The following is a 144,179-nucleotide window of genomic DNA, read 5'->3' on the forward strand; positions in this document are numbered from 1 at the left end:
CATTTCTTTACATATTTAACTATAAGTGTAGGGTGTAATATACATTCAAAGACGATGGCTGCATTGCCAATATGCTTAGATGGAGAGGAAGACAATCTGTTTTGTGTGTAGAATAGGCCTACCAACGAAGAATTAAACTGTTTTTTTGGATGATTTATTACCTCAACAATTAGATTACTTGTCTCTAAAACAGTTGGAGCACTAAATTGGGTTAATTTAGGCCCAAAAACATGGATTTTCCCAAAAAATAGCAAAACAAAACCAAACAAAACCAAAACCAAAACACGCAATGGCGGTTTTGCAAAACCAAAACCAAAACACGACGGTAATCCAGATTCAAAACCGAATCCAAAACCAAAACACGGGGGTCAGTGACCATCTCTAGTTATTACAAGCCACACTACTATACAAAACTTTCTCTTCTTCACACAGATATTACTACTGGGGCCAGATCAAACTATAATCATATGTATTTATTTCTAATTTGGAGCTTACACCTTGCAATCTCCCTCCTTAGGTCCTCATGGAGCTGCGGTTGCCGCCTTCTTAGGTCGTTCCAGCAGCCCTGTAGGCTACGCGACAGTTATCTCTTTGCAGACCTGTAGGCGGCTGTATTTTCTTCAGCGTTGCTGACAAATTGGGCTGCTGGAACCAAGTAATAGTCCATGACCCTAGTGAGGGCCCCGAACTCCATTCTGGAGAAACTAGCAAACTGCATGTTTGCAAGTGAATGAGACTTCTCAACATTCCCGTGTCTGATTGGCTCTCAGGCTATCTGCCACGTAAGTCACGGATCCCTTCTATACCATATCTAAAATGGTAGATTTCCATTCACATGTCCCTAATGTCATATTCCCTTCAATCACAATAGAGGGCAGTGTCAAGGCAATTAGGGGCTTTCCAACACCTGGGCGTTCACAGACCCCAAATGGCGGGAGAATACGTCTCCGCAGACACTATATAAAGCTGGAGAGGCAATCATTGTGCCTTGTCATTTTGTGATTGAGCCTCCATATTGATATTCAATAGGGAGTTTGGTTCTACATTGAGCATATTGTAAAATGTCCCGTTCGGAGGAAGAGATGGCTAGGCAAAGCAAATCCCACACCAAACATAGGCAGCCTAATTCAGAGCTGTCTTTCCCATTGGGCATGGTGGGCAACTGCCTTTGGGCCCCGCGCATATAGGGTCCCCATAGCCAGGGCTCTAAAGTAATTACGAAAAAAAAACCACTTACCTTTTTGCGATCCCACGTGGCGGCAATACGGCTCCCTCCCTTTTCCCCTGCTCCTTGCTGCGCTCGCACTGAATGTTGGGCGTGACGTCATCACGCTCGACATTTTCAGTGAGGAGGGCACCGAGAGGAGCCACACTGCGACGGACAAGCAAGTGAGGAAGAAAGAAAACAGAAAAGAAAAAAAAGTAAAGAAGAAGGCGATAGAAAGGTAAGTGAAGGGGGCCAAATAGGAGAATAATGGGGGGCACAGTATCTGATACAGGGTCAGGGGGAGACAAGAAGAATGATGAAGGGGTAAATAGGAGAATAATGGAGGGCACAGTATCTGATACAGGGGGGATACCAGAACCAGGATGACGAAGGACAAACAGAAAAAAAATGTTTATGTGGATTCATCTCAGCATGTTTTTTTTAATGTTTAAACATTAACTTTTTAAACTGGTAACAATAAATATAAACTTAATTTTATCAATAATTTACATATTTATTCCTGTGAGTGGTTGTGTTGGTAGGGGCCCCAGTGCACTGCTTTGCCCGGGGGCCCATAATGTTGTTCAGATGGCCCTGGCCTAATTGTGACTACAGAAGGGTGGTGCTTGCGGCAGAGAGGCTGCCCCATGCAAGCCACCAGCTAAGCACCGCATTTGGGAGGACATTGCAGAACAGGTCAATGCTGTGGCTCCTATTCTGAGGTCAAGAAATGATAAGTGGGCACAAATGTTTTTCAATTATATTGTGCTCAGAAGAATACATTACCAAAATTTCCACCTGCATTCAATATTGTCAAACACACAATTGTTGTGCAAGGCAAGGGAATAACAAACCCAAAACCTTTTCAAGATATAACAATCTAAATTTTGCAATATTACATTGCGTCTTCTTTTATGTTTAAGAAATAGTTTACAAGTGTGCATAAGTCTAAATATTGTGTGAACTTTAGGCCTCTTAACATTTACATTTCTATCTAGATTTATGGCTGCACCATTATTTTGAACTTGTTTTTGCCAGTTTCCATAGCAACATTCTTCACTTTGCACATGTCACACAGGTGGCAGGACAGTAAGGCGCAGGCTTAAAGACAAACCGAGAGACCACTGCAGACATGCCCACGGGACAGGTGGCGGTCCCGTGTAGTCATTAGACCGCAGTCCCCTGGAGCGTATAGCATTGGTCTGCATTGACCACTGGTGCATGGTGTATCGATACTGGCAAGAGACCTCCCCTTACCACACAACAATCCCCTCCAGGCAAATTTCATATCAGAATACATGAATTAACTATTCAAATGATTGTACTGTTGTGACTAAATAAATCTACTCCGCCTAACGTCATAGATTGCAACCTATTTAGCTTATTGGATAATTTGGCCATGTCAACATTACTACGTATTATCTGTGATGATGCCTTGGAGAATAACTAAGTTATAAATAAGTGCATAGGTAAAATTTCAATCAAGCCAAATATATGACGTTTGCACTGTATGTGTCACAATTATATCCAGGAAAGTAGAAGCACAGGATGCTGGATACCAGGATTAGCCGCGAAGCACAGGACACTGGATACCAGGATTAGCTGAGAAGCACAGAAGGCTGGATACCAGAATTAGCTGCAAAGCACAGAAGGCTGGATACCAGGATTAGTTGCGAAGCACAGGAGGCTGGATACCAGGATTAGTTGCGAAGCACAGGAGGCTGGATACCAGGATTAGCTGCGAAGCACAGGAGGCTGGATAGCAGGATTAGCTGCGAAGCACAGGAGTCTGGATAGCAGGATTAGCTGAGAAGCTCAGGAAACAGTAGCCAAACGATTGAACAGTAGCAGGCTATATGGACATGAAGATCTGCCACCATCTTGCCAGAACAGTGGGTTTGTATAGGTTGGGAGAGAGAGAAAGGGCGGGAAACAAACAGCCTATGCTGTACAAGAGGGAGAGCCCGACGGAGGAGACAGAGGGACAGCCGGACGGAAGAGACCGAGGGAGAGCCCGACGGAGACCAGGCTTGCGCACTGGACCCTGGTAAGATAAGTGTAGGGTCCAGCACATGACAGTATGCATATAGTCAAATGATTTGTTGTAATTTTTCCTCTATATGACCCCACATATAAACACATGATCCAAAACATTTACATTTATGATATGAAATTACTAATGTGTGAAAAGAAATTCTATGATGCTAAAAGTAGGATGTTATGCATAAAAACACACCTGATTTTAATGTGGAACAACAGCCACATGAAGAAACATCAGTGGAAAATGGCGACCTGTCAATCTCTCTCCAATTGTTTCAGAAACTGTATGAAACCAATGCAGAATGAAGCCACAAAATGGATCATATAGAAAACACATAGAAAACACACTTACAATGATCCAGAGAGATTGACTGATATGATTGTTAATTATATTGGGAATCCACCTGTCGCCCCTCCTGCCCGTCGCCCCTCCTGCCCTTGTGCTGCTACTCGGGTGATCCGGAGCCTGCTCCGAACAAGCAACGCAGGAATATTTGGCTAGTGGGCAAGTGAGTGTGCAAATCAAAATGTGTGCTTTACTTGTGTTTGTCACTATTTTGCCTCTTTGTCCCACGTCATGCACTGTTAAACATATAACTGCATTGTTAATGTATGCAACTATGTCTAAACATTTGAAAAAATATACTGGAACGCAAACTGTCAGTTCTTATTTTTTTTTTTTCACAATGAACGAAATTTTTAAAACGGGCCAGTAAGACAATTTAATACGTCCTCACATGCTAATAAAATACTTTTCTTGCTACTGAGACGCATATGTTCCAGTTTCACCTACCTCTTAAGCAGTCAGCAGTGTTTAGTGTTTCCTTGTTTTTTTTTGGAGATGAATGGATACAATGGGGTCCACCTGCAATGATCTTCTATAACGTTATTTGCTGAGATGAGTGGTGTCAGATGTGCAGGTGAATGGTCAATCATCCCATTAGATTGTGAGAGTGAATGCTGTGTTTGGTCATCATTACAGCCCTGGAGCAGGTGCAAGGTTTACGACTGAAAACAAGCGTACTTCTGTGTCGAATTGTCCTCATCTCCTTGGGAACGCCTGCACTGTACATTGCCTACGTTCATCCGCACCTTCAAATCGTAATAAGTGTTATTTGTGTTTACAGATGGATTGCATGTTATGATGTTTTTGGCGTAAGGTCTGTCTCTGAACTGGGATTCCCATCTGAGCAAGTTCAGCATTGTTGCAGGATTTATTTGTTTGCAAAGAATCAGATGGTCAAAAGAAGATTCCAGCAGTGCCATCCGTGATGCCAGTACTTAGGTGAGGAACTAAATGAATTAATGCGGGGTGTTGGGGGGGGGGGGAGCATTTATTTAGAATAAAGTTGTTTAATGTATGGTGTATTTGTTTTTTTTATTTCAAGGTGCATCAAAGGTGCCAGGGGGCCCTGGATGCCAGGGCATGCTGGCACTTGTGGTTCCTGATATAATTAGCCTACATCCACTGCCTAGGGGTGTAGGAATAGCCCTAGTGCACATTTTTTTCCTGGCCTATCCCTCTTATGCTGACCGGCCTAGGGCTTGTATGTACTAGGACAGGGGGGCCCCACTCTGCGGGTTTCCCTGCTATAGTGCCACCAGCCCTGGTTGGCATAGTCTAGTGCCATTATCGGTATCATCAGGGGTTCCTCAAGCTTTTTGTCCCCCGATTTTGCCGATACCATCCTAGGCTGGCAGCAGCAGAGCTGGTTTTACTTTAGGGGCTTGAGGGGAGCTCTTTTTAAAAATGTATTTATATATTATATATCTATTTTTACGGACCATACAGCTTAAATTGTATCATATGCTTTTAAGCAGACTCTGTATACTACGTAAATTGCATAATAAAAACAAGACTTCTCCCGTGCGGGACTGGAACGACCTCCATCGTTCCATCCGTCTCTCTCCTAATCTGTGCTCCTTCAAACTAGTACTAAAAACTCACCTGTTCCTCAAAGCCTACCATTCTTCCACCTAACCCCCTCATCTCCTCCGCTCATTCTCCCCTCTCTCCTCCCGGCCTGTTCTCTCCCCACAAACTTTAACTGCCTCCCCTTGTGCCTGTTTTGTTTACCCTCCCTTAGAATGTAAGCTCATATGAGCAGGGCCCACTTCCCTCTTGTCTACACACCTGTTCTTCTGCTTCGCCTCTACTGCATTAGCCTGCCTGGAGTTTCTGAGGTATTGGTATTTTTTGTTTATTGTTCTGTACTGTCTCTCCCTGTATAGTCTACTGTTTGTTCTGTGTATGGCGCTGCAGAAATCTTGTTGCGCCTAACAAATAAACGTTAATAATAATAATAATTTGAATGGACAAACCTACACTTTTGGCATAAATTACGTCTGGCTCTACATGATCCACTAATTGACTACACTCATAGTCAGTTAGGGGCTAATTAGACTAGTCGCACAACTAAAGATGAGCTATATGTAGTTTTCTCCGAGGAGTGACGTTCCACTGATACAGTTTTGGAGCTCCACATTTCTGCACTGTATTTGTAAATTAGAGCGGAATTATAGTCTATGAAAAGACAGTCTATTCATTCTTCTATCGTTTTAAAATAAGCATTGCCCAATCAATTGTATGTGTGTCCAAAGCACATGGTGGTTTATTTTAGCAGATGTAAATAGTCAACAATTCAATACATTATTATATCATGATAAAGTACAGTACAGCACAGCCAATACCAAAAGATAAGTACATACCAAATGCAATCGCTTGCGCACGCTGCGCACCCACCGGACCCGATGGACAATATTCTGTATAGAATATTGTGTCAGAGTTGACTGAGGCCCCAGTGAGATGCAACTAATATATATACAGTCAGTGTTTCATTGTGAACAATAGAGATGACGTAGATTGTTTCTATAGGTCCAGACGTTGGGTGGGTCCAGGCCAGACAGGTAATAGGTTGATTCAATCTAAGGAATCCAAAGGTGGGGGTCTTCTCTCCAGGGGGTCTGCTCCTTTTCATAGCCAGTATCATACAAAGGTTTTACTCTCTAATATCAATAACTAAAGTATGCAATGTGCGATCTCTTCGCCGACTGCACCGGACAACTGCTGATGATTAGGGCTTCAATATGATATCAGGCATGACACCTTTCCTATTACCTAAACCTTTAATAACACTACAATGTACATATAATCACTATATATATATATATATATATATATATATATATATATATAGACTAATAATAAACCGAATACTATCTGCTCCTGAATTACAGTGTCACAGAACCAATATGAAATGATATAAATAACTAACTGTTGTAATGCGAGTGTGTGCGTGCGTATTTTACCGTGCGAACGCACCACGTCACGTAACACGTGGCGTACGCTTCGCAATACGCACGGCAAACCAATATTAAACCAATATACTTTCGTTCATCCAATTATACGACTTCAACAGTGGTTTGATTGGGGTCAGAACTGGGATTATCGTAGAAGGTGAGAAGATGTTGCTTTTTGTGTATGTTTGTCTAATATAGGAGCTTGGATTTGGAAGCAGACAGAACGAATGTTGCATATAATACAGCAGTCATATCGCAGATAAACCACACAGTTGCATCACAGACTTGTATTTCATGTTCATTAACCATTAACTTAAGAAGAAGAGAACATTTTCTAGGTAAACATTTGCAATGTGTGTCACAGAAAAAAGTCATGAAAGGAAACATTTAGTGTTTGCGTGGCTGCCTATAAATAGCTAAACATGGTAAAAAGCTGCGAGGAAATCAGCCGAACAATAGAAACTGATCTGATTTCTACACGACACAAACCAAACAAAATGTGCAGTAGGGAAATTCCTGAGCGAGCACGAGGACAGGGCTCCTCACTCTCCAAGTGCCAGGACCTGATCTGTGGATAGACATAGGGTGCAGGATTTCAGGAGCTCTGATCTCTGTGGATAGACATAGGGTGCAGGATTTCAGGAGCTCTGGTCTGTGGATAGACATAGGGTGCAGGATTTTAGGAGCTCTGATCTGTGGATAAGCAGAGGGTGCAGGATTTCAGGAGCTCTGGTCTGTGGATAGGCAGAGGGCGCAGGATTTCAGGAGCTCTGATCTCTTTGGATAGACAGAGGGCGCAGGATTTCAGGAGCTCTGATCTCTGTGGATAGACATAGGGTGCAGGATTTCAAGAGCTCTGGTCTGTGGATAGACAGAGGGTGAAGGATTTCAGGAGCTCTGGTCTGTGGATAGACAGAGGGTGAAGGATTTCAGGAGCTCTGGTCTGTGGATAGACAGAGGGTGAAGGATTTCAGGAGCTCTGGTCTGTGGATAAGCAGAGGGTGCAGGATTTCAGGAGCTCTGGTCTGTGGATAGGCAGAGGGCGCAGGATTTCAGGAGCTCTGATCTCTTTGGATAGACAGAGGGCGCAGGATTTCAGGAGCTCTGATCTCTGTGGATAGACATAGGGTGCAGGATTTTAGGAGCTCTGATCTGTGGATAGACATAGGGTGCAGGATTTCAGGAGCTCTGGTCTGTGGATAGACAGAGGGTGAAGGATTTCAGGAGCTCTGGTCTGTGGATAGACAGAGGGTGAAGGATTTCAGGAGCTCTGGTCTGTGGATAGACAGAGGGTGCAGGATTTCAGGAGCTCTGGTCTGTGGATAGGCAGAGGGCGCAGGATTTCAGGAGCTCTGATCTCTGTGGATAGACAGAGGGTGCAGGATTTCAGGAGCTCTGATCTGTGGATAGACATAGGGTGCAGGATTTCAGGGGCTCTGATTTGTGGATAGGCAGAGGGTGCAGGATTTCAGGAGCTCTGATCTCTGGGGATAGACATAGGGTGCAGGATTTCAGGGGTTCTGGTCTGTGGATAGACATAGGGTGCAGGACTTCAAGCACAATATTTTACATTTACCTTCCCACTGCCAGATTATATTTGAATATCTTGCTTTATATGAATCTGTACTTCTGTTGGTGTTGTTAGAGCTGGGAAAGCCTGTGTGTTGGTATATGTTAGAAATCAGCAAATATTCTAAACTGTTCCATGGAAAATTCATTTCATTCCACATTTGGCCGTAAAATTTCACTCTCATCTGCTGGTGGAATATGGCCTTAAGTGTTCCTAGTCTTACTCTAACTACACCGCATAGCAGAATGAATAGACCATTGATGTCCCAGCTATCTTCATAGACTAGAAATGCAGGGAAATGTGAATTTACAAACTCAGCGCGAATGCTGAAGCTAAAGCGAAACTTTAAGATTGTATCACTGGGCGGAACGCGAAGGTTGTATCACTGGGCGGAACGCGAAGGTTGTATCACTGGGCGGAACGCGAAGGTTGTATCACTGGACAAAACGCGAAGATTGTGTCACTGGGCAAAACGCGAAGGTTGTGTCACTGGGCGGAACGCAAAGGTTGTGTCACTGGGCGGAACGCGAAGGTTGTGTCACCTGGGCGGAACGCGAAGGTTGTGTCACCTGGGCGGAACGCGAAGGTTGTGTCACCTGGGCGGAACGCGAAGGTTGTGTCACCTGGGCGGAACGCGAAGGTTGTGTCACCTGGGCGGAACGCGAAGGTTGTGTCACCTGGACGGAACGCGAAGGTTGTGTCACTGGGCGGAACGCGAAGGTTGTGTCACTAGGCGGAACGCGAAGGCTGTATCACTGAAACTTCCACCTCTGTTGTACTGCAAAACTCTACTAGCGTGAAATCCCTCACAACTCTGCTCATCTCTAACACATATATGCCTGCAAGCTTTAATAAATATTTTGACCTGCGACCCCTAAGTGAATGCAATGACCAGATCATTATCCGGCATGTCCATAGAAGTGGTTGGAAGTTGCCCACACACAGTGTCTGATAGTTTTCTGCTTTACTAACAAGCCCCCATGTGGTGTGGAAGTGTTCCAGCTGCTTGATCCTACCACTAAACGACCAGATCTTGTCTTCCTGGCCATCACCTACGTGTGGACCATATTACATTGTGAATGTTATCAGTAGGGATGTGCACCGGCGACTTTTGAGGTCTCGTGTTTTGTGTTTTGGATCCGGATTTTCTCGATGTTTTGGGTTCGGATTTGTTTTGCAAAACACCTGCCGAAACTTTTTGGTTCGGATTTAAGGTTTTGGATTCGGATTTTTTTTGAAAATAAACTAAAAAGTGTAAAAATCAAGTTTTTGGGCTTATTTTCACTCCTACGCTATTATTAACCTCAATAACATTCAATAACAATAATTTCCACTAATTTAAAGGCTATTCTGAACACCTAACACCTCACAATAATTTATTTTTTTAGTACAAAACGTTGCAACGAGGTATCTTTCTGGACTGCATAGAGGAGTGTTCCCCACAATACAATTAAAAACCCATCAACTGGTCTGAATTACACCCAAAAATAGTATCTGGACTGCGTAGAGGACTGGCCACTGGCCACCACAATATAATATATAGAAAACCTTCAACAGGTCTGAATTACACCCAAAAATAGTATCTGGACTGCGTAGAGGACTGGCCACTGGCCACCACAATATAATATATAGAAAACCTTCAACAGGTCTGAATTACACCCAAAAGTAGTATCTGGACTGCGTAGAGTAGTGGGCACTGGGCACTGGGCACCACAATAAAATATATAAAAAACCTTCAACAGGTCTGCATTACACTGCACATACGGCTGCTCCTCCATCCTCTCCATCATATACATGTTGGAGTTTCAGCGTGTGAAAACCTCGTTTTTGATAATGTTAGTGCATTTTGAATATTTTTCAATTTGCCCCACAACACTGAATGTACTTTATCTATGATACGCATCTATCTATCTTGACTGCGTAGTGTGGTGGCCCCGGTACACAATTTGGTACTGAGGCCACAATATAATTAAAAAACCCTCCACGGGTCAGAATTCCACCAAAAAAGGGTATGGACTGCGTAGTGTGGTGTGCCCGGAACACAATTTTTTACAGCGCCAACAATATAATTAAAAAAATTGGGCATCAACTGTCACCGTTGTTTAATATCTGATACACCTAAATATGGACTGCACAGTGGAGTGGCCCCGGTAGTAAATTTGGTGCCGGGGCCACAATACCTCCTCCAACTTCCAAGTGTAGTGTTTATAAAGACAAACAGCGTCGAAGTGTTATTAGTTGACTTTCTTAACCCTAAAATTGTCCCTGTTGCAAATATTCGTGCAATGGACAGTTACTTTTTCATTGAAAGACTCAAGCTTTCAAGTGTAGTTTTTATAAAATATAAACAACAATACAGTAGTTTTAGAGCACGTCAATACCTCTTGTTTTAAATTATGACAGGGCATTTTACTTTTGGTTTAATTTCTTGAATTTGTTTAAATTTGGTTTTACTTTTTGAACACGGCAAACGACTGTTGATTGGTCATATAATGCAAAAAAAAAAGTTCCAAGATGGAATTGTCCTTGGGCCCTCACACCCACCCTTATGTTGTTGAAATAGGACATGCACACTTTAACAAACCAATCATTTCAGCGACAGGGCCTACCAAACAACTTTGGCTGAAATGATTGGTTTGTTTGGGCCTCCACACCAAAAAAGCTATTCATCTCTCCCTGTACAGACTAAACAGGCTCTACTGATGCAAGATGTCGTCCTCATCCTCAACCTCTGATTCCTCTCCCCCTACAGTGTGTACTTCCTCCTCATCACACATTATCAATTCGTCCCCGCTGGACTCCACAACCACAGGTCCCTCTGTAGTATCTGGAGGGCAGTGCTGTACTTCATTGAGGAATTGATTATTCATTTTTATAAACATCATTTTTTCAACGTTATGAGGAAGCAACCTCCTTCGCCGCTCACTGACCAGGTTCCCCGCTGCACTAAAAACTCTTTCCGAGTACACACTGGAGGGGGGACAACTCAGGTAAAATAGAGCTAGTTTGTACAGGGGCTTCCAAACTGCCTTTTTTTCCTGCCAGTAACAATATGGACTGTCTGACATTTATTTGGATGGTGTCAGCAAAATAATCCTCCACCATTTTTTCTGAATCAGTGAACTTTGTAATAGCAGTACCACTGGACTTTTACTGCTGAATGTGTGAACTTGGTAATATTGCAGTACCAATGGGCTTATACTGCTGGATTGGTTTTGCAAATTTGGATATAATTATTTTTTTTTTAAAAATTTTATTTTTATTTTTTAAAAACTTGGGAATAATGGGGAAATAACTATGCCCTTAGAAGCACAGAGCACAGAACAAAGCACCACTGGACTGAACAGGACACAGCACAGGACCCAGCAGCACTACGGAACTCAGCAGGACAGAGCACAGGACACAGCACAGCACTGAACTGAACAGCACGAGATATAGCAGGACAGAGGACCACCTAACACACCCTCCCTCTACCCTGATCAATGCCCGAGTGAAGATGGCGGCGACTAGCGGGGAATTTATAGGATCCGAGTATCGCGAGATCCGACAACGGGATTATGAGTCAGAGCCTCAGTTTCAGATTTGAATTTGGCGCCAATACCCGGATCTGTCTCGGATCCGACTCGGATCGGCAACGTTCGGGTGGGCTCGGATTTCATAAATCCGAGTGCGCTCATCTCTAGTTATCAGATGCTCTATTATATAAGCCAACTCATATTTTAGCTTTAGTGGTCCTAAATTCAGTGGCAGAATTATAAAGGTGCAGGGGGTGAAACCACTACAGGGGCCCCAAGGTGAGCGGGGCATGGCAAAGCTGGGTCCTGCCTCCAAAGCACCAGAACCCCCGAGGTAAAGACCTCTTCTGAGCTACGGAGGTGCCGGACCATGAATGCTCAGAGAAAGACCCTTTAATGCTCTTTTCAGAATGGGGAAATGGGGGGGGGGGGGGGGCTACAGTGACATTGCCGGACCTCTACACAAATTTTGCTATGGGGCCCACTGTTCCGCCCCTGACTAAAGTGGTCTCCTGTAGTCACAAATACACTGCTGTTTACTGAGTGTGCAACATGCATACATACAGATAATACCACATTTCTATGCCATTCATCTTACACAGATGCACTTTATCCTGTCGGGAGTATTGCAAAACAGCATCACCATACAAAGAGTAAATTATATTGATGTAACTTAATCATGTGATTATATTCTTTTACAACAGCATTAAGGCCAGTTACAATGCAGACTATAGCTGGTACTTTGATGTTTGCTCATGACATGTCTGGTATGACGTGAATACACACCCACTTATACACACACTCATTTTATTACCGATATCCTGCCCTATACAACTGCCATTCCATTGCTGGTTTTATTCGGTGGTGTTTCTGCATTGTTCTAAGGCTAGGTATTCACATGCCATTTAAGACCCATCGTGCACGGGCAGCTGGGACTTGTAGTCCCACAATAACTGGAAAGCCACAGGTTCCCTATTTCTACATTAATGTATCTCTGTAGCACACAGGCATCCTCAGTGCATTACATTCTCATGCATAGTGGTCTATTATGGGTACACCTTAAAGAATGACAAACACTGCTCCACCAAACCCAAACCTAAGTTAGCATAGTGTTACTGTGTACGACCGCAAGAATTTTTTAAAATGTATTTATAGAACAGGAAACAGCTAAAACGGAGTTAGAGTGGGTGTTGAGGAGGTAAATGCCAACAGCAATGTATTTGAACTCATTTCCTGTGCAAAAGTGATCTAGGTCTAGAATGAGTGTGTTGTGAATAGAGCTAGGCTGCAATTCAGTGATTCCGTTTATTTTTTTGGCAAACAGTTAGTGATGGCTGCAGTTTATATCAGCTCTGTGTCTTACCTCTTCACATAACCATCTTCATCAAAAATATAAACTAATTCAAATATTTGTGAAATTACATGGTGGTTAGAAGATCATGAATATCATCTCAGGCCCATATCCAGCCCACATCAATGCGAAGTGGAGAGATATGGGAGAATTGCCTGTTCTCCTGAGAGTCCGGGAGACCTACCCAGAATCCTGGAGTCTCCTGGACACGGGAGACCGGGGAGGTGCATGCATGCCCACATCGGCAATTTAGGCAGGTATGCATTTTGTATTTTTTTTTTAATGTTAATATGATAGAAATAATCCACACACACAAAGTTGGAAACACTTGGCATAAATATCAACACTTGACTATGCCCCAACATCACCCTGACCACGCCTCATTTATAGTAGAGTATGCCACTTTTAACTTCCAAAAACAGGACTGCTGTGGGTATGGTTTTGAAGTGTGACCAGTGAAACAATCTGTGGGCTAGAAGCATTATTTAGGACATAACTGGGCAGCACGGTGGCTCAGTGGTTAGCACTTCTGCCTCACAGCACTGGGGTCATAAGTTCGATTCCTGACCATAGCCTTATCTGTGTGGAGTTTGTATACTCTCCCCATTTTTGGGTGGGTTTCCTCCGGGTGCTCCGGTTTCCTCCCACACTCCAAAAACATACTAGTAGGTTAATTGGCTGCTATCAAATTGACCCTAGTCTCTCTGTGTGTGTATGTGTGTTAGGGAACTTAGACTGTAAGCTCCAATGGGACAGGGACTGATGTGAGTTCTCTGTACAGCACTGCGGAATTAGTGGCGCTATATAGATGATGATGATAACTCGCATCCCAATACCGGGTCTTTGTTTATATCCTTCTGCATTTAATGATTTTTTCCCAGTGAGTAACATGTGGAATTGTAGAAACACAAACACACACATTTGTGTAATCAACTTTGAAGTAGCTGGCGCTAGCACAACCTGTAGTCAACACAACCATTAGGTTTAATGGATTTAAGGAACATGCAGCCAATGCAAGCATTAGAACACTCACAAGCCAAGACATAGCTGCTAACTGTAACTGAACCATCAGCAGAATATGTCTGTATAACTCACCTTTAAGTGTTATACATATAGCTTCTTTTTTTTTTTTTTAGTTCCTCATGTTTTGGTAACCTGTTTTGATTTCTAGTCTATAAATTCATCAATGTTAAAACAGAAAGATACTGAAACTAATGGTAAGAGAAGAAAAACCAGTTTCCTTCTGACGTGACCACAGAAATCATTTTCTGCACAGTGAGGTTAAATAGAAATCACTGCAACTGTTGTAAGGAGACTTTATACTAAGTAAATATGGAAAATACTAAGGTCTGTTTAGGAGTTGCGCGAAAGTGCATTTGTGCGATGTAAATATACATCTTGGTGCAAAATTGTAACACTGCACATAACGCCTGGATTTAGACTTGCACATAACTTGCAGTTGTAGCCCTTGTACTTAGAGAGGCGGATGAAGGGTGTTAACGAACAGCACAGTAAGAGTGGCAGGTGCAAGTTAAGCATGCATCTAGACAAACATCCCAACATTCCACTACCCGGCGTCGGACAGAGGGCGTGGTCACTTCACGATGGCGGTGTGGCCACTCCCCCAGTGGGCTGCCTAGCGCTGTAGTGAAATAGCAGGAATATGAGACTGCTGGAGCATACACATTTTTTACTAGGTTCCAAACCTCTAATGAGTTTTTAATTAAATAAAACAAAGATTGTTATTTTATTTGTCCTCCTTCTTGTACGTTTGTGAGGTCACATGGGATTACACAGACTAGTTTGAATTAAAAAAAAGTGCGCTGAAGGATATAAGAGCGCAGACCTCGCTGGATGGACCACAGCATCTAATCTGACCGCTGTGACTTGAGGCAAAGGGAATAGAGGCGCTGGGTAGAAGGGGAGGGGTGCAATATTATAGACCACTTAAAATATAATTAAACATTTAGTGTAACTGGCCTATGTTACATTTAGGGGTAGATTTAACAAACCTTCTAAAAGTGGAGGTGTTGCCCATAGCAACCAATCAGAGTCTAGCTAGCATTGTGTACTGGATAAATGATAGTTAGAATTGGTTGCTAGGGAGAATTGGTTGTTAGGGGCAACACCTTCACTTCTCCTTTTTAGAAGGTGTGATGCAATTACCCCTTTATTTGGTCTCAATTAGTAACATTTGAAATTTCAGACCTACATGACGTGTAGGTCAACAATTTCTACACGCTGAACAACAATTTCTTATTTTCTGTAATACACCCACTCAATATTTTTTTTTTTATCTTGTTTGTGCAGTCACACAATGGTGAGCCCAAAGTGCTCAGACTGTTATCCCATAATCAGAGATTCCCTCCAATGTCTTTATTAGGACTTTATATGACAGGAAACTATAAATGTTCCAAGAACATGGTGCACAGTATCTGCCCCACGGCATGCTGGGAAAGCTGGTTTGCAGAAAAATGGGCAAACATTAGGCAGATGTCACGTGTGTTTCATGTATGTTTTACATGTGTAGTGTTATTAGGAGTGGAGGTTGCATGTTCGGAGGCATAACCAAAAATAGTACTCATGCACACTCACATTACCAATTAATAGTGGGGTGTACTGAAGTTACGTATGCACAATGTTTCAAAGCTGTCAATACGTTCTCTCTCTTCCACTCCAACAGAGCTCATGTTACAGTCGTGTTATGATAGAGAGGGGAGGATCCATGTCATGGGCAGTGACGTGTCCTTGTTGGTAACCAAACATGGTGTAAAAGTCTGAGGTCACAGGAACAAGGTTTCCAGGAGTCGAGCAGGCAACAGTCACACAGAAACCAGCTAAGCAGATGCTGAACAACTGACCACAGTCAGTTTCATTCATAGATTGCAGTTTTATACAGTAAACAAAACATGAGCCAGTGTCTGGCTGTGAATAAATATTACTGGAGTACTTGTGTAGATAGGTGAGGTCCTAACACCAAGCACTTAACACTGCAACCTCTGCTCACATGCAGAGATCCACTGGCTCCCGATGACCAGCATTAGCGAATGAGCAACACATTTCTGGAGTTGTTGCCCATAGCAAGGGCACACAGAGAATTTTTAAGGGAGGGTTTCCCCTCCAACCCAAAAAAAAACCAACAAAAAACCGAGAGAGCTGCCGAGCATGTGCCCGCGCATGCGCAGCAGCTCTGTTTCGGCAGCACTGTACTATACAGCAGCCGCGGTGCTGTCAAAGAAGCGTCTGCAGCGGTGCTGTATACAATAAAGCACCGCCGCGCACGCTTCTTTAACACCGCCACGGCTGCTGTATAGTACAGTGCCGCTATGTAGGGCACTTTTATAGGGGAGGGGAGGGGTTTCTGGAGACCCAGAAACCCCCCCTACGTGCGCCCCTGCATAGCAAACAATCAGATTCTAGCTGATCTTATATATTCTAGAACCTGATAGCTTGGATCTAAATAGTTGTTATGGGCAACACCTCCACTTTTGCTTTTTAGGTTTGATAAATCTACCCCTTGACAGTAACACAGTGGAGACAATGCAGTCTTTCAGCTAGTAACCTGTGCAGGTACAAATACTGGCTGTTAGGCTCTCTAGCCATGTCACAACTTCCTTCATGCTGAACCAATATGTTTGCGAATGAAGCATTTTAGTTCTCTAGAAACAAATTATATTACCAGGGCACATCATAGCCAATAATCACGAGGTGCAGGCGCAAACGCAGCATCTATAGAGGGGGATTTCCACATCACGCCACCAGTGGGTGTGATCAGCATGCATGGGGGGCGTGGCTATAATATTAGACAGTGCTTGGCTGCTCTCCAACTCTTCCTATCCCTATAAGATACATGAGCAATGCTGCATACACTACTGTTAGGTGCACACAGCTCTTCCTTTTCAAGCAGAGCCGTATGAAGCGGGGACAGGGTCCAGCCACCTCAATTATACAGTGCCCCAGGCTTGGAGGGGGGTTTTCCGGGCACTAAGAAGTCCCCCCCCTCCTCGGTTTACCCATGAGGTACTACTTCCTAATAAATTGACAGGTTGCATACTCACAATTAGTCCACAAAACTCTCCACTGTATGAAAGTGTCAGGAGACTTCACACAAGGAGCTAGAGGGGGATCTATGTATGCTTGCATGGGGAAGCCTACGTAACAAGTACTTCAGTGGTACTTGTACTGTTGCAAAACCTGTTTTGTTATCGACCTTTCAGGATGGGGTAAAATATTAATATCTTTAAACACTGCTGCCCCTGGACATTTCAGTTCCTTCACCTAAAATCTGACGCCTTTATTCAAAATCTAAGGTTATGCCAAGATTTAATCCTATCTCAGGACCAAGCAGCCCAATCTCTGGTCTAAACCCAATTTATAACCACAAGCTTAATCCAAGTTCTAACCCTACTCTTAAGATGACCACTCATATTTATGTGCTGGTATTCAGCAACCAGGGTCTACAGCTTATGCAGACAGGACACACAAATGAGTTGCCAAATTTTCCATCAGATGAAAGAATGACTGGATCACATGGTCTTGGTCAACTGGTTTTTCAATCACGAATTTAAGTTAAAGCAGATATTTAGTAAACTCTGTGAACTATAGCAATCAATGGAAGTTCCCAGTCTCACTGGTGCTTTTGGGCCAGTTTAAATCTGCCAAACTGTATTACTCAATCGCTAAGTAAAGTTTAGCCCTTGACCTGAAATTCTAAAAACGCAAGAAACACTTTCTAGGAACATGTGGCTTAGTGTTTTTGGTGCTTCAGTGGTACATATAGGGTTAATAAAACCCTTTGAATGTCCCGAAAGTACAACGATTGGACACTATTTATAAATAAAGACTCCGTAGATTCCGCCACAGATTCCGAAGGGCCGAGCAATTGTACAAATACCGATAAGACATAACTAATACAGTAAGCAAATCACAAATACATGAAACAGTTATACATAAGTAACACCGATGAGTGCGAGTAAAAAACTGTGGGTACTCACACAGCATGTAGCAAAAGACATGACAAGGACATATTATTATTATTTTTTTTTTATGTATACGGTGCCACAGATTCCGTAGTACTGGATACATACAGTAAGTCACAAATAGATGAGGTAATACACATTAGTAGCACAGATGAGTGTGAGTAATGCTATGGGGACTCACACAGAGTGCAGCAAAAAACATGACAGGATGTACGAGGGAGTCAGACAGTAGACAGACATGGGACAATAGATAAGGAGGATCCTGCCTGTGAGAGCTTACATTCTAGAGGGAGGGGTGGTGAGAGACAGTAGGACCAACTGGGATAATGGAGATCGCAAGCGAAGGAAGAGGAGGTGATGGATAAGCTGGTCAGGAGGTGGTAGGAACGGTGAGCATGAAAAGATGAGTTTTGAGTGAGCGTTTGAAGGACTGAAGGTTGGGGGAGAGTCGAGTAAGACGGGGTAGGGAGGTCCAAAGATTTGGGGCAGCACGGCAGAAGTCTTGGAGACGAGCATGGGAGGGGGTAATGAGAGGTGAATTGAGGTGGAGGTCAGAGGCAGAGCAGAGTGACCGGGTGGGTATGTACCACGAGACAAGGTCAGAGATGTATGAGGGAGAAATGTTGGTAAGGGCATTGTAGGTGAGGGCAAGGAGCATGAACTGAATTCTGGAACTAACAGGGAACCAATGAAGGGCTTTACACAGAGGAGAAGCGGAGGAGTGACGGGAGAGGAAGATGATCCTAGCTGCAGCATTCTGGATAGATTGCTGCATATCAGAAAGACGGACAGTGGACAAGAGACATGAGGTCGATAGGACCCTGCCCATGAGAGCTTAAATTCTAGAGGGTAAAATACCCATGTTCTATCAAACGTACGCTTTTCGCGCTCGTGTATTTTCTGTGCTTTCTTCAATGGGTATAACTATTATCATCACCATTTATTTATATAGTGCCACTAATTCCCCAGCGCTGTACAAATAACTCCCTCACATCAGTCCCTGCTCATTGGAGATTACAGTCTAAATTCCCTAACACACACACACAGACACGGGTCAGTGTGTGTGTATGTTTTTTGGAGTGTGGGAGGAAACCCACGCAAACACGGGGAGAACATACAAACTCCACACAGATAAGGCAATGATTGGGAATCGAACTCATGACCCCAGTGCTGTGAGGCAGAAGTATTACTACTACTATTAGCCTCGTTACCCACTGATGTTAAAAATCATATTTTTACTAATGTCGGTGGTATTGTGGTACCATGGGTCATTTATTTATGTTTACCCCCCCACAACAAAAGATGCCATCCAGTTCAATACATGTAATTATTCATAGCTGTTGTGAAAGACACCATCACCATTAATCACGCTAAGGGGCACATTTATCAATCTTTTCATAAAGTGAAAAATAGTTTTCAATCCTTATCGCATTGATAAGGATTGAACTATTTCTCAAATTTATGAAAATCGTATCACAGAAACAGCAGTTCCGATAAACTGCTGTTTCTGTGATAAAAAAAAATCATACTTACCCCCCTCTTCGGAATGCGCTGTCTCTGGATCTCCTCCAGGTCTTCTACGCTCCTTTTCATACATTAATTGCGCACAAAGATCTCCGCTCTATCTCTGCAATGAGAGAGTGGTGAGTGACAGGGAGGGATCATGTGATCCCTCCACACATGCGCTGTCCAGCTCTTCTCTTCGGAGTCGAGCTGACAGCACTGAAATTTTTCATTTATGTTAATGTACGCCAGCTTCAGCTGTTTTTTCGAACTTGTTAGATTGCGGTAGGGAGCAGTCACCATACTGTAGAATGGTGACTGCTCCCAAAAACGAAAAGGAATGCAAAGCAGCAGATATCCACGATATCTGCTGCGATGCACCCTTCTTAAATATGCGGGACACACTCAGGGACCTGTATTTCACGGTAAGTGCACGATAGTGCACTATCACTATTTCTTAAATATGGGTCCTTTCTGTGTAATCCAGGCTACCGCCCGGCAGGTTAGTGAAGCTTGAAGCGATATACACTTGCACAAATACTAATAACAATAATAACAGATCAAATAATAACAATTCAAATAATAGATTTCAATGGCAAAAGAGTTGTTAGAATTTTGGGACACCTAGGAGCCCAGATCATAATCCTAGTTTTACTCATGTCAACGTACTGTAGGGTAGAATGTTAAACGTTTCCCTAGTCCTTTGACTCAGAAAATACATCTAGCCCTTAGCTATGCGCTGATGTGCTATAAACCACTATTATATCATTCTACAACACAAACTTTGCATTTTTAAATCTATTCCCTCATTTTTCCCCATCCCAAGAACCTGTTGCATCAGTCTGAATCATTGTATGAACATTACTATCCTACATAAGAGCAGAAAGTGCTTCCAAGTAGGAAATGTACGCAGGTCTTGCAGGCCCCTGGTATTGCATGCTCCACTTGCCAGCTGTAAACACTGGCACACCCAACCCACTACCTGAGCTGGTTGACAGAGACAAGTCATGTGAAAGGTTCATGTCTCGAGACTTGTCCCTGCCAGGTCAGCAGCGGGGAAGGTATCTGGTCTTGTTTTTTTGTTTTTGTTTTTTAAAATGATTTCTTCTTGTAAATTATATAATCAAAAACCGACAATAAAAAAAAGAAACTTCCCGGGAGCTGACAGACACCACAGGCCGGGCGGTGACGTCACCACACCTGGTAACAGCGGCCACAGGCAGGACGGGCGGTGACGTCACCACACCTGGTAACAGCGGCAGGACAGAGTCTCCCTCTCTGGGAAGCAGGGATAGAGCCGGGAGAGGGAGACGGCGCTGTCATTGGCTGGCCTGCCCCCACGTGACGTGGCTGGGCTCCGAGCTGGCGTTCTAGACTTCGTGGAGGCTGCTCGGTGGCGGCGGCCGGGACGGAGGGAGACGGGACCCAGCCAGGGGAGGGGCCGGACACAGGACAGCGGGGAGCGGATTGGATGGGCTGACACCGTCGTTTTGGAATTGACGTGAGGGCGAGAGAGAGAGCGAGACAGAGAGAGGCCGGAGAGTGTCTCCCCGCACCCGGGCAGCATGGGTGAGTGTCCGGGACACATCCCGCTCCGGCAGGGCCTGAGGGGGGATCTCTGCTCTCTTGGAACGGGGGAGGGGGGTTGATCTTTGCTCACCTAGGGGGGGGGGATCTCTTCTCACCTGGGGGGGATCTCTGCTCACCTGGGGGGGATCTCTGCTCACCTGGGGGGGATCTCTGCTCACCTCGGGGGATCTCTGCTCACCTGGGAGCTGGGGGGGATCTCTGCACACCTGGGACCTGGGAGCTGGGGGGGGGGGGCGGATCTCTGCTCACCTGGGGGGATCTCTGCCCACCTGGGGGGATCTCTGCTCACCTGGGGGGGATCTCTGCTCACCTGGGAGCTGGGGGGGGGGGGGGGATCTCTGCTCACCTGGGGGTGGGAGAAGGGGAGAGGGTCTGTGCTCTGATCTGACAGATCTGTATCTCCTAGTGATGGGAACTTAAATCTGATATACAGAGACCCCCCTCCAACCGGGGATAAGTAACAGGGGAGCTTATGTTTGTTAGGTATGCAGAGGGGAGAGGGGAGACCCCCCCCCTTAACTTCCTCTATACCATAATAGCTAAATGCTGTAAGCAGTGTGCGCCCTCTTATCCCATACTTTATGCTTTCAGTAAGATGTGGGACAATATGAAACTGTAGGCAAGTTAATTATTTACATCACTTTATCTTATGTATCATTTAAAATTATACATCAGTTTGTGCATGTGTGTGTATATGTATTTGTGTGTGTGTATAAATTAATTAATATATATATATATATATATATAATATATATTACGTAATGTATTTATGTTGCTAACACCTAGTACATTGATGGGCAATGTTGGTTCAGCCCAGGAAGTGTCTGCCTCTTCTGTGTGAAGCAGAAATCTATTTTGTATTACAGGGAGAACTGTAATGTTATTAATAACCTCTGTTGTTAGTTCAGTGCTCTATACACAAGAAATCATTGAATGTTATGTGTTTTTTAGAGTCTGCCCCGTGTCTTCAGTCTGTGCCTTGCTGACTTCAGTGAATACTTCCTTTTAGAACTTGTCTAAATGTTAAATGCATTGACGAATTTATTTAAAAACTTTTCTATGAGAGTGTGTCACTCACTGACTGCTAATAGTTTCTGCGTAAAGCCATTTAAGCAGCGGGGGACGGGTGTATTTAACCTGCTGCCAGTGGTGTCATTTTCCTGGTTTCACAGTAGTTATTTAATCAGTAGTTTATTTAATCACCCAGTTCCAATTGTGCTATGTGCCTGAGACCGCGGTGTGTTAAGTGAATGACGCAGCGGGATGAGTTCCATGTACTTGCACCTATGCGGTTCATATAGGTCGCCTTGTATATCGAAAAGGAAGTTGCGTTTTCTGGAACTGGTGTTACACTTGTGTTTTGAACGCTACTTTACCAGCTAAAAAGGTGTCAGTGTTAATGTTTTTGCAAGGTGACAGGTTGAAGTAAGAAGAGACCAAGGGGTATATTTACTAAACTGCGGGTTTGAAAAAACGGGGATGTTGCCTATAGCAACCAATCAGATTCCAGCTGTCATTTATTTAGTACATTCTACAAAATGACAGCTAGAATCTGATTGGTTGCTATAGGCAACATGTCCACTTTCTCAAACCTGCAGTTTAGTAAATCTAGCCCCATATCTTCCCCTGTCATACTAAGTCATCAGGGCTTAATCTCTTCCATGTGACAGGGAAAGATAGCTCCCCCTTCACTTCAATCTGGCACTAAATGCTAACACCAATCTAGCAATGGAAAAGTGCCAGTGTGATACCACCCTAAATTTGCCCATAGGTGGGCAGATCAGACTGCTCGATCACAGTGGCAAGATCAGTGTCCAGATTTAGGTGGAGCACGGTTAATGGGGTCGGATAGAGACCCTACACATGATCAGAATGGTCCTAATGAGATGTTGGGTAACCATTTTGGATCCAGACATGCTGTAAATTACAGCCAATTCGGTTTAATATGCCCTAAATGGGCAGCAGAATGACCGCATGTATGGACACCTTAATGACTAGTGTATTCAGCCAATGATGACTTCAGTGGATGAGCCATTAAGTCATATAATTCCTTGGATCCTAAGAGTTATGTATACATTTTTGTCGGAGTTTAATCTCGCATAGTTGCAAAGTGAAACACTTCCATTCCAGTAGAATTTGTCAGTGAGAACTACCACCCAGTATAAAGCGTGTAATTTGTCTGGGCGACCTCAGCATAGCTCACCCGTTTTGTCCAGTTGTATTACATTTTTTTTTTCTTTGTTACATTTTGCGCAATCCTATTTACACAATATAACAGGAACCGGTTGCACGCTTTGTATAGGTTTCCTTTCTAAGGTTGACGCTTTTCCAACCTGCGTCTTGAAGGAAAATCTGAGCTTCAGTGAAAGTGCTAGAACGAAGCTTTCTGACACGTTAATGAAGTATAATAAATCTTAGTTGTGAAATATGGCTGGAGCACCTTGTGAGTGTTACAGGGAATGTTGGCAGGATGGAATGAGAGATAAGGACAAGCCTGTACAGTGAAATGGAGATGGGAATTATTTTATGCAATGGTTATCAGGAAATGGTGGAGGAATGTCTGGTTCCTGAGATTTCTGCTTGTAGATTGATTTAGAAGTATTGTCTTTGGGTTCTGCCTTTGTGTGTTTACAAAACACTGCTGTCATTACACTGCTGCTTGTGTGTGTGTGTTTCCTCAGTAGACAGCTGCCTTTGGAGTCGCTGCTGAAAAGGGATTATGTTTACCAGTGAAACATTGGATTATGATGCACGGCCTTGCTTTTAGATCAGTGGATATTAGGACTTTGCCTTTCAGAGCGCCTGCAATTCAGCAGTTGCCTTTTTATTAAGTTTTTACTTTGTCCCTGATTTAAAGGCTTACTCCTCTTTAGTTACATTCACAGTTTATGACTGTCAGCGATTCACATTAATACATATATCAAGTAGCTATTGGATATATGATCTGCAGTTCCTGATTGGTATGTGAGACCAAACCTGTTTAAGCTGCTAGAGTTGCATAATGTCCTTGTGTGTTCACTAAGTCACATACGTTAAGGAAATGCTCTATTCATACCTAGGGTGACACTTTCCAGCTCAACAATAATTTAGGATCTCATTTTCATAATGAGTTACTGCATACTTGTCTACTTTCGGCAAATGTAGTCCGGGAGAGGGGCACGGCGAAACGCCTCATTTTGGCCCCGCTTCCCGCTACGGAAATGTTTTGTCGCAGGGGCGGGGCCAAAATGACGCGATTCACCGTGAATCCTGTCATTTAGGCTAGGCAGTTGCGGAATGCGGGAGACTTGCCTGCTCTCCCGGGAGTCCGTGAGACCGACCTGAATTTCGGGAGTCTCCTGGACATTCCGGGAGAGTTGGCAAGTATGAGTTACTGTCGTCTCCATTTCTAACACGGTATAAGTTATACGTATATTCAGAGAATACAGTATAGTAAGCACCGCTCACACATGAGACTAATGTATTTATCAAGATGAAAAAGTAATGCATATATTTTAGTAAATAAACATTGTCTAGCCCAGACTTTCCAAGCTTCAGCTTAGTTATTTCTTAATTCCATCAAATAATATCTGTGATCCGTCTAATATTAGACTAAAACATTTGTTTTAGTATTGTGACCCCAGAAATATCTTTTTGAACTGCTCAGTGAATCCTATTAATAGGTTTCAGACAAGGTATCTTTATTTAAAATGCAATCCTAGTGAGGGCAGGGCTGGTGGCTGTGACATCACAGCTGTTTGTACAGTTATTGTGGCAATAAACTATACCAGCTATCAGCCCTTACATCAATACAATGGCAGCAATATTCACTGCAATCTGCCTGTTTCCTGGTTACTTGCACTAGTATTTGAAGCCTTCACAGAGTTAACTGCATTAGAGAAAGTAATACAAAATAAAGTTGGAGGGGGGGGGGCGCCAGCCAGTCCCAAATCTGCCTGTTAGTCATAATCAGAATTTATTTATATAGTGCCAGTAGATTCCGTAGCGTGGAACCAAGCTATACATTATTCTATATTGCTGCGTCTTCTAGACTATAGCACACGGGCCATGTTGTATTGGTAAATATGTATGTTTGTCCCAAAAGGGTTTATAGGCTTGAAAGTGAACATATCCTTATAAAAAAAATAAAGTGTAATCTTTCTCTTTCCCCTTTCCATGACTAATGGATATAGCTCTGCAGCTTCATATAATGGTGCAGACATTGGGCAAAAGCCACAGTACATTGACCCATATTTTGCTTTTTTCACCCTGACCTTTGCCCGCAAGCTGCCCACCTCTTACACAATGTCTTTGAGCAGTCGGCGAGCAGCAGAGTGGTGGCTGTCTTGCGGTAGTGGAGTCGGCTTGGGCGGTAGTGCCAGCTATTGGTTGGGCATGCAACTTCCTTGCTCGCTGAGGAGTTGGATTCTTGCAATGTAATGGGCATTGTCCCTGGGGATCTGGGCAGTACGGTGGCTCAGTGGTTAGCGCTTCTGCCTTACAGCACTGGGGTCATGAGTTAAATTCCCGACCATGGCCTTATCTGTGAGGAGTTTGTATGTTCTCCCCGTGTTTGCGTGGGTTTCCTCCCACACTCCAAAAACATACTGGTAGGTTAATTGGCTGTGTGTGTATGTTAGGGAATTTAGACTGTAAGCTCCAATGGGGCAGGGACTGATGTGAATGAGTTCTCTGTACAGCGCTGCGGAATTAGTGGCGCTATATAAATAAACGGTGATGATGATGATGATCTATAGTCACATAAGCTCTTTCTTTTCAACTTCCCAGAATATTGTGTGTATCTTTGAGTGAGGAGAATTGGATTAAAAATCACTTGGTTTTATTATTAAGGGTGGAAATGTGTGATGATATAACACTGGCACTGCTGGAGTAATTGGTGTTCATGCCCCCAGCATTCTAATACGGCACTACACTCCTTGGATAATGTGATGCACATTGTATTTAAAGTAGACTAGGTTTATTTATTTAGAATTCTGTTGTATATGAGCAGGCATTTTCCACACTTATCATGAAAGGAAATGCATTGTTTAATATTATTAGCTGTACATATTGAGATACATATTTTTCCATTTAATCAAAGTGAAGTTATTTTATATTTTATTAGAACTTTTTTTTAAAAAAAAAATAATAATTATACGGCGTTACTTATGTTCCAAACTTACAAGTGTTTTTGTTTATAAACAAGTCTTTCTACTTTGCTCTTGCTAAAAATACTTGTTGTGATCCATTACCTCCTGACCTGGTGCAATACTCTCAGGGATGTGCTATCTGGCTTCATTACATTTCCTAACTTGCTAAATCCTTAAGAAAGGCTTCTGGTGGCTGAATGCAGCCAGGTGGAGTGTCTCCAGTGTTTGGGTCCTTGTCCAGCACAGGTATGTGTCATGTGACTCTAGGAATGCCGGGTATTTGTCCCAACTTATTGTTGTAGTTTCCCAGCCGCAGAGAGAAACAATTCCAGGATTTTACACCCGGGATAGCTTACACGCCTGGCTTGCTGCTGTTTAGGCTGGATGTCTGCATTTGTGTTTCTACTTTGGGAAACGAACCATCTATTTGCCTGACTCAAGCTTCAGTCATATTTCCTGTTAAGAACATTTCAGATATTTTATGATTTTTCCTTTTTTTTTTAATACCTGTACATTACAATTAACTGAAAGGGGATATGTGGCCAAACTCCATGTTTGGGATTGTTGAAGATGTATGTGTCACTAGAGGCACAATCAATTGTATGTTTAGGTCCCACATGTTTTACTATTGCGTACATAAATACAATTCTTCCTCATACTGTTGTTTTGTTAATACAAACTAAACATTGTAGACAAATGTGGTCATTACTGATAATTTGTGCTCCTTCCCCAATGCATTGTGTTGTCACTGGGGCTTCTGGCTATGGGAGGGTTTCACTTGTAAACTTACTCACTTGTAAACTTACTTGGGCGCGTACTTATCTCTCTTTAGATCTGACAGAGCAGAATGACATTTGTCACTGCATGTACAATATAACATTGTTAGCTGATAATTGCATGGTTTCAGAACACACTTTTAATCTGATTACTTTTTGATTATAATTTTGCACCGAATGCAAAATTGAATTGGCCGACTGTATGTGATACTTCTGAGTAAATTGTCACCCTCATGTATTTATTTTCCTTTAACCATTTGATACATCCTATCTTTTACCTTGATGGCTTTTAAACATTTGTGGACGGTTTACATCTGCTCCAAACCACCCATAGGTGCCCCCCCTCCAAATAGCTTGTGCAATCTATACAAATGTGTAAATTACAGCTTCCCCCTGTGTGCTTCTGCCAGACATAGAAAGCCCTCATTTAGAACCCTGCATTTAAGTAACTAGTTAAAGTACATGTCAGGATTGCACACATTGGCAGATATGTTAAGTATAATTACAGGTGAGGAATCTGCTGACTGTCTAGGAAGGAGTAATATTCTGCCCCCACTGACCCTTCGTCTGCTGACGACGGTGTCCTTGATATCCCCAGAAAAATACTTTTCCTCTCAGGGGCTTTTAAACCTGCTGCTATTGATCAGGTTAAGCGTCAGTACGTATGCAGAGAACTGCATGCAATCCCTCACTGTGAAAATATTTGTCCTGCAGGTACAGTTGGATACAGGTTGTTTGAGAGAATCTAACCAAGCAAAGGAGTTTGGCAGGGTTTCTGTTTGCAAAATTGACCCTTTGGCCCCGTTTGGTATAATTTTAGAGGTAAAAAGTCCCCAAAAAAAAAAGTAGGATGTTTCCTTTAACAATAAATATTCAATCATATTTGAGAACGGATAATTTGGTTGTCCTGTGATCTATAGTGACATCTGTGCGGAAGTATCTGCTGAGCATAACACACGAGGTGAGCACAGTTATTTAATAATTGTTTTGGCCAGCATCATCATTGGGACAAGTTATGGCATGTGGATAACTATATAGTGTTCTCCCCAGCACCCATCATCATCATCATTTATTTATATAGCGCCACTGATTCCGCAGCGCTGTACAGAGAACTCATTCACATCAGTCCCTGCCCCATTGGAGCTTACAGTCTAAATTCCCTAACATACACAGAGAGAGAGAGAGAGACTGACTAGGGTCAATTTTGTTAGCAGCCAATTAACCTACCAGTATGTTTTTGGAGTGTGGGAGGAAACCAGAGCACCCGGAGGAAACCCACGCAAACACAGGGAGAGTATACAAACTTCACACAGATAAGGCTATCGTCGGGAATTGAACCCATAACCCCAGTGCTGTGAGGCAGAAGTGCTAACCACTTCGCCACCGTGCACACCTATTTCCCGGGTGCTCCACCCGGCTGTTTTTACTTGCCACCCGGCTCTTGGAGTTCTATTATAATAGAATAAACCATTGTTTCTCCTATTAGAACAGGCACAATGTGAGCACTACAGCCAGCAGTGTGTGTGACCACTGACCACCAGTCTGACCAGTCCTGGCAGGTGTGGGAGATGACCTCCAACATCTGCCCCCAACCGGCTACTTCTTAATGCCACCTGGCTGGCAAAATGTTCTGGGGAGAACTCTGCTATATCACAGTAAAGGCTTCTAATCAGGAAAATGGACATCTCTTTTAAGGTGTTACTATGGGTGGCTGGCAGGAAATCTGCAAAGCAATATGTACATAAAATCACTAGATAAAACACATTGAAGGTTTTAATGGCTGATGACGGGTCCCCTTATTGCTCTGTGTGACGTCGATCATGCAGATTCAGATGTAAGATCAGCATGTCTAACTCTAAATGCCTTTCTTGTTCTTCCTCATACTTCTGCCCTCTGATCTGCTAGTAGAAATATCTTAAAATGTTATTTTCTAGTGCTTCCTTGTTTACAAAACTTTTTTTTTTTCATTTGTTTTGGAAAGTTTAGTCGCCGTGCAGGGCTTCAATAAGGAATTTGGCAAACATTACCCTGTCAATTCTGTGTCCTTCTCCGGCATGTTGATTATTTTTGGGACACACCTCGCTTTAAGATCAGTTTGACAAAGCCTCCATGCATAGTCAGATCTGGTGGTTTGGGTCGTACAGCCAGGTATCTGCCAATTATCTAGTTGTTGGGTAAGCGGTCTGTACAATGACCACGTGGAAGTCCCTGGTTCTGATAGCTGCTACATACAGTATGTGCTGATGCATGACATTGATTGGTGGATTATGAATGGACATGGTTTTCCTATTGGTCCAACATCGTGGTGTTTATAGACCATCATCATCTGCTCATGTACAGACTTGCATTTTTTTCAGTCCAGAAATGGAAACTGTGAGTGAGGTGCAGGTGTAGTGTTTTAATGATTGCCGAGAGAGATTAGTAAGACTGATAATGCAATAAATAAAATCTGTACAGTTAAACCTCTGGAGGATTCTATCACTTCCTCCACACGACAGCCGGGAAGAAACTGTGTAGTCTGCATTCACTGATGTCATCCGCAGGTGCTCTCTAGTCGCTGGACCAACAACTGTGTGTTGTTTCTTCTTTACCCACAAACACCTGTAACAAACAGTCACAGACAGCGTTATTCGCTCCACTAAATAAATACAGCAGAACAAGCTAAATTCTCCTTTTTTTTTTATAAAACTTTTTATTTATAACAGCAGATGAGTATAAAGTACAACAGTGCGTGACAAACATATTATCCAAGTACCAGGATTACAAAATGTAAAGGCTCAAATAAGGAAAATAAAAAATATATAAAAACATCAAAAAATATATAGATATATTTTTCACATCCCAGTACATTCCACCTGGGAGTAAAGAACTACAAAATGAATATTGAGGTAGAAAGTCTTCCCAAATCCAAAGGTGCATCCTGCACTGTTGTACGTATTTAGCGTATATAACAATCTGCCAGAATTTTTTATTTTTTTGGGGGGAAGAAGGGGAAGGAGGGAAGGGAAAGGGACAGACCAGGTTGGGTGCATAGCCTCGTCTGAAAACTCACCACAAGTGTGATAATAAAAGGAGGGGGAAAGGTGAACATTCTCCTTTTTTTAACGAAGCAGAGTTTGTTGTACACAGCATATTAATAAATGGGGAATTAATTGCTTAAAGGCACTCTAACCTCAATTTCTTCTATTGTATAGTGCACTCGCCCATAGATATGATGTTGTTTGTTCTTTGTGTAATCGGCAAGCATAGTGTTGTGAGGCACGCTTTATATTCTCCAGGGCTCTTTAGCCGTCTTGGGGTCTCTTGACCCTTAAGCTGGATACACATATATGCAATTATCATGCAGATCACACCATTCACAACCTCCCATGAGCATGTTTTATCCTACCAGACAACATCGCATCTGTTGATTTGGTTTCCTAAAAATCATAATCCGCGATGAAGCAATGTCTGGTAAATGTGGCAGTGTGTACGCACTCACAACCAGCAGCGTATGCAGATATCTGTAGAGTGTACAGAGTCACTATCTTTTCAGCAGATGGTTGTGAGGGATGAAGATCACAGATCTATAGGTAAGTCATGTAGGTATGTACACATGAATCTGCATGGTCATCAGGACTTTCAGTCCTTGGTAAAACTGTTACAGAAATCACATCTGAAGTAAGATTGCGTAGGTGTGTACCCAGCTCTATACTTGCCTGATGCCCTGTGGTTCTTCCACTCTGCAGAACTATCTGCTATAAGTTGTGAATACAAAAGTAATTGATGGAGGGAAGACCTTGACACGGATTTAAAAAATCTTGGCATATCTGGATACAAACTACCCAAAGGTTTTTGAGACTGTAGTAGGAATATTATACAGCCGTGATGGGTAACCTGATACAATGCAGGGGCTTCATGGGTGGCCCTCTATCCTACAATGCCTCTGTAATAAAATAAAATAATAAAAGAAAGGGACACCTGCTTTAACAAGCAATGTGACAAAGAAGCAGGAAAGAGCTCAGGGTCGCAGGTGAAGGTGGAGGACCGCCTGCTGTCCATCAATATTATTCACTGTGGGCCTGATCTTGAATTAGAAGCAAAGAAAAGGTTTAACTTTGCACCTTGGCAAAACCATGTTGCATTGGAGGGGGAGGTAAATTTAAACTGTGGGGACAGTATTATAGTTGGGGTAGGACATGTCATAGATCACATTTAATTGCAATGTAAAAATAAAGCTATCAAGTATTTGTGTGTGACATGAAAAAACAGCCAGTGTTTATCTTATGTGCAAAATAAGAAGTCAATTTGTACCCCTTGTATTGTAACATGGTTAGTCCAGGTGTATATTTGCTTTTTTTTTTCCTTTGCTTTGCTCCTACTCAAAATCAGGCTCTGTGTGTTTATTTTAAACCGAACCATATGAATAGTTCTGTAACACACAGAATGACTGCCCTTTAAGTCACTTGTTGGTGAAGTCGTGAATCTCATGTTTTGTGCTTTTTATTGTGATGTTTACTTTATTACCAGATTAAGGTGTAAGGTGTGTTTAGCACAAGTAGAATCGTATAGCTGACATTTTCTACAATGTGCCTATGGAGGGTGGCCAATAGTTTGTTAAACCAATGTGTTTGTACCTCCTTGTGTACGCACGCTGTGTGGGTCATAATCTCATCAACTGCGCTGTTTAAGAAAGCAGTTTATAAAAGTTAGACCCACTATTGGGAATTATCATGTGTCAGATCCCTGTGTATTACATGGCAAAAAGGACAATCTGTTCAATGTGTGGAGTAGTGTAACCTCCCTAGTTTGTATCACTCTGAGAAGGTAGAGATGGAAGGTGCGGGGCACAGAAGCCTAAACCCTCATAGAGCTGAATGGTTGGCCTGAGGTTTCTTAGATTGCTGGATATAGACACATAAGGTACGGTCAGTTAGGTCTGAGAATAGCAAAACATGTCCTTGTTTGTACTGTAATTTAACCCACCTCGGGAGCCAGACTACATGCTGAAGGATGGACTTTATTGAAAGTTTTCTTTTTGTGATAGAACAATATAGTTATTACAGTCCAGTATTTTATGCAGCACTAAGACATTCGTATAAGACAAATGTTTTGTGGATAGACTTTATGTACAAGCACTGTCTGAATAAAGAGGTAAGGAGGGCGCTGTGTGTGTCTTGTTCACACCAGATGACGGATCTGCGAGGGAATGACAGGGAAATATTAAACTTTGTGTTTTATATTGTCTCCGTTTATGGGTGTTATCGTATTCACAAGACCTACAAGCCATTTGTATTGTCATAATTTGCAATCTATGGTTGTTTTTACCATTATATTATGTTATTATACAGTAACTTCACTGTCCAGCTGTCTCACAAACCCCCAACATCCCTGTTAAGTCTTAAACAGCTTGTTTTATGAATTTCATGTCTGATTTCATTGATTTTTAAATAGACATTAGTGGAGTCTGTTAAAGGACCGATACACATACACACGTTTTTTCTGTTAAAGATGAGATGTATTCGCTTTATGTATAAATGTCTGCTCACTTGTAATATTTGCTGCTGCTGCACATCTTGTTTGTAAACTAGCAGACGTGAACCGGTTGTTCCCTGTGGCGTCAGCGTTTGGTGGCTGTTGGTGCATTTAGATGTTCACATTAGGGGGGCGGTACACGCTCCCAGCTTCCGTGACTTTGGGTGTTTGCTGTATGAGGTTACACACGATTCCAGCCCGCAGTCTCTTTCTACCTATCACACAGGTTATAGACCTGCTGAGTGGCCCCCACACACTTCAGTTTTGCCACCACCTATTGATACGGGTAATAGGACCCCAATATACTGTCCCACACTTGCACACAAGACTTCTTGCTACCCACAGGTTAGCAAGGCCTGCCCCAGCAATCAAAGGGTTAACTCTTCACACCTTCAGACTGTTGCAGAAATATAAATGCGAGTATACACTAGGCTTGTTAGTCAAATGTAACAAATCACACACCGGCATTCAAAGGGTTAACTTGGTTGAGCTATATTCTTCTTAACAGGCTAATGAATTAGAGCGGCGGTTCCCAAAGTGTGCGCCGCGGCGCTGTCACTGGGGTGCCGCGGTGCTGTCACTGGGGTGCCGCGGCCCAGCCAAAAAAAAGGAAAGAAAACAGAAACTTACCAATCCGCACGGCACCGGGACCCAGCAGCCTCCTCTCTCCCGCTGCTGTCACTGAATATCGAATATTTTTTTTGGGCTGGCACGTGGCAGAGGAGGGGGACAGGGGGCAGAGGAGGGGGACAGCGTGAGAGTGGGCAGTGTGCCTGGATGCAGAGGGGGCAGTGTGCCTGGTTGCAAAAGGGCATTTTTGCATACAACTAAATAAGTATTTCTGTCGTGACCTAAATACTTATTACAACTTTTTGACCCAACTACCTCCAAAACAGGACTGCTCAGTAATTATTTTGGAGGGGTGCCTTGAAAAAATTTGGAGACTCTAAGGGTGCCGCGAACTGCAAAAGTTTGGGAACCACTGGATTAGAGTATCAAGGACGCCACCTACTAAATTTATATATAAAACAGAAAGGGCGCAATGAACATGAAAAAAATGTATAGACAACAAAATGTAAAGACAACAGAAATGTTTATAGCTCCTTTGAACATGTAAGTGGAAGTACCGCGGGATAGTATACCAGAAGGCGTGAGGAGGGGAGAGCAAGTTAAACTAATTCTTACCCTAGAATTCCCTATGTATGCTGGCAGTCCTCGGCAAGCTGTCCAGATAAAACGATGAGTCTCCTATGAATAGAGGCTCCGGAGTGTCCGGGTATCTCGTGTAGCCGCGTCTTGGAACGCGGAAGTGATAGGTTGACCCGCACAAGTACGGTGGTTGATTTGGTACAAAAATGTGGTCCAACGCGTTTCATCCAGATAGGACTTTCTCAAGGATATTTTTAGAAAGGAATTGGAGGGTTCTTATGGGTCCTGCCTCTTCCTGATTGGGTAAATACTTTAATAGTAAGAAATGCATGTAAATGTGGTACATAGATAAAAGAAATGAATAAAAATGGATAAAATGGATAAAAACAGGCAGTTAAAAATGCCAATAAACAAAGAAAAAGTAAAAGTAGAAGTAGAAATAAAATAAAATAAAAATAAAAATAAAAATAAAAATAAATGAATGAAAATTTACAAATTTAAAAATGAACCTAAATCAAAATCACTGTTAAGACCAAATGGCATAAGGGTTCTCATCATATAAATCCATTTGGATTCCAACCGTGATATATTTTCCAGATAGTTTCCACCTCTCCAAAATCTGTTAACATGTTGTATTCCCAAAAATTTTAGTTGTTTTGGGTTGCATTTCGGATTGTTAATAAAATGATTGGAAACACTATGAGTTTTGAGTTCTTTTTTGATGTTATAGAAATGTTCGGCCACTCTTGTTTTAAGGGTACGTTTTGTTCTACCAATATATTGGAGGCCACAAGTGCACTCCAACATGTAAATGACTCCTTCTGTATGACAACTGATAGCTTGTTTAATGTAAAATGTTTTACCATTAGATGTAGATTTGAATTGAGTGATAGCTTGAGTCTGAGTTATATTGCAATCCTTGCATGTTTTGCAATTTAAGCAATAATAAAAACCTTTTTTCTCTGTTTTGTTTGATTCTGTTGGAGAGAAAGGAATAAAACTCTTGGTTAATATTTGTCGTAGATTTTTTGCCTTTTTGTATATAAATCTTGGATTTACAGGTAGAAAGCTAATAGTTTCCTGATCCAGTTTTAAAATATGCCAGTGTTTACGAATGATGTCTTCTATTTCTTTAGAGTTGCTATTAAATTGGGTTATGAAAGAAATCTCTGGAGCAATAGTTTTTTCTTTTTTCTTTTTGTATTCAAGCATAGTAGACCTTTCTGAATCTCTTACTTTATTCAGAGCTGAGTCTACCAGATTTTCATCATATTTCCTTTCTACGAACTTTAATCGTAAAGTATCACTTTGTGTTTCGAAGGTATCTTGGTTGGTACAATTTCTTTTCAGTCTCCTGAATTGGCCTGATGGTATGTTACGTATCCAGCCTCTATGATGATTACTTGAGGCTAGGAGATAATTGTTAGTGTCAACTTCTTTAGATGAAACGCGTTGGACCACATTTTTGTACCAAATCAACCACCGTACTTGTGCGGGTCAACCTATCACTTCCGCGTTCCAAGACGCGGCTACACGAGATACCCGGACACTCCGGAGCCTCTATTCATAGGAGACTCATCGTTTTATCTGGACAGCTTGCCGAGGACTGCCAGCATACATAGGGAATTCTAGGGTAAGAATTAGTTTAACTTGCTCTCCCCTCCTCACGCCTTCTGGTATACTATCCCGCGGTACTTCCACTTACATGTTCAAAGGAGCTATAAACATTTCTGTTGTCTTTACATTTTGTTGTCTATACATTTTTTTCATGTTCATTGCGCCCTTTCTGTTTTATATATTGCCGTTTGTACTATAGGGGCTGCATATTAGATGAGCGCTTACCTCTTTTTTATTGATACTAAATTTATAGATTTAATGTACAAAGGTACATAAAAAATAATTAATAAACTAATGACATAACATACACATGCAAAACAGTTTAAAATAAAAAGGGTTACATTCAGAGTATAACTTACATGAGTTGTATAATCTGTGCCATGAGAAATTGGCCAGGAAGATGGACAGTTTATCAATGTGGATTGATTTTCCCAAAAGACTGACAATTTGTCCCTTCACAATACAGGTTTTTACGCAAAATGACATGGGACGGCATTCACAGGGCAGAGTGGATACTAATGTGGGGCGCGGAAATGCCCCCTGGGTGTCACCTAGGGTTTGTTCAAAACGTTTCCTAAAGATTTTACCTTTGGTAACTTTTCTCAGATATATCTCAGAGACATAACTTCCCCTTCAATAAACTGGTCATAACTTCCCGCACATTTAAAGACCAAATATGATGGGATTAAAACAATATCAGATCTAAATCCGAAATACATGTGACTACGGCTGTTCCCTGTATAGCTGGTATCTATGTTTTAAAACCCTTGTGTGGATTTTGCCCTCAGTACGGAGTGACATATGGATTTCCCAAAATATGAAATATGAAGGCATTTCTTTGAAGCTACTATTTCTAAATACCTGCCTAGAGAACCTTCAGGTTTTGTCTTCTGTCTCCAAGATTCTCACCTAGGCATATGGCTCTCCCCGACTCACACCTAGGGGTATATGTATCAAGCTGAGAGTTTTCCAGTGGGTTTGAAAAACCAATCAGATACTAGCTGTCAAATATTTAGTACATTCTACAAAATGACAGCTAGAATCTTATTGGTTGGTATAGACAACATCTCCACTTTTCAAACCCACCGGAAAACTCTCAGTTTGATACATTTACCCCCTAGTGGTTATTTTGTGCTTACAATACCTATTGAAAGGAAGTCGGTTAGGAAGTGGAATACAGGATCAAAACAATGGATATCTAGGATCTGCATATCTTAAGTTTCCTCACAAAGGGTCTGCTCAACCTAATTACCTCCCACTGGCCTAATTGACCAAATGTTTTAAAAAGGAAACGCATTATTATCTGAGGGGAAAATCATGTTCACTTCTATGTAACGATGTAATATTTTATTTGGGCCCTGACATCTAATATTCTATTTCATCCTATCAGATTTAGGCCCTCAACTTGACAGGCGGTATAACTGAAGTACTGTGAATATGACAGTGCCGCCTTTGAGAAAGAGCCTTAGTCACAGGCCAAGCATTGGGGAGCTACACGCTCTCCTAACAGGTTGCTTGCTGTAATAAAAGGCTATTTACGTTGGACCAGGCTTCATTGCAGCCCAGCAGAACATATACATATACCAGAAGGTTGCAGTCTGTTTAAGCCAATCTGTATTCTTCAGTGTTAAAATAAAATGACCAGGGGAAAACCAGGGCTCACTTATTAAGATTGCATGTATTTTTATTATTATTACCCCCTAAATACGTTTTGTAGATGCTTCTGTGAACCCCAATGTTCTGAATTTGTGTTTTTCACAATGCTGGTTGCTATGGTGCAATTTCCCAGCAGTATTTGTCCCTCCCCTGTTTCCCAGTCACTGAACTGCCCCCATAGCCTGATTGGAGCCGCAGATGTTGGAATCCGGCCCACACAGCTGCAGAGAAGGCAACACGTAATAACGTTTAAAGAGAACCTCTCGCCTCAGTAATGGTTTCTTTTCCCCCAGACAGTAAAGTTTATGGAGCTTTGCTTACTTTAAAAAAGACTAAAATACAAACAAAATAAACCATTCCCCCTCTGCATCTCCTCTGAGGAGATCCACCTGGGCACAACCAATGGGCCAGTACGAGCAGCCAACTTCATACCTTTGGGGCTCCCTCCACTCCTTTCAGTCACAGCTTCTGGCCTCCTACACCGCCAAACTGAACCAAGAGCGGCCGTGGGCAGTCACCTCTGCACGTACTAATGTCAGTGCTGGCCTCAGCTGACCAGCGTGTCCCAGTGCTGCTTATTGGTGCGAGACTGTGGGTTATGTGACTCTCGGCAGTGGGGAGAGTGCTGGACAAGTATAGAGCGACCCCCTTTACATATTGAATATCATGCACACTAATGTTACGGGAATCTTCTGGGGATCAGAGGAAAGGAGGTTATGAAAATATAAAGTAATCAAGCACTGGATCCATTAATGTAATGTTTCACTAAGGTGGCCGAATGGGCAATCCTACGGTCACGGATGGACCATCTTGAAATGTTTTTTACAGTGAAAATGTGCACAACTTACTGTAACGCTGGGTTATAACACATAGGGGGGTATTCAATTGATGGCGGGATCGCCGAAAACCCCGCACTTTAAAAATATTACTGTTAATACGGTAATCCTGCGCGTAAATAGCATTAATACGGTAATTTACTCGCTGGATTTCAGCTCGCAGCTCAGGGAGCTGCGATCTGAAATCCAGCAAGTAATTACCGTATTAACGGTAATATTTTTCGAGCACTGGGTTTTCGGCGATCCCGCCGTCAATTGAATATGCCCCATAGCGTTAGAGCCAGAATGATCTATGTGACACAGACCTTATTGTAACGCTGGGATATAACACACAGCGTTAGAACCAGAATGATCTATGTGACACAGACCTTACTGTAACGCTGGGATATAACACATAGCGCTAGAGCCAGAATGATCTATGTGACACAGACCTTACTGTAACGCTGGGATATAACACATAGCGCTAGAGCCAGAATGATCTATGTGACACAGACCTTACTGTAACGCTGGGATATAACACATAGCGCTAGAGCCAGAATGATCTATGTGACACAGACCTTACTGTAACGCTAGGATATAACACGCTGCGTTAGAGCCAGAATGATATAAGTGACAAATGGCACAGCACAAGTTAAACTGTATATTTATCAACAAAAGAGAACGTCGACAGTAAATTGTTCATTAGTGGAAAGTGCTGTTTTTGGAACAGAATGCAAAGCTTTTGTGACTTTACTTTGGAATTAAATTGATTTAGTTCCTCATTTGTAATGGTATTGCTGCTTTATGTGAGGGGATTAGTCAGGTTATCTGTGAAATCCATCTTTGGTCTAGTGGAGAGAAATTGTAGTTTAGGAACCTGTTAATTCCTATGGGATAGTTATCCTTAGATTATCGAGCTGGTTTCCATTTCCTGTATTACACGTTTCATTTTACCTATAAATCTTAGACTTTGGAAAGGGGTGAGGTAGATGTTAATTATATTTACCCAGATCATGTGATAACGCTATTCATAGTGACCACACACCTATTTGGAAAGGACAAAGGCTGAGGGAGATAAGGGCACTGCCTTGCTGGTGCAGAACATCGGTGTTTACGGAGCTGGAACAGAGCATTGAATGAGGTTATTACTATTTTATTATTAATTTTTGGAAGTGTTCCTTAATTCTAGCTGGGTAAATCACTAGTTTCCCAGCTTTATTCTCAGCGCCATTGTTTTTATACTTGTCCGTTCACAGAAATCATGTAATCCCTTTCTAACTTGTTGATTTTTATTTTTATCTATTTGGTTAAATTCAGCATATGGTATTTTTGCGTTAAAATGTCCAGGAAATATGTCAGGGTGTGTGAACTTCTCTTTACTTAAGCATGTCATGTCAAAAGGGTGCCGAGACTTTAGCATACACCTGTATATAAGTATGTGTGTATATGTTAACATATAAGTACATGTGGCCTGTACCAATAGTCACCAGAATGTGCCATGTTCAGGATCTAATTACGTCACTTCTGCAGCTGCGGAGATGTCGCTAGCACCTAGTGGATTTATAGGGGGAATTCAGTTACGTTACTGTAAAAAGTAACGCGGCCTGTGCACTATTACATACATTACGGTAATAGTGCACATAATTACCGTTAATATGGTAATTTCAACGCCGGCTTTTTGCTCACGGCTTCCTGAGCTGTGAGCAGAAAGCCGGGTTAATGTGACTGTATTAACGGTAATAAGGTTTACCGTGTTGGTATTCTGGGAGGAATTGAATGCCACCCTATATAGACTGATTATTGTTAGACCATAAAATGACTGTGTGTAGGTGAGAGGACCACATAAAATTGCAGTTTATGGATTTTCTTCTAGCATTTGTCTTCTGTAAATATTATTGGAAAACTGTAAAATGTGTTATAGGATTTTAGATAGTTTGTAGAGTTTCCGTTGCCTGCCTTCTCTTCCCTACAATCCTTTCATCTCTTCTCATAGTCCCCTGTCGGTCCTGTTCAAGTGTCTGTGAGGTATTGCATTGCTAAAACGTGCGTGTGACATCATTTGGAGGGCATATGACATCACTGGGAACATTAACAGGTCTGTAAAGTACCTAAAGATGGGACATAGTGGGCAAACCTAATCCTAATGTGTTCATAGCTTGCAGAGAGGTGCTGGCTTCTGTTTGGTTTTGGGTTTTTTTCTGGGGAGGGGGAGGGGAAGGGGGTTACTCCATTTCAGATACTACTTTTGTGAAGGCACAAATCTTGTTACACACATCAGTCTTCCTGTCCATAATTCCACTGCACACTGCAGTCGGCCTGTTCTTAGCCTGATAACAGAGGACAATAGTGTGCACTAGGCTGCACGGCACATGTAAATACAAATTTTAACTTCGTGTTCTGTCAAAGTATGGGAATTTAGACCGTTATATCTGTGTGTGTTAGTGGTCCTGTTAGCCAAAATAGTTCTTCACTCTCTAGCAATCTGGAAGAGTTATCACTGAATGAGCACAAAGTATTGGATTATAGGAGATTAGTAGCCAAAAGCTCCATATTTTAAAATACTTTCCAAATCTAGTTTCCTTAAATGTTCATAAATGACAGCTGTATGTGCTCTCTCCCCCTGTGCTTGAGACTTCAGCTCTGATACAAACATCTTAAATTATCAGAGCGTTAAAGCAGAAACTAACCAATGTCAGAGCTTTCATCTGCTTCCTGGCCTGTAGCTGCTGGCTTCTGCTCGGATACATGTGGTGTTGTATCCAACTTAAAGTGTGCATTGTTCTGTCTAACATCTAAAACGATTTAACTGGTGTAAATATGAATAGCTGTTCTAAATAGCCTTGTTTTGTTTACTGGTCGGCGGTCTGCAGGTGGAGTTGAACATAACTGTGGTTATTAGGTGTGGTGAAGGTGAGAGACTGAAGATGTGTTTTATAGTTGCTCTGTGTTCCGAATAAAGGGAGCGTCTGTAGAATGTAAGTCGCAAGGTAAATGTGAACAATACAAGACCAGCACACGTCGCCGTTTAGCATTAAATGGTGAGCCCTAGGTAGGTATGCTTTCTGTACACACCTGCCGCTCTAGGTATGATCCTCTGTTTCATGGATAATGACTTTGTTGCAGGAAAGTTGTACAGTTAGTAACTGAATTTCCACTAGATATTTACAGTCATTAAAGTGCTGCATGTACTCCGCGTTGCATACTTTTCTGGGGATTTACCTATTTTAAGTTTTAGTCATAAGATTCGGATTGTTCTGCCATCCTTAGTGATTTCTACACATCTCGGAGGGTGCAGGCCTTGCCAGGCTTCTTAAAAGTACATTGTGGCTTCCAAATGCATCTGACAGTCTCCTGCCTTTTAACATAGATTTGTCCACCATTGTCTGATTCAGGTCTTAAACACGTTTACAGCATATTGCCCAGATAATATAATATGCTATGGCCACCAATTCAACACACACTTTTTCGGCACGTAGTGTGAGCACAGTGAATGCTATCACTATATGTAAAATATCACTTAATTGTCTTGTGTCTGTAATAGTCGTTCCACCAGGTGTCCCCTTAAGCTGGGTACACACTACACAGTTTTCATCCAATAATTGGCTAAATCAGCCGACCTACGATCTCTCGTTCAAAAGTCGGGTCAGTGTGTGCAGTGACACGATGGTCGAAAGTCTGCCCAAATGGACGATTGTCGCCTCATTTGGTTGGTCGTACCGTTTAATATTTTCGTTCCAATCTCGTTTCCGCTGTGTAGTGTGTATAAACTTCCGACCGATCCACAACAGTGAGTATGAAATCACAGTCATTGCTCACGATAACATGGCTGTAAAAAGTCGCTAAAGGGACGTCTGCTCTTCCCTTTATCGTCCTAAACAAGGCTAGTGTGTATGCAGTCCATGGACCGAGCGATCGGACCATCGATCGCATGTAAAATCGCTCGGCATAAAAAGTTGGTCGAAATTTCTGTAGTGTGTACCCAGCTTTACTCCACAAACCCTGCCCTTATCTGTTGTCCATGATCTGTCTCCAGTTTATCACTGTTTCCTTAAAGCTCCATTACCATCTAAAGTGGAGAATGATTTAGTGGGAGAGCCAATGAAAAGCTGCGATCGAAAAGCTGCGATGTGCGTGATCTCATCTTTTGATTGGTTCTCCAGCTCACCCCCTTCTCCCCATCCAGAGTATCACACAGACCTGGTTTTTAGCTGGGACACGAAACCCAGAAAACCGGTGCATGGGGACAAGGAGGTAATTAGCTGCAGGTGGTAGTCCCGCTTTAAAGAGGCGAGTAATCCCTTGTTTGACATTGACCTATATCAGAGGTTGTGTACTACTGAGCTGCAGTGGTTGAAATGCTGCAGATGGCTGTAGTGATGCCCTGTTCTGGGCTCTTCATTGGGACCAAAAGTTGGCACATATTTCAATTCAATGTTATTGTAATCATTATTTAATGGCAGTTAATTAATGGTAATGATTGCAGTTTGTTAATGGGTATATCCTTTACAATGCTAATAAGATTCCACGCCCAGAAACTGGCTGTGCGCTTGTTGCAGAGTTCTGTAGCATCCCGGAGAACCAGTTCAAGTGCTCGTCTGCAGTCTCCTCTCTGTCATAATAAGGATGGATGAGTCATTGGGCAATATTCTTTTTCTTACTTAAATTTAAGCATCATTATTTGTTTTATACTTTTAATATAGGTGTTCTTAAAGGGGTTTATTGGTACTCTTACTATTACTCTTTGTTGGTTTGTGTATATGTAATACATGTCGATATATAACCTGTCCAGCAGGAGGATATCTGGGGACATGATGTGGAAGGTTTAGATGCGTAGAGATACATTGACAGAACACTGGTGAAGTACTGATTTAGGGTTAGGTGTCAGGCACCAAAAATAAACAATTGCAGTGAAATTCAATCCTTACAAATTAAAAGGCAAACAAAGTAAATATAGTCCCCCTTATAGGTGATTGATAAACTGCAGATTTGAAGCTGAAATCCCACATACATATACAGCGCCTGTAAAAAATCCTCATACAGTGTCGAAATCATTACCTACCTTATTCCATTACACAATTGAAATAAATTAATACAACCGTATGAACTGTATCCAGCTTTACTTATACTTATACTTTTCGCCTTACAACATTCAACTGAAGAAAAAAAAAAGGCAACATTTCTGAAAAATTAATAAGAAATGCAAAACTAAATGACAGGTTTGAAAAAGTGATCAATCCCCAGATTTAATACTTTGTAGAGCCACCTATTGCTGTAATTACAGCCACCCGTCTGTGCGGATGTATCTCTACCGGCTTTGTGCACCTAGATTGCGGAATATTTGCCCTTCTTCCTTGCAGAATTGTTCCAAGTTCAGTCATATTTCGTGATGAGCGACGATGGACTGCTCTCTCCAAATCCATCCACAAATTTTCTATCTGATTTAGGTCAAGGCTCTGACTTGGCTGGTCAAGAACTTTCACCTTTCTATCCTTAAGCCATCCTTAAATTTATCTTTTCTTCAAAAGCTGGTTGGCAAACAAAAATGGCTGAAGAACCTATTGGTCCTGCCAAAGAGTCTTATTCTAAGACTTATTTTTCACAAGAGGTAAAATAAGCAACTAGCCGGGGTTTTGCTGGACCTGGTATAAAATTTACCTGGGAAAAATTATATATGTGTGTGTGGAAAAAACTATTTTCTCAGAAAGGGCTCATCCAATTGACCTGAAATTTGGTATACTGACATTATTTGACAAAAAAATTAGAATAGTCAAGTCAGTTAACTTCCATCATCCTCCCTTCCCCCCGTGGGAGGGGTAGTAAAGGCTAAATTTACGAGTTGAGGGGTCAAACTCATTTTCATGAGGTCATTTTACCTCATGAACACACATTAAAAAGGCCGCTTGCGTCGGGAACGAACGCTCTTCCCCTGAGGAGGCCTGGGCTAGGTCCAAATACATGACAAGAACCTTGTTAAGACCTTAAGTAGCTTGATTTGACTAGAATGCATGAGTATCATGCACGGGTTAACGTGTGTGTGTGTGTGTGTGTGTATAATAAATATATATATGCTGCAATTAGTATGAATCTTAGAATGGCACTTTGATAAGCTCAGACACATTGAAGCTTGTAGGCGAGGAAAGTATAATGTTAAATAACAGCATCGGGACCGAATTCGATATTTTGCTAAATATTTAAAATCTTGCTGCAAGTACATAATGATATTAGAATATGGCAACGTGTACTGGAAATAATACTATGGCAAAAGAGAGCATTTAAATTGTTAAAGCTACAGAGGACTGGAAATTCATTAGAACTCATTCATCTGTATGGAAATACAGGGAATGTAGTAAAATATACAAAAAAGATAGTGGAAACTGCAGACAGTGAGACAGGAAGTAATGCTATAGATAGTAACAGCAACTTTAACACAGGCTAATTTCCTGCTGTAGAATTTTCTATATTTGCAAAATATGGAAACTCTATACCCACCCCTCTACCTTTATGTATAACATTTATTTATGTTGTTTGTGATAATGTAAGTTTACTAATATTTGAACGTTCTGATGTATTTGGTTCAGGGGGATGGAAGCATTATTTAGCTTGGTATTGTCCCTTCTGTTTATCATGTTCTGGTCACAGGCTGAACCTCTTCTTGTGAAATCAGAAATCATTACAAACAGCAAAACTTTCTTTCTTTGAAATGTACTAAGCAACATTTTGAAATCTCGGGGTAAATGTATTATGGTCCGGTTTTGTCAACTCGCGGGAGTTCGGCGAGTTGACAGCTTAAATTTAAAGCGGTGCTGCCTTGTAAAGGGAAGTTTCCCATTACAAGGCACTGCCGCTTTAAATTTAAGCTGTCAACTCGCCGAACTCCCGCGAGTTGACAAAACCGGACCATAATACATTTACCCCATGGAGCTTAATTTAAAGGAGAAATCAACCCAACGACCCCGTTCCACCATGCCCCCATACCGACGGGATCATTAATGAGGGTCACTCTCTCTGGCCTACCCCTGAGTGGCTGTATTTCACGTGCAGTATTACTGTGTCTGTGGCTAACACTTTTTGCACAGTTTCTGTGTATTTTGTTTAGCTGTTATCCTTGGAGACTATACAAATATAAATAGAATGGGTTTATATCAAAATGTGCTTCTGTCCCTATGTAGACCCTGCAGTGCCTGAAAGCCATATGTCCTTTCTTTGGCCAATATGGTCTTTGTCTAGACTGATAACTAGGGCATTCCAGGATAACCTACATTTAGGTTTGGTGTTCATTTAAATGACTTCTTTTAAAATTGCAGTTTTATTTAATGTAGGATACAAGTTATATGGGGCAGTGCTCTCCCCAGCACCTATTTCCCGGGTGCTCCACCCGGCTGTTTTATGTATCACACTTGGCTCTTGGAGCCCAACAGAATCCTGTTATAATATAATACATCATTGTTTCTCCTATTAGAACAGGCACTATGTGAGCACTACAGCCAGCAGTGTGTAATTAGACCACTGACCACCGGTCTGACCAGTCCTGGCAGGTGTTGGTAATAACCTCCAACACTTTTCAATACTATTGCAAAGTATTACACTGCCCCCACCCGGTTGCTTCTTAATGCCAAGATGCTGGCAACATTTTCTGGGGAGAACACTGCAGGGATTTACAGTACTATGAACAGCCCCAGCATTGGGTTATAGTGCTGAGTGTCAATCAAATGATGTGGAGTTGAATAGGGGACAGGGGCACTCAGTAGCAACCTAGCCTTGGATAGGCACTTTCCTATGGCAGATAAAGCTATTAAACGTTGGAAGCGACTTCTTTATATGTAGAAAATATAAACGTATACAGTAATGTGACCTAATCGTGGTATACGGTCTGCTCCTGTACAGTATCTCTGACCTATTCAGCTAGGAGCATGGGTTGATATGACAGTGATGTTTCAGTGTGGCGCCCATTTAAAAGATCTGCTTTTGTGTTCTCCCTTCAGGTTTGTAAACACTTAAACCAGAACCGTGCTTGTATTTTAAGACTCGTTCCCACCTGTCCGCTGATGGACGCCTGAAAAGCAGATTCCAGATTGGATGATTGCTTTCTCATGGACTGGTTCCCACCATTGCGTTGTATCATGTTAATGCTTTGTTTAAAATGTTACCATCCAAGTGTTTTTTTCTTGCTAAATGAAACCATTTTGTTGCAATAACCCATTGGCTACGGGTCTATAAAATTAAATCCTGGAACTGAAACTCGCTGAGCTACTTTCATACACAAATGTTTGATAAAGGGAATTCACCTCTTCCCCTAAATAGAGATTTTATTACTTCTGTTTCTTTTTAGCAGCATAAGTAGATGGTTTTATGCCCGAGTGATTGGCATGAGTGTCTACATGTCCTACAGCAGTGAGATCGGGCAAGAGTCTTCTCGGACACGTCTCACGTACCGTCCTCTTGGGTCTAACACGCTGAAGAGAGATGTTATTGGGACAAAACTAATCTGTGTCTATTGGCACTATACACACAAACTCCTTTCTCTTACATTGATTTGCGCTTTTTTGAATTAAGAACCCCCCAAAAGACTAAAATAAGCAAAAAAAACAATGTTCCAACCACACACTATAGCCTGTGGTGAACTACACCCTTTAGTATTTCTTTCCCCCCAGAGGCCGGTCCTGTTCCTTTGTTCCTAATAAAAGAGGGCAAAGCAGAAACATAACGAGAAAAAAAAGCAGAAACAGCTACTGAAAAAATGCAAGAAAGTCAGAATAAAAAGACAGAGACAAAATGCTTGTGTCATGGACTTTAATACTTTTGTTTTGGGCACATGATGAGTGTAAGTTTCGTTTTTCTTATATAGAGAAGATCCCCTTTGTGTGTGATCTCAGTAATCACTTGCAGTAGGCTGTCTGGCTCTCCTCTCCGTCAGTGCCCTGACCCTGCACCTTCCCTCCGATCTCCCGTTGTGATCGGAGACACTGTCCTAGGCGGCTTACCTAGTGCCAGCACTGTGCCACGGTATGTAGCCATACATTGTCCCGCAGCTTCACAACTGGCATGACCTCTAATTATGTGTCACTTGTGTTGGGGGAGAGGTAATAGGTTGTAAAATCAATGATTTGTGCCTGGTAAGCTTTTTGTTTCCTGGGATGTATTTAGAACTATGTTGTATATATTTTTTTTTTTTTCTTTTGGTTATAATTTATCCTATTCGTGTTCATTATTCTGTCAGTATTTAACCTATCCGGTTTGGTTGTGTTTTTTTTTTTTTTTTTTACTATCTATAGTTCCCTATTATGCCTCGCAGCAAGTGTGTACTATATTTCACAAATATGATTTTTTTTTTTTACCTTGTTGTAGATAATTATTTGAGAACACATTCACTCTGCACTTTGGTTACACAGTGGTTCATATTGTTGTGTTTTTATTGTTTTTTTCTTTTTGACTCAGCTCTGCCTCCTATTGGTCAGGGAATGAATTCTGTCGTGCATCAGGCATGTATTCACATTATACTTAATTCTGCAGCATGGCTACCGTGCTATGGCCACACAATAAAAATGTAAGGCATTTACAAGTGTAATGAAAGTGAAGGAAACACTGAAAAATATTTCATGGCAAATGACGGGGAGAAACGGAGTGGGGACGTACACATCAGTGTTTAAACAGAGAGCTCCTATCTGAGCTGCTTTATTTCCCAAGGTGTGTGATGTTTCAGGGACAACACTGCCCCCTATCGGTCACTTAGTATATGGTCACTGAAACATCCTGTGTAGCTCATACAGGTGTGATGTGCACCCTCTGTATTATACTCCTGTGGTGGTGACCTCAGGGAGGAAGGCCTGGTATTTGCCAATAGTGTGTTGGAGGTTTTATGAACTTTGCTATAAATGTCTACGATGTACACTTTTCAATGGAGCGTTTTATGTAGATGTGTATCTCTATCTCTCGATCAATATTCTCTATAGGGGGAATTCAACCCCCCCCCCCCCAGAGTATCGCCCCGCTAAACCGATTACCGTTATTACAGTAAATTTAACCCAGCGTTGTGCTGCTGAAAAAAATCTATAGTGAAATATTATTTTTTTTTTAAAAAGAAGAGGGGAAAATAATATAATGAAATATGGAGTAAATGTTAAAGTGACTTCAGGATATCTGATAAATTGATCCCCTTGTATTTCGGTCTCTTCCAGTTGAATACATTGTGGAATACGACTACGCAGCGGTACACGAAGATGAGTTGACGATACGGGTGGGGGACATCATCAAGAATGTGAAGAAGCTGGATGAGGAGGGGTGGCTGGAGGGAGAGATCCACGGCAAACGGGGGGCCTTCCCCGATAACTTTGTTAAGGTAAGCTGAACCTCATCTCGCGTCTCATTGGGTGATGTGGGTCATGTGTTTGTAATGTGTGTTGGAGCAAGGCAGAAGTGTAACAAGCAGTGTCGTAATGCATATACTTGGGGTGGTTATGTGTGCTTATAATGTGGCCATAGGACTAGTATAATGTATGTGGCACTGGGGCGTGGCACGGGGTGGCCTTATTACCCGGGCGGGGCACAAGGCTGGTCATTTTGTCTGTGTAATATAATTGCACAAAATTACATGTTGGCCAAATACGGTCTGCCATGTGCTGTGTGTAATGGGTATATTCTCCATAGCCACTCCTATTAGTGTGTGTATGTGTCGACCCCTGGTTGTTATTTGTTGACATGACCGGCACTTTACAGAATTCCCAGCATCTAACAGTTGGCCCTGGCTTTATGTACTTTGCCGAGTTCTTGGTGAGAAATGCTCTGAGCTTAGGCCTCCATCCGTTCCCCTGTCGTCCGAGTGCCAGAGGACCTTGTCACGTCCAGAATTAATAAGCTGGGATATTGGCTGCGTAGCTCAATGTGTAATCCAGATCTCCAGAAATCTATTGTCACACACACCCTGAATGTTTTTACGGATCTCTCTTTTCATTACTAATTCAGCTGTGTAGCGATCCTTCAGTGATATTTATTGCAGGGCGGTGTAATTATGTATTATTAAACGGTAGTATCTGTCCAGCATTGATGCGGATACTCGGACTGACACTTTGTGGTCACTCTGGTGACAAATAATATTAGATATTTGACCGCTAAATGTAGAATTGACACCCAAGTTGGTTGTAAGTTGGAAATGGTATCTGCACTAGAGTGCAGGGGTCACAGTGTACCAGGGTCTTGGTTTGGGTATATTTTCCCACTTGAAGTTTTCGTCATCCGTCTCTTAGCAATTGGTTCGTATATTTAGCATTTTACACTGTAGTGTTTTATGGCCAAATAGGTTATTGATAAATGTATGAATTTTACTAAAGTGTGTGTATTTATCCCACAGACATTGGTTATATTACCATTTTTTATTGTTGATTTGTAGCGCTGTCTATTATTGACAGCTGCTTTTTTTTTTTTTTTTCAATTATAAGTTGTCTATTGCGGTTGTTCCTCAGCTGAGCGGCTGTAGGGATTAGAGATTCTTCTGGGTCAGAGGTGGCAGCGATGGAAGGTCTCATCACTTGGTGCTGGAGAGAGTATCACACTGTTAAATCACAGAAATGTCTTTTAATATTAAGATGAGGCAGTTTTGTAAGGGAAAATTTGGAAGAGGCATCAGTTTTAGAGTAGGGCTGATGCACGTTCCTGTAGTTGTTGGTGTTACATGTACATGACAATTACTCATGTATTACTAGTATAATAACATCATGCCTAACAATAAGCCCCATATAGTTACCCCGCGTTATTTTATTGATCTTTAAATGACAGAGCCCATGTGCTGCTATATTCGGCTTTATTCAAGCCTGTGCCCAGCACGATACGCGAGCCTTTGCCCATCCCTTTTTATCTTGCCCAAATTGACGCACCTGTGGAAGGGCAAATCTAACTTCCACCTCATAGAGGAACATTTTATTTAAAAAAAACAACAAAACCCCATAGCAGCCGGAGATATCTAAATGTCCCCAACTAACACCCTGCGCTAGCTTTATTAATATTGCCCGCGTTACCTGTTGGGAAGACATTCCTGGCTATTATCTCATTCTACGTTTTGCTTGGAGGTGCGGGAGATCACCGACACCATTTATTTATATAGCGCCACTAATTCCACAGCGCTGTACAGAGAACTCGCTCACATCAGTCCCTGCCCCAGTCTAAATTCCCTAACAGACAGACAGACAGAGAAAGATTAAGGACAATTTAATAGGAGCCAATTAACTTAATAATATGTGGTTGTTTTGTTGTTTTTTTTTGTGCGGGAGGAAACTGGAGCACCTGGAGGAAACCCACGCAAATACAAGTAGAGAGTACAAACGTCACACAGCCTGTTTGAGAATCCAACCTACCCTCCGCTTTGTAGCTATGGCATTTTGCTTTTCCTGTGTGTAGTAGTGTTCTGATAGTAAATCGCACAGTGTGAATCCTTTCTCTGTAATCTGAGCCGTGTGTGCAGGATGGAGGCTGAGTCTTGGCTTCCAGGAAGAGTTCTGCATTGCTGAAATAGTTCATCAGATAAGAAATCTATTCCCTGCATGGGAGGCTGTCTGCTCCATGTACTCTTGTTTTATATCACAGCTGTGTTACCTGCCCCTAGTACCCCCGCAGACCACACAGTAGCAGTCGGAGGAGGGTGAGCGGGCTCGCCCTGTCTGTAACTACTACTGGGTAATCTATATATACAGGTGTTATAGGTGTGGTCACATGTGGCAGCTGTGCAGTATATTATATTACTAGATCATTGGTGTATAAAGGTAGTTGTCTAATGGGTTAACAAAACTAGACAACAATTATCAAAGGAACAATATGCAGAGAATTACTTTTCTTAACTGGTCTGTCGTAAGACATTACATAGCCTTGTACTGCTCTCCTAATAAGAAACCTACATTACAGTATTAGACTTTATTGAAGTCTGTATTATATGTGCCTTGTGGCTTTTTAGCTATAGGATAATGTCAGTGTGTTTGTAATTGTGCTCATAATGTATTTTTGCAGCCATGACACATAAATTCCAGACGTGTGTGGTAGGGGGGTAATGTGCTAAGTGATATAGTTGTAGTATTTGTCCAATGACTTTTCGATATGTGGGACGGGGGTGTAGAGAAGCAAGTTGGTGATTGGCAGTCTAAGGGTGAGCCCGGTAACATTCTTCATAGCGGTTTTCCCAATTTAATTTGTTATATTAACTCATTATACTGTCCTTTTTACATGTTAAATCTCTACAAGTGGAGTACAGTTTATTTCCGTCAACAATCATGGCTGTGAATATTTTTTGCAATTAACTGTAATATCCCAAGTTGTTCACCATTAACAAAATCGGATGTCTTCCACCACCTAGCACAGATTTTATTATCTATGTCTGCGTGCTAGATGAAGTATTGGCATTATAGATAGGAAGTGAGTGTAAATGAGGACACCAAGCATATTGGAGACAAGGGCTTCCCCATAGGTATGCATTTAGAAATGAATCTTGTGATGGTGATATGGTCAGATGAAGATTCATCCTTCACCATGTTTCTGACTAACGAACGGCTGCATGTTTGGTGCCAGCCTAAAGATCTCTACAGCCCTGAGTGTTTCCAACAATCGGTGGAATCTATTGGTCGTGTAATGGTTTTAGGGCATCCATTCCCTTTGAAGGCAAGGTCAATGCTAAAAGCTATGCTAAATGCTATTTATTGGTACTGTGTGATCATCTTCACCCCATACTGTCATCTATTTGGTGACAGTAGAGGTGTCTGCCAGGACACCAATAACTCCGTACACAGAGCGCGTGCTCTCACCCAATGGTTTATCCATGTGGCTGGAACACAAATAAAATAACTTATTGTATAAATTTATTTCAATTAGTGGCGCAATGGGCCAATGTGTATCATTGCACATGTACTGATTTTTTAATTAGAAATGTATTGATTGCTGATGCATATGTTACAGGAAATGTTTGTAAGAAAGAAAATCCCATGCGAATTACGCCTTTTCATTTGTGAGTGCCCAAGACCTCTTTTAGCCTGAATGCACAGGAGGGGGTTGTTAGACTTTCATCCTGTGTCTTGGAGACATAGGAAACCTAACAGCAAGTAATTTAGGAAATCACATTATTGATGTAAATTCTGTTAAGTTTAAATTGCATTTAAATCCAAGTTTAGAGAACATATTACATTCTGATGCTAATCATTGCATGTAATATCTCAGACTTTGTGGTGCCAGGTAGGAAAGGCGGCTGTTTTACCTCCTGCCAACATGTGTCAGTATATAAAGAGCTCTGTTTGACCATGTACTGTATTGTACCATCTGTACTTCTGGATGATCATCAGTACCTCCAGCTAGTGTGTAATCGTCCTTGTAAGGACCCCTTGAGCAAATACACATCACTGCTTACAGATTCTTCCTGCTACTACTACCTGCTGTATCCTGAGACCAACAGATAAGAGCTTACACTCTAATCCGTTCTCCGGCTGTCCTGTGTTGAACCTTGCGCCCGTGCCAATGCTCTGCCTGGTACCCAGCAGCCTGATCCATAGTAAGCGGTCAGGAGGTACCAGCCAACCCACAGCAAAGAGGTGCTGCTGCAGCTATACCACCTACCCAGAAGTAAGCGGCTCTGGGTGCCGCAAAGAAGCCCAGTGGCGGCAGCAGAATTCTCCTACAACTATTGCGCAGTTGGCATTCCCAGTTGGCGAGTGTCTGGTGACAAGGTGACACCAGTAGGAGCGGGCGGTAACAGTTGGTTACTGACGGTTAGAGAGAAACCGAGATAAACTGTGCAGGAAGCAGCTTCCTCCATACTTCTCCTAACAGACCGGGTGAAAGTAAGCCCATCTGGTCACAGACATGTAATAAAATAAACACAATTCATGCAAAATAAGTAACGGGCACTGTCTGCTGAAATCTCCATCAAGATAGGCCGTACTTTGGGGGCAGCAAGGAAAGGCCACTATACCTAAAGCTTAATATGAATATTTACTCATTACGTTAACGCGTTGCGATCGCCATGTATGTAATGAGGCATTGTGGACCCTTTCCCCCTCGTACACCATATTCTCTGTGTATAAACTTTAAGCAAGAACAGCATGAGATTGGGGAACTTTTCTTGCCCATCGATTCTTCAGGCACTTGTTGTTTTACTGTTTGCACGTTATTGTAATGTTTATTATATTCTTTACTTAACTGTCTTACAAATCTGATTCTATAGGAAAGGACTTTCATCTGAGCATAGATGATTGTAACCAAGTAGAGCGTATAATATATGGGGCAATGTACGTCCTGCTATAAGGATATTAGAAATGTTTAGTGACGCTGCTTCTGGCTTTTAAATAGGTCGCTGAGATCCGCGGTGACTTATTATATCTTTAATAACTTACAGCAGAATTTTATTCCTTTTATGGAAGTTATTCTTAACAAACACTGATGTGATGACATCCGAACGCGCCATTTAATCAGATATTACGTACTGCAAAGTATGCAAACATCGGCACACTTGTGTATTGTATTTTTATTATTCTGCAACAATGCACTTTGCCTACTGCAGGGGAGCAGCTGCCCTAGAAGGTTACTGCAGGCAGCCGGCTAGTCATGTTTATACAGGAATGTCCACTTCCACCGGCTGCCATCATACCTGGGTGTGTACAGACACCCGGGGAGTGTGCTTCTATCTCGCTCTCTGAGATGGCTAAACACAAGTGATATAAGACAATGGTTCTACAAGTGCATTGTGGGATTATCGGGCTGACAATGATTGACGCCTTCCCCCAATGTTGCTTAGCTTAATGGTAAGCACAGGATACCCAGGTAAAGCTAGAAAATCTGTTGCTTTTTTGGGGGGATTTTTTTTTTTTTTAAACAAGTTTTGTTTGTTATTGAGGGTAAGATCAGGTACATGGGATGACAGTGAAATATATAACTGAAAATATAAAATCGATGTCTAATTATGCAGATTGGTAATACACATGTTAGAGTGAGTTAGTGCAGGGTGTACAGTCACTGTGTGCTGCTGCATAAGGCTGAGGCTTGATGAGCTCTGTGAGGATAGCCCCAGTTTTGCTCCACTTGTGCTACTGTCGTGACCATTGCTGTTTTAGTATTGTGGCGGGAGACCGAGGTGGTGGTTCCTGGACGATGGTCACTTGTAGGGGCAGCGGGTCTGCAATATCTGTGTGACGGGGAATGTCGCATTTGGTGGAGATTCCTTGTGTAGGATATGTGCTCACAGGATGGTTTTATCTGCTCATGTTCCAGTCTGGCTTCTGCATTTGGATGCCAGATGTATAGAGACGATCACGTGCATCTGCATGCACAAATGATAACAACACGGATTGGGCAAGATCACGAAAGTTTACAGAAAAAGTGTGTGCAAGCAAAGGAAAGATGCGGATCACAGAACTCGTAACTAAAAAAAACAATAACCATAAAATTGCAACAAGGAGGAATCTTTTGTCTATACTGACCAGTCTCTGGTTAAACACTAATTGGAGCTTGATTTATTTTTGGGCTGACCAGCAAGTATTACCCATACTGATTAATAGGTCATTTATCTGAGCACATAAGCACTGGTGAGTACACACCTTAGCATTAAGCTTGTACAAGTCATTCCATTGAGCATGGACCCCGCTTGAGCTCACTTTGAGGTGCACTAACTTCTCACAGGTCAATAAAGGCGATCCCTATGCTGTCTGCATGCACAGCGGTGATCTACCTGGCCTGAAGGAGACTCTGGGAAATTGCCGCATATTACATGTGCATAGCATAGGCGGTATATGCAATGAGCATTAGGTCCACAAATTTCAAAACAAGGAAACCAAATACAGCCAAGAAATGTTCTTGCGATCAGCCAGCAGCTAGGATTACAGGACACCAGGTAAGGCAGAGGTCTGCTGCTGAAACCGCGAAGAGTTAAATCCGTAGCAACTCACAGAAGCCATTGAACCGGTTTGCAAGACGGAATTCATGCAAAGGAAGAAGAGTAAGAGAATTCTTCCCCAGGCAAATGTCAATCCACAAAGTTTATGGTCTTTGTCATCAACTGAGAGCAGGTAGCGTGTTTATGGCTCCAGTTAAACGTAACCATATTTAGTACTGAGACGGCAGGCCATGGTATCAGGTTATACTAGTAGTATAGCATCCAGTGACGTGTACAGTCTATAAAACTATGAGACTAAACCAGGCTATTACTGCATGAATGTAAACAGAGATCAGGTAAGTGCAGCACTGAGATAATGATCTATAAACCTCGCTCACTTAAGATCGGTACAGTGGGTGTGTTGGGCAAAAAATTAAATTTTCAACTGTTCCCTGTTAATTATCCAATGAAAGACACTACACAAAGTGAAATGGTTGTTTTCATATCATTAACTTTATTGGCCGTCTCCCCTCCCCCGAATTTGTACTAAATACAGTTGTATCTTTCTGCACCACCAGCAGTCCCTCTCAGCCAAGTACTTATATCATCAGACTTTGTTATTTCTATTTTTCCTTATATACAACACAGCTCTGCTGTGTTCTGTGTAGGATAGAAGTATATCCAGAGTATTGTTTCCAAGGGCGACAGAAGCAGCGCTGCCTGATGATATAAAACACATAGCTGAAAAGCACAGAGTGAGGCCAGGACGTGTACAAATCAATACCTTAATGTGAGCAATTGCTATTTAAATAAAGGAAACCACAGAAATGCTCTCCAAAATACGTGTTACACATTGCAATTATGTTTATGGGAATGTTCGGTTTGTCGGTAGATACAACTGTCAAACAACCGAAAGGACCAGATATCCAGAAGATGAAATGTCCAGCAAGAGTGTATAGTAGCAGAGCAGAATAGCGGCGGTAAATCCCATTGTCTAGGACCGCCGATCATTTATGAACCTCGTGCCTCTCAGTGCCTAAGTAACAACACATATCTGTGCAGCAGACACCAAGGAGGTTATTGTAGAAAAATGTTTCTAAACATTTTCTAACCCGATAAGTTAAACCATATTCATCCAAATGAATTGGCCGCACGCTGGTCGGTCCTTTCACTCAGCGCAAGCACCAAGTATTGGTGTCAGAGTGCAACTTAGTCACAAACGTGAGAGGCCAAGTTGTGGATCAAGCCTGTCAATCAGACACCCAGGGTGGTACAGACAGATTATCGCACACACGTTCAGCACATTTACAACCTGATCGTAGGTTAGATGTTAAAGCTGCAATACCAGTGAATATCCAAGTACCACAGCTTCTGGCCAGCTTACCGTGGGTCACTTCTCAACAATTCAAACTGTTTGGGAATACCTTGCGTCATGAGCGAAACACAGAAGAATAAAGAATTTACTTCTTGATGATAAAACTTTTATGTGATCATCTGACTATTGTTGGACTGCTCTAGTGAACAACAAAACAAGCAAAATACTTTTAAAAAAGTCTAAAGGTTTGTATAATAAGAAATATAGGACAGTATTATCGTGGCATCTTTGGTTTGCTTACCGATGGTAAAACGGAAAGTCAACCACTACACCATCATTTTCACACCTAGCGGACTATCGTCATCAACAAGGCAGACTGGGTTTACCTTGCTGGTTAGCATAACATTGGTTTACGTGGCAAGGAATATTTATAGTGTACTCTGCACTAACAGCTGCAGAGCGTGTTCTTTTATTTATCCAAATGTATATTTTAAGATATGGCTGTATAGTAATATTCCTGTTGCAGTGTTTTAGCTAATTTCTGTGATTTTAGTACAGTTCCATTGTTTGTGTTCTCCACCAGAATAACGATCTCCTCCTAGAGCTCCCGACGGTATCTTATTGGGTTGAAAACCCCTCTCAATACAAAAGTTTGGGAGCGTGGCCTAATGTCGGGGATGTGTGTAATAGGGTTGTTTATGATTGTGTTGGGGTCTTCATCCTCATCATCATCATCATCACCATTTATTTATATAGCGCCACTGATTCCGTAGCGCTGTACAGAGAACGCATTCACATCAGTCCCTGCCCCATTGGAGCTTACAGTCTAAATTCCCTAACACACACACACACACACACACACAGAGAGAGAGAGACACTAGGGTTAATTTTTGATAGCAGCCAATTAACCTACTGGTCTGTTTTTGGAGTGTGGGAGGAAACCGGAGCACCCGGAGGAAACCCACGCAAACACAGGGAGAACATACAAACTCCACACAGATAAGGCCATGGTCAGAAATTGAACTCATGACCCCAGTGCTGTGAGGCAGAAGTGCTAAGCACTGAGCCACCGTGCTGCCCTTTATAAGGTCTGAATAGATGACTGAGAAGAAGAGACGGCTCATAACTAAGAACTGCGACTAATATATAATACACACACACACACACACACACACACACACACACACTTCCCGGTGCTAGGCACGATTAAGCACATAACAATTGGAAGGTTAATATCCTTTTTAAAACCTGGTGACTAATTGCACCTAGAGGTGTACAATAGGGGTGCATACACATAACCCTTCTTGCCCCACGTTCTGTGTCTTCATGGGCTTATCAGCTTGGTTAAAGGTAGCGGGAGTGCCTACTGTGATTATACAAATCTAGATGGTGTTCTTATAATTTTACATAGGGAACATACTGCGCAGAAACTGTATTTGTTTAGGTAAAACAAAGTATCGGCTTTCAGAGCAGTCAGACTTTTGAGCACACTGTGTCTTGTATAGTTGGACTAAACACTGCGTAATACTATCAGATACCTGCAGTGTAAGGGAGAGACAGTGAATTCATGTCAAACCCTTAAACTCCAAATACCGTCCTCATTGTGTGCATGCATTAATTCAGCAGATGTGTTGGGACGTGTGCTCACCTGCCGTGCACATTATTCACATTCCATTGTTAAACACTGTACTGGGAACATGGGGACGATCAGCCGGCAGTATCTGACAGCCAGAAATACAACACTGGTCTGTAAGCTTTTCATGCAGCGTTTTCTAAGCTATCGGCTGTAACTGCGAGTTGTGGAACGTGTTCATTATTAATATATAAACAAAACTCCCTGACCCCCTTAGAGGACACGGGTGTAACGAGATGAAATGGTTGTATTAATGTGCATTATTTATTACCATTTGCATTGTTTTTGCTGATTCAGCCAATTGATGCATTATCCATTGAATATTCTTCATGGATTAAATTGTTGCTGCCTTTTCCTATAGGAAATACCGAAGGAAACGGAACCAAAGGAAGAGAATTTGTCTAGAAGGGATAAAGCTGGAACGGTGGCCAGTTTAGTGCAGAGGATGAGCGTCTATGGGATGCCTGGACTAGGACCACCGCCTCAAAACAGGTCCTTCAAGAAAAGTATGTTCCTGGTATTATACGTTCAAGTTGCCATCTGCTGTGATATATGCATTGATGTGACGTTTCATGTGGGGGTTGTACTGTGTCCCTATAGAAACATAACCTAGAGGTAGGTTGGTTTGTTGCTTTCAGATTGAACTACGTGGATTCCAGGGTTGGGAACATGAAATGCACATTGGGAGTATCTGTTTGGATACAGGTTCCTCTATTGTTTACCCATAGCAGAAGCACCTTAATTTCTACAACAGTAACTCAAGCAATAATCCTCCAGTATTCTACAGACCTACGTTAACAAGCTTTGGTCTGTTGCACATATTTACTACAAAACACATTTACACAGAAATCTATACAGGGCAGGGCCGGGTGTAGTGTTGTGAGTGACCTCCGGCGTGGACCTTGACCTAAAGCAGTGTTGGCTAACCTGCGACACTCCAGGTGTTGTGAAACTACAAGTCCCAGCATACCCTTCCAGCAATAAGCTGCTATATATTGGCAAAGCATGCTGGGACTTGTAGTTTCACAACACCTGGTGTGTCACAGGTTAGCCAACACTGACCTAAAGGATAGTCACAAGCAGGTCATGACCTCTTCCACAGAGACCAAGAGTAATCCAGGAGCCGGTGTCACTTTAACGACAAGCTTTAATAATTAGATAAAACCTAGATGCTTCTAAGAAGCATTTGGTGACCCCTACAGAGAGTGGTTGCTATCCCAGATGTAATTACTGATAAGAAGTATAGATTAATATTAAGTGCTGGATGCAAACGTGGATGCAAGAGCCGGGCCTGTGCATTTATATATACAATGGTGTTAGTATTTGTCCAGCCACAGAGTCTAATTTCCTGTCCCTTGTCCCTCCCTGTGACACCTACAGATAAATACAGACCGCATTCACAGCTTTCTGTCCGGTAACCTACATATCAATCTTCTGTACAACCTTACACTGCTCATCAACACGTCCTCAATCAGGCAAAATGTGTTATGTCGCTGCCCCAGTCACACAACTAACGTTCACACCCCACCCCTAGCTTCTGCGCTCACTTGTACTAGTTAATTCTAAGTATAAAAGGAATAATAGTCTGTAAACTGAAGGCTAGTACAGCGCGCTGAGTAGATAAGAAAGTTGAGCATAAATATTCACTGTAAAATTTAGCAGTACTGGTGACGTGCCCTGAACATGGTAAATATAGAAGTGACTCAGTCCTAGTAGCAGATGAGATGCAAAGTGCAATACTTTGGGAAAACAACACATTTGCCATTTGTAGATCTAACTTATTTTATGCTTCCGTGATTGTAACATTCTGTGCCGCAGCCAATCAGATTGACTTTCATTAGTTTCTTGCCCTGGACCAGGCCTGGCCAACCTGCGGCTCTCCAGATGCTGTGATACTACTATTTCCTAGAGCGCCACAATTCAAATTATGATGTTAGGTATTTTTCTAATGGTATAATCACTCTTAACAGCCCAAATCTTCAGTATTGAGGATGCAGTACTCTTAGTAGATCTTAACAGTCCCTCACAGTATGTAGTCAGATCCATAGGTCCGATTATAGCCCACGACTAAGTCTGCTCTGTCACTAAATACACTGCACTTTGGGTCCAGTCTCTCTGTGTTGCAGTTTTTTCTCATATGGGTTATCTCTCCTTGGTGTGTATAATGGAAAATTCCTTGGGGGGAGATTAAATTCGGCGCAATGTGTTTCCAGAACACCCACAGAGGCACCGATGTTCTGGGTGCAATCTGCCGCGCCGCAATGTGCGCAGCCAGACATCGCGGTTTCCGTTGCATAACTCTGTAGATGTCCTCTTAACATCTCTCCTGTCAGCTCTCTTTGCTTCTCTATTGTCAGCTCTCTTTCCATCTTCAGCTCACTCTCTGCACTACTGCATATGTTACAACGGCAACTCACACAGCTTTGTTTCAAACTATATAACTTTATTGCAAACCGTTTTTTAAATTGTCCAGCTAAGGTTTAGAATACAAATAAATCCATGATGAGTTTTGGCCGTGCTGCTTAGTGTTTTATCTTTATTTCAGAATCCAAAAAGAGACAATGTAAAGCCGTCTTCGACTACATTCCACAGAATGAAGATGAGTTGGAGCTTAAAATTGGAGATATACTGGAAATCACGGAGGAGGTAGGTTGTGCGTTGGGGTTATTTAGTGGGACACTACAGTATCGTATTGAAAAAAATCGGCTTCATGTGTGTTCGGCCTTACTATGGGGTAACTGTGGATTTAGGGACAGGGCAGGTTGTAAATAGGATTCCTAAGGGGATGGTTAGTCTAGGTGATTCATGGACTGCCAAGTACAAGTGAGTGGTCCATGTCCATTCGAGAGGAGAGGGTAATGTTGCATGTCGGAGGAATTTGGAGGGCCTGAGGTTTATGTAGTGTGAGCAGGGTCTATCTGAAAACAGAATATAGAGCAGATCGGAGGTTGTCTGTTGGAGGGGAGTTTGGAGTAATGTGATTGGTCTATCACAGCGGCAGTAGTCAGTTTCCGGATGACTACAATAACGACAAGAAAGACAGCGACACAAAAATCACGATGAGCATCAATGTGACAGTGAAAAAATGTCTATATACCATTATTTAGATGAACGGTCTCTCCAGCACCCGTTATAACCGCCGGCTGTAAATTGCGAATAGAGAAAATCCGTCCACCGCTAACCTGGTCATTTACAGTGGTCACAGTGCAAATGGTGCTTTTAAGGCGGCAATGGGTGGACCCCACGTCTCTATAATGTATTCTAACTTCGGGTCCACCCATTACTGCCTTAAAAGCACCATTCGCACTGTGACCACTGTAAATGACCAGGTTAGCGGTGGACGGATTTTCTCTATTCGCAATTTACAGCTGACGGTTATAACGGGTGCTGGAGAGACCGTTCATCTAAATAATGGTATATAGACATTTATTCACTGTCACATTGATGCTCATCGTGATTTTTGTGTCGTTGTCCTTCTTGTCGTTATTGTAGTTATCGCCAATACGTACCTATCACAGAGTGGTAAGAAGTGAACTGCAGGTGGCGACTAGGACATGTGGAGCTGTGCTTGGGTAACATAGAAATATGGAGTGAGCTGATGTTGGTCAATTAGCTGACAACTAGGAAAATAGACAGAATATTAATGTGGTCAGCATTGCTGCCTCACAGCACTGGGGTCGTGGGTTCGATTCCAGCCTGTTCCCTATCTGTGTAGAGTTTTTCCCGGGTTTCCTCCGGGTGCTCAGGTTTCCTCCCACACTACAAAGACAATACTGATGGGTTTATTGATTTCTGACAAAACTATCCCTAGTGTGTCTGTTTGCGTGGTAAGAAATATAGATTTTAAGCTCCAGTGCCGCAGGGACTGATGTGAATAATTAAATATCCTCTGTACAGGGCTGCGTAATATGTAGGCGCTATATAAATAACTGGTAGTAAATTTTGTTACTATTTCTGCTGTAATTAAGACAGATGGATTGTGTGCAGACATAAAACTGCACCAATGAATTAATGATCTGTCTATCATTTTCTATGTATACAGTAAGATCAGAGCAATAAGGTTACCTGTTTGTTCCGTCATGTTGTCACCTTAATGCTGCCATCTGCATGTGACCTTACTGAGAGCCCAACAAATATTTATAAAGCTGCATAGACAGTGTACTTCCTGCCTGTCAGGGGTTTGGCGACCAGTCACGTTCTAGGTGTAAGGATTAGTACATGTATAATATGAAAATATGTCTCTAGACATATATATTAAGCCGTTCACTGTACACCAGGCATGATCTTGTAATTTCTGTATGTAGTTTGCTTATAGGATATAATAATCAAAAGAACAGATTGAGCAGTTCCCCATAAGCACATGCCAGTTTCTGGTTTATCCTTCCCACTTGGTGATAGCAGTGGTAATACAGAGATATTACACTGCTTCCGATAAAGCCATGCCTTTTTGGTTTTAGCCACTGAATTTGTAGCAAATAATGTTTTGCAGGGGAGCGCTGCTCTGTATGAGGGGGGCGCACACTGCTCGGTGTTCTGTGGGGGGGGGGGAGCATGCTGCTCTGTGTTCTGCGGGGGGGGGGGGGGGGGAGCGCGCTGCTCTGTGTTCTGCGGGGGAGGGGGGGGAGCGCGCTGCTCTGTGTTCTGCGGGGGAAGGGGGAGCGCGCTGCTCTGTGTTCTGCGGGGGAGGGGGGAGCGCTGCTCTGTGTGAGGGCGGCGCACACTGCTCGGTGTTCTGCGGGGGGGGGGGGGGGGGAAGCGCGCTGCTCGGTGTTCTGCGCGGGGGGGGGAAGCACGCTGCTCGGTGTTCTGCGGGGGGGGGCGCTGCTCGGTGTTCTGTGTGGGGGGGATGGGCGTGCGCTGCTCGCTGTTCTGCGGGGGGGGGGGGGGGGGTGCGGGAAGGGGGCACTTCAGGGGAATCTAAAAGATCGCCCTCACAACTATCCCAATCTCTACTCTGAGCCACACTCGCTCCTCTTGTTTCAGCTGTGCCCTCTTAGACTTGGAATATAAGCTCTCTAATGAGCAGGGTCCTACATACTCTTTGTTTCCATGTCTGCGTTTATTTTGTCTGCCTTGTATGTTGTTGTTTTATGTATGTCCTGTTTTCCCTACTATACGGTGCTGCAGAGCTCTGTGGCGCCTTACAAATCTATGATAATAATAATAAAGACCCAGTTCTATTCCATGCGAGTGGTCTTTCTGCTCTACGTGCATAAAAGTTACCGGTGTCTGATATTCTGAGATCAAATGTCGGTCGGTGTGAGGCTGGTAGTAGTTACCAGCACGGATAGTACAAGAGAGGCTGTCTTATGGGTATTTTATCCGGTGGTGAGAGCTCCGCTTGACTACAATAGTGAGATGTCTCGTACGATATGAGGAACGTGGTTTGGGAATTTCTACACACCTTGTAGCAGCACATCTGTGTCATACGACACCATGTTCACACCCACATATTAAATCTAGCGGAAGCGACGTTCTTTTCTATATTTAGATTTTAACTTTTGTCTGACTTTTTTCTTAGTCTGTTGTCACAAAGATTTCTATATTGTCGATTTTTAAGACTATTACCAAAACTTGTGCACATCAGAATGCTTGGTGTACAACTAGATGTCCTTTTATGAAAGCAGAATACTGGTTTCCACGGACAACACCATCTTTTTTTTCCCCTTTAGACCAGATTGCGTAACTGTCTCCCAAGAGAACCTGTTTTGCAGGCTGTAGAATGAATGTTACACAAAAATGTGTGTATTAATAGCGCAGTTTCTTGTTGGTGTATTAATAGCGCAGGTTTTCTGTTGTAAATAATTGTGCCCCGTCTCCGTTTTGCCACGATATAGACATGCTCTGTCCATGCCACCACATTGAGTGTTACTAGCCAGGTTATTGCAGATGTTCTTATTTTTAGAAGCGCCATCTTTTGATATCTGCCTATCTGATATTTCCCTAATTTTGAGCAGATGGCTCAATATGAACTCATACTTGGCACTTGTGTGTGCACCTCTTACTCAATATTCCATATGTTCTTCAGTTGTTCCAAAGGCTTTCTCAATTGTTATTTTACTAGCATAAAAAAAACATACCCATTCGTAGGACAAATGTTAAAAAATAGGGACTGTGCGGTTTAGTTATAACTTATAGCAAGTAAGCGTTAGCCTGTTAACTTGTCAAGGTGCCCTGCTCTATGTTTACTGACCTGGAGCTGACTCTGCATAGCAGCCTACGGGTTCAGACCTAGTACTGTCAGCAGCTGGCAGGCTGCGGAGATGGCAGTATCTGTGCACAGCCGTATCTGGCTCCCATATTATATTTAGTTTTTTAGAATCTCCACTCTTTAATTTTTCTTTTTAAATGTTCGCTTAAACTTGCCTCTATCGCATACTGCTATAGTCATCAGTCTGTACTGTACATGACTGCCCAAGCCACAGCATCCATGGTCCAGCCGTGTCTGTGGAGTTCTCTGGGCTTGTCGCTGGCTCCACCTTTCTCCCTGTTCAAGAGATGATTCCATCCGGCACCCAAACTCGGCAGCTGCTGGCTTTAGCTGAAAACTCTGTTCCTGCACAGACAAGTAATCAGCGTTTCGAGTAGGACAAGAGTGCGAAGAGTTATCCGTCCACACTGATAGATGTTCGGGCTGACAGAGATGAGCAGGGTGTGGGAAGATTGAACAATCGTCACTCTCGCCTGCTGGGGGCGTATGTGTGGTGGGAGGTAAAACCCATCTGGGTATGGTTAAGTACATACCTGCTCCAGTTATGCTTAAAATCCGTTTTCACTTTTTTACTATTGGAGCTAATTTGGGTCCTCATAGAGATACTGGGTATATCTCCTGGAGGAGCCTGCGCTGGCGATCCTGGCCCTCTCCTGGAGGAGCCTGCGCTGGCGATCCTGGCCCTCTCCTGGAGGAGCCTGCGCTGGCGATCCTGGCCCTCTCCTGGAGGAGCCTGCGCTGGCGATCCTGGCCCTCTCCTGGAGGAGCCTGCGCTGGCGATCCTGGCCCTCTCCTGGAGGAGCCTGCGCTGGCGATCCTGGCCCTCTCCTGGAGGAGCCTGCGCTGGCGATCCTGGCCCTCTCCTGGAGGAGCCTGCGCTGGCGATCCTGGCCCTCTCCTGGAGGAGCCTGCGCTGGCGATCCTGGCCCTCTCCTGGAGGAGCCTGCGCTGGCGATCCTGGCCCTCTCCTGGAGGAGCCTGCGCTGGCGATCCTGGCCCTCTCCTGGAGGAGCCTGCGCTGGCGATCCTGGCCCTCTCCTGGAGGAGCCTGCGCTGGCGATCCTGGCCCTCTCCTGGAGGAGCCTGCGCTGGCGATCCTGGCCCTCTCCTGGAGGAGCCTGCGCTGGCGATCCTGGCCCTCTCCTGGAGGAGCCTGCGCTGGCGATCCTGGCCCTCTCCTGGAGGAGCCTGCGCTGGCGATCCTGGCCCTCTCCTGGAGGAGCCTGCGCTGGCGATCCTGGCCCTCTCCTGGAGGAGCCTGCGCTGGCGATCCTGGCCCTCTCCTGGAGGAGCCTGCGCTGGCGATCCTGGCCCTCTCCTGGAGGAGCCTGCGCTGGCGATCCTGGCCCTCTCCTGGAGGAGCCTGCGCTGGCGATCCTGGCCCTCTCCTGGAGGAGCCTGCGCTGGCGATCCTGGCCCTCTGCTGGAGGAGCCTGCGCTGGCGATCCTGGCCCTCTGCTGGAGGAGCCTGCCCTGGCGATCCTGGCCCTCTGCTGGAGGAGCCTGCCCTGGCGATCCTGGCCCTCTGCTGGAGGAGCCTGCCCTGGCGATCCTGGCCCTCTCCTGGAGGAGCCTGCCCTGGCGATCCTGGCCCTCTCCTGGAGGAGCCTGCCCTGGCGATCCTGGCCCTCTCCTGGAGGAGCCTGCCCTGGCGATCCTGGCCCTCTCCTGGAGGAGCCTGCCCTGGCGATCCTGGCCCTCTCCTGGAGGAGCCTGCCCTGGCGATCCTGGCCCTCTCCTGGAGGAGCCTGCCCTGGCGATCCTGGCCCTCTCCTGGAGGAGCCTGCCCTGGCGATCCTGGCCCTCTCCTGGAGGAGCCTGCCCTGGCGATCCTGGCCCTCTCCTGGAGGAGCCTGCCCTGGCGATCCTGGCCCTCTCCTGGAGGAGCCTGCCCTGGCGATCCTGGCCCTCTCCTGGAGGAGCCTGCGCTGGCGATCCTGGCCCTCTCCTGGAGGAGCCTGCGCTGGCGATCCTGGCCCTCTCCTGGAGGAGCCTGCGCTGGCGATCCTGGCCCTCTCCTGGAGGAGCCTGCGCTGGCGATCCTGGCCCTCTCCTGGAGGAGCCTGCGCTGGCGATCCTGGCCATCTCTGTGGAGTCACTGCTGCAATTGGTTTAAGGCCTGTCATATAAAAGCAGTGGCAGTTAGTTAGTATGTTTTTATTTGTTTTTACGACACCGTGTGAGCATCCAATAAGTTCTGTTTTTTGTCCTGCACAGGCAAATCTAAGTGTGGCAGCTCTGCCACTGATCCAATCCGAAACAATGGGATTTGGATAATAGTAACTGGAAAGCAAATGTGCTCCATTCTCCCAGAGGAACATATACATATCAAGCTCTATATGTAGGCAAATATTGTATAAGAAAGGTAAATACATCCCCGTCGCTCTGACTCATTTTCACTGTCCGGATTCTTTTTTTTATTTTTTAGCTGCAGTAACATTGGCTGAATTAATTAATAATGTCTCTTTTTTTCGGGCTACAGTTGTTTTAGTTAAATTAGTTAAAGCTCAGCTTTGATGCGTGTGTGGGGGTCACCAGAGGGGTGGAGCTTCCACCTCTCCTTTAGACAAACCATTGAGTTTAGTTAGGGTTGGTGCTTGTTTGTGGGTGGGGCTAACAGTTTAACACTTGGGTTACCAATGAATGTTGCACTGTAGGGTGTGGTCATGTAGAAACGCGTATGGAAAATGTGTAGATTGTCAGTACTTACATTTCAAAATGGTTTAAGACAAAATGATCAACAGCTTGGTTATAATACATTACAGGTATGACCTATATTTTTACTGGCGTTCAGACCCAGCTATACTGTGTGTGTATGATTTATAGGGTTATTCCTTGTACAGAGCCCCTAGGGAGAGAGTGAGACTTGATAGGTTCTGATTTTGGTGAACAAAGGGTATTTTGCTGCTACCATGGTGATTTGGGGGCTTGAAGCCACCTCCACAATGCGTGACCTAAATATGTCCCCACCCCCAGCAAGAAAATCTTCATATACCAGAAAGTATATCTACGCGTTTTGCAGCCGTCGTGCGTTTTCGCTCCTCGGGAAACTGGCTTTCAATGTATAATGGATGGGGATCCTTTTGGGAAATGTGTGAGAATGTAAGAGATGAAAAGCACACTCCTTTTATCTGTACAAGTAGAGGGAGCCTCTTATAAAGGACACACGTGTTATACAAATAAGAGACATGTCTGTACATGCTACAAGTATGCAGAACACATATCAGGGTGTATGCTCGGAGCACAGCTATGACAAAAACTGCATTCAAGGTTAAGTTCAGTATGTTGTTCTTATATGACCTAAATAAAATAAATGGGTCTGTATCGTTATGTTGTGCTACACGAATGGGAGAGTGACCTGGATACGTCAGAGGAGATTAATGGGTTACTACAGCTCTACTAGATCCCTGCGAGGATCTAGCACAGCTGGAGTGATCATATTCCTTTTTTCCTTTTCAATCAGAAATGTCCTTCGATTTCCGCTACTCTTTAAACCCGTTCAGCATACTGGATTTAGTGGTGGTTGATCTTGTGTCCTATTTAAATGGACATTTATACCAGTGTGTCTTGTAAAAGGGATTACTCTCCATTTGGATAGATGTTGTCTCTTCAGAAATAAATGTATAACCTGCTGATAGTACAAACATGTGGAGGCCCCTTGGTGAGAGGAGATTATCTCATCCACCTGCTGACTGATCTCCTCTTCTTATTGGTTTAAGGTAGAAGAGGGCTGGTGGAACGGGACTTGCAGCGGGCGTTCTGGGCTGTTTCCCTCAAACTTTGTGAAAGAGGTGGATCTGTCCGACGATGGAGAGAGTCAGGAGAGTTCTGAAGATCCAGGTAATCTTTTCTCTTCGACTTCGGTTGCTGGGGCTCATTGTTGTGTTCTGTACACCCAAAACTAGACTGAGAGTTCTAAATGTCACCTACACCTGAATAGCTGGGCAGCACAGTGGCCTAGTGGTTAGCACTTCTGCCTCACAGCACTGGGGTCATGAGTTCAATTCCCGACCATGGCCTTATCTGTGTGGAGTTTGTATGTTCTCCCTGTGTTTGCGTGGGTTTCCTCCGGTTTCCCCCCACACTCCAAAAACATACTAGTAGGTTAATTGGCTGCTATCAAAATTGACCCTAGTCTCTCCCTCTCTGTCTGTCTGTCTGTGTGTGTCTATATTAGGGAATTTATACTGTAAGCTCCAATGGGGTAGGGACTGATGTGAGCGCTGCGGAAATAGTGGCGCTATATAAATAAATGATGATGATGATGAACTAGCGAAGGCCTCCGCGATGTCATTGGTTCCTAGTAATCTCATTTAATTGCCTTATTGATATAATTTGTGCCTTGTGAATTAGGTGTCGTGGACATTTCTAAAGGAATCATTATACGAATAATGGAACAAAAAGAATTGAAGCACTCGAAAGATTGTCATTTTTGTAGCCTACATTCCCACACTTTTTGTTTTTTATCATCGACACATTTCCATTGTTTCTCCTTTACCTATGGATCCGGTCACCCAGACATAATACTTTGTAGTGTGTATACTGTGGCTGTGATAGGAGTGCAGAGGGGAACAGCTGCTGATACTGAGAGGAGATGCTCGGCAGACACAGCTCGCCCCGTAGACGTGGCCGGAAAGACGATGTGGTCATTGCACATGTTTTAAATCAAGCTTGGAAGTGTATAGTGTGATGCTGGGGACAATTACAGTGTGTGCCCCGTTACAGCAGCGTAGAGCAGCGGGCACAGCAGTCCAGCTGATGATGAATTGTTATATCTCCCGTTAACATTCCATCGTTCTCTGTGAACTATACAATGTAAAACAAATCTGTATTATTGGCATGAAAATGTGATTTCCTGTGCTCAGCTCCTGTGCCTGGGGGTATGTACACAGAGGAAATTTTAAGTTTTTACTCCAAAAAAAAAAGCTAAACCAAGAGGCAGTTAAATAAGTAAAAGCAATTAGCATGCAGAAACAGGTGTTGTAGAGATCGCTGATCGTATGAGCTTACATGCTAAAAGGAAGCGATGATGGAAGCTGTAGTCGTATGTAGGTGTAGAATATCCCATGGACAAGCAGACAGGTGAGGTTAGGAGCTGGGAACGCCCCTCCAGTCATGTGACCGTATGCAGTCCAGATGTAGCCAAAATACAACAGCCGTGATCCCTACTGATGTTCAGAATAGATCTTCCCCCACCTATAATCTAAATCAGTGTTGGCTAACCTGTGACACTCCAGGTGTTGCGAAACTACAAGTCCCAGCATGCTCTGCCAGCTGTCAGACAGTTATCTACTGGCAAAGCATGCTGGGGCTTGTAGTTTCACAAACACCTGGAGTGTCACAGGTTAGCCATCACCGATCTAAATGGAGCAATGAGACATCTGACACTCGCCTGTGTGCCACGGCCCTTAGAGATGGTCAGCTGTACTGTACCATGGTTATTATGTACGTTACTGTGCTGGCTCACATGACAAAGGGCAATTAAGCAAAGCAGATGTCTGAGAGGAAAATGAAGCCATTTTCTCCTCTTATATAGCAGTGTGTTCTGCTTCCAATAAGACAGAAGGCGTTTGCTGTGCTGCATTCACACGATATGAGGGTTTATTATCTCGTTTACATATTGTGTCCGCTCTGGAAATACAGGGGAACTGTTAGTAGCAGACAGAGTACAGCTTCTGTTTGTTATCAATATAATATGCTGTTTTCTGCTGCGCTTGGCACCCTGATCCCATCACACACACACACACACACACACAGCACGGATAACGTGTAGACAGAAATGGTTCGTTTAGGGTTTGCTGGTGATCTGAATAGCACTGAAGCTCTCCTATAAAGAATGTTCAGGTAGTAATGGAATGCTGCACTTGCTTTTGCCGGCGTGAATGTAAGTAGACCTAAACAGACCTAAATAAACTGGTTATGTTCACTGTTATAACTGTACAGTTCCTCGAATATTTTATTTCTACATGTCTGTATGAAGTTAGACAACCGAGCAGATATAAATATTCCTGAGTGTTAACTTTTTTAAGATCTTGACTGTCAAATAGGTCTTTCTATAGCAAGTAGTCCAAGAATAAAAGCATTTATGGTGGGACCCAAAATACCAATCCCGGCCAGCATCTGGTTTGGGGGTATAGACTTAATTCTGACAGACATTGTCTGCCTTCGTTAATGGTGGCAATTGAACTGTGTGTGTGTGTGTGTGTGTGTGTGTGTGTGTGTGTGTGTGTCCAAGGGTTGGTCGGAGGTACTGAGTCGGCCTTGTGGAAATTTTTCCTTTCCATTGCTGCTGAAAGTGCCAGACATAGTGATAGGGGAGCAGTTTTAGCTTTCTCTGTTATTGATTAAAAAAAAAAAAAATTGTGTGTGATAGTTTCTGTAAATTGTAATAAGGCTATTACTCACGGTGTGCTGCCATTGGTGGATTGTGCTCATTTGCATGACAGGTAGACTTTTTAGTACTGGAGTGGGATGTTTTGTGGTCAGCATTTAACTGTATCTGTTGAGATGATTCTCTTTCCCTACTGAGTCAGACATCATTGTGTTCGTGTTGCCGGAGGTGAGATCTCTTTGAATCGATTACCATTCATTAACAAATATTGCGTGTTGATTGCAGCATATTGTTATATTGGATTTTGAGGATTTTGGCCTCCGTGTGTCTTGGTGTAACAATTCCAAATTTATAACGAAAGAAAAATGCCTAAGTAACTCCTAAACTGTAATTGAACAGTTGACGGTACAACCCAACCTTTTACAGAACATGGAAGATTTTCAGCATTATTGCTCTTGGCAGTGAAGATTTATTACATGTGCAGCTTGTATGTATGTGTGTATGTGTGTATGTATGTATGGGTGTATGTATGTATGGGTGTATGGGTGTATGTGTGTATATGTGTGTGTGTGTGTATGTATGTATGTGTGTGTGTGTGTGTATGTATGTATGTATGTATGTGTGTGTGTGTGTATGTATGTATGTATGTGTATGGGTGTATGTATGTGTGGGTGTATGTATGTATGTATGTATGGGTGTATGTATGGGTGTATGTATGTATGGGTGTATGTATGTATGTATGGGTGTATGTGTATGTATGTATGTATGTATATGTATCTTTGTATGTATGTGTGTGTGTGTATGTATGTATGTATGTGTGTATGTATGTATGTGTGTATGTGTGTATGTATTTACCACTTACTTGCAATATATTTTATGTCTATTCGTTAAAATATCTCTTTATTGTGGATTTGATTTCTGTTATCAGTCTGACAGCTGGTAATATGGGGGTTTAATGGGGGTCCCAGGTGTAATGTGTTCAGTTTACCAAAGATAGAGCTGACAATAGTCACACTATACAGTGTCCAACATAATTGTAAATGGGTCATCCGTATGTAGGCTGAGGATGCTTGGTGGATGCCCTGTATTTCTCCGTCCATTCTCAGCCGTTTGTTTCTCATACATCTCAAAAATGTAGAGTGTTGAACGATGTCTACTGGTACGTTCATTCAGCTCTCCTGGGGCAATAGGACATATTATAGCTGTGGCACAAGTGCCTGCACATATAGACCAGAGCGCAGGAACCTCCGACAGGAACAGTTTCTGAGCTTGTGTCCTCTCTTCCTTAGCTGAACCTCCTGCCGCCACCATTGCTTCTCCTGCGTCACCCGTGTTATTTCCGGCTAGTAACTCGGAAGCCTCTCCGACGGTGACGGTGGCACAGCCCAAGAAAGTCATGGGAGTCGGTTTTGGTGATATTTTCAAAGAGGGAAGTGTGAAACTCAAGCCGAGGATACCGACCTCCGACCCTGAAGTCAAAAGGCCTGACAAGGTAAGTGCTACCCGGATCTCCACGCTGTGTGTAAAAGGGACGACTTACTTCTTGTAAACAGTTAGTTATATGACCTTTATTAACTCCTTACTGGCCAGAGGTTTATTGAACCTTGGTTTTTTGTTTGTTTATTTTTAAGCAAGTTAGAATAAATATATTCATTTGATTGTGATTTACAGGAAAACATAAGTAAAAATAAAGGGGAAACACTATTTTGGATTCTGCAAACATTATTTCCCCAAAAATAGACCAATTCTATTTACCCCAAACTGTGTCTCATTTTCCGGATCATAGGGGTTCCAAATGTGTGCTTTTTGTAACGTATAACATGTACTTGTATTGGGGATAATTAAGGTGTTAAGTTTATGTTTAACTAATAGAAACACAGAATTTGACGTCAGATTACAGCCAGTTGGCCCATCTAGTCTGCCCGTTTTTTTAAACCGATCGTAACCTCAAACCCTGTTTGATTCTTTATAAGGATATTTTTATGTCTATCCCAGTCATGTTGGGGGGGGGGGGGGGGGGTGAGAGTAAGTAAATATAATCTCTATTATCTGTCGGCCATATATTTTTATATCTATGGACTTATTTCTTATCGCTGTTGATCGGTATCGCTGTATCTGTTGAGTATTCTCAGCTGCCACTGTGATAAAATAATGTTATATCGGGGAAAGTCTTCATTTTACAGATGAGCCCCTTAGAAGCAATGTGAGCGGGACTGTCTGACAAGCCAGCTACTATTAGATATAGTTTCCTCTAACCTGTCTGTCTGTAAATGGATGTGACATCTCCCTTAGTGTGGTCCTTGTTAGATGCACATAGCTTTCATTTCTATTCAGTACCCATGAGGGCCAGAGTGTCATTTACTGCTGGAATCGAGGGCCACATGGTTGTCCTCTATAACGAGTTTTGGGACATGTGGTGCTGTATTTTATTGCCGGTTAAGGATTTGCGGTACCTGCTGGTCACAGAGCTGTATGCGATGTTACATCCCAGGATTGATCGTTGCATTGGATTATTTGTATGTTAAGCTGGAAATAAATGCGCCATAAAGCACATCTTTAATTTGATTGGCGCCATTTCTGTTTTGCAGCCATCACCTACTCCAACACCAGCGACAAAAGTGTCTCGCACTCCAAGTTCAGATCTACCAAGGACAGAAACCGACAGCAAACCTAAAGGTGGGATGTGAACGGGTGTGTGATGTGTGGATTGTACTTTTTATCTCGCTCTGCAATGTAATCTGTGCAACGGGAGAATCGGGAGGGTTTTTTATTAAGGAAAAATAGCAAAGTACTTGAAAAGTGATATCTCTATTAGCTCATTCTAGTAGATATAACCTGTGTTTTAGTGATAATTCTACGATTGTGGTATTTGTTTTTGGGCTCTTAGAGACTCTGCCAATGCTTAATGGTGGAAATATTTCTATATAGCCAATGAGATTTATTTCCTTTCTCCACAGCCAAAGAGATGTGCAAGGCCCTGTATCCTTACGAGGGCGTAAATGACGATGAGCTTAGTTTTAAAGAAGGGGACTTGATCCACGTAGTAAGTAAGGTAAGTTTTGGACGGATTAGACTAGGCTTCTCCTCCCCCTCTGAAGTTGTTATACCTGTGAGATTCGATTATCAAGGCAAGCCAATAGAGTAACATCTGGATTTCGTATGGAATGGATGTTTGTGGGTTTTTGATTATTATTATTATTATATATATTTGTTACAGCCTGAATAAAAGCCCAATTACAATGTACACTTATTAACACACAATTATTGACAAAAAATGAGCTGTAAAATATCTTGGCTTTTCTGCCATTAATGCCTTGGATATTATTTAATATAGCTATTATAGGCAGAGGATCCTGAGACGCTGTAGTCATGTGATCATTCACAACCAATGCAATGAGTGCTGACAGCCTGAGGATGTCACAGGCTCTCACTTGGTATGGATGATATGTACTAATATTTCCAAAAACGATCTCATCTCAGACAAGTGAGATCCATATTTGCAAAATGGTAGCTACTATTGCGTAAAGTGTGTGGAACATAATGTATAATTACATAAACCCTTTAGTTGAAGACACAATACTAGCGAGGCCTTCTGTGCATTGCAGGCCAGAGTGTCCCAATGATCTGCGGCATTCAGCCTGTCTCAGTAGAGTGAAGGAAACACTACATTCGGGTCTTGTAATAATCAGGGTTTTTGTTATCAGGATACAGGAGACCCGGGCTGGTGGAGAGGAGAACTGAACGGTAAAGAAGGAGTTTTTCCTGACAACTTTGCTGCTATAATCTGCGATTTTGAAAAGGAAGTAAGTGTGCATTTATATTTCCGTTCTCCGTTCTGTAGACACATTTGTAAAACGTGTTTTGAAATGACCACATAGAGCTGTACAGATGTCATGGAGGATAATTAAAGTGGGCAGTTCAATATTACTTAATAGCACGGTTCTGAAGAATATTAGCATGAACTCTAAATAGAATCTTTAAGATTTAAAGATGTGTTTGACCAGGGATAGAGCACCCATTGTATTAATTTTTCATAGCCTAGGTACACACGGACGTGCAGAAGATGAAGTCTGTGTGTGGGGGTGGGGGGTAATACACTTTGTATCAGAATATTCCAATGTTAAAAACACACAAAACAGAAGTGGAAGTGGCTCAATCAATTTCTAGGTTCATAGCAGGTGCTTGAAAGGGGGGGGAAGGGGTTCTACAGAAAGGAACAAACAGAGAACAATCACCCAGCGCACTGCTATAACCAGCAAAGGTGCTGCTATATCCACTTGTACATAAAAATGCAGAATTGTCAGTTGCACACAATTGCATATATATGGTAAGACAACCCCTGGCGCCTGGGCACCAGGACCAAAGCTGTTCTGTAGGAGGCTGCTGGAGAGTACCTCTTTGGATGGGTATATCCACATATTTAAAAATAAATAATTATGTAACAATACCCTTTAACCCATCATGCCGTTTAGCTGATAATTCTGAATAATTTTGTTTTCTTACAGAAGCCAAAGAAGCCTCCACCCCCTACAAAAAGTCCGGGTATGTAACAGTGTTGTGCTAGCGTGCTGATTAGACCTGTCCACGATGGGCTCCATATAAGGTTGTGATATAGAGTGAGACGGAGCATTCTGAATGCTGCGGCGATCTCGTGCTGGTGATGAACTCAGTGATTTCCTGTTCCTCTTAATGGGGACAATAAGTTGGGAGTTGCCGTGATGATATCATGTCCTGCGTTTGGTGCTGCGCTCAAAGGATTCTGAACCTGCTTTACTTTGTGTGCTGGCACATTTTGCCCAATGTTAAACAAATATTCAAGTGCACAAAAGTGTCGCCTCTTATAAAGAGTCCCTTTGCCTGTCTTCTTGATAAATTTAAGCGATTGAAGCTAAACCGAGCACAATTTTTAAGAGGAAAGTAGAAACAATATATTAAACGAAAATGGGTGGCTCTCTGAACAAACCAAGATTCCTTACATTCCCAAATTAATTTGGACACCAGGGGGCAGTGTGCCGGAGTCTCCAGATGGCTTTTATCTCCGCTGAGCAAGCTAATTGCTGGGGCATTAAGGACTGATTCACCTGTAGCCATATGCTTCACGAAACATATAAAAGAAACAAACTAGTGGTAGTGTCGGGATGATGCATTTTCAGGTTTCCGTTATGTTTTACTTTACCATGTTGAATACTTGGTGTTTTTTATTGCTGATTGTTCGTTTTTAGTTTTCACTGTAAAAAAAGAAAAAAATACTTTGGTGCACTCACTTATTCTTATCCTTTCCTAGTAGTACCAAAGCCAGAGCTTCGTATTGGAGAGAGGAGGTTCACTCCCACCAAACCAGAAGAGAAAGGTGACCATAAGATGTGTTTTCTGTGTTACCTGCTTTAGCTGGAGTGCAGGGATCTTATAGGCTGATGTCTGTGCGCACATCTACAATGGGTTTATGGGCTCCACCAACTTGTGACTTCTTCTAATCTATAGTCACTGCTTGAGGTTTCCTTTTTTAATATTAATATTGCCTCATCACTTACATCAGGGATTTTGAGTGCCATATTTGGGGTTGAAACAACTTCTAGCCAAGTATTACCTGTGCCAGCTCTAAATACTGCCTACGCCAAGTATTACCTGTGCCAGCTCTAAATACTGCCTACACCAGGCAGAACCAGTGCCAGCTCGAAATACTGCCTACGCCAAGTATTACCTGTGCCAGCTCTAAATACTGCCTACACCAGGCAGAACCAGTGCCAGCTCGAAATACTGCCTACGCCAAGTATTACCTGTGCCAGCTCGAAATACTGCCTACGCCAAGTATTACCTGTGCCAGCTCGAAATACTGCCTACGCCAAGTATTACCTGTGCCAGCTCGAAATACTGCCTACGCCAAGTATTACCTGTGCCAGCTCGAAATACTGCCTACGCCAAGTATTACCTGTGCCAGCTCGAAATACTGCCTACGCCAAGTATTACCTGTGCCAGCTCGAAATACTGCCTACGCCAAGTATTACCTGTGCCAGCTCTAAATACTGCATACGCCGGGCAGTACCTGTGCCAGCTTTAAATACTGCATACGCCGGGCAGTACCTGTGGCAGCTCTAAATACTGCATACTCCGGGCAGTACCTGTGCCAGCTCTAAATACTGCATACTCCGGGCAGTACCTGTGCCAGCTCTAAATACTACATACGCCAGGTAGTACCTGTGCCAGCTCTAAATACTGCATACGCCAGGCAGTATCTGTGCCAGCTCTAAATACTGCATACGGCAGGCAGTATCTGTGCCAGCTCTAAATACAGCCTATTGCAGGCAGTACCTGTGCCAGCTCTAAATACAGCCTACGCCAGGCAGTACCTGTGCCAGCTCTAAATACAGCCTACGCCAGGCAGTACCTGTGCCAGCTCTAAATACAGCCTACGCCAGGCAGTACCTGTGCCAGCTCTAAATACAGCCTACGCCAGGCAGTACCTGTGCCAGCTCTAAATACAGCCTACGCCAGGCAGTACCTGTGCCAGCTCTAAATACAGCCTACGCCAGGCAGTACCTGTGCCAGCTCTAAATACAGCCTACGCCAGGCAGTACCTGTGCCAGCTCTAAATACAGCCTACGCCAGGCAGTACCTGTGCCAGCTCTAAATACAGCCTACGCCAGGCAGTACCTGTGCCAGCTCTAAATACAGCCTACGCCAGGCAGTACCTGTGCCAGCTCTAAATACAGCCTACGCCAGGCAGTACCTGTGCCAGCTCTAAATACAGCCTACGCCAGGCAGTACCTGTGCCAGCTCTAAATACTGCCTACGCCAGGCAGTACCTGTGCCAGCTCTAAATACTGCCTACGCCAGGCAGTACCTGTGCCAGCTCTAAATACTGCCTACGCCAGGCAGTACCTGTGCCAGCTCTAAATACTGCCTACGCCAGGCAGTACCTGTGCCAGCTCTAAATACAGCCTACGCCAGGCAGTACCTGTGCCAGCTCTAAATACAGCCTACGCCAGGCAGTACCTGTGCCAGCTCTAAATACAGCCTACGCCAGGCAGTACCTGTGACAGCTCTAAATACTGCATACGCCAGGCAGTACCTGTGCCAGCTTTAAATACTGCCTACAATATATTTCTTGTCGGCTAATTGTAAGTTGTAGCCGTGCTCAGTGTTCCATCTGGTGCTGTGTTTAGATTTCTATCGATCCCCAGGAAATCCCACAGGATTTGTTTGTTTATTAAACCATGTAAAAGAAAGTTTTATATTACATGTTCTGGTCCATCTTCTGGCTGATTTGTATTGTACTGACCTTTCATATCCTCTTGTTATGGATGGTGTAATAAAAACTATCCTTCTCGCCCTCGTATTGCTTCCAGGGAACGTTGGCACACTGTGGTTTTCTAGTTTTTCTGAAACTAAAAGTCCCAGGCTGACAGGGCATTCTAAACTAATGAAAGGTCATTTAAGCTCTTACATAAGCATTGGTGCCTGGTAAAGCTATATTCTAGGGTACAGCTTGTTTCTAGGTATAACAGTCTGACAGTTGGTATTGTTGTTTCTAGGTATAACGGTCTGACAGTTGGTATTGTTGTTTCTAGGTATAACAGTCTGACAGTTGGTATTGTTGTTTCTAGGTATAACGGTCTGACAGTTGGTATTGTTGTTTCTAGGTATAACGGTCTGACAGTTGGTATTGTTGTTTCTAGGTATAACGGTCTGACAGTTGGTATTGTTGTTTCTAGGTATAACGGTCTGACAGTTGGTATTGTTGTTTCTAGGTATAACGGTCTGACAGTTGGTATTGTTGTTTCTAGGTATAACGGTCTGACAGTTGGTATTGTTGTTTCTAGGTATAACGGTCTGACAGTTGGTATTGTTGTTTCTAGGTATAACGGTCTGACAGTTGGTATTGTTGTTTCTAGGTATAACGGTCTGACAGTTGGTATTGTTGTTTCTAGGTATAACGGTCTGACAGTTGGTATTGTTGTTTCTAGGTATAACGGTCTGACAGTTGGTATTGTTGTTTCTAGGTATAACGGTCTGACAGTTGGTATTGTTGTTTCTAGGTATAACGGTCTGCCAGTTGGTATTGTTGTTTCTAGGTATAACGGTCTGCCAGTTGGTATTGTTGTTTCTAGGTATAACGGTCTGCCAGTTGGTATTGTTGTTTCTAGGTATAACGGTCTGCCAGTTGGTATTGTTGTTTCTAGGTATAACGGTCTGCCAGTTGGTATTGTTGTTTCTAGGTATAACGGTCTGACAGTTGGTATTGTTGTTTCTAGGTATAACGGTCTGACAGTTGGTATTGTTGTTTCTAGGTATAACGGTCTGACAGTTGGTATTGTTGTTTCTAGGTATAACAGTCTGACAGTTGGTATTGTTGTTTCTAGGTATAACGGTCTGACAGTTGGTATTGTTGTTTCTAGGTATAACAGTCTGACAGTTGGTATTGTTGTTTCTAGGTATAACGGTCTGACAGTTGGTATTGTTGTTTGTTGCCAAATGGATTTTTTTTTTACATGTTTTCATTTCTCATTGCAGAAGAAAAGCCATTTTTGGATCTTAAGCCTTCCAAACCAGCTGCACCTCAGGTACCTCCCAAGAAACCCGTTCTTGTAAACAAGTCCAATAGTCTACTGAAGCCAGCCACCGTCCCACCCAAACGGCCGGAGAAGCCAGCGTTCTCCACTCAACCATCCAAGTAAGATATGTCATGGCCAGGGGTTGGAGAAATCGCCTGAACTGCTAAAGACGACTCTGACGGGATTGTGTGCTTACTACAAGCACTAAGGCTGGGTACACACTGGGGGGATTTCAGCCGACTATCGAGCCAAACGACCGCTGGGCCACATATCACATTAGTGTTTATCATCTTGCTGTCTACACCACATCATATTGAAGTGGAACTATTTTCCATTGATGTTTCATACCTTTTATTGTATTATAATAAATGTCTATCTTTTATACAACCAATTGAAGTATATTTAGTTGAATATTAGGTATCCAGACTACTAGGTTAAATATCTGATGAGCGCCCAGCATTGTAATCTATTGAACAACAATCATTCCAAAGTGCCGATTGTTGTTTCATTTGGTTGGTCCCACTGCTTGGGACAAGTTTATTAATCACCTTCCGATCCTGCAGTGTGTATGTAGTCACGATCACAATCTCTGTAGAGTTTACAGAATCATGGTCTTTACGGCCGATGCCAGCAACGAACATGTCCCGGTGACTAAATGTAATGACCGCTGTAGATTGAAACGAAATATTCAGTCTCAGAACAAATTATTCAGAGTCACAGAAGCTAATGAATTTGGTGAGGATGTGTGTATAGCTATAACAAGGCAGCTTTAATCGGTGTGACAGGAATGAATGAATATTGTTCTCTCATTCTGTAACCAACTATAGGACCAGATGAAGAGCACAGATCTGAAGGTAAATCGTGTGTAGTGTGTGTGTGAATCGCCCGACCGGTCGGACCTTCAGTCATAGGAACACTCGTTGGTCTAAAAATTCTCCAGTGTGTACCTAGCCTTACTAATTAAATGCCTTATCTGTAATTAGGATGGGTTCCCAAGAATCTTTTCTCTAGATGTCTACTGTATGGAACCACTAGAACACTTATTGTATCACTGGTTCCATAAACTGCTGATACAGCTAATGAGGTCCCTGGTTCTTGTTCCTTTACAGCTCTCCAGACGTAACTGCTTTTGCTCTCTGGCACCAATATAATGTTGCTTTATTTTTCGATAGATGTTAATTAGACTATACGGACATAAATCAAACTGTACAGGGAGCCTAAGTGATGAAAGTCCACCTTTTACTTCACCTCGGTGGAGGCAGCCACGTTGGTGTCCTGTATCCACGCTTCTATCTACGTATGGTGTATATTGTGTGCAGCCTGCACTAGTTGTTGTGCAGAAACTAATTGGCATAGCATGCTGGTTTCCTCAGCGCTCTATTTGTCTCCAGAATGGAATAGATTGGTCATGTGACTGCCCGTGCGTGTCTGGCACTCTCGTGTGTAAGTAATTACTAAGCTGAATAGTGAGCACAACAATGTCAACAATGTCTCCATGATATCTTGATTGACACCCTTCCTCCAATTAATTGCTGGTAGGTAGACTGACTCTCATTACAGTATCTGGAGACTACTTTATGGCTTTTACATTGCTTAAATCATGTGTGTGTTTTAAAGTACTCATATATTTGGTTTGTTAAGCAGACGTGACTGCTCCCCCCACCCCCCTCCGATGCTGTTCACATGATTCAGTCTTGTATTGGGTGCACGTCAGTTACTATCTGCCTTTTAAAGTGATCGCCTGTCCCTGGAATGTAAATTAAATGTTTAGCGTAGGCAGGTGACCTTTTCAGCAGCTGTGGAACTACAAGTCCGAGCGTGTTCTGCAAGACTTTGGCTGCACTGGTAGTTCACAGCTCATAAGCAAGAGGTGGTCAGTCTGCTGTAATTCATATATGTGATTTAAAGATCATTGATTAGATTTGCTGACTCCGGTCACTGCAGTATGTCTCTTTTAGTAGTTGGTTCTGCTCCATATTTTATTAATGGGAGCAATTTGGTAGCGTTAAAATGCTGTTGGTTGATAGCTGGACACACAGCTCCACCTAGGGACTTGCAGAAGGTAGTGCAAGTAAATACTTTTTAAATGACATGTCCCCCCAGCTATTGGAGTATCTTCTTGATGACAAACTAGAACTGACAATTATACTTTTTTATTTAACAAAATAGTAGAATTTAACATGTTTAACAAGTTTCTTTATTAACATTTACTCTGTAGTATTGAGCTCATGAAACACATAACATGTTTGTCCTGATAATTAACTCTGTGTTGGTTTTTATCTTAGGCCCAACGGGGAGTCACCTCTTAATCGGCCCAAGTCTGAACCTGAGCCATTTGGTAAAACAAAGATGGATCTGGAGCAAATATTAAGTCGACCAAAATCCATAGAGGTTGAGCCAAGTGCAGTGAAAAGCCCAAAAGAAAACGGTATGTAAAGGCTTATATACCAGCTGTGTATATGGAGAACCCCCTATTAATGCATGTGATCAGTGGTACGTGACAGCTCTCCTCTGACGTGTCTGTGCATCGCCATCTCTCCAAAGAGGATTTGTTTTTTCCGTCTTCGGACTTCGTTCCTGTTTGTGTAATCTACATCCTGCTTTTTTTCTATGCGTTTGTGTTTTCTTCTTGAAAGCAAGGACTCGGCCGCTTGGTCTTATACCCTGATGTGTATATCAATAGAGACGGCAGACAGACTCTAATCTAGAGCCTACAGATTGACAAGAATTGTTTTCTGTAAACTCAACCAGCTTCTGTTCTCCAGTTTCTCCGTATGTAATTTGCATGATATATGTAACAAGTCAATATTTGTAATGGATTCCCCAAATTATTGTGGAGTGTGCAAAATACAGTCCATCTGTATTTATATTTCCATCCTTTTCTTTCTTTTTTTTTATACGCTCCAACACAAAGCTCTCTGCTTATGGATCGTGTTGTACAAATGTCTCCATCTTCATGGGTTTAGCATGTGTGGTCCGTTATGTAAGCAACGGACGTCATCTTCAGCCACCTATTGGTCATATTCACGCTGTAAAATACGTTGTTTTGCTAGACTTTCAGCAAGGGGATGACCTTTAATTTTAGCAAGTAAATATTCCAGTTTTCATTTCAGGGGTCTTAACACTGAAATATGGCTTAATTGCTTTCTGAACACAACAATTCCCCTGCGTGGTAGATAGGAATCGCCTCTTCTATGTGTCCTAATTGGGTTTCTCTTTGAAAGCCAGACATTCTCCGTTTTTAATCTTTGACATATCTTGTATCTACTACACAAGTTACCTTACTTTATTCCTACAATTATTTCAAACATCCGTCTGTTTGAATGAACACCTTCTCTCAGACCTATTGAACATAAAGCCATTTAATATGGTGTAGAAACTAGCTGAAGAGTCTTCAGCGGAATGTTATATCTGACTTTCTACTTGCCTTCCAATAACCTTATTATCCCTGTAGAAGAATTATTGCACAGCTAGAAAATCTGTATTAAATGTGTATAACTATACTACATGGGGCATGTATGTGTACTTCCGATATATCTGAACACTTTTAGATGGCATTGTGCTTCTATACAGAGTATATGTTTCTTGTGCAAGAAGATATACATTTTGACAATTCAATACGTAAAACACTGCTTAATGCTGTGATAATAACCCCATAGATCAGTGTAATGGTTTCACTCTGATGCAAACATCAGTAGGTTGTTCATCTGCCTGCACCTCGCACTAACCTCTCTCGCTCAGCATGCCTGCACTCTGCAGCTTATGATAATGTTTTTTTTTCTTCTGCTTTGCAAAGTAATTTTTGTTTTGAAATCTTTGTTCTAGACATTCCTCTCCTCCACTTTTCTTTCCAGATTTTGTTTCCTCTCCTGTTTGCCATGTACCCCTTCTTTCGTGTCAGGAACTTCCCCTACCCTTCTCCATTTTGGTAAGATCACGTTCTTTCACAGAAGTCCACAGTGTTACCTAGAATAATTAGCGCAAGGTTTAGCGCCATGATTAGCGTTTCCGCTCCCTCCTGCCCGGCAGATTAGACGTTTTGCTCTGTTTCAGGGTAGAATCGCTTCTCTGATATCTATATATTGCTTTTGTCTCTGGTAATCGCACCTGTTGCTGAACGGGCCTAAAACAAGCTATGTAATAGGTGGAACGCCTGTGGTACATGGGTGTGAAGGTTCCTATTGAGCTGCGTGTTTCTCTATTCAGTTGGAAGCAGAAAGGACCTTTGAAGGGTGTGATTGAATTGAGCAGTGTAGAGATCGTTGATGCTGTAAAACGGGCGACGTGTATACAGTTAATAATATCCCCACGAAAACACAACATGCAACTCAATTGGTGGTTTCACACCAGTGTGCTGATATCTAGCGCTTTTGATATGAATATTTGTAGACTCTGCTGTAGATAATATCTATATAATTAGCGAGTAGTGATGTCATCACCTAAGCATTGATTTGGAAGGCTGTTATCTGATATTATCTCCCTATGGTTTATGAGGAATTCCATAATCTGTATAAACTCATTTTATTTTTTTGACCCTTCATCTTTCCTTAGTAATGTTAATATATGCGTAATACCTGTAAGTATTATCTGTATTAACAGTGAATGTCGGTGTTCTGAAAGATTACCAATACTCGCCATAGAAAGGTATATGCAGGTTGTGTAGTATCTCCTATTGACTGTTGTATGATTGTTACCACAGTGGAGGCTTCCTTAGGGGAAACTCCATTTTGACTTGAATACTCCTTTAACGGCTTGATTCATTGTTGCAACAAACTTTCTGTCATTCATAGGTACTTTATTATTATGCAAGGGGTCCATGATTTTATGTGTTGCAAATGTATTCTACAATATGTATTCATTGTACTAACTGTCCTGCAAGGTTTGCTAAATACATAGCATCTCTGTCCAGGTCCAATGCAGACAGGATACCAGAGCTGTGTCTTATCACAGGGACATAGAAATATACACCTCCTCCTGATATTAATACATAGCATCTCTGTCCAGGTCCAATGCAGACAGGATACCAGAACTGTCTTATCACAGGGACATAGAAATATACACCTCCTCCTGATATTAATACATAGCATCTCTGTCCAGGTCCAATGCAGACAGGATACCAGAACTGTCTTATCACAGGGACATAGAAATATACACCTCCTCCTGATATTAATACATAGCATCTCTGTCCAGGTCCAATGCAGACAGGATACCAGAGCTGTGTTTTATCACAGGAACCGACAAATATACTCCTCCCCCTGATATTAATACATAGCTTCTCTGTCCTGGTCTCCAATGCAGACAGGATACCAGAACTTTATCTTATCACAGGGACCGACAAATAAACTCTTCTCCCAGATATAAATACTTAGCTGAAATCACAGAAGGAACCCTGGAAAGTAAAGCAGCATTTTTAGTAAATGTTGCAGGAGGGCATGGAAAAGCCAATAAATCAGTTGTTCGAAGGTGGAAAACCCGTTTCAGAGCTCCGTCTGCTTTGGACATGCAAGAAACAGTTGTTTCATTAATTGTGTTATTTTATATGAAAATGTGCGCTCTCTTTTTGTGAATTATATTTTTGACTTCTCTAAACTTCTGTAGTAAAATGAATGAATAATATAAGACGTTCGTACCCTGCAGTAGTGGGAGTGGTTTGGTAATGGTCCCAGACGTTTTAGTAGATTACTAGAGCCGGCATTTTCAAATCAGCAGAGTAGCCTGTTGGAGACAAATGTGAACATGTTTATCGGGCTTTATGTAGCTTGACGGTCATAGTACCCAGCTGGCTAATGGTCTACAGAGCTGAGACTGGTATCCAATGTTACGTATAGTCCTTTTTAATTTGTCTTACCATTCATCTAGTACCTGGGGTGGTCGGGGAACACATGCCTTAGCTCCTGCACAGAGAACAGGTCTCCAGGGTAGCATCTTGGGACTGCTGTTTGAGTTATAAGTAATGTTCTTTATCCTTAGGAGTTCAGTTGTGGGTGCTTTGTGTGCTGGATGTTGGTTATTTCATGTAGTAATTAGCATGTTTATAAATACAGCATCGGGAGGATTGTGTGAGATGATTGACTTCCTTAACTGTTATACATTTCATCATGGAAGAGTTTTTACAGCCTCTTCTTTACTTTACTAAAAATATATCTCAATAGATCGGTCATTTAGAACTTTGGCATTCAGTTAAGGAATATAATATTCAGGGACCTTTGACAGTTTTGATGCGATACAGCCAGTGCCAGTCCTGCTGAACTTACAAGTGTATTCTGTCCCCTTCCATGACAAGTAATCTGTATTAGTGTACAGACATGGGATGCCTAGTAGTACATGGGAACCTTAAGTCTGTGTTTTATTTCTGTCCTCTTAGAGCTAAGTTTTGATGATGTGCTGCCTACCTCAGACAACCTTAACCACCCCACTGCCAGCAGACCAAAGGTGCCCGGCAAGAGGCCTCCTGGCCGTTTCAACGGTTCGAGTCCTGTAAGTATTGAGGATGGAATTGCAATGGGAGACTCGACGGTCTTTAAAAAAAAAATATGCTGGCTACTAGTTGTAATTGAAGCTTGTTCCGTGTCACATTCTGCATTTATAGCAATAAAACTGCCCCCTGCATAGGTGGTGACACCCGCTGTGCGCTCCTGGCAGGGAACAAGCGCACAATGACCTGTATCAGATTGCGGGTTTTTTAGGCTTATCTTTCTTGACGCATTTTTAAGGTTCTGCAGCATTTGTTTGTTTTTGTGTTTATTGTCATTTCATTTTTAAAAGCTCTGTAATCTGTCAGATTTTGAAGTCACAAAGTAATGAATGTTGAAAGCATTGTCTGATTTTGAAGATGATGCCAAACTAGTCATTATTACCAGTTTTGTTTTTCTTCTAGAACTGTAAAGAGCTGACTGACAACCAAAAGATACATCATACCGAAGAAGTGGACAGTGCCATAACCGTAGACGTAAAGAAGGTACCTAATGCTTAGTTCTACATGGCAAATTGCCATGGTGCCTAAATAGTCACCAACTTGTGTGATATCTGTATAGCTCAAACCCTTCCCAGATTTCTCTCAGTGGCCCATGAATTCAGTGTCACTTTGACCACCCATACTGACCGCTGCACTCGCACACAGACATGTACATCCGGCTTCAGCTGTCCTACATAGAGTGGGAGTTATTTAAATGTCAGAGGGAACATAAACCTTTAATAGTAGGGGAGAGGGGGGGTTTGTTAGTCAGTTGAGGGTGGAATTGGAAGGTCTTCCTGTCGAGCACAAACACTGGGTGACATTAAGTTGTAACGAGCATAAGTTGGCAAAGTCTTAGGGCTAGATTTACTAAGCTGCGGGTTTTAAAAAGTGGGGATGTTGCCTATGGCAACCAATCAGATTCTAGCTTTCATTTATTTAGTACCTTCTACAAAATGACAGCGAGAATCTGATTTGTTGCTATAGGCAACATCCCCACTTTTTCAAACCCGCAGCTTAGTAAATCTAGCCCTTAGATGTTTACTTGCGAGGTTGCAAAAAGCGCACACTGCTTGGGCAGAAGAAACTTCTTTAAAGAAGCTTGGTGACCAGTGTTCAAAGTCTATAGATCATCACCACTTATTTATATAGCGCCACCAATTCTGCAGCGCTGTACAGAGAATATTTATCATTCTCGTCAGTCTCTGCCTCATTGGAGCTTACAGTCTAAATTCCCTAACATACACACACACACGTTAGTTTTTAAAGCAGCCAATTAACCTAGTAATATGTTTTTGAGCACAAAGAACATACAAACTTCACACATTCCCTGTTTGGGAATCAAACTCATGACTCTAGTGCTGTGAGGCAGAAGAACTAACCACTAGGCCACTATGTAGCTCTTGTAATACGAGTAATAATACATTCTAGGTGATGGTAAATGATAGTTTTGTCTATAGGCTTCATCTCCCCAAATCTAGGACAGCAGCTTCTCCTTAGCAATTATTGATCATTTATTCTCTAAGGCAGCCAACCCCCACACATTGTTATGTCCAAATGACACGTTCTGTCTTCTGCGCTGCACATATACCCTGCTCACCTGTATATCCATCCCTACTGAACAGCTCTTAGGAGACGGGACCTCTCCACCCTTATATCAGGTCTTCACTCCTCTTGTTCCTGCCCCCAATGTATAGCACTAGGCACCACTTTGGTGCTTTACAAGTACCGCTAATGTTAGATCAGCGAAGGACTCAGTGCTTGGAAAATGTTTTCCTGCAGACCAAGTTGTATAAACAGTACAAAATAGTAACATGTTTTGGAAGACGGAGCAACTAGATGGACTATCCTCTGCTATGTTTTAGATGTAACGTATACATATCATGTCCTCTATTGCTGTTCTGATGACATCACTTGCTGTTCTGATGACATCACTTGCTGTTCTGATGACATCACTTGCTGTTCTGATGACATCACTTTTCCTATGTTGTAGGTTATTTTTAATTTTATTTTTTTTATTTTAGCCATCGGTTTCCACATCCTCAACCTCCGTTTTCACCCCCACTTCAACTGTGTCAAGACCAAGCACCACCCCCCAGCATGTATCGCCGATCCCTCTCTTTATGGATATCAACGATGGGAAGAAGAGCGAGATGGAGGAGTTAAGAGCCCAGTTAAGCGAGCTGATAACCATCGTGGATGCGCTCAGGAAAGAACATAGGTACCTGATGCTGTGTTTGTGTCAGTGATTGAGGTTTATTGTAGTCCTACTCTCTAGCATCACTGTGTATCCGTTGTTGTGAAAGTCTTTGGTGCAGAAAGCACGTCACGCTTCCATGTATTTTTATTTCTCCTAGGAAAGAAATTGATAAAGTAAAAAAAGATTTAGAAGAAGAAAAACTCAGACGTACCAGTTTAGAAGTAAGTGAATTGTGTGACGTGTCACTGCAGTTCAAGTCTTTACTGAAAGAATGGTGATTTTTGTAGAACGATACTGAGCCAGTATTGGAAAGAGACAAATCATGGGAGACCGCTGTTCTGGAATGGTCTTTTATGGCCCCCTTCAAATTCCTGCTCACACCTAATGTCTTGTTTGTACTGTTCTACCAGTCAGAGTTGTTAGGTGCATTACTTGCCTTAGCCTGCTGGTGGCACTGTTGTGAAGAAGCTGTGGAGAACAGTAAGCGGTATGAGCTGTCTCGACCAATAACTATATGGTTGGAGATAAAATAACCTGTAAAGCTAAAATACAAGTTTCCTTATTTAATATTACAAGTAATGATATTCACAAATGGATGTATAAAAGTTTCAGGAGACTGAGAACTGAAGATTGTTAGGATGAGTCCTAGAGGAATAATTTTCCTGTGTATAACGGACTGTCCCTAAACTCACTGAAGTGCACTGTAGCCGTTCTCTCTACCTGAAATGACTGATAATAGAGAGCAACAACTTGCCATCATCTGTGTTGTTGCACTCACATGTTAGGAACCTGTGCTATAGATTAATCAGGTATGCTTCTGATCGCTGGGCTGTGTGACGAAACGCGTCGGCCTTGCCACCTGAAAAAGCTGCTTTTTCTAAATGCTGCTGCCATAGACTGTGTTTGTCAAAGCTGAATTGGATGCGTTTTTATTGGTACCTGGGATTGACAACTCCTCGGTATATCAGCAACCTACATTATACAAGTTATAGGACCCTGCAGCTCTAACCCTCCCATATAAATTCTATCGGGCTGCAAGAAGCTTCCTAATCTGTGAGTGGAACAACACAGAAAGGTTCTCACTATAAATATATGGTGCAGATATTGACTACTCTTCACCAATCAGAATGTGGAACTATTGTATTCCTATTAGAGTGAGTCTATAGGTTTATACAAGGGAGCTTCTTAGGTAAGACTGGAATCTTTTTAAATTATCAATTTTGTATTCATTAACAGCATTCAGCATCATACTGATATGGATTGTAATATGTTTTTACCATGATTATAATTTGTTTTATATCTCAAGTAAATTCATCCGTTAATTTGTATTTTAGGCTTAATTTCCTTTCAGACATTTTCCCCCATTCCTTGGCCCCTCCGCTTCGGTGGTAATCGTTTTTACTATTACCACTATTCCGACATGTTTAAGCCCTACAAATAACCTCCGAAATTATGAAAAAACTATGTGAAAATAAACAGACTTGCCTTCAACCTGATGCTGGACTTCTCCGATGAAAGCACGATGCTGACAGCAAGTGGTTCCGATAGAACAAGTGTTCGGCAGTGCAGGCTGATGTCATCGCAACGTCTGTCAATAGAAATTTAAAGCGGCAATGTCGGGTTAAGTGTTTAAACACTTAACCTTAGGGGTCCCCACATTGCCGTTTTAAATTTCTATTGACAGACGTTGCGATGACATCAGCCTGCAGTGCCGAACACTTGTTTAATCGGAACCACTTGCTGTCAGCATCGTGCTTTCATCGGAGATGTCCAGCGTCGTGTTGAAGGTAAGTCTGCTTATTTTTACATCTGTTTTTCATAATTTCAGATTTTATTTGTAGGGCTTAAACATGTCGGAATAATGGTAATAGTTAAAGCGTAACCAACCCCCTTTGTTTAGTACCACTGCCTGGGTCGCCCCATAAGTGCCTCTGGCCCCCACTACTGCTGTATTCAGCTCTGCATGGTCATTATGTTAGACACAAGGCTTTTATCCAAAGATGGATTTTCTTTATTATTTATCCCTTTCAATACTAGATCTCCCATAAAGTTCTATAATAAACTTGTCACCATAACTGTTTTACCCCAGTGCAGTGTCAGATGGGGCATCCACTGTAAAAAAAAAAAAAAAGTCCATTAGCTCACCTTTACTATATCACCTATACAAAGTAATCTACAAGGGGTCCACATCTACCCTAATGAGTAAATTAATCTACAGATGCCATTTTCCATCGGCGGAACGCGTCATGCATCATGTAAAGTAACCAGTTGCTGTTTGTTTTCCCATCCTCCTTAGATTGAGATTGACAAGCTGAAGAAAGCCGTTCAGTTGACATGAGGCGGCCTGTTCCTGCAATCTCAGAGTTCGATGTCCGTTTCAGATATTTAATGATCTGTCTTTTCACGTTCATGGAAGCATGATTAAACCTATTGAGTTTCTCAAAAGAAGACATTTTTTATTTTCTTTTTTTGTTCTGCCAATAAGATAAAAGGGGCCTTACTTCTTCCTGTGCTGGAAACCGCAAACCTTCTCGTTCCTGGTTTTGCTGGAATATACTACTGAACTTGTATGTAAAGAGACGGAATTCTGTATCAGACTTTTATTGAATACTTATATTGTCATTTTTTTAAAGAAAAAATATGTTTATGCTCTGAATATGGTGATATATCTTTACAAATAATCTGTAATATAGTCTTATCAGGGGTCCAAAAATAGCCTTAGATTATTGGTAGCTGATATTTTCCTATACTTGGAAAGGGAAATATTTTTTGACAAATAACTTTTTTCTTTTTCTGTATATTTTAGCTTTCTTACTCCGAATCGCCCACAGTTGTGCCTATGCACAGCCCGAGTATTAATAACAAGCTGTGTATAATTAGATTTCTATAGAATAGTAATATGTTAATATACTATGTTGGAAGCATCTGACATATGAATAATGAGTAAGAAATTTTTTTTTTTCTTTTTTTTTCTTTTAAGTAATATATACATAGAGCTGTCACTTGCACTAGGATACGTTCAAGGGATTGTGTTAATCAATGCAATTTAATGGGAGCATTGCACTCACACTGGATTATTCCCTTATGCATCTAGGAAAATCATTTCACATTCCTCATCTAGATTCCTTTTTTTGTATGCAAAATTAAATCTGCCGTTCTAACTCAAGGCTTTTTGGCCTGCCGTAGATAGCACTATGCAATTATTATTTTTTTTAAATAATTATATATAATCCTCTCCCCCACAGAAAATCTTTAAATAAATTTATATTAACTTACTCCCATTTCATCAATTAATTTTTTTTTTTCCCCATAAAAATCCGTTCAGCCAAGTGACAGTATAAATGGTTGGGTTCAGATTATTTTCTTGGCTTCTTCTAAAATATTTGTGATCGTCTATAAAAAAAAAAAAAAGAAAGAAATATGAATTGGTTTGTCATGTTTTGCTTTTTATTTTGTTATATATTTTCATATATCAGTATCTGATTAGCTGCTATGGACTGCTTCATTGAAATGTAAATCAGTAAGTGATCACTTTTTTGCCTTTTTTTTTGGATCGTATGGCTTCAGGACTGTTCCTTGCCCTAACACTGCCTGAGGTGGCCAGTTTTGCCCACCAACCGCGCCCCCACCCTCTTTGCCATATTAAAATGATGTTATGGCAAATGCCTCCTGGCTTTTGGTGGGCTCTTCTTTTCCCCATCTCCTGTTACTGCTGCTCTCCCTGAGATCAAGAAGTGGCACACAGTGTAAGCGTAGGACTAGTTGACAGCGCGCCTCTTACTCTTGAAGAGCACTCTGTGACTAAGGGAGATACCGACAGAAAGCGGAGTTTTATATCAGGACCATGACGTTTCTTAAGGCATAACTTTACTATGTGCCCCATACCTCCCGCTGTCAATTTGCGCTCCTCCTGATGTATGTTAGTGGAGAAGAAGCAACAGTAATTTAAAGGGCTAGAGGGAATTATTGACCAAACTGACCCCTTTTCTGCTGTTCCCCCACATTCTGCTGCCTGAGGCGAGGTACTCTGCTTGCTTCACAATAGTAATGCTCCTCTATGGTTTGGGTGCATCTTGGATGCCAAGGATGAGGCTGAGTAATTCTGCTTAGGCAGCCTGTGGCTCCTCAGCTGCTCCAGAGTTTCAAGTCCTTCTGCAGTAACTGGAGAACCCCCTTGGTTGCTCATCTCTGCTCTAAAGCATTGCTGTCCCAAGTATTGAAGAGGGCAACATATATATTGCAAGCATGTGCTCATGCACCGTATACTATAAAAAAAAAAAAAAATGGTCATAATAGTCTATGAAAATTTCGGATGTTGGCGGGCCACATCCGGCCCACAGAACGCCAGTTGGACAGCCCTGCTCTAAAGCATGCTCAGACTTGTTCTTTAAACAGGCATCTGCATGTAGACAATCAGTGTAATCTGAAAATGTAAAATATAACCAATTATAAATGGCCTTTTTTATGTAGCAATAAATTTGATAAAAGTGCAATGCGATAATTTAACAAAGTAATTCGTTGGAAGCTGCTATGGATGTTTCTAGCCATGCAAAGTGTCACACTAATGTCTGTTTTATGTGGACAAGAGAAAAACATTTATACTGAACATTCCAAACCCCACAAGGCTGCTTATGTCAGCGCATTGAATGGACTGTTTACAGGTGCTGTAATATAATGCATGCTTTCAGGGCAGTTAATAAAATGATTGAATTTTCACTGAGTGTTTCTCATTTTTATTATCTTTCTGTTCCAAAATCCTAAATTCACAATAGTGGTCATAAATGTTTTGCACATTTCTCTAAAATTGTCTAAATAATATTGTTCTATAGTCATTAAAGGAGTATCTTTCACTCTGCTTTGCTCCTGCAAAGGTTTGTCATCTTGTGCTAGTTTTGTGAATCCTCACAGTAATTGTTTTGACAGCTGTCATCTGAAGCTAGTGCTGTGAATCCTCAAAAAGGTGATGGTGCAAAATCCTAGACACTTTGCAAATCTGGTTGCGAAAAGAAACCCATTAAGGACCACATACATAACAAGTGGTGGAGATTCTGTTGTCTGAGTCCAAGCTTTAAGTTTTTGACAAGTGGCTCTATTTGGCACAAGTCTAACACTATGCATGATCCCAAGAGCACTGTTCCTACAATGAAACATGGAATGCTTCTGAGATGCTGCTTTGCTCCAGATACTATATAACTTGCCAAAATAGAAGGCAGGATATGGGCAAATTGTGGAGAAACACCTGGCGAAATCTGCATGAGACCTAAGATGGGATTATGTTTAGATTCTAGCAGGACAATGTCCCGCAGAAAAAGCCACATTGTTGTGGCTTTAATTTAAAACCAATGTCCTAGAGTCACCCAGTGAAAGCCCAGACCTCCATCCCATAGCAAATCTGTGCAATGATTGGAACATTGCAGTCCACCACTAGCCCCCTCCCATTCTAATCACACTCAAGCAGTATTGCAAAGGAGAATGGAAATTGCAACATTCTGACATCCAAAGCAAGTGAGCAGAGAAGATGTAGATTCTAGCTGGACAATGACCTAACCATAGAGTAAAAGTTACATTGGAATGGTTTAAATAGCAGAATGTATTTGTACCTGATCGCCGATTAGATGCATGGGCAAAACTGATCATTGAAGGATCGCTCTTCCCATGCATCAAAATGCTGCCTGATTTTGTAATTTTGGCACAAACCCTTGCTGGCAAATTTTGGATTTCATGTCAGACACCTTTTTGTTTAAGTTGGTTCTTATTAAAGCTGTGCATACAGTATGTAATATTTTATAATAATGTGGCCACCAGGTGGTTCTGTTGTATCTAAGTCCATGAATAATGACTGACTAAACTTTGCCAGAGCAATTCATATGGTAGGTTCCACGCATTAAAATACTCCCAGCTCTGTAGGACAGCAGACGTCCACTTTGCGTTTGACCTTTCCGTCAATGGCTCCTACCTAAGTTTTGATGTCTTATGTACCAAACACCCTGAACTCTCAGAAGTTCTTTAACTATTTACAACTAAGACATTTTTTGGGCTCTCTTCCATAAGATGGACTCTTTCGTAACCTTACGGACTTTGAGGGGCTTCGTCTCAACTCCCCACTCAGGGATGATCTCCTCACTCCATGGTGTTCTATTGGACTCTGTCCTGGGACCTCAGGTCAGACATGAGAGAGAATGGGGATGGGACCTTAATGATTCTTGGGAGATAATCGGAGAAAAAGTTGCAACCAGCTCCATATTGACCCTGATAAAAGAAATGCCTACAAAGTGTATACCGGTGGTGCTACACCCATGGCAGACTGAAGACTATTCTCTTCTGCCACTTGGAGGAACTGTGGTCAGATGGGCACGTACCTTCATATCTGGTGGTCCTGCCCCAAAATAACATATTAGACCTCTTCCCTCCCATACACACCACCTCACCAAGTATTGTTACTACGTTTTCTTCTGTATGTTTCTTGACTTTGTTACATTGTGAAATTTATGGACTCTGTTCCTGTTTTTTTTGTTGTTGTGTGATTGTACTATGCCTTTGAGTCCTACTAAATAAACAAATGAATTAAATGAAAAATTAAGTATGCACAGAAACATTGTTCTATGTCTGCGATGGGCATGCATGGCCGGCCCTCTAACCATCAAATCAATAAGTTAAAGCAGCGGTTCCCAAAGTGCTGGCCCTAGAAAAAAGAGAGAAAACAAACTTACCAATCCGCACGGCGCCGGGACCCAGCCTCCTCCTCTCTCACGCAGCTTGTCACTGATTATCGACGTCAGTGACAGCTGCGGGAGAGAGGAGGCTGCTGGGTCCCGACACCGCGAGGGTTGGTAAGTTTGTTTTCTTTCTTTTTTTCTATGGCTGGCGCCTGGCACAGGGCAGAGTGAGAGGGATTGTGGCAGCGGAGGGGGGAAGAGGAGGAGGGGGGCAGAGGAGGAGGGGGACAGAGAAGGAGGACAACGTGACAGAGGGCAGAGGAGGGGGACAGAAGGCAGATGAGGGGGACAGGGGGCAGATGAGGGGGACAGAGAAGGAGGACAACGTGACAGCGTGAGAGAGGGCAGAGGAGGGGGACAGCGTGAGAGGGGGCAGTGTGCCTGGATGCAGAAGGGCATTTTTGCATACAACTAAATAAGTATTTCTGTTGTGACCTAAATACTTACTACAATTTTTTGACCCAACTACTTCTAAAACAGGACTATTCAGTAATTATTTTGGAGGGGTGCCTTGAAAAAATTTGGAGACTCTAAGGGTGCCGCGAACTGCAAGAGTTTGGGAACCACTGAGTTAAAGCAATACATTTAATCAATGAAAGACACCTAACTGTAATAACATAGCAGTCTTTTTATACAGTGTTAGTCTATATAACAAATACATCTGACAATAAAGCAGGAAGAATCTGGGGACCGCAGATTATTTCCCTGTTGTACATCCATGTTCTATGTGCAGAAAACTCGCTACTCATGTTTTACTGAAAGTATCTACACATAAAGAAAATGGCAATATCTATCTTCACCACTAGATGTGGCCCTGGTGCCAGGTATCTTCATTTGAACACTGAGTAAAAGACTTTAGACCAGGACATATGTTTTATTTGAATTTACACTTCACATGAAAAGACTGAAGTAATTATAAAATAAGTAAAAATGGTTAATGGCTCCTGTGACAGGATGGACCGCCTATGCCACCCTGTCTGTTGTTGCTGGGAAACGGCTGGGCTTACTTTGCCACCATCCCCTTTTTTCATTCTGAATACGCCCCTCATGCCGCAGGGGGAGGAGCCTGCTGCCACCACTAGACTCCATTTTGGCATCCAGAACCACGCTCCTTCTGTGTAACTATCACTGCTAGTGTACTCCCTTGCTGGTACCCCTGACTCTGCTTACTATGGATCAGAGTGCTGTGGATGGATCCCCCTGGCCTATCACACTGGCCAGAGCTGCTGGGTAGCGGCAGAGTGATGGTACTGGAGAGCTGGGTCCAACCTCAGAAACAGTTGGAGGATGGATTAGATTTAGGGTCTAATCTGTAGGTCACTGCATTACAGTAATATTGAAGAAGTTGTCAAGCAGGGTCTTGAAGCTCAAGTGTCCTGACAAGGACAGTTCCACTGATTAAAGGTATCAGTGGTCAGGTCAGATGGAACATCAGAATTATACATTATATGCTCAAACAGCTCACCTTTTATACAGTTCTGACATAACTCCTGGCAGGGGTTAAGCCAGCACCTTGGACCTAGATGGCTCCAAACCGTCTAGAATATTCCCTCAGATCTCAGGATGTAATCTAATTTTGCCTCTAACAATTGAACTTTCACATCACCCTGATTTCTTCAGATGTGCTTTCTCCATTGTTTAGAGTTTCTTTTCCTTTGATTAGCTGACCAATTAGCACAGCTGTAGCGTATTCCTAAATTAGCCAGACTACATATTGGCTTCAGTCTATGGGGTGATGTATGTGGGGTGAAATGTATGTGTGTTTTCTGCACTAAGTGAGTTTTCTCACCAAGAGCTAAGGAATTTGCTGGTGCTATATAAATAAATGTTGATGATGAAAGTGTATGAAAACGCACAGTTAGACAACACAGTTGGACAACATTTGATTACATTCAGGAATAATCTACATCTGCCACAGCCTATTTCTGCTTTACTTGTCTATCTACATGGAACACTCCATCCCGCCCTCTGCGTTCGGCTAATGACCGTCGCCTCTCTTCCAGTCTGGTTACCTCCTCCCATGCTCGCATCCAAGACTTCTCCCGCGCTGCCCCCTCCACTGGAACCAGCTCCCCCGCTCCATCAGAACATCCCCCAACTTGTCCAGCTTCAAATGGGCCTTAAAAACCCACCTCTTCCTTAAAGCCTTCCAGTCCCCCACCTGACCGACCTCCTTCCAACCTCCCACCTACCGCCCTCCCTATCCTGCCCTCCTCCGACCTCCCTCCTCGTCATTCTCCTCTCCCCACCTCTCCGTCTCTGCCTCCGTTCTCCCCCTTTCCTCCTCCTACCCTTGCGTCTCTGTCCGTCCTACCCTCCCCTTAGATTGTACGCTCCTTCGAGCAGGGCCTCCTCTCCTCCTGTTCTCCACCACCTTAACTCTGCTCTCCAGCTCTTTGTCTCCTCCGTGAGGTCCTCCTGCCCTTCTACCCCTCTAGCTACCCCGCTGGGGGCTCTCACCTCTCTTCTAGCTGTACATTGAGCTTCCGAGTTATTGTGCTTTTTGTTAACCGTTCCGTGCTGTCTCACCCTGTATCGTGTTTCTGTCTGTCCCTGTACGGCGCTACGGATACCTAGTGGCGCCTTATACATAAAAATGAATAATAATAATAGGTAATTCTATTAAATCCCCTAACTTTTTGTGGCTTTTAGTCTTGAATCACAATGTTTATCAAATTGCTTTTGTTGGTCTCTATGGGGCAAAGGGATTCTATTTTTTTTTTCTTGGACAGACGTTGCTCTTCTAAAAATGAATCCTATCATATGCCTAAGTAAATTTGTAAATAAAAACGTGTTATAGAAGTGAAACAGGCACAAAGCCTAAATGTGAACATTGGTCCCGTCCAGGAGGGGTCAATAAAAGTAAACGCACAGAGTAAAGTGTTTATCTGGCCATATTCCTTACTGTCTGATCATTCATTACCACACTTGTGCATGATATTGATCTGACATGATCAATCAAAGAAGCACTTTTTTGCTGTCTTGATTACCTGTTAGACATGTGTACCCTCTTCTGAACTTGTTTGGCTTCAGCTTGTTCCTTAAATTTATTGATATGTTCAAAGCAACACAGTGCAGGGCCATCTTTTCCATTGGGCACGATGGGCAGCTGCCAGGGGGCCCCATAGGCACGGCTCTTAATGAGAATAGATAATCCTGCAAAAGAAAAAAACTTGCAAAAAAACCTACAAGGGCCACTGAGCAAGTACATCTATCTATATCTCTATATCTGTATACATCTATTTATCTATATCTATGCACTGCTTTGCCCGGGGGCCCATAATGTTAAGATGGCCCTGACACAGTGTATTTCAGGAAACATGCTATTTTATGATGGGTGTGTCTGGATTACGTAGAAATTTATTTTAATCAATGGTGCAGGCACCAATTTAGATCATTGCAGATGTACTTATCTTTTTATATGGGTATGTGTTTTGTATGTATTGATTTCTGAGACAGTATGTCATGTTTGGGTTTTATAACTTTGCTAGAGGAAATCCCAAGTAGGCATATTTGTGGAGGGGATGTGTTTTTGCAACTGTCTGGAGACAGGTAATCTCATGTTAATTAGACCTTTTTCATCGCTGATGGGCCCAAAAGCACAGGAGGGGGTAATTAGACTTGCTGGTAGATTTACTATGTTTTTAAGACTCAGGATGCAAGTGATCAGATTAATGTGAATTTTGCAAGTTAATTGTGTTAAAAGCAAGATTAGAAGAATTGTTATATCCTGATGGTAAACATTCGATATAAAACCTTAAATGTTGTAGTGCCTCTAGTAGCAATGTAAAAAAGTGTTAAACCCCTTCAGGCTGATTTATGTGCAGGCTCCAGGAAGCACCTGGATTGGTTAGAGGGGCAGGAGGCTGGATTACCTCCTGCCAGGGTATCTGTGTAAATCTGTATACAAAGCGCACTGTTTGACCATGTAATGTAGAAGTAGTATTACTATACCATTTGTACCTTCTGAAGATCACTAGTACCACAAACTAGTGGAACTGTCCTTATTAGGACACTTGAGCTAATAAACATCACTGCTTCAAGATCCTGCTTTGACGCCTACTTACCAGCAGCAAGTCCTGTGACCTACAGTTTAGACCAGTGATGGGCAAACTTTTTCAGGAGCGGGCCAAATAAAAAAGAAAAACTTTAGGCGGGCCAATATAATTTATTAAAAAACTCAAAATATTGAAATATATAATACAAATTTTTTGAATGGGACGGGAGTGTGTTTATATAGCAGTGTTACCTCTATAAGTGCAGCAATCGTACAGACACAGCACTTATTTCAGCAGGTTGTTGCAGATCCGTCTTTCTGGTGAGCCACTAACTGACAACACAGCAGCCAATCGAAATTCGCCTTAGTATATGGCCCAGCCCATCTCTTCTCACATGATTTTCAGCCATTAGAGGGCGGGCAGGTGTTTGAGTGATTGACATACGAAGTGTCCTTTTAGGAAGGAGGATGAAGTGTAATGGAGGAAATAGCTGGGAAGGCATAAAAATGAAGGTTCTGACACACAGGGTCGGCCCTAATAATTTTATTCATATTTTAATGAAATTTTTGAAAATATTGGCGGGCCGGATAGAACCTCTAAGTGGGCCGGATCTGGCCCGCGTGCTGTAGTTTGCTCATCACTGGTTTAGACCAATCTAATTCGTTAGCCGGCTGTTCTGAGGTTGGGACCCAGCATTCAGTACCAACACTGCCCGCTACCTTGCAGCTCTGGCCAGTGTGATAGGCCAGGGGGAACCATCCACAGCATGCTTGATCTAAAGGAAGAGGTCAGGGGTACCAGCCTCGGTGCCTAGCAAAGGGGCTATACTTACAGTGAAAGTCACCCAGAAGGAATCTGTCTAGGTGCCAGCGAAGGAGCCTAGTGGAGGCAGCAGCAAGCCCATACAACTGCATTTAGAGGGGCGCAATTTGGGATAAAGAAAAGGGACGGTGGCAAGACGAGTAGCACGGACAGGGTGTCATAGGAGGTCCATCCTGTCACAGTAGTCAACCTTTCCATACATGTGATTGTGTTAGTGACTACAGTGCTGCATGTGACAGGAGCAGTGGCATGATGTAAGGAGGGGATAGGGTGGAAGCAGGGTGCCGCTTATTGCACGTATGAGGAAGCTGGGGCAGTGGTTATCCTCCGTGGGATTTAACTCACTCAGGCAAACCAGAATATATTCAAAATAAGGCTTTATGACAGCACAAGACCATAAGACGCTCACAAGGTACAGGGTAAATGATAGTGTGTACCCTCCAGCAGTCTCTTGCAGTCAGCACTCCAAAGTAACAATGTTGGGGGAATTAAATTCGGCCGTGCGCAACGCTGCGTTAATTACATCACCAATAATAAGGTCAATTTAACCCTGATTTCTGCTCGCGGCTCCCTGAGTTGCAAGCAAAAACCAGCGTTAAAGATTACCGTATTAACGGTAATAATGCACACTATTACCATAATATCTGTAATAGTGCGCAAGCTGCGTTACTTTCAGCAGTAATGTGGCCAATTGAATACCCCCCTCAGTATCCTTCAGGGTCTTACCCTCCCGCAATATTAACGCTACCGTCCCAGCTTGGGATACTGGCTCACACAAACCCTCTCCTGATAGGGTTTTCTCTGGCGTCACTGTGATGCCTGGCCCAGAGTCCCTTGTGCTGGTATTGTGTACACCAGGATCCTCCAAGATGGAATGAATCCATTGACATACTGCTCTACTTATATTCCTGGATGTTTACACAGGGAGTAGGGTCAAGATGTCCCAATCCTTCAGCATGGGTCTGACAGTGGACCCTTAAAATATTTAACTGTTAGACATACTGGGCCTGAGTCATTAAGGAGAGTAAAGCATATAAAAGGAGTAACTTTGTATCTGGGAAAAACCATGTTACATTGGAGGGGGAGGTAAATGTAAAATATGGGGACAGATTTATAGTTGGGGTAGGGCATGTTCTAGATCAACTTTTAAATTTCAGTATACAAATAAAGCTATTAAGTATTTGTGTGCTAGATGAACAAACAGCCAGTATTTAACTTAAGTGCAAAATAATAAACTAATTTGCACCCCTTGCATTGTAACATGGTTTGTCCCAGAGAACATTTACTCATTTTTTAGCCTTACTTTCCTTAATGACTCAGGCCCACTGTCTCTGTTACCTTGATTATACAATGAAATGGCTTGACTGAATTAACTATTTGGCTAGTTACAACATTACATCAGGGAAGGACACTTCACGCTTGCGTGAAACATTAAATCTTTTGACACACTGTATTTGCAGCATTACACGATCTGAGTCTGATATATTTTTATACAAGAACATTTTTATTGATGCGTATTAATACATTTTCAATGCTAGTTCAGCCAGTAAAAGCGCAGGAACAAACACTATAAAAAAAATTAGGTTGGATTACTTGCAAACCTGGAAAAGTGCCTCTGTGAGACCACCCTAAAACTGATCCAAGGAGTTTGTTGTGTCGATGGTGTCACTATGTGAAACAAAGGTCACATCCAATTTGTTTGATAAATGAACTAGTTAAAAGTTAACAAATAGTAACGTTTGTACATTGATTACGTATTGATGTGATCCAATTACAATCTGATGGATTGTTCAGAAAGAAATGAAGTGTATATGTGGCTAGCTTTATGTATATATATATATATATATATAATAAACTGGAAAAGCAAAATTAAACGGTTAAAAAGTGGTCAATACCACCATAAGGCACGAGAGATTTGTTTATACTAGCAGACAGGCTCTGAAGGAATTTGAGAATATATGGTACAGATGGTTAGAGTCTCCATTCTATCCTATGTCATCTAGTACAGATGCTCTATCTACTTAAATGTATGGCTACCGCAGTTCTTATAATAAGTATCTGAGGCCATGTAATAAACCCTGCATGTGTAACATACTTATGTATAAGCATTTACGATGTATGATCCTGAATGAATATAGCACATTTATTACTATTATGCTTTAATGTAATCTTGTAAATTCCGTCATTTAATTCTGATATGTATGCGATTGTTTTTCTTTTCTTTTTGTTGTTTAGTATGTTTATATCTTAAAAAATTTCAATAAAAATACTGGATTTAAAAAAAAAAAAAAAAATTAAACTATTTTCCCACCTGAAATAGAATTTGCAGCAGATCATTATCTGGGTATCTTTAGTATTTTTCAAGCCTTGAACATTTACATTGAGTTCCTTTACTTTTGTGACTGATTTGAAGAAGACCCCTCTGCTCTTTAACGTGTCCATTACACTTCTGACAAGTGAGCGGTCCCTGCCGGTAATCCTAAATTGGTGTGTAATCTGCACAGTAGAGGCTGGTTATACCGCAGAGCTATCATTACCATCCAGCTGCTAGGACTGTCCGTCTCCCCGAGTGAAACACCTGACCGTACATAGACCTGAGATGTTCCTGAAGGATCCAGTGTGTGTGTTATAATATAAGATCATATGTAACTGTCCTGGGGGTGTTACATCTAATTTGCATTTTTCGCTAAAATATTTGGCTATGGTTTTTTTTTCCACTGCACAGAATTTCAGATAATTACTGTATAATATAAACCTTTTTCTTTATTGACATGTTATCTTAATACTAGTTTAGTACGGATGGATCCAGTTTCCTGAATTTATATGATAAATGTTGAAGGAAAGCCTATTGCAGATTGTGTGCTCCAAAAGATTAATCCGTGTGGCAAAACTGGACGAGCAAATGTGGCAAATATTTTGCAGGAAAGTTTGAAAATGTTGCTGCCTTGGCCAAAATGTTTGATGTAGACCAGGGGGACACTGCTTAAAATGTCAACTATTCCCACATAAAACAGCTGCTGTTATTTGTGCACTTATAGTCTGCGCTGCACAGTAAATCGGTTTCAACATGCACCTGTGTTTTATACGCTCTATTTCTGTGCCAAGCGGTCCTTCAAGAATAGATCGGCGTCCTTCACCGTCCTTTACCCAGCTCTCTCTGAAGGTCTTTGCCTATAGCAGTACGCAGTACATGAGTGTGAAACACCTAAATGTGTTCAAAGATTACCAATGGCATTAATCACATTGGACAGTTCCACTTGAATCCACCAGCAAATGATATTATGTAGTTAGAGACCCATTTTATGTTTTTCAATGAAACAGGGAAAACATGGTTTAAAATCTAGGAAAAAGTCTATAATTTCCCAAACTCCATGAAAAACAGTTTGCAGTTAACAATATTATATTTTTTTGTAAAACAGTTTTTGTTCCAGCATGTTAAATGTCTATATTCGACAGTTTCACATTTGAAAACAAGGTATTAGTTCATATTTTGATCAAAACATTTAAACCAGCAATCAGGAACCTTATTGTCAAACATTTAAGCCTGCCTGAGACTCCCTTGATGCTGTGATGCAGGCTTAAATGTTTTGATCAAAATACACTATATGGACAAAAGTATTCGGACGCTTGACAACTACACCAACAGGAACTGTAACGACATTGTATTCAAATACTTATACTTTAATATGGAGTTGGTCCCCCTCTTGCAGCGATAACCGCTTCCGCTGATCTTGTAAGGCTTTCCACAAGATGTTGGAGTGTTTGTGTGGGAATTTGTGCCCATTCATTCTGTAGAGCATTTATGAGGTCAGGCACTTACGTTGGACAAGAAGGCCTGGCTCACAATCTTTTTTTCTAGTTCATCCCAACAGTGTTTAATGGGGTTGAGGTCAGGGCTCTGTGCCGACCAGTCAAGTTCTTCCACACCGAACTCATCAAACCATGTCTTTGTAGTCCTTGCTTTGTGCACTGGGGCATAGTCATATGCCATTTATGTTTTATCAGTGCTGGCAATTAGCAATGTAGTAAAACTATTTGATATCACATGAGATGTGGTTTTGTATTGGCAATTGGGCAATAAATAGTGTATTCAAATTAGTTTATGGAATTTATATTACAGGCTATTTATGTTCAAGACAATGAGGGCACGTAAGTAATTATACCATTATGACATACCTCTTAACCATACCAATTTGATGTCTCTGTCCCACCATCCCAATCGGGGCAGCTTTGTCTCATGAGTAGGAAAGTTGGGAGAGATTCTGTCCACATGGCGAAGCAGCGGTGAACGGGTGCGCACGACAATGAAGGGGAGGGGAGGAGACAACGGGGCAGCCAAGCAGAGAGACATACGTTGGGAGGCATGCATTATGATGCAGGGGTCTTAATCACTATTTATAGTCAAACCACAAGGACAACTTCCGAGTGTATGCAATTGTAGTGCAGAGAATTTAAATTTATGTTCAAGGACAATTCGTAGTAAACAGGCAAATATTAGTATAGCTTTTATAAGTACCTGGGTTTAGAGCAGGATAGCTAGAAACTGAGCGGTTGCTACAGGCAACACCTCCACTTTTTCTTTTTAGAGATTTTAATAAATCTACCCCTGTGTCTGCCACTTCATTGTGTTTTGGAAAGGGCAGAAGGCTTGGTGTAGGTGCCAGTTAATGTAGTCTCCTGTTAATGGGAGAGGGCTTATGTGAGCTGCTAAGCTGCTTTGTATAAATAGGTGAACACCACTTTATTCTTTTCAGAAAGGGGTAGCTTGGGGGTTAATGTGGGGGCTTTGAGGTTCTCCCGATGGGGCCTTGGAAACGGTGGGCATTGCCGTGCCTCCCTCACCGTCAGGCTCCTTAGGGACCTCACCCCCTGCACCCAATGGAGTTCCGACACTGTGAATAGGATATCTGCTAAATTGCTTTGCATATATATCCAGTGTGCATGTTGAGGCAATCAGAGGATTAGGTTGTGTATCTTCCAATTTTTTGTATTGGTATTCAAAGAATTTCAAAGGTTTAAAGCAGTGTTTGGTCACTTATGTAATCTGTTAGGCATAAAACCTGTCCGGGATTTCTTCCAAGTAAATCTCCCAGCGCAGAGTGCGTTGCCGTTATTACGTTGTCCTGAGAGGCCACATGGTATGATATAGTCTTGATAAGAGGAAGCTGTATATGGATTATCTGTTAGATTGGGTATACACATTGCAGCAATTATAGGCTTGAAGTTTTTCACATGTATAGTAGAAAGTTATTGCATGTGTTATAGTGGTTTGTTGGTGGGGGGGGGGGGGGGGGTCAAGTGGTGGGTAAACCTGGGTGTCACTTATGGGAGCCCTGATGGAGACGTAATTTAGCAGGAAACCTTTCCAGATTTTCATCTTGTGGCTAGAACTGAGTTTGATGCAGTTATTATGATGTCCTAAGTAGCCACAGGCTAATTTTAGTATTGTGCATATAGTGTGTTGTGCTGTTAGATGCTGTTGGCAATGTCTGCAATTTCGTTCATCGTTCGTTAAGGGGAAGTGTTTAGGTTAATGTTCTACAGTCTACAAGTGAAGTGGAGATTGAACGCTTGTAATTAATCACACGTGCACAAGTTGGTCAGACTGGGGTGTAGTATATGGACCTTCTGTAGTTTTATTTCCTCTGGTAGGCACCTAGGGGTGGGGTAGGGTGGGGTCTGCTTTCTCTGGGGGGATTTGAAGTGTACTGTGCTGGTTATATTGTGAACCAGTATGGTTTTGAACAACTCATAGAAAGACCGCACCAGCTATAGCAGGGGTGGGCAAACCAGTCCTCAAGGGCCAACAACAGTTCATGTTTTTAGGATTTCTGTCTGTAGAAACAGCTGGGATAATTACTGACCCAGCCAAATAGATTAACTCAGCTGTGCATGATTAAAGAAATCCTAAAAACATGAACTGTTGATGGCCCTTGAGGACTGGTTTGCCCACCCCTGAGCTATAGTCTACAAATAATGTTTCCTGCTATTGCTCGTCTTGTCTGTGGGTTTAGATGAGGGTAACGCCAACCCTCTCTAAAGGTGCAGAGAGTAAGTGATCTGTGGGCGTGGGTTTCCGATAGCATCCATTGTATTGTTCAGACAAACAGCAGGGGCTAGGATCTCTTTGGTGGTGTTGCAGTGATCTAGTGCAGAGTTGCTCTGTGTAGAAGGCATTGTTTTACAGGTGACCTGGGAAGGTCTGGCTTAATGAGGGGGTACGGGTGCCCAGTGTCGACCTGGGATGTGAAGGGCCCACGAGGAGGATGTAATTGTAGGGGTCTACTGGAGGGGGGTGGTCAGCCCACAGAGGACATGGCTACCACCATAATGAATGGAGTATATATAAAGAGTGCACAGTCTTTGTACCATCCATAAGCGGAAAAGTCACTCAAAGTCAGGACTAGGACTGCTCCACCAGAATCAAAACAGTTGGTAGACTGTCCTGCTTTCTCCTACCTGTTCTTGCTGTTTTTACTACCTGCGGCTGCTGGTGGTTTAAGCTCAGTTGCTGCTTGTTTGGAACCTGGAATGTTGAGCCTCTGTTTAAATAGACATTCATTAGTATGCACATCTAATAAATAGACCTATTTATCCCCAAACAGCCCTGACTTTAAATTAATAGCATTTAGATTTACTAAATACATATATTTCCCCTTAGCCAGACGTACCATAAAATGAGTAGGTATGTGCTATTACAATGTCTTCACATCTTATGTTAACTAGATCAGCAAGGTTCTTTCAATTTTCCTCATCAAAGCAATCGGATTGTAATAATTATTTTGTTATTACGACAAGGCATGATTCAAATATTTGTTGTAACAGATAAAACAAAATATGAGTAATCCATCATCACAGCTGTCTGATGGTAGACAAAGCTATCTATGTCTCCAGCTATGGCATGAAACGTTAGATATTTTTTTAGTCAAATTTGGTAACAAAATGGCAAAAGCATCCAGAAACACTGTTTGCTATTCCGACCTCTCAACTTAATGTTTCCATTTGAAGTTCGTCTAATGCAATTTTGGGATTAATACACAAATCATTGGCCATGAATAACCATATTTTTAGTTTAAATTGTTTACAGTGTGACTTTAATCAAAGAAATCTGATGATTTATCTCACGGGGCTGTCCCATGATCAGCAGAGCAGAGTCTCATGCTGGACTGAAAAACTGGCAAAGAGGAGACACGAAGGATAGACAATGAAGGGGAGAGATCTGTAGAAAAGTAGGCAAGAGACGAAGGGAAAGCCAATGCAGATCGAGCAATGAAAAATGGATAGGCAATAGATAAGGTCTGGCCGTCCTGTGGCTCCCCAGATGTGGTAAAACTACAAGTCCCAACATGCCCTACCCAGCTATCTACTGGCAAAGCATGCTGGGGCTTGTAGTTTAACAGCCGGAGAGCCACAGTTTAGCTGCAATAGAGACACAGAGATCCACAATCTCATTGGCATTGAGTTGCTTGGTATGGTTGCCTGGGGGCTTCTATCGGCACTACCACTATGCCCACACCAGCTCCACAGAAAGCTTCACCATATAACATACTCTAATCCCTATTTTTTTTCCAGATTCTTCTTAGTTGGCATTGTCGGTGACCATGGTAACGGCATTGGCGCTCCTGTGGGGTGTTAGATGTGTGCATGCTATTGGTACACTTTTAATTACGTGGAAATTGGAGGATTTCGCAAATGTTGTTTGGTAAAGAGTTAAATAAAATATTTTTGTTGTCCAGCATATAGTCCTTAACACTGCGTTAACACCTATGAATAACCTAGGTTAATAATAACCCCCTTCTGGGGGGCTGCTCCATGCAGCCAGTTTTCCTGGGCTTCCTGGTTTGTCTTTCGGCTAAAAACTTGGTCTGTGTAATGCTGTTGAGGGTGGTGGTTGGGGTTTGGGAGCGGTAGAACCAATCAGAAGCCGCAATCATGGACATTGCGGCTTTTGATTGGTCTTCCAACTCACCCCTCTGCAGGCATTATAAAGTAGCAAATAAAACAAAAACTACATCATATTTTGAGAAACCGTAATGAAAATCAGACCCAATAAAACATGGGCATGGTTTATTAGACCATCATGCAAATATTCTAATATTTCCCACTATTATTTAGCTGTTCCATTTAAATCTATATCAGCTAATTCCCATTAAAAAAAAAAGTTGGCCTAATTTCCAGGATAGACATCTATAAATAATGTATCCTGATGCAGACATAGGGGTAATCTCCCCCTATCTCTCAGTGAACCCACCTAAACAATTGTGATATTTTATTTTTATCTCTCATATAAACTATCATGATATTGAATTAAAATGTAGAGTGAGCATTCGATGCATCAAGCATTTTTGACACTTAAAAGCTGCGGAAACAGTAGTTGCAGTGATACATATTTAGCTGTACCGCATCTTATTGATGCATAGACCCCTGTGGGTAGTGGACGTGTTTTGGACTGAGGCTATAATTATTATTATTCTCATGAAAATTGGTTCAGTCCACAAAATAATCATCTGCAGGTGGTCGGCTTACTTTACACAAATGGATTGGTTGGAAGGTCCTGTCCTATCCTGTTTAATTCAAGGAAATATTGGGAGATTTCCCTCTGATAATATCATTGTTTAGATTATGTCGAAAAATATATGTTGCTAAAATGTGTTAGTTTTAACCTAACAGTGGATATATAAATATGGATTTAATATTGCTCCTTGTGTATCCATGTTCAACACTTATTACGCTATTTTCTCATCACCATTGCTCATGTGAGGTTGATTCTGATGTGAGGGTTTGTTGAATGGCCTATTGAGTAGAATTTTAAGTTACAAAAATCAATACGATTCATTACTAAGAATAGTAACGGCAATTTCTCTGTGCTAATCAATATAACATCAAAACAAGTTAAGGGTCCTTACATGAGGAAAACATTACATGCAGTGATGCTTGAAGACTTAAACAATCTCTGTAGGTTGTCTATAACCCAAATGGTAGCAAAAAGTAGGATTGATGACACAATTTACTGTAAAAAGTAACTTATTGCGGACCCATTTTAGTGTTGAATGTTGTATAGCTTTTTAGCAGAGATGGGTGAATCTACTGTATCCCATAGCCAAATGTCAGCTGTTCCCAAATTAATTATTAAAGCAGTCCAGATTCACCCCAAATTTGCCTAATAACTTATGTTCACCGGAGAGTCTGGCCAATCACAGTGCATGGAGCATGAAGTAGCCAATCGGCAAGCATCAACAAATGTCACATGGTTATAGCCATATAAATGAAGCTTGCATTCGTTCTTGTTGCTCATTCTTCCAGGATTGTTCTAGAGGACAGTGTCTGTGAATGCTGTTACTGATGTGAGCAGGCCCCTGGCTATTCACTTGTGTGTACACTGAGGAGATAATTTATGATGCAGTGCAGGTCACCCTGTGTTCCTTGAATTACATTAGTGAATCTGTTATTATGTTTTGTTCAGTTATAAGTTGCCATTTTTAGTTCCATTTATTGTACAAATCTATTTGTCGTTTTCTATAAATTAAAATTATTTTTTAAAAAAATAAAAAAAAATGCACAAGACACATATAAGAACAACAAAACTAAGTTTTGGTATTTCATGTGTTCTAATCGCCAGTTGTAGCCTTTACAAAGCGATCAATAAAACATACATCACAGACACTATCGTCACTAATCAATCCAGCCTCACACTACATAGAGGACGAGAAAACTTCTATAAGCTGGACACACTGCAGGATATCTCCATAGAACATAACGGCAGTATAGAAATTATTAAATAAATATTGATCTGGGAGTCTGTATGAAACTATGTACTGAGAACATGTTGGCTGGAGTAATCAATACTCGCCGCAATATGAAGACTTTGTATCTATAAAGCAGTATATAGATAGAACAGAATAGTTTTATAAATCCTCTATAAAATTGCAAAAGCTGTATTGGAGCAATACGCATCATACAATTATTCATCTAAAATAAGGAGACAACAATCTTAATCTTTTCCAGCTGGGGCATTTTTCCCTTGTCCTATATTTACCACTGATTTTCCGGGACAATTAACCTTGGCTCAATTAATTAATAGATGCAAAAATTGAAAATGGTTTTCAGCTTAATTCCTCCTGTGCTCAATATGGACGTATATAAATATTTCCCTGAGAGAGGTTGTGTATTGTGACACAGTTATATGTCACAGCACTAGAGGTGATATCTGGCGTTATTTGTCGTTTCTTGACATGTAAGGAGGCCAGGAGGAGAGCTGTTTGGACATCCAGCCACCGTACAGAGATGACGGAGTGGAGCTGCTCTTGTCTATTTCATACTTGCCAACTCTCCTGGTAGGTCTCCTGGACTCCCAGAAGAGTAAGCAACTCTCCTGCATCCTGTCCACTAGGAAGTGGGCAGGATGCGAGCCTCAGTGATGCGATTCGCAGGGATTTGCATCATTTGCGCCCCCCCCCCCCTCCAGGACAAATGAGAATTTAATTGTGGGGGGGGGGTACCAAAGTGGCATGATTGCTCGTGCCCCCCCTTACGTCCTCCCACCACACACCCTTTTCGGGATCGCCCCGAGTTGAAAAAAAAAAAAAAAAAGTTTGCAAGTATGGTTTGTTTTATTGTATGTCTAAACATGTGTCATGGAAATCGCTGATTTAGCGACTTATTTATTAACACATCTCCTAGATTTAACATTGTTTTAGCTGCCACTATGAAAGCTATCCAGATCACAGCAATAAGGATTACTGATCTCTCTCGGTTTCCTGATCGGCTCTAATAAGCTTGCTTGGTGGGCTGGCACATGCGTGGAACCCCGTAGCTTAGTTTGAGATTTCACTTTTCACTATAACAAAAACAAAATCATCATCCGCATAGATCTTGTACCTTGGGAGACGTGGATACAACAGATACACCTCCTAAGTGGCATATCCGTGCCTGTTTCATATACTAAAGAGAAAGTAAGGGCGTGATAACACGCCCGTACTGTATGCCAGCTACGCCAGCCCACCCTTCCGCTCCCGTTCTGCCTCTCTAAATGTAGACAGAGCACTGGGAAAATACCTGTAACTCTGAATACATTTTAGAAGTGCGCCATTTTACTGCCCAGTATGGAAAGAGTATTTTGGATTTACGTCCAACTCCGCTTGAGCCTCTGTATTTGTAAACTCATGTTTTGCAGACTTTATAGTTTTAAGGCCACGCGATGCGGCTGTGGGACTTTTGCGATAAAACTCACAGCAACCCTCTATCTTACTATTTGCTTAATACAAACTTTTACCTTCTCGTTGCCTTACAGATTTTATTATCATTTGTTACTCTTGTGCGTTTGGTTAACTGATTGTATACTGTTCGTATTTATGTTAATGGTGAAGGTGGGTTGTTAGAAAGCTAGAGATAGAAGAGAAAGAGATGACTGGTTAATGTACCCATATATAATGTTATCAAGCTCATCATGTTTAGCCAACAATGTCACTGTTCCACCAGTCACAAGGATTAGACGTGGGCACAGTCTCCACAGGGAATCACAGTCCCCATCCACCATGGGGGTTATTATCACCTGTCCACTTACCATAGCCTGACTACCGTCCCCAGTGCGCCCTCCTTTAGCCCCACCACTGTGGAAATATAACCTTTGTTTTGGGATTCGCTTGTGTGTGGCTTGGACACTACAAACTGCGCTTCCGTCCAAGGTACAGGCTGTGACCGTGACTCGATAGGACTCTGTGACTTTGCTTATCTACCAAAAGTAAAAAGGTATTGCAGTAGAGCGTTAACTTTCAGGCCAAGCAGCCAGGACCAGCAGCATCCAGCTGGTGACCTGTATATCCACATAACCTGTCCTGTCATTACCCAATAAAGTTGCATTTTAGTTGCAACAATCTGCCTTGGTTATTTCTGAGAAACTTTTATGGTCCTCACAATAGTCAATGAATAGAACATTCAGATCATTCTGCTGTGGGCCTGTGATAGCATTGGGAACACTTAAGGCCACATTTCCCAAAACGTCCAAAATTTTGTATCCAAATATGGAACAATGTGAATATGCGTGGTAGAGCTGTAAAAGGTTTGCTCCATCTCTATTAACAGGTGTGAGACACTAATCCCAGGCTTCTTACCCATGTTCCCCTCTTATATACTGGGCTGGAAAGGTGCGCTTGTAGTGATATCTGTATGATCATGTGCCAGACACTATGTTTAACTGGCCTCCTCCCAGGGGTGTAACAAAGGGGTGCAGCTATGGGCCCCTGAGGTATGGAGGCCTGTCAGACCGAGGACCACTTCTGAGCTGCAGCAGATCAAGGGGACGAGAGGTGAGACTGGCATCTCTAGGGGCTCACCCAAATTTTGCTATGGTGCCCAACACTGTATTGTTCCATCCCTGTCTCTTCCTAAAGTGTCCTGATTTATTAGGATGGAAGGGCAATAATATGGGTCACTTCTGGTACAATACAGTATGAACGGGACTGTTCTTATAATATGGGGCACCACTGGATGTTGTTATAGTCACAGCTACTGATAAGCCTTTAGAGCCGAGCTAGTAGAGGTCTTCACCTTTAGCAGCCGCCTTTCCCGTAGAACTATACACTTTCACCATTACTCAGATGCTCCCAGGACTTGTCTCTATGGCAGTAGAGGCTTATCACGTTAACCGTGGTGTAGGACAAGTTAGTTGGAAGACTGGAGACGGAGGCTAGGACCAGACCTGGGTTGCGGAACCGGCCAGAGGAAGGGTCAGATAACAAGCCAAAGGTCAGGGCTGGCAGCAAACAAACTAGTCCAAAGTTCAAGCAGAGGTCAGGGTCACAGACAAAGAAGCAAAATCCAAATCCAGGCAGAGATCACAACGAGGAATCAATCAGAATGTCAGGAAACAAGTGGGTCAGCAACACACAGGCAGAGGGCGCTATAACCGACAGGGAGGCTAAGCCCTCCCTGCCTTAAATACATGGAAAGACAATTCAGAAGCAGGGAGGCACAGGAGGAGAAATTAGCCCAGCAGTAAATTAATTAATGAATGGCATTGCGCCCAGCTGGCCGGGTCGAGGCGATGAGATGAAGAGCATTCTGGTGGTGGCCGGGACGAAAACCGGACGTAATGCCCCGGTCATCATAACGATGGCAGGGATACGTCTGAGGGGCTGGGCTGGAGCGAGTTGCGGTGGTGCCGAGCCGTTGTGGCTCATAACACCTGTTGGTATATATTTGAGGGAACTATTCTATAATGGGGGTGCTGCTACCATAGAATAGTACAAAGGTGCTACAATGTGTGGGGGCACTTTGAATAGCAAAGCTGGAGGGGGGGGGGGGAGCAAAAACAACCAGTGGCCCCAGGGATATGTCTCACTATACATCTCTGGATGGTGTTACTTTGGAAAAGACTGCAGAGATTTGACCCACCAGAGGACAAGCAGTGAAAAGGCAGCTTACCTCTGCCTGGTTCGTCCTCTGCAGGGTCAGCACCTGTCGACTCCTTGTCATATTAATACTAACAGCACGCATCATAGATTAATCATTACTTTTATGTAATTATTTAATTAAGACCGCGCCGGGCACTGTCCCAGTGAGGTAATACTGATAACTTCCGGCAATGCAATATTTTTAATCACTGCGCTAGAAAATGTTAGTGTTCACCAATCTATGATAAATAGGCCCCTTATGCACAAGGTATTTTGCTGAATGCCCCATATTTCCCTCTATTGCCTTCTCTCCCATTCCACCCTTTTGCACTTGACACCTATTTTGTTCATATATTTGCCCACGGAATATTGCCAAGCTACCTGGCAGAATTTGACCTTATGTATTTCGGGCAGAATCCACCCCAACCACACCATAGAGCAGAATGAACTGACTCCATACTCTCAGTTCTATTTATAGCAGTAAGGAACAACTAGAAATAGCTGTAGAACTTCATTTACGGCCCTCGAGCCTTCAAAGGGGCCTCACAGAGGAAGTGCCCTTCCTTCTCCTCCGGGTATGCCTCCCGACCTCCCTGCCCTGCGCAGCGGAGGTCACATGATGTGGACGTTGACTGCCTCTATTTTGCCTTATCCTCTGCTTATTAAGCAGGGAATAAGATCGGAAGCTCCGTATGGGGGGCCGCAGGTGGAGGCTGAATTTACAAATACAGTGTAGAATAGAGAAGTAAACGCAGAGCTCAAAGATGGTATGGACAGAACTCTGCACCTCTGCAAAATTATTTGTTCTGCTGCAAAATTCGATTTGCACAAAATTCTTCTGGAACTTTGCTGATCTCTAAAATTGCAAATAAAACCCTTATTTGGGAAAATACAAGTCCCAACCATACCAATCACACATATAATTGTTTTTAGTGATCAAAATGTGATTCTAGCAAACAATTTAATACTTTTTCATTAATATAAAACAAATAAATAAAAAAATGTTCTTTTCGTTATGCAACCTTTCAATGATAGAATCACAGCAGGAGTGAGATTCTAGGTCGTAAATACATGAAAGCAAATTTTTACGCAATAAAACTGAAAAGGATTTTCAGTGAGCGCCAAACATTTTCACTTCCATTTTTAGAAGATTATCAAAGATCCTGTTGCACAATCAGTTCTTAGGATTCCAAGTCACAAAAAAATAAAATGATAAAACGTGAAATAAAACTGAACGTGGTTTTAAAAGGAATATTGAAAGATATGGACAGAATACAGTTACAGGTTGGTGGTACAGTTAACTCAAGTAACTCATTTATGAGTGTTTGAAATGTATAACATAACATTTAATTAACAATGTAGCTAATTTCATTATTCAAATTTGCTTAGATTATATGTGCTGTTCTATATGGAGAACATTCAGGCCGATGCTAACACTAGGTGAACCTAGGCCGCTACTTAGGGCACCAGGGTTTAGGGGACACCTATGCTGCTGATATAATCTCACATTAAGTGTATTTATTGTCATTATGTCACAGCCACTGAAATGGAGGGGCAGCAGCTTCTTACTTGTGAATCGCCACCATTGCTCCTCTGTTAAAGGGCTGGGAGTGCAGAGCTGGGTGATGATGTCACAGACTGGATCCACACTCCCAAGAGGAGGACATATTGCTCCACCTGCCCTTCACATAAGGTAAGAAGTGGAAAAAGCGTCTTTGATGCCGACTCTGATGTCGTTGTTAGGAACGTTTTTCCCAGACTATCAGATGCAGCCGGCAGGTCTATATATAGAGCCAGTTCAGCTATAGCATTGTGCCCTTGGTTTCGTTCTTTTGTTTTGCCAGGCGTGTTCCAGACAGATTGTTTTTGGGATCAAGCTGCAAGATGGAATTGAGACAGGAAGCCGGGCAACAATTCAGACTGCTGCCAGGCTGCCTGCTATCTCTGTTCCAGTTGATCCCAAAAGTGTTCGATGGGGTTGAGGTCAGGGCTCTGTGTGGGCCAGTCAAGGTCTTCCACACCAAACTCATTAAACCATGTCTTTGTAGTTCTTGTTTTGTGTACTGGGGCACAGTCATGTTGGAATAGAAAAGGGTCTTCCCCAAACTGTTGCCACAAAGTTGGAAGTTTATCATTGTCCAAAATGACTTGGTATGCTGAAACATTAAGATCGCCCTTCACTGGAGATAAGGGGCCCAGCCCAAACCATGACAAAAAGCCCCATACCATTATCCTTCCTTCACCAAACTTCACAATTGGCATAATGCAATCAGGCAGGTAACGTTCTCCCGGCATCCACCAAACCCAGACTCGCCCATCTGACTGTCAAACAGAGAAGTGTGATTTGTCACTCCACAGAACACGTTTCCACTGCTCCACAGTCCAGTGTCGGTGTGCTTTACAAATATGACTACCACCGATATAGTTGCAGTTCTCTTCTCCATGAAAATGATTTAATGATCATCCGTGTTTTTATACACCAGCTAATACGCACTTAAAAATACATGTGAAAATGAAGACCTCAATAAATAATCAATAATAATTCAATTCAATAATTACAAAAATGATTATTTATCTAGGGAGATGTGATTTTTTTTTTTGTTTACAAATCTTAAAGGAACATCCAGTGTCATTGTAACAAAAATTAAGTTGAGACAACAAAAAGTTCCATGGACAAGTGAACAACGGGATACATAACTCAATGAATAATATATATATATATAATATATGTCAATGCTCTGTGTGATGATACCAGGATGTTAGGGTAGGAACCCAGAAGAAAGTCCTGGTATCAAGGGGTTCAGGATCACACAGGCAAAGAAAAGGTGTAGATACAATGGTATCTTTATTACAGCTAACTGCAAACAATAACTTATATATGTCAAACCATAATTCAAACAACACCCAGTGTTCACCAAACTTCAACCATCACCCAGTAACACCCCAGTGTTCAATAACCCCAAATTGTTTATAGCGAAAATAGGTTTTCTTTACCAGTCCAAGTTATAGGGGAAGGATGATGTCCGTGATTAATAGAATAAGCCAGGCAGAGCAAACAAGTCTGCAAGTCCAGGAAAAGCTTGTAATCCAATAGCCACAATACTCCCAGGTAAAATCCTCAGCACACGGGCAGCAGCCGAAACTCCAACGCCAGTAGCTTCTAGAAGCAAAAATCCCACACACCCAGAAGTCTCTCCTGCAGGTCTTCTTAAAGCAGGGGTGGGCAAACCAGTCCTCAAGGGCCATCAACAGTTCATGTTTTTAGGATTTCTTTAATCATGCACAGCTGAGTTAATCTATTTGGCTGGGTCAGTAATGATCCCAGCTGTTTCTACAGACAGAAATCCTAAAAACATGAACTGTTGTTGGCCCTTGAGGACTGGTTTGCCCACCCCTGTCTTAAAGGGACAACATTTCCCATGTGTGGAATCCCTCCCTGCAGGGTTATCCACAGGTCACAGATGCTGGGATTGGATGGGAGGAATGAGTGGGATGGAGATGGGAGTGGAGAGCTGTCCTTCCCTCATGGCTTTCCCTCCTGCTGTTTTGGAGACTAGGAGTCTGACACAGTTCCAGGGGGAACAATAGCTGCTCCAACCAGTTGCTGATTGACTTATTCCTGGTTAAGTAAGAGAGCCTCCCTGTTTTAACCCCTTCCAGTCATTTGTGATGTCAGAGGGGCTCCAGCTACTCTCAGCTTCCTGACTGTAAGAGGGAGGTGATGCCTTGGTCAGGAAACAGTACATCCACCATGTTGTAATCCGATATATAATGTTCAGATGAATACATGTAACCCACCTGGTTTTATTTAAGAATAATATGGTTAACTTAAGTCCATCTCATAGGTTTTTATACACACTTAGATTATGTAACAAATGAGGTTAATAAATTAAAGCAACCCAATGTTCAACTAAGCACAAGCAACTTTCATTCTAAGTGTTTAAAATGACAGATGGGGAAAATGATGGCTGTCAGACCCACCGCGTCACACTCTGAAATACAGCTGCTGCCAGCCTGCAATACAGTGACAGAGATCGATGCCAATAGACCATTTTAGCGATGCTTCTAAGCTGTCTGAAAAAGTGAAAATGGATGCAATTTACGCTGCCCATCTCACATGAAGCCTTTTTACACTTTTGTCACACTGTCCTATTCTTCTATGTCAGTCTTTCACCATTCAGTGCTAAAAGCTTTTCATTTTTTGTATACAAGAAAGTTGACTTTCCTTGTAACTTTTTAACCTTTAAACAATGGACATGAAAGCCAGAGGCTTGGTGTCTGTAATGAAAAATGACTTATTTCTACTTCACGGGTACATCGATGTCTTTATAATAAAGCCTTTGTAATAATACAAAATGATTTTTGAACTAAACTTATATTTCAGGACACACATTAAAGAGATCCAGGTAAAGAATCCGTTGGGGCACGAAGGTTAAACTGAGATTTTACTACTATTTTAGGCTACGTACATACAGAAAGCCATGCATTCTCTATAAGGTCTATCTAGTTCACCGTTTCATTTGTTCTCTATTTACCATACTGTGAACAGAGTTCCGCTACAACAGAGCACAGAGAATGTAAGCTGCCTGTTTGTATGTAGCCTTAAAGGTTAAGGTTACTGTTGTAGAACTTCCTCTCTTTTTAATCACAGGCGAGAGGAAGTTGTGGTTTCTCAGCATGGGAAAGAGCACAATAGAAGTATTCTTCTGAGCTCTATGGTGAACCAATCTTGTCAGCTCAGCCGTATGATTATTGACCATTATAAAATGTACAGTTTCTGTGGCTAAATGGATTTGGTCTGTGTTTTACCGGGGATGTAATTAGATATAGCACCTGTGTAATTTATATAGGCCAATAATTAGAGAGGAGTTGGCAATCCTATGGGAAAAGGGTGAGTGGCCCGGATTGAGCAATGTGGTTGTTCGGTCACCAAGTATGCCATTGACTTCTGGACTCCAGAGTAGAGACCAGATGGAAATACAAGTCACTGCTCCCCTTGTTGTGGAGAGGATTGTTGGACTCCAATAAAGACGAGCTTGCTTGCCGGGACCTTCTCACCTCTCTGGAAGGACTCGTTACCATTTGCATTCGGCAGGATGCCTGCATTCAGGAGCATCCGCAGAAAGAGACAGCTATTTTAGTTAGCTCACTAGCCACAGATAATCCATGCCACGCCACCTGGGCATATCAAGTAACCTATTGAGCTCGGGAGGTTTTCTTTGCCCAAAGGCAAGACAACTCGCTGGGTAGATGTCTTTTTAATATGCCCATTGAAGCCACTGGAAGAAAGAGTGCCCAGAATTGGAAAAATCTAAGCTGTTGGAAAATAGTTTTGCTCAGCAGAACAGGATGCAAGTCCGGTGAGCATTGGGGCAGTAGTTGTTCCAAGTTTCTTCTTGGATTGCATAGAGCCATGGAGAATATCGCAGATTTGGACTCCGCCTCCAGGATGTAAATAGCCTTGGTGCTGAAGATCTGGCCAACAGACATAAAATCTGCGGATGGATGACCCATAACACCAGCATCAGTAACCCACAAGACTATCCCGGTGGTTATGTTTAGAATCCAGTCACTGGGAACTGATCTCATTTAGCGTGATCGACTGGAGGGCTAAAATATACTGGAGTGGGATCAGTCATTTTTATGAGTATGTATTTATTTATAAGACACCACAGATTCATTCGCACTGGACAATCCAATAAATACAGATAGGACATAACTAACACGGTAAGCAAAATCACAAATACACAAGGCAGTTATGCATGGGTAGCACACACAAAGGTGAGTAAAATTGTGGGGACTCACACAGAATGTAGCAAAAGTCATGGCAGGAAATACAAGGGAGACTAACAGTAGGCACACATGAGACAATAGGTAGAGAGGACTCTGCCCATGAAAGCTTATGTTCTAGAGGTAACGGTATATGCCAGTAGCCAAAGATTGGAGACTAAGTTTGGACCAGAAGGGTTCCATGAGGAGTACCAAGGTTTCAGCAGGGTCTTTGACTAAAATGCCGTGGCACAGATATTGGGACTGCCTAATCACCTGCTATCTGGTTCAAAGCCACCAATGGACATTAAAAGCCATGACCACGTACATACAGGAGAACGTGGAGCAAAGGGACATCATGGAGTCCAGGTCCCGAGCTGGTGCAATGCTCTTTTTTGTGTATAAGAAAGGTGATTCTCTAAGACCTGGCATCGACAATCTGGGTTTCAATGGAATCACTAATAAGAATGGGTACGCCCTCCCACTGATCTCTGACCTCATCAAGAATCACCATCAGGCCACTTTCTTTACCAAACTACACATGTGAGGAGCCTATAACCTGCTGTGTCTAGGAGGGGGATTAATGGCAAATGACCATCCACACAAGGGATGGCCGCTATGAAAACTGGGTCATGCCATTCGGCATGTGCAATACTCCAGCTGTCTTCGTATGCAGGGCCGGTGCAAGGCTTCTTGTCGCCCTAGGCAAAATTTCAACTCCCTGCCCCCCTGCACACATCAAATACCCACTTCCAAGACCATAATACACTTGACTTTTGTAAAAAAATAAATAAAAAAAAAATAATTAAAAGATCAGCCTTACCTCCTCCAGCAGTACAGATGTAGTGCTATTTAATGCAGAACGCTGTCCAGACTCCACCGCTGCCCAGAGTCTCACACAAGATTTCTCGAGGGGAGGTTTCCAGGTGTTAGACTTCAAAACAAAAAAAGCTTGACACAATACACCTATGTATTGTGCACTTGTTAAAAGCAATGGGCATCTTCTTTCCTTTATTGGTCCAAATGGTGAATTCCCTCTTTAGGGATCTACTGGAGACATCACAGTCCTCACTGATTTTACCTGTCTTTTCTGTCCCCTCAATACATTTTAGGATGCATATAAGGTGTATTAGAGAAATGCCTGAATGAAGGATGACTGACAATGCTGCCATAAGATTACTGTCTGGTTATCATTAGTTTGGGACATTGGTCTGTGGAGGCGGTTGATGACTGTCCCAAAAAGACAATAAAAGATGAATCCTCTGGGGCTGTTGTCAACTCCCTGTCAGCAGGTTGCTCCAATTTATCTGTTCATTCTGCACTTGTAGAAGGATGTATGCTGGCTCTGCTATGATAGCAAAAGTAGGTGGGTGTCTTCATGCAAATTTAGACATGCATGTCTCAGCTATCTATTACCACCTTTTTCAAGTAGTAGAAAGTAAGGACTTTACTGGGTACAATTTTGGTAAATGGGAGGAATCTAGGGCCTGATTCATTAAGGATCTTAACTTGAGAAATTTCTTATTTCAGTCTCCAGGACAAAACCATGTTACAATGCAAGGGGTGCAAATTAGTATTCTGTTTTGCACATAAGTTAAATACTGACTGTTGTCATGTAGCACACATGAAAACACATTGTGTGCTACATGAAAAAACAGTCAGTATTTAACTTATGTGCAAAACGGAATGGTAATTTGCACCCCTTGCATTGTAACATGGTTTTGTCCAGGAGACTGAAATAAAAAGTTTCTCAAGTTAAGATCCTTAATGAATCAGGGCCCTAGTGAGTGTCTCTTATATGCTGTTTTGTCTACGTAAATACCCTAATAGAATGAAGGTGGATTTAATGTTTCATGGTTTCCAAGATGGGTTTTGGATTCCACTTCAACAAGGATGGGGTCAAGGTAAAATTAAGAATTACATTCAGCAATTGAAAACACTGGAATTGCTAGAGAAAAATTAATAAAATCAATCACTGCAGAGAAAGTCAGTTCTACTATCAATGGATAGCGATTAGATAGGTCGGATGAGACCCAGGATAGGACAGTGTCCTGAAGACCTAGAGATTGTAGTGTCTGTATGAGGAGAGAGTGGTCAACAGTGTGGAATGCAGCAGAGAGATCCAGGAGAATTAGAAGAGCGTAATCACCTTTTAGTTTTAGCTGTGATCAGATCATTGAGCAGCAAACAGGAATACCAAGGTCTAGTCAGAAGGTCAGGGTGGGCAGTGAGCAAGCAAGTTCCGATCACAAAGCTAAGGGTTGAGACAGGAAGCAGAAAAGCAATATCCAGGGACAAGCAAGGTCAGATAACAGGTAATCAATTACTAGATAAGACTTTAGCAACACAACAGGCTTCACGTTAATGCAGGGCACGAACGCTATAACAGGCAGGGAGGCTAAGCCCTTCCTGCCATTTAAACTAATGAGGGCCAATCAGAATGCTCTACTGGAAGTGAGCCCTCCTGTAGTAATTCGTGATTTCAGTCACATGACTGGTATCACTGAACACAGGGTCCCAGACGCCTGGCAGCCAGGACAGGAGAGGCAGTCGGTACAGGAGGAAGCAGAGTCCTGGCTGCTTATCAATCACCGGGACAGGGTCAGTGTGAACCATCGCTAGTAACTGTTTTTAGTCCGGTATCATGTTGGATAAAATCCTAAATCCTTTACCAATCTATTTCTCCGATGATATTGGTGTATATTAGGTGGTGTTTATACGAAAGACATTGATCTGCTTGGATTATCGAAAAAAAGGCAATACTGTGGTTATCCTTTGAACTCGAAGAGACCTACAATATTATTTTACAGAGAGGTTTTATTACAGCTTGATGAGTCAGATTTCACTCTTATTAACTAATTAATGCTGTCAAGAGTTGGATATCAAGGTCACTTTCATTCATGCTATATATATATATATATATATATATATATATATATATATATATATATATATATTATACACACACATATTTAGTTGGAAAGTTTATGTATTTTTGGATGTATTGTGGTGATAATGTTTTATATGTTGTATTGTTTATGTGATATTGTAAGCAATAAAAGTTTTTACGACATTAGTAGTTTCTTTTGATGAATTTAGTTTACCCATCATTTAAGTAAACATCGTGTGGATCTTCCTCCTTGTACTTTGTATCATTTCTCTTGTTTCGATTTCAATATAATGCAAACCCTTGGGTTCTGGCAAAGCAAATAAAGGACTTGATCCACAAGGCCGACATACTTTGCAGAATCACCAAGTTTCATCTCCTACTTCAGCTTCTCCAGTAGTTTGATTAGGGATATGACTTGACTCAGGCTGTCAGTGTCTGAGCTCAGTTAATTTGTTACATATCCCCCCTCTCCCTATTTCATGGTTTGCTGTGTAGGTCTTGACGACTTGTTGCTGTTCCTCTAGTCGCTGAGGCATATAAAGGGTGGAATTCCACTTTGTTACAACCTCTTGCTTCAGTTGGTGGCAGATTACTTTTTTTTGCAGCTGCTGCAATGTTCTACATGTGGTTGAGGAATGTCTAAAATGGGCAGAATTTTTACGGGCCACAAACAGCATCTCCAGCACTGACCTCTCATTTTTAAGAAATTCAGGACTACCAAGCTTATTGTGTGTGCAAAACATGTTACGTGATGAAATTCATCAAGTCGAAATACCCAGACGATATTCGCTCCATTATTGGCAATGAGATATCCTGAGGAGAATCTTAGGGGAATGAAACATTTTGTTATGAAATTCCCATGTTTATCCAACTGATTGAGACCAGTATGTTTTTTAGTGAAGCCAGAGATAGAGAGTAGCTTGCCTGTGAATGACTTGGCACTACTCTGCTGAAATGATGAGTAGGATGATGATGATGATGATGATGTTACATGCGCTGCTACTGCTTCAGGTGATACAACTACCCAGCGGGCTGTCAACGGTCATGTAGCCTTTTCTTTGACCAGTACCGTTTGTCCACATATTCATAGTTAAGTGGATTGTCGGTACAATGGCATTTTCTAGGGACTGAATAATTTGTGTTTAACCTCCCGATACAGTTGCTGTCTGGGAGAAATAGAATCAAGATGGAATATGGTGGCATGGACACATGACTTCAACTAATATTCTAAGATTGGGTGCATTGATGGCCAAAATTGGATACACATCCAATGCTAAGACTGATGATGATTTCCATACTTTGTTCCTCTTACAAACGATCATTTCAAAGCCAATTTTTCTTTTAAAACTATGCTTGGTCTTCTTAGTCCTCTTCTGTATAGAAGTTTCACCCTCTGCAGTAGCATCCCCAGCTTGGAAGGATTCTTCTTGGGAACATGGATTGCATTAGGGGAGTCAGTTTGCAAATTGGATACAGATCTATAGTCTAAAAATTGGTTGATGATGAAGGTGTTGATAGTGAAGATGGCATGGGATGTCTATCCATTCTGCTGCTAGCTGATGCTGGGCTGCTTGTTACTATACATGATTTTCCACCTTTTGATAAAATACTTGAAAGAACTCGCTGCAAATGATGTAATAGGGAGGAAGTGTCTAGTTGTTTAATGTCCCTATCTGTCCTTATTGTGTCATCACAAAGGGTACAGATGCCTTGAGAAATGTTGTTTAGGTTGGGATAACACTATGTCCACATCCAAGAGGTGGGTTTTCTTGTCTTTTGTCCTGACATGATAATGTGCATATCATAGCATCATCCTCGCATTCATCCTTGTCAGATCCGCAATTATCCCCCTCTTCCTGTTGCACATTAGCAACTTCCAAAGTAGCATCCTCAATTTATATCTTTAAATGATCATCATTATTACTCATCCTCACATTTCCAAATGGTTGAGAAACTTTAGAAGGAGGCTTCAGTTTAATATGTCTTTTAAAAAAAAATATTCAATGTTTTCTTTTTGTTCCCAATGTGTTTGCTTTTTTTGGTTACAGTATTAACCTTGTTTTCTGTCTCTTCAATCTCCTTTGCTGGCAGCCTTTTCTGTATGTTAGTAACATTCTATACAAAGGAAAGACAAGAGATAAAGGACCCTCCTACTGTAGGTCAACAGGGTGCCCTAGACAAATTCACATTTTATGACACACTGTATATATGGTTGTATGTAGTAAACACTGTAAATACTGAGATGGGACGATTGTTGTACTCTTGTGAGTGTTGTGAGCTTGGCTGATTGACAGGTGTTGATAGTTCTATGTGACGTCTGCTACCTACTGATATGTGACTTGCACGTGTCTCAATCACTACAAGACGCTTGTCTTACGTTTGTGTCACATCACCAGAAAACGTGGTTCTTGCTCTGTAATTTCCAAGCCTTCAATGTTGATTTGAGCAACATTCTATCTGTTCTTTCCCAGAATACTTCAGGCTTTCATATAAAACTAGGGTTAATATTTTTTTTTCCATCAGTCAGTAACTGCTCACTTCTAAAAGATCCCCTATGGCTAAGCGGCTTATGTACATGGTGGGCACCAGAGCGTGCTGTTCTAAAGTGGATAAATGATTTGATTCCGTCTGGAGAGCCACATACAAAGCTCTTCCCAATCTGGAAATACAGTTGTTTTTGTTGCATAAAATAAATGTTATTTTCTAGGTTTTTGACCATAGAAATCTAAATTGTGTGACAATGCATGTTGGTGAAGGTTTTATGTTGTATAAGTTAATAGTTATTTTTCTTGAAATCAGCAATGTTGGCAGGTGGAAGCTACAAATAGATGTTTCTATGAGAGTAAGCTGTATTAAGTGCGGATAATCATTACATTATATTGTGTATGAATAGGGTAATACATCGTTTACATCCATAATGAACAATGAGAAGCGGCATCCCTATACCATCGCTAGACGTAAGTATTTGTACATCTGAAATGCGCCTGGTACGGAAATTCTGCTGTGTGGCTATATACAAGGGGGTTCTTAGGTTATACCAGCAGTTTCTATTATACATTTGCAGAGCCCACAGGATTGAGTACCGGCAGAGTCTACCAGTAGTATATCGGGCAGCGGGTGCCCAGATTATATTAACAATGTCCATTTGATTATACCAACAGAGCCCATGTGAATAGGCTTCAGCAGTACCAAGTATATAGCATTCATGGCCAAGGTTATATCTGCAGTGCCCATGAGTATTTACTAGCCTGTCTCAAGCTTATAGCCACCTTAACATTATGTACCAGTAGGTGCTCAGCTAATACCAACATTACTCATAACAGTGTATATAAGATTATTCATGAAGCTTCCCTGTGACTGTATAACAGCAGCGTTCATATGTACAAGTAGGTGCTCAGACTGTACCAACAGTACCCAAATAATCATATACATTCAGGTGCCCATATTGTACTAGCAGTGCCCATATTAGTGAGCACCAGTTTAGAATGAACCAGCTGTGCCCATATGATCACTTGCCAGCGGGTGCCCTGTTCCTTGTATTATAGCCTCTTCATAACAATAGCTGTGCTGGATGGTGAATGATCTGGCAGCAGGAGTAAGAGAGAGAAATACTTAATCATTACAATTAGCACCTCCACTATTAAGTCCGTTCACTGCGATGCCCGGCTGTGTACGTCACCACTTATTACCGCAAAGAATCTCTGCTCATTCTCCTGGGTACCTCTACTGGATGGACGGAACAATGATGGACTATTTCTGAGGCACTCCAATGTACATCACTCCAGATTGAATTCCCCCTTAATGTCATTATTGATACTATTCTTCGCTTATTCCCACACCCAAACATCCTTACAATCCTGCCTGCCCAAAATGTTGCTGCAAAAATTATATATTGTGCTTAATCTCTGCCTGGTTCTCTTCTTCCTATATGTCTCTCTTGGTTTCCTAATAGTCTTAGGATAAGCAGTAAATAAGAACCCTTTACCCTTTCATTCTGTCCTCCCTAACATCACCCCTAACCCTAACGATTCACCAGGAAAGCTCCATCACCTTACTCAAAATCCCAAACCGAATACTCTCCCCCTGAAAGATGTTCTGTAGCGACTAATGAACGGAATGTTCTGATCTTGTGAAATGTTCTTCTAAGTCTCCCCGGTGTGTCGGCATGATTCTACCCATTTAGAATGTAAGCTCTTTGGGCATGAATTCCATTACATTTACATTTTCCCCTTGTTGGCATCTTATTAAATGCTGCACAGCCTGGAGGTACTATAACTAAACTATACACACATTATGACAGGCTTATCTTTTGGGGTTAGTAACCCTTTTAAATCATATTCTCCATTATATTTTAATTAATGTTTTTTGTAGATTTTGACTTTTTTAACTTCTCTATCTGTCAAATAAACATTTTATTCAGCTTTATGTGAGAATCCACTTCTCCTTTATCTTCAGTCCCTTTCATCGTAGTCATTTGTAACCTACCCAGGGCAGACCCATCCCAATAACAGCCTTCACGTTTGTTTTTCTACCTACCCTTCCTTCATGGATCCGTTTACTGCAGTCCTGAAAATCTACGCTTTGCCTCCATTATATTTATCTTATTGTGAAGGATGCTTGAAATATCCATGGTTTTGTTATGTTGGTTTGTACAGTTAAATTGCAGGGTTCCCAAATGGTCCTTCATTTTGCTTTAAAAGGCCTGACACAATTGTATATTTGTATCTTGGAAGCTTCTTATACTCACAGACCAAACAAAAGAGTGTAAGAAAAGTCTAAACGACGGCCATTTTGTCCGCCCTGTGCCATTGATAGAGCTGGGTAACCATAGCAACATCACCAATTATATTAATCATTTGACCACAGAAGCTTCTCACATTCGCTGATACAGTAAAGTACTTTAACCTTAAATTGTCAGGCATTGGTTTGCCTTGCTCTAAGCATACCATGCTCCAACATGGGAACAAAACCTATTTCATCCGTCATTTCATTATTTTTTTTTTTTTAAATAACAAATAGTAAGTGTCTGTCATGGTCAATCACAATTGTAGGAGTGAAAACACCAGAAATAGAGAAGCAGTGTGCCGAATGTATAATTAGCCCGTGTTTATTTTGGTACTACTAACTAATAATATTTTGGGATGAAGTGTTTCCATGGAAATTTACAATTCTTGATGCGCAAGTTGCAATCAGTAGTCTTGATCGCCTTGTGAAAATGTCTATCTGCCATAATAAATTGACATATGTGTCCAGATATTGTATGAGCTATTGCTTAAAACAGGTAAACGGAAGCAACCAGCTTTTTAACTTTAATTCTTGCTTTAGTTTGCCACCGTTGGTGGAAAAAAAAATCATTATTTTGGCAAAACAAATTAAGATAAGCGTCATATAATAAATTATTATATAAAGCTGCTGGCAAACCAATATTATAAACATAGCGCATAGATAATTTAAAACAACTTTTCATTGCTACAGCGTAAAAAGATAAAAAATAATTGGCCAATCTATAAATATTCACATTTCAAACATTTGTAGCATTGCTGCAATCAGTCACAAAATATAATAAAAGTAAATGTCAAGTAAAGGTAGTTTTATTATTAATATATTGCTGTACAGTTTCTATTATTAAAATGTGCGGCTGCAGCAGTAATCTGAAATGATAAATATTATACTTAGAACAAAACATGCACTTTATGGCAAAAATAATATATATTTTTAGTAATGTCAAAATGTATATATATATATATTCAATAAAGAAGGGCAAATGAAATGGACGTCAGAGACCTACAATATTATTTTACAGAGAGGTTTTATTACAGCTTGATGAATCAGATTTCACTTCAGCGACTACATAAAATCCGACAGCAGTTTCCCCAATAGGAGAAGTCTGATTTTCAGCTTTTCTACCTGGATGTGAGAACGACTGCTTGGGATCACTCCTGCAAACAATTCCGGCCAATGAACATGCCGGCATGTCCAAATCACGCCATCTAAAAGTGCAACCCGGACATTCTCTGCGTGTCTACAATGTTTACTCTACATCCTAGGTTCCCAAACTGTGCGCCGCGACTCCCAAGGGTGCCATGGACAGGAAGAAGAAGAGGAAGGAAAAAGAACCCCCCCCCCCCCCCCCAAAAAAAAAAAAACTACTTACCAATCCGGCGGCGCCCGGGACCCAGGATCCTCCTCCTTCCTCGCTTCTCACTAAATGCAGGGCGTGACGTCACACCCAGCATTCAGTGAGAAGCTAGGAAGGAGGAGGAGGATCCTGGGTCCCGGGCGCCGCAGGATTGGTAAGTAGTTTTTTTTTTTTGTCTTCTTCCTGTCCACGGCAGGGGAACAGCGAGGGGCAGAGGCTGAGGGGACAGAGCGGGCAGAGGCTGAGGGGGCAGAGCGTGCAGAGGCTGAGGGGACAGAGCAGGCAGAGTCTGAGGGGGCAGAGCGGACAGAGTCTGAGGGGGCAGAGGCTGAAGGGGGCAGAGCGGGCGGAGTGTGTGGATGCAGGGGGCACTGGGTGTGTGGATGCAGGGGGCACAGAGTGTGGATGCAGGGGGCACAGAGTGTGTGGATGCAGGGGGCACAGAGTGTGTTAACTGCAAATTATTCTTTGACAGAAATATAATTGAAAAAAATATACATAAATAAATTATTTTCCTTTGGATTTATGTGTATTATTTTTGTATACAACTAAATAAGTATTTCTGTTCTGACCTAAATACTTATTACGTCTTTTTGACTACTTATAAAACGGGACTGCTCGGTAATTATTTTGGAGGGGTGCCTTGAAAAAATTATGGAGACTCTAAGGGTGCCGCGAACTGCAAAAGTTTGGGAACCACTGCTCTACATTGTAGATGCGGTGCTTCCTTAAATGACCACCATAATACCGAGAATGTCTGGGTCGCACTTTAAGATGACGTGATTTGGACGTGCCGGCATGTTTATTGACCGGAATTGTTTGCAGGAGTGGTCCCAAGCAGTCGTTCTCACCTCCAGGTAGAAAAGCTGAAAATCAGACTTCTCCTATCGGGGAAACTGCTGTCGGATTTTATGTAGTCGATAATTGGCACCCAACCCAGACATTTTATGTATTTTTTTATGTATTTTGGTGACAATGTTTTTATGTTATATTTTTTATGTGATATTATAAGCTTAAAAGGTTTTACGAGATTAGTAGTTTCCCTGGATGAATTTAGTTTACCCATCACTTAGAGTGGCTCAGTGGTTAGCCCTTCTGCCTCGCAGCGATTCCCGACCATGGCCTTACCTGTATGGAGTTTGTATGTTCTCCCTGTGTTTGCGTGGGTTTCTTCCGCAAAAAAAGTAAATTTTCAAACCCCATAATTCATTGTCTGTAGATTGTTAAAAATATAAAAAATAAAAACTGAAAAAAAGCTTAGGGCAGTCTATGGGCGGATGAAACTACTGACACTGCTACATTCTAGAATGTTGGGTTTACTGGTCACATCGATCAAATATTGTCAACCATATTTGTTTGTTTTCCTCTTGATCTTATTAGTGACTGATTTTATATAATTCCTGAGATCTCAGTTGACATTATAATACTATATTACCACACAAGTCTTTGTGCGTCCAGGGGTTTACCACCAGTGATGGAAGAACACATGTCTGTTCTACATGAATATAAAGTTATTTGGTATTTTACTCTTTTTAAAAAAGAAGTATTTATTTATTTTAACAATAAAAGATATTGCAGCCTTCATTATCAGCTTTGTCCTCAGGTCATTCAAATGGCTTGGCCCAGGGAAGAACTTGAGTATGATGATCTTTGCTCTAGATGCATGCACACACAGGGCAGCACGGTGGCTCAGTGGTTAGCACGGCTGCCTCACAGCACTGGGGTTATGATTCCCGACCATGGCCTTATCTGTGTGGAGTTTGTATGTTCTCCCCGTGTTTGCGTGGGTTTCTTCCGGGTACTCCAGTTTCCTCCCACATTCCAAAAACATATTAGTAGGTTTACTGGCTGCTATCAAATTGACCCTAGTCTGTCTCTCTCTCTCTCTCTCTCTCTCTGTCTCTCTCTCTGTCTGTCTATATGTGTATGTTAGAGAATTTAGACTGTAAGCTCCAATGGGGCAGGGACTGATGTGAGAGTTCTCTGTACAGCACTGCCAAATTAGTAGCGCTATATAAATAGCTGATGATGATGACACTAGATTTTGAAGTTGAATGTATATTTTGCAACTCAAAATACAGATATAAAAGCACAAGTGAGTAGACACATTTTTGTCATATAACAACAGATGGGGCTATTCATTTAATTTGTGTTCTATTTTTTTTTTATTAAATGCTGCTATTAATGTAATGGGGAGTCGATGAGGTATATTAATATTGTATAGGGGCTAATAATGCAATGTGCGGTCTTTGTATTAAATGTAGGGCTAATAATTTAATGACATGTCCTGTTGAGGGAAGAGGTCCTATTTATTTAATGTGAGTGTTATTGTTTTAATGTCAGGGGTGGTTGGAGGGATAGAGTGTTCACTCATTGCTCGGCTTTACAGGCGGTGAATAATACCTATCCCTTTTCAAACAAAGCTGCTAAAAGGGGTAGAAGAGAGAAGCAATTGCCCTATTCTGGCAGTCGGTCACAATTTTGGGGAACTCTCCCATACAGACAGGCATTTTATATCCTTTATATGAATCCATTAAAAAATTAAAATAAAACAATTGAATCATGTTGTTAAAAAACTTTGGTGCAGAAATTAATGTGTTCTCATTTGACATAACATAAATTACGTGAACTTGCTCTCTGCATGACTAACTCAAAAATAACGAAGCCCCTACACATTCTGCTGGCTTCCACACTTGCCTGCTGACACCTAAAAAGTTATGGGAGGGAAGCAGCCTTCTAATGTAGGCGGATACAGTAAGGGGGTGTTCATGGAGTTGGAAGCCAATGCAGACCCAAGCACAGGCGTAGATAAGCCTTTTACAGCCGTATTATTTGCACCAGCGTAGGGGCTGCAAAATTGGGGATGCTGTGGTCAAGTGCAAATTGACAACCTCCATGCAATACTAGTAAATGTGCCACAGTGAGGAGATATCACAACAGACTTCATTACATGGGCCACTTTGCATATGATTTTTTCTTTTCCACGTCATAGTGTCTAGAAATGCCATATAGGGCCTGATCAGTATGGTACACAAAATGAACATCTGGTATTCACACGTCCGTACTCAGATACAAGAGTATATGAAGAAAAGTCTCTTGCTGAATACGGGTGTAGGTGTGCTTTGCATATGTGGCACTTACCGTATTAAGACAGACACAATACACTGCAGGATACGCACAATATAAATGTGGAATATAAAGTACCAGCAGAAAGCACAGAAAAAAATGTGTTTAATTATTGTCACCTGTTAATAGTAGAGGGCCTGAGTCGTTAAGGAGAGCAAAGCAAAAAAGAAAAAAAATTAACTTTCATTTTAATATAATGTACATAAAATGTTGAATCAATTTTCAGGCCAGTTGGAGGAGGGAGACGGAGTTGTACTCAAATAAGAGTTTTTAGGTCTCAGCGTGATCACTGCATGTTCAAAAGCAGAAAGGGATATAACAAATGGAGATTGAATATCCTTTGCTTGAAAAATCAAGAGCTGAATAGCATATGTGTTTGTGGTTGACACTGAATTATGCCCATCTCATGTCATAGGCGGTTCTGCAAAGATGTGTACAAAGACGTCGTTGAAATAAAGACGTCTACAAAGACGCTGTTGAAATGAAAAGATATCACAAACCGTGGTCACATCCCGCAGCTGCTACAGCTGCAAATGGGGCGTAAGGAGACGCATCAAAGTTAATTATTCATGCTAATGCACCTCAAAGGTCAGTGATTGGTTCATTTCACAGGTTGAGCATCGACGTCTTATCAAGTAGACTGGATTGTGAAAGTGTTATAACTCCGCCAACGCCCTTTAGCTGCTACTAAAACGCTTTGCAAGAATTCATTAAAGATGCATCAAGTTACAGGAGATTAAATTGTTAGTGTTGTTTATGTTAAATTAAATTTCACCATATTCCGTATTTTAATATAATTTGTAAATACAGCTAAGAATGTTCCCAAGTGTCTTTCTTTTCCTGTCGTTCTGCTCAGGGTTCTTTCTACCATTCTGTCACATGAGGACCCCATCGCAGTGCCTGTTCTCCCAAACACACTCCTTACTCCCTACAACAGTAGTGTGTGGGCAACTTGGATATAGGTGATGTGAAGTCCCCAAAAAGGCTTGAAATGTTATTGTATTATTCCGCAGCCCCAGTCTGCATAAGGTGAGGGTGAGTAGGGCCTCCTGCACTAGACTGATTGCCATTTTATTCTGCCATCCTCCTGCGCACTGATGTGGCGGGTTGGTAAAATGTAGGATTAGAACTGGGGGATGCTTCATCATCCCCCCTACTACATCACAAGGGGCGTGTCAATATTTTTTTAACGTTAAATCCTAGACCCTCTTCTGCATATATGTTCTGATGCAGAGTGGGATGTGCGCCAGTTTGCTCAGCATATCTTGCATGAAATTACTTTGTAAGAGGGCTGTTGTAAAGCTTGTTAGGAGCCGTATCTTTTGCACAGGAACATTTGAAAGGGAAACAAGGCAGGTAGGCCACTATGGGACCTGCGTCGACCCCCTAGCCCAGCCAGCCCCTGGTCTCTATTGCTGGTAATTTCAGCTAGAAGGGTTTGTTATGGGAATCCTTGATAGAGAAATCAGTTTTATCTGCAATATCATCATCACCATTTATATAGTGCCACTGATTCCACAGCGCTGTGCAGAGAACTCACTCACATCAGTCCTTGCCCCATTGGGGCTTACAGTCTAAATTCCCAAATATACACACACATACACACACACACACACACACACACACAGACTAGAGTCAATTTGTTAGCAGCCAATTAACCCACCAGTATGTTTTTGGAGTGTGGGAGGAAACCGGAGCACCCGGAGGAAACCCACGCAAACACGGGGAGAACATACAAACTCCTCACAGATAAGGCCATGATCGGGAATTGAACTCAGGCTGTAAGGCTGAAGTGCTAACCACTTAGCCACCGTGCTGCCCTAATATTATGATTATTCTCAACTTAGTAAGAGGACAGCTTACTGTTATGGCATTCTGGGAAATGTGAGAGTGTGGTTATCATGCCACAGGCTTTTTAATAGGTTTACTTTTAACTCCTCTATATATGCTAGACACTGAGGGCCTCATTCATCAAGAAATGCAAAATGAATCTAATGTGCATGTTTACTTCCATGGGTATACGCATATCCGTATTCAACAAGGAGTGGATCTGAAGATACGTCTGTTGATGAATACGGGTCTAGGTCCGCTCTGCTCTAACGGACAACTCACTGCAGGATACATCCAATACGTACTGTATGTAGAATATAAAGTCCCAAAAGAAAGCACAGAAAAATAAACTATTCAATTAATGTTACCTGTTAATAGTATAGTCATTAATGGCAAAACATTAAAAAATAAGTGTTGTTCCCATAAAATATATTTATTAGAATTTTTACTGTACATAAAATACATTTATTACTATATTATTAATGTCTACTATAAATAAAATGCAGTTCTAGCATGCAGACACAGCTGTCATCGTAATACTGTTGTACCCCTTGCACCAGCTACAGGTCTGATGTAGTAATCGACACCTACAAACACACTCCTTGCTCCGTAATTATCAGCTGCAAGGGGTACAGCTGATAATTACGTACCTAAGAGATGCCCAAAGCTTGAATCGGCTGCTGTGTGCGCTGGACCTTGGCACGCCCTTACCCTACATTGCCTACGTGCATACGTCCATTCCCCACTCCCCTCCCCCATTCTGCCCTGAAATTGTAGACTGTAGTCTAGGGTCCTTTGTGCTCGAAAATTAATTGGACGTCGCTGTGTTCTCTGGCGTATGGTTCGTTTCTGGGCCTATGCAGAGCAATTTCATGCAAAATGCGTCATGTATCGGCATTTACGCGCCTTAATGGATCAGGCCCAGAGTCACTTAGAGCATCTATAGAACATTTTACACTCAAACTGATTAGCGGTTGACCTTGTGAAACATGTGCACACTTCTAAAGAAACCCCAATCTGCGTGGAAAAAATGTTTAATGTTTCAGATAGATAAATGATTCCTTTAGGTCTGATATGAACACAATGTATGGCTTTGTACATTTAAAGGCAGACAAATAAACAAGCAGAAAGGAAGTCCTCTTGAATTTGACAAGCTCTGCATGTGATAAGACGCTGACATTGCCAGAGCTGAATTAGTTCTATTAGAAGAGTAAGTGGTTTGAAAAGTGTTTTTTTTATCTTCTATAATTTCTGGTTTTATCTATCTTTTGAAATATTCCCCAGCCCAACTGTACCTGGGGGGTGTTGTGTTTTGAAATCCTCCTATCATCACCATTTATTTATATAGTGCCACTAATTCCGCAGTGCTGTACAAACATACAAACTCCTCACAGATAAGTACATGGTTGGGAATTGAACTCATAACCCCAGTGCTGTAAGGCAGAGGTGCTAACCACTACACCACCGTGCTGCCCTAACTAGGGACTAGATAAGCCCCTTTATTGATCCCCCCCTAGTCATGACCACATTGTCATAGGTCCCATACCGATATACCCTTTCTACATCTTAGCATCTGGACAGTCACCAAAATAAGACTATTCAGTGGTACACAGCTACGGTGGAGGAGGAAGGAGAAGACTGAAAATGTAAATCTGGACCTGAATATTTAATTCACATAGATTGTGACCGCAACCTTTTCCTTCTATCAGGAATGTTCTGTAAATTTCATGTTTGATTTGGTAATTAGATCACTTGGTAGATCACTAATTTGACCTCACCAACCATGGTGCTAGAAGCACAAAGTGCTCTGATCCATAGCAATCGGTGAAAGTAGTTTGGACGTTGACATACCTCCCAGCTTTAAGAGCTGTTTCTGTTCTCACAAGCCCTTATTTGTTGTAGTGATAGAAAATGTGTTATTGCTGCTATTTATAATTCAAATATCACTGTAGCAGCTGAATGGTACTCAGCTGCCTGTGATACTGGCTGGCAGCGCCAAGAGTAGCCGTGCCCACCAGCGGTAAGAGGAGTCATTCGCAGGGTCAGTCTTGGTGTAGCTTGGATGTGTGACCCGGCTTGCAGGTTCACACATGTACAGTGGATGCAGAAGGACTGAATTGGACTTTTAGCTCCACTTCAAAAAAAAAAACCCCAATGTTTTTTTAAAAAATCTTAAAAATATACATAAAAAAACATAAACATTTTTTTTGCCGTCATTCAAATTTGAAGAAATGCTTTATTTATATAAAACATTTTTCCATTCAATATATCTTGCACTAGCCACTGCCGCAATCCTGGTTAAACAGACTTCCCCATGGGGAAGCTTTCACCGGAAAACCATAGGGAAACTCATCACCGACGTTGGCTACCACCGACGATAGAATGGCTGTAGCCTTTGATAGATAGGGAGAAGCCCCATCTCTGGCAAAAACACCAATTTCGAAGGAGAGGGCTTTTCTTAGCTCAATAAATAGAGCTATAATAGAGTATGATCAAAGAAGGCTTCACCTGTGTTTTTGTTCTGCTCTGTTCTGTATCAACACACTATGGGTATATCTACTGAACTTCGGGTTTGAAAAAGTGGACATGTTGCCTATAGCAACCATTCAGATACTAGCTGTCATTTTGTAGCATGCACTAAATAAAGGACAACTAGAATCTGGTTGCTAACCAACATCTCCAGTTTTTCAAACCCACAGATTAGTAAATATACCTCTACGAGTTTACGAAAACGTAAACTTTTTTCAATATTAATATATAATTATGCACAAGAATAATATTTTGCTATTTGTAATGTCCTCTGATTCTTATCAACTGATATTGATTTATTAATTTCCAGGAACAGTTCCATGTTTTATATATTTGTTTCTGAATACTCTTTGTCTGTTTTACCCAGTTTGTTTATTAGTTTACTATGTTTGTCCCCAATTGTAAAGCGCTACGGAATATGTTGGCGCTATATAAATAAATGATGATGAATGTCTTTGTCCCTGGAAATGTCCATATTTTTTGCAAAATTTACCAGCTACACAATAAACTTTTGTCTGTATGTTAGATGCAATTCTTACCATATATTCATATTCCCTGTACACTATAAGTTATTATTTAATGAAGAAAAGTATTTAAAATGTAAGAAAAAAACAAGTTATAACCAAATTCAGAAAAACTGACATGATTTCTGAATGTAGTGTTCCACAGTCTGCTGAGACTGTATCGTTCATAGTATGCTTAGATCCCCAGCCTTAGCAACAAAGAATCCTCAAAAATAATAATAAAATATTATTCACTATCAATTGCAATTGCATGATCTTGCAGTCTCATACTTTAGAATTTGGGTAGCGGGTAGAGTTTACTATTTACATTTGATTTTTCATGCAGTGCATTTTTATGTGCCGTTTTCTGTGGTTTCTCTCTTGATGTGAATATGTTAATCATCTTGCACTAATAAAGTGATTACTGCTTAAGCATGCATATGTATCTTAACACACTCTGTATGATTGCTCTCTGGTTTATCTGTGTGGAGATCTTCCAAAAAGCAATCTTTAGATATTGTGGAAACATTCTTACTGTGAACCTGCATAGCTTGTAATTACTGCAATAGTATGAGAAATTTTCCATCAGATGTTTGGGGGGCTGATTTATCTAAAAGCAAAAAGCCCTATTGCCAGCTATAACAGTTGTTTTAGCTGGAGACAGCTGTTTTTTTCTTTTACCCCATACAACAAAGGGTTACTGGCATACAACATTGCCATCACTGTTCGTAATTTAACAAGTATCTTGGCGAAAGCTTGTACCTCTTCTATTATTGGCATCCTCAGATGGTGATAATAAAAGAGGTACAAATGAAAATCATTAAAAAATATTTATCATTTGAGTAAAGCATTGTTTAGTGGGCACAGTGGCTTAGTGGTTAGCAATTCTGCCGCACAGCACTGGGGTCATGAGCTCGAATCCCAACCATGACCTTATCTGTGTGGAGTTTGCATGTTCTCCCTGTGTTTGTGTGGATTTCCTCCGGGTGCTCTGGTTTCCTCCCACACTTCAGAAACATACTAGTAGGTTAATTGGCTGCTATCAAAATTGACCCTAGTGTGGGTGTGTGTGTGTGTTAGGGAATTTAGACTGTAAGCTCCATTGGAGCAGGGACTGATGTGAATGAGCTCTCTGTACATCGCTGTGGAATTAGTGGCGCTATATAAATAACCTATGATGATGATTGTTGTTTTAATATGTAGGTTTTTTTTTATTTAAACTAGAGATGGTCACTGACCCCCGTGTTTTGGTTTTGGATTCGGTTTTGGATCTGGATTACCGTCGTGTTTTGGTTTTGCAAAACCGCCATTGCGTGTTTTGGTTTTGGTTTTGGTTTTGTTTGGTTTTGTTTTGCTTTTTTGTTGGAAAATCCATGTTTTTGTGCCTAAAATAACCCAATTTAGTGCTCCAACTGTTTTAGAGATAAGTAATCTAATTGTTGAGGTAATAAATCATCCAAAAAACTGTTTAATTCTTCGTTGGTAGTCCTTCATTTATTCTACACACAAAACAGATTGTCTTCCTCTCCATCTATGCATATTGGCAATGAAGCCATCGTCTTTGGATGTATATTACACCCTACACTTATAGTTAAATATGTAAAGAAATGGAAAAAGACAGTTTGCTTTCTGTCTCTATAGGCCCCCCTCCACTTTTTTAAAAAAACAAAAAATTCAGCCATTATAGACTGTACAATATTAATTGACATGGAGAAAGCCAGTTTGGTTTCTGTCTCTCTAGGCCCCCCTCCACTTGTATAAAATACTAATAAATTCAGCCGTTATATACTGTACAATATAAATTGAAATGGACAAAGGCAGTTTGGTATCTGTCTGCATCAGATCCTCTCTCCACTAGGAGTAAAATAGAAAACTATTCAGCTGTTATATAATCTAGAATATAAATAGAAATTGAGAAAGGCAATTTGGTATCTGTCTGCATCATAATCATCATTAGCGCCCTCGTCGCCTACACAAATCTCCCCCTCATCCTCTTCTAATTCCAAAGTGGCATCCTCAATTTGGGTATCACCGGCTACACTCGGGCTATTAAGGCACACATCAGCAGAATGCTCACGATTAGACATCCCACTGTTGGATGGACTCTCCACAGGGATTGTTGTCATTTGTGAATCAGAGCAAATATTCTCCTGTAATGCCTCACTGTTATCTTGCAGCTCGGCTTTGACACGTAACAGTAGTTGTGCACCAATTGTAGGCTGGGTAACTTTTTGGGATCTGCCACTAATAGCCAAAGGTGAAGGCCTCATTCTCTCTTTGCCACTGCGTGTGTAGAATGGCATGCTTGCAATTTTTTTTTTATCGTCACTTAACTTTTGCTCAGTTACACTTCTTTTTCGCTTCAATACAGTAAAATTTTTTGGGGTTTTTGTTTTTTGCACTAATTTGGAAACACTCTGTTGTTTGACATCGCCTTGGCCAGATGACGTACTGGGAACACTAACTTAAGGACTGGTGACAGAACCTGGTTGCTCATTCAGATCATATGTGGACTGCTTTGAATCCATTCTGAGCGCAAACCACTGGGGAGTGCAAAAAATTATTTGGAAGATACTGCTGACAGATATGACTTTTGACAGCCAGAAATATTAATGCACAATTAGGGAGGACACCCCAAAAGCACTGAGGAGTGCTAAAAATTATTTAGTAGATACTGCTGACAGATATGACTTTTGACAGCCAGAAATATTAATGCACAATTAGGGAGGACACCCCAAAAGCACTGAGGAGTGCTAAAAATTATTTAATAGATACTGCTGACAGATATGACTTTTGACAGCCAGAAATATTAATGCACAATTAGGGAGGACACCCCAAAAGCACTGAGGAGTGCTAAAAATTATTTAGTAGATACTGCTGACAGATATGACTTTTGACAGCCAGAAATATTTATGCACAATTATGGGGGACACCCCAAAAGCGCTGGGGAGTGCCAAATATTAAGAAAAAATAATAAACCTCCTCTCTGCACTAGCGATTTTGGTTAGAGCAATTGCAAGAACAATATTGTATTCTCTGTCCCTGCTCTAATTAGCCTATGACTACACCCTGCTCTCTCCCTCTGTCAAATGGCGATGGATTGCTGTGGAGGCGTGTATTTATAATGTTGAAGTATCGCGAGAACCGAGCCCCGAGATCCGACGACGTCACGATAATGTTCGGCCTCGATTTGGATTCGAAACGGGCGGGAGAGTACCGAGCTGCTCAGCTCTGTACTCGGATACCCAAAGTTCGGGTGGGTTCAGTTCTCGGAGAACCGAACCCGCCCATCTCTAATTTAAACAAATAGAACTGAAAGCCAAAATCTGAGCATTCATTCTCATTGCACTTACACAAGCACATATCTGAAACACTTGGCCAACTATGGAGTAAGCTATGTTTTGCCACGTTGGGCCAGTATATCTGAGGCAGCTAAGTATCCCTCAGCTCCCCCGGTTAAATTTTATGATTGTGGCGATAAAAAAAAAAAACAGTCCGCAAACCGTGACCTTTTATTAAACAGCGCCCTTCGTTTCTCTGTAATACTCTCTGTTGTAACTCTAGCAGCAGACACACTTTACACATGAAAGCACATTTTACCAAATGGCAAAACAATTATAAAAAAAAATGTACATGTAATAAAGCAGGCCCCAAGTCCCATCCATCTCTCCAATAATTTAAGACATAAATGAGGCTAAATTGAGCAATATTTTAGAAGATGAATGCAAAAGTTAAAATTAGGGAATGGAACGGTGACAGAGTGGCAGGAGGGTTGTATTTGAAGTATCTCCATTTTGAACACTTCAAATTTCACCTGCATAAGTAGACATAAATTAATTTCCATTGAGCATTTTCCCCAAATAATAATGTAGGTAATAAGCAGCTATGTCTGCCTGTAAGTTTTACCCCCTACTAAATTACCTTTTACTATGTTTATTCAGGACAGTGGTTCCCAACCGGTGGTATGTGTACCCCTGGGGGTACGTACAGGGCGGTTCAGGGGTGCGCAAAAATTATAAGCAATGGCGTTGGACTCGCCCCGCCCGCTCTGTTATTAGGGTTGTGGACATCTGGTGACCTGGGGGTAAATGAATCAAGCTGAGAGTTTTCTGGCGAGTTTGAAAAGTGGAGATGTTGCCTATAGCAACCAATCAGATTCTAGCTGTCATTTTGTACAATGTACTAAATAAATGATAGCTAGAATCTGATTGGTTTTTCAAACCCGCCGGAAAACTCTCAGCTTGATACATTTACCCCCTGGTCTAAACTTTTTTTAAACACAGAGCTGAGATGTGGCTGCGGCTCTCTGCACCTGTGCTGTTAAGTTGTTCCCGTTCAGTCATGTGGGATCATGTGGGATCATGTGGGATCATGTGGGATCATGGAGGAGTAGCTGCCGACGTCCAGCCGCCCAGAGGAGCAGCACAAAGTACGTAGGAGCCATTGTTGAGCAGGTAAGTAAAGCGCGCAGCCTGTCATTACAACAGAAAGAGATGAGGGGAGAGGAATGAGGGATGGCTGAGGCAGGAGGCATGAGGAATGGCTGAAACATGAGGTATGAGGCATGAAGGATGGCTGAGACATGAGGGATGAGGCATGAAGGATGGCTGAGACATGAGAGATGAGGCATGACGGATGGCTGAGAGATGAGAGATGAGGCATGAGGGATGGCTGAGACATGAGGGATGAGGCATGAAGGATGGCTGAGACATGAGGGATGAGGCATGACGGATGGCTGAGACATGAGAGATGAGGGATGAGGCATGAGAGATGAGGGATGAGGCATGAAGGATGGCTGAGATATGAGGGATGAGGCATGAAGGATGGCTGAGACATGAGGGATGAGGCATGAAGGATGGCTGAGACATGAGGGATGAGGCATGAAGGATGGCTGAGACATGAGGGATGAGGCATGACGGATGGCTGAGAGATGAGGGATGGCTGAGAGATGAGAGATGAGGGATGAGGCATGAAGGATGGCTGAGACATGAGGGATGAGGCATGAAGGATGGCTGAGACATGAGGGATGAGGCATGAGGGATGGCTGAGACATGAGGGATGAGGCATGAGAGATGAGGCATGAGGGATGGCTGAGACATGAGGGATGAGGCATGAAGGATGGCTGAGACATGAGGGATGAGGCATGAGGGATGAGGCATGAAGGATGGCTGAGACATGAGGGATGAGGCATGACGGATGGCTGAGACATGAGAGATGAGGCATGAAGGATGGCTGAGATATGAGGGATGAGGCATGAGGGATGAGGCATGAAGGATGGCTGAGACATGAGGGATGAGGCATGAGGGATGAGGCATGAAGGATGGCTGAGACATGAGGGATGAGGCATGACGGATGGCTGAGACATGAGAGATGAGGCATGAAGGATGGCTGAGAGATGAGGGATGAGGCATGAGGGATGGCTGAGACATGAGGGATGAGGCATGAGGGATGAGGCATGAAGGATGGCTGAGACATGAGGGATGAGGCATGAGGGATGAGGCATGAAGGATGGCTGAGACATGAGGGATGAGGGATGAGGCATGAAGGATGGCTGAGATATGAGGGATGAGGTATGAGGGATGAGGCATGAAGGATGGCTGAGACATGAGGGATGAGGCATGAGGGATGAGGCATGAAGGATGGCTGAGGGATGAGGCATGAGGGATGAGGCATGAAGGATGGCTGAGACATGAGGGATGAGGCATGAAGGATGGCTGAGACATGAGGCATGAGGGATGGCTGAGAGATGAGGCATGAGGGATGAGGCATGAGGGATGAGGCATGCAGGATGTCTGAGACATGAGGGATGATACATGAAGGATGGCTGAGATATGAGGGATGAGGTATGAGGGATGGCTGAGACATGAGGGATGAGGCATGAAGGATGGCTGAGACATGAGGGATGAGGCATGAGGGATGGCTGAGACATGAGGGATGAGGCATGAGAGATGAGGCATGAGGGATGGCTGAGACATGAGGGATGAGGCATGAAGGATGGCTGAGACATGAGGGATGAGGCATGAGGGATGAGGCATGAAGGATGGCTGAGACATGAGGGATGAGGCATGACGGATGGCTGAGACATGAGAGATGAGGCATGAAGGATGGCTGAGATATGAGGGATGAGGCATGAGGGATGAGGCATGAAGGATGGCTGAGACATGAGGGATGAGGCATGAGGCATGAAGGATGGCTGAGACATGAGGGATGAGGCATGACGGATGGCTGAGACATGAGAGATGAGGCATGAAGGATGGCTGAGAGATGAGGGATGAGGCATGAGGGATGGCTGAGACATGAGGGATGAGGCATGAGGGATGAGGCATGAAGGATGGCTGAGACATGAGGGATGAGGCATGAGGGATGAGGCATGAAGGATGGCTGAGACATGAGGGATGAGGGATGAGGCATGAAGGATGGCTGAGATATGAGGGATGAGGTATGAGGGATGAGGCATGAAGGATGGCTGAGACATGAGGGATGAGGCATGAGGGATGAGGCATGAAGGATGGCTGAGGGATGAGGCATGAGGGATGAGGCATGAAGGATGGCTGAGACATGAGGGATGAGGCATGAAGGATGGCTGAGACATGAGGCATGAGGGATGGCTGAGAGATGAGGCATGAGGGATGAGGCATGAGGGATGAGGCATGCAGGATGTCTGAGACATGAGGGATGATACATGAAGGATGGCTGAGATATGAGGGATGAGGTATGAGGGATGGCTGAGACATGAGGGATGAGGCATGAAGGATGGCTGAGACATGAGGGATGAGGCATGAAGGATGGCTGAGACATGAGGGATGAGGCATGAGGGATGGCTGAGACATGAGGGATGAGGGATGAAGGATGGCTGAGAGATGAGGGATGAGGCATGAAGGATGGCTGAGACATGAGGGATGAAGGATGAGGCATGAAGGATGGCTGAGATATGAGGGATGAGGTATGAGGGATGGCTGAGACATGAGACATGAGGGATGAGGCATGAGGGATGGCTGAGACATGAGGGATGAGGCATGAGGGATGGCTGAGACATGAGGGATGAGGCATGACGGATGGCTGAGATATGAGGGATGAGGCATGAGGGATGGCTGAGACATGAGACATGAGGGATGAGGCATGAGGGATGGCTGAGACATGAGGGATGAGGCATGAGGGATGGCTGAGACATGAGGGATGAGGCATGAAGGATGGCTGAGAGATGAGGGATGAGGCATGAAGGATGGCTGAGACATGAGGGATGAAGCATGAGGCATGAAGGATGGCTGAGATATGAGGGATGAGGTATGAGGGATGGCTGAGACATGAGACATGAGGGATGAGGCATGAGGGATGGCTGAGACATGAGGGATGAGGCATGAGGGATGGCTGAGACATGAGGGATGAGGCATGACGGATGGCTGAGATATGAGGGATGAGGCATGAGGGATGGCTGAGACATGAGACATGAGGGATGAGGCATGAGGGATGGCTGAGACATGAGGGATGAGGCATGAGGGATGGCTGAGACATGAGGGATGAGGCATGAAGGATGGCTGAGAGATGAGGGATGAGGCATGAAGGATGGCTGAGACATGAGGGATGAAGCATGAGGCATGAAGGATGGCTGAGATATGAGGGATGAGGGATGGCTGAGACATGAGGCATGAGGGATGGCTGAGACATGAGACATGAGGGATGAGGCATGAGGGATGGCTGAGACATGAGGGATGAGGCATGAAGGATGGCTGAGACATGAGGGATGAGGCATGAAGGATGGCTGAGAGATGAGGGATGAGGCATGAAGGATGGCTGAGACATGAGGGATGAAGCATGAGGGATGGCTGAGACATGAGGCATGAGGGATGGCTGAGACATGAGACATGAGGGATGAGGCATGAGGGATGGCTGAGACATGAGGGATGAGGCATGAGGGATGGCTGAGACATGAGGGATGAGGCATGAGGGATGGCTGAGACATGAGGGATGAGGCATGAAGGATGGCTGAGAGATGAGAGATGAGGCATGAGGGATGGCTGAGACATGAGAGATGAGGGATGAGGCATGAGGGATGGCTGAGACATGAGGGATGAGGCATGAAGGATGGCTGAGAGATGAGGGATGAGGCATGAAGGATGGCTGAGACATGAGGGATGAGGCATGAAGGATGGCTGAGAGATGAGGGATGAGGCATGAGGGATGGCTGAGACATGAGGGATGAGGCATGAAGGATGGCTGAGACATGAGGGATGAGGCATGAAGGATGGCTGAGACATGAGGGATGAGGGATGAAGCATGAGGGATGGCTGAGAAATGAGGGATGAGGCATTAGGGATGGCTGAGACATGAGGGATGAGGCATGAAGGATGGCTGAGAGATGAGGGATGAGGCATGAAGGATGGCTGAGACATGAGGGATGAGGCATGAAGGATGGCTGAGACATGAGGGATGAGGCATGAAGGATGGCTGAGATATGAGGGATGAGGCATGAGGGATGGCTGAGACATGAGAGATGAGGGATGAGGCATGAAGGATGGCTGAGACATGAGGGATGAGGCATGAGGGATGGCTGAGAGATGAGGGATGAGGCATGAAGGATGGCTGAGAGATGAGGGATGAGGCATGAAGGATGGCTGAGACATGAGGGATGAAGGATGAGGCATGAAGGATGGCTGAGAGATGAGGGATGAGGTATGAGGGATGGCTGAGACATGAGGCATGAGGGATGGCTGAGACATGAGGGATGAAGGATGAGGCATGAAGGATGGCTGAGAGATGAGGGATGAGGTATGAGGGATGGCTGAGACATGAGGCATGAGGGATGGCTGAGACATGAGACATGAGGGATGAGGCATGAGGGATGGCTGAGACATGAGGGATGAGGCATGAGGGATGGCTGAGACATGAGGGATGAGGCATGAGGGATGGCTGAGACATGAGGGATGAGGCATGAAGGATGGCTGAGAGATGAGGGATGAGGCATGAAGGATGGCTGAGACATGAGGGATGAGGCATGAAGGATGGCTGAGACATGAGGGATGAGGCATGAAGGATGGCTGAGACATGAGGGATGAGGGATGAAGCATGAGGCATGAAGGATGGCTGAGAAATGAGAGATGTGGCATGAGGGATGGCTGAGACATGAGGGATGAGGCATGAAGGATGGCTGAGACATGAGACATGAGGGATGGCTGAGACATGAGGGATGAGGCATGAGGGATGGCTGAGACATGAGGGATGAGGCATGAA

General features: G+C 42.4%; 1 protein-coding gene across 3 annotated transcripts; it reads left to right on the forward strand.

Annotated features, from left to right (window-relative positions):
• The first annotated feature begins 20,752 nt into the window (after positions 1-20,752).
• CD2AP (CD2 associated protein) lies at positions 20,753-91,954 on the forward strand. 3 transcript variants are annotated; one of them, XM_075201345.1, is made up of 18 exons: positions 20,753-21,034; positions 47,887-48,047; positions 57,852-57,996; positions 60,036-60,136; positions 67,421-67,541; positions 71,322-71,524; positions 72,621-72,708; positions 72,990-73,084; positions 73,737-73,835; positions 74,538-74,574; positions 75,320-75,382; positions 78,544-78,703; positions 80,870-81,012; positions 84,949-85,061; positions 85,462-85,542; positions 87,063-87,259; positions 87,396-87,459; positions 89,535-91,954. In XM_075201345.1, the coding sequence occupies exons 1-18, from the start codon at positions 21,031-21,033 to the stop codon at positions 89,574-89,576; spliced, it is 1,917 nt and encodes a 638-aa protein (XP_075057446.1). In that variant the 5' UTR covers positions 20,753-21,030; the 3' UTR covers positions 89,577-91,954. The 3 variants fall into 3 exon arrangements, with proteins under 3 accessions (XP_075057446.1, XP_075057445.1, XP_075057447.1); XM_075201344.1 differs by having other exon boundaries at positions 20,755-21,034; positions 75,317-75,382; XM_075201346.1 differs by lacking the exon at positions 20,753-21,034 and adding an exon at positions 46,615-46,714 and having other exon boundaries at positions 75,317-75,382.
• The last annotated feature ends 52,225 nt before the right edge of the window (positions 91,955-144,179 follow it).

This window comes from Mixophyes fleayi, chromosome 3 (genome assembly GCF_038048845.1).
Source record: "Mixophyes fleayi isolate aMixFle1 chromosome 3, aMixFle1.hap1, whole genome shotgun sequence".
Taxonomy (NCBI): Eukaryota; Metazoa; Chordata; class Amphibia; order Anura; family Limnodynastidae; genus Mixophyes; species Mixophyes fleayi.

What these genes read in the sequence shown, in the direction of transcription:
- CD2AP (XM_075201344.1), top strand. An exon ending in AAACAGGTCCTTCAAGAAAA is followed by an intron (nt 57,997 to 60,035) that starts GTATGTTCCTGG and finishes TCTTTATTTCAG; the next exon opens with AATCCAAAAAGAGACAATGT. An exon ending in GGAGAGTTCTGAAGATCCAG is followed by an intron (nt 67,542 to 71,321) that starts GTAATCTTTTCT and finishes TCTCTTCCTTAG; the next exon opens with CTGAACCTCCTGCCGCCACC.